The sequence below is a fragment of the Nyctibius grandis genome, chromosome 9 (assembly GCF_013368605.1).
Source record: "Nyctibius grandis isolate bNycGra1 chromosome 9, bNycGra1.pri, whole genome shotgun sequence".
Lineage (NCBI taxonomy): Eukaryota > Metazoa > Chordata > Aves > Nyctibiiformes > Nyctibiidae > Nyctibius > Nyctibius grandis.
Window position 1 is genome coordinate 2547882 of NC_090666.1, and position 144179 is coordinate 2692060.

The 144179-nt window shown below is 39.3% G+C and overlaps 4 protein-coding genes and 2 long non-coding RNA genes across 6 annotated transcripts in view; 3 read left to right on the forward strand and 3 right to left on the reverse strand.

The window, feature by feature from the left end:
* The first annotated feature begins 22236 nt into the window (after nt 1–22236).
* Nucleotides 22237–34814, forward strand: ZC3H15 (zinc finger CCCH-type containing 15). The gene is made up of 10 exons (XM_068407581.1): nt 22237–22461; nt 24874–24975; nt 27397–27508; nt 29257–29409; nt 30480–30571; nt 31643–31825; nt 32511–32657; nt 32824–32928; nt 33160–33286; nt 34019–34814. The coding sequence occupies exons 1-10, from the start codon at nt 22384–22386 to the stop codon at nt 34210–34212; spliced, it is 1293 nt and encodes a 430-aa protein (XP_068263682.1). The 5' UTR covers nt 22237–22383; the 3' UTR covers nt 34213–34814.
* A 10010-nt stretch (nt 34815–44824) lies between these two features.
* Nucleotides 44825–48373, reverse strand: LOC137666923 (uncharacterized). Its single transcript, XR_011048729.1, has 3 exons — nt 48224–48373; nt 46405–46465; nt 44825–45507 (listed from the first exon to the last, which is right to left on the reverse strand). It is a non-coding gene; the product is annotated as an uncharacterized lncRNA (long non-coding RNA).
* Nucleotides 48374–48859: 486 nt separating this feature from the next.
* Nucleotides 48860–98757, forward strand: ITGAV (integrin subunit alpha V). The gene is made up of 30 exons (XM_068407189.1): nt 48860–49141; nt 53402–53529; nt 65348–65439; nt 65943–66057; nt 67513–67574; nt 69064–69109; nt 70475–70600; nt 71307–71351; nt 71541–71584; nt 71671–71727; nt 72013–72065; nt 72461–72663; nt 75071–75262; nt 75375–75420; nt 75985–76086; nt 76825–76883; nt 77900–78054; nt 79470–79607; nt 80335–80402; nt 81323–81470; nt 82680–82772; nt 83837–83916; nt 85979–86059; nt 87085–87190; nt 88074–88232; nt 89627–89740; nt 91537–91650; nt 91745–91852; nt 92713–92835; nt 93214–98757. The coding sequence occupies exons 1-30, from the start codon at nt 48990–48992 to the stop codon at nt 93307–93309; spliced, it is 3105 nt and encodes a 1034-aa protein (XP_068263290.1). The 5' UTR covers nt 48860–48989; the 3' UTR covers nt 93310–98757.
* Nucleotides 98758–100728: 1971 nt separating this feature from the next.
* Nucleotides 100729–102018, reverse strand: LOC137666922 (uncharacterized). Its single transcript, XR_011048728.1, has 2 exons — nt 101841–102018; nt 100729–100856 (listed from the first exon to the last, which is right to left on the reverse strand). It is a non-coding gene; the product is annotated as an uncharacterized lncRNA (long non-coding RNA).
* Nucleotides 102019–102122: 104 nt separating this feature from the next.
* Nucleotides 102123–140202, forward strand: FAM171B (family with sequence similarity 171 member B; the record flags this gene model as incomplete). Its single annotated transcript, XM_068408013.1, has 8 exons — nt 102123–102378; nt 124086–124319; nt 125036–125128; nt 125420–125578; nt 127408–127575; nt 131108–131224; nt 132044–132167; nt 132443–140202. Coding segments are annotated over 8 exons (2487 nt in total), but the record flags the coding sequence as incomplete, so codon positions are not given.
* A 2031-nt stretch (nt 140203–142233) lies between these two features.
* ZSWIM2 (zinc finger SWIM-type containing 2) overlaps nt 142234–144179 on the reverse strand; it is a 4150-nt gene continuing 2204 nt past the window's right edge. Inside the window, 4 exon segments of the mRNA XM_068408014.1 lie at nt 142234–142331; nt 142334–142456; nt 142459–142642; nt 142644–143086. Of these exon segments, the coding sequence (XP_068264115.1) occupies nt 142234–142331; nt 142334–142456; nt 142459–142642; nt 142644–143086 (848 nt within the window).

Below are 144179 nucleotides of genomic sequence, written 5' to 3' on the forward strand. Positions count from 1 at the left end.
AAAACATAATGCTTGTCCCAGAATTGTTTCTCACTCAAAAGAATGAGAACAACTAAAAGAAGGTCCAAGACTTGTTTAGATGCTAGATGTATCCTCCAAAACATTGCACTGGGCACATGGATGGAGTCTATGAAATTATAGTAGCTGCCAACATTAGAGTTAGGTTTGAAAAAACACTTTTCATTCTAACTCTCCACACAAAACTTTGAGGCCCAGAATTTTCCAAGATGGACCTCTCTCTCTGCAAGCAGAAGTTGAAAATAATTTCCTTCTCTTTTAAATGAGAAATCCAGACATAAATATGCACCATAAAAAATATTTGGTTATTTTAGGAGAAAAACTGAACACTATTTTCAGTCACATCGTAAGGACACAGATTTAAAAGCATTTCTTGTCGTGTTACAGTGATCTTTCTCCATTCCTACCATGGCAGTGACTGCAGCAGACATTCCTTGGCAACCTTCTATAGAAGATAATCCCCTGTGGCTATTAAAATTATTTGCAATCTAATATTTAACAGCCATATTAGAATACGTAACTTCACAACAGCGCATTAGACAGGTTCCCACATGTGCCAGACTGAATTGTAGAGGTCCAGCTGACCTAGCATGGTGAAGCCTCTTAAGATCTTGCTCGCTCAGATCCAGAACCAAGTTTATAAGGTTGCCCTTATCTACTTGCCATCCTTATAGCACTGTAACAAGTGAATGCTGTCCTGTTCCTTCCATTCCTGAGCTGGCTTGCATTAAATCAGCCCTACCACTTTTACTGCTCTCTGCAGAGCTTTTGGCTTTGGTATTAGTTTGCTTGGCACCAGCTTGAATGTCACTGAACCTACCTTAAAAGTTACCTTCAGAATATTTAATTAGATAAACTTAGTACCATATTAGCATGCTTGTTTTTTTCAGTTTAACTTTTTGGCTTATTTAAAAACATACAGCAGATAAAGAATAGGGTCTATACTTGTTTACTTCGTATTAGGTAAAGTTTCTGCATTCTCTGAATGTGCCCTCATTAGTTTTTCTCTGCTTGCTAGACTTAATATATTCACTTTAAAAACATAACAAGACCACATACAAGCCTATAGCTGTCCTGAATGTAATTAAACTGACAGTCAATTAATTAAAAGCAGAATTTACAGCCAATATTCTAAAAGATTAAAAGCACACTTTTTTGATACCAAAACTCAGTAGAAAGAAAAAACATAGCTGTCCCCTGACAGTACAAGAAATTTCTCATTATAGTATATATGCATTGCGTTTTTTTAATGCATGTTTGACTTCAGAAACCTCATGTTAAAAACATGAGCAGCTACTTCGACCTTAGCAGAAAGAAGTGAAAAAGTAAAACACTATTACACTCAAGTACAGAATCACAATACAATGATAGCTGGCAAGAAAGAGAAGTAACTAATCAGCTCCTAAAACCATAACAATATCTGTATTTTACTGCACTGAGTTTAAGAAAATGCACTTTATTGGGAAGGAGAGGAAGAGAAGAGTGAAATATTGGTACGACCTGGCACTCTTATTTCCAACATATATCAAACCTAAAACCTTTTATACACTCTTGCAAAAAGGAAACATGAATCAGGTTGGCACTTGACAACTATCTGATCCTGTTCCTTCACTGAAAAAATCTTCATTCTATTTTTTTATGAAACAAATGACAGGTAAGATACAAAATCCCATGTGTTCTTTCTACTATCATTTCAACAAACTCACTACAGCTCTCAGCCCAAATATTTTACTTACAAGAGAAATTAGTGAATGTTTAATTTCTGTATAATCATGCATACACAGATTCCATCTCCTTGCTGGATCAACAGCCCTTAGCATCCCAGCACAATTCCAGTTGATGTAGTTACTACATATGGATCCCAGGACAAGATCAGCAGAGGAAGTTTTGAAAATTATATTCCAGTGGGCAGTGGAAAGGTTTGAGAGAATCTGAGTGGATTAAGAGCAAGGACTCAATTAAAATACAACTTCACACAGTGCTACACCACCTTTTGTGTACAGTTCAAATAGCAAAACCAGTTATTTAATAAACTGCACTCTGACTATCTTCTAGAGCCAGTCGATTAGCATATTTCACAGGACACAGGGATAAATCAATGTGGGTTTCAATGAGATCTTCCCAGGAAAAGACTTGAGATTTTGGTACAATTATGCTGCGTACTTATTCATTGAGTTTGGCAACTAGCGTGGCTAAACAGCCAAGTAGTAGAGGACTTGCACATTGCATATTTGAGTCCACACACCTAATTCTGTCTACACCACTTATATCTGAACCATAATTTCTCTCAGCTCATTAAAAGGATAGCTATAGTCTCTTGTTTTGCACACAAGTTGTAAAATCAATATTTACAAATCAAATGCCCCATGTACACAAGTATCTGGAAAACATTTTTGTCTGTGAGGTATTTTAGCATTTCCAGTATACTTGAAGAAGCTGCTAAGGACATGTATTCTTCTGTCCCATTCTGGAGAACGGAAAAACATCAACAGATAGGAAGAAATTATGCACAGAAGGCATCCTGGACCCTACACCTGCTCCCTAAACCTGGATAGTGACTTTAAGTCATCCATCAAGACTACAAACTGAGTCTTCAGTATTATTGAGAATTTTGCCTACTCTAATCCCTCCCAATGAACACACAACTGTGTGCCAAATGGCACCCATATAATCAGCAAGGAATCAGACCAAGTTACATTCCTATTCCCTTTAACCCTTAGCAGTAGCATACTTGAAATTAGCCACAAATTATGTAGACGTTTCTCCCTCAATTTCAAGAGATACTAGAAAGTAGTCATCACAGCTTCTAAACAAAACAGCAAACAACTTTTCATCCACATACAAAGTCTATAATACAGAATTATTTATCTTTAAAAAGCAAATAAAAGTCCAGTTCTACAAGGCTCCTCATGATGTCAGTTTTCTGGAAAAATACTTTGTACCGTACGTCATCAGTTAAACAAGAAAATGAGAAAGGAAATTACCTAAAAGCCAAAGTTTTTCTACACTTGCATATATATAAATATATATATATATCTTTTCATTGCATATAACCATGATGCATTTATCTATTCAATGAATGCTGATCAGTGCCCACACAAAACTAATTTGCAGACCTTCTATTGTTATTTTAAGCAGTCTACAATGGTGGTTATTCTGGGTAACCATCAAATGTAAACTTGAGGAATCTTGCTATGAGATCTAAAAGTTACTACAATATCAGCAATCTAAATTTTGAATGAGCTTTACTCTGCTTTGCATTCAAAAATGCAGCAGTTAACTATTTATGGCAATAGTAGCCACATGACATGGTTGATAAAACCTTATGTGAAACAACTGTTACAGAATTTATCACACTTACCCAGGAAACTTTCAAGACACCTTCCTATATATAGCAAAAACAATACTTTTAATTAAGCACCCAAAGTAATCAACCATTGCACTTCACACATTGCATTTCTGGATCATTTGCTTGCATGTATGGAAAAGCTCCTTAAACTTACCCTAAGAAAACAGAACCGATTTCTTATTAGTGCAAATGTGGAAGAAATGTATGACCTATGTGCAAATTTATTCCTCACGGCTACAGTCATTCATGTGCCCCACTGCCAGTTTTAGATTAACTACTGGTTTGATGCACCAACTGACCAATTTGTTGTAAATGCATTTTCTTCCTTGTAGTGTTTAGTAGGCTTCTTGTCAGTTAGATAACTCACTCATCTGTGTGAAATTCCCTCCAGGATTTTGATCATCTAGAAGGACTATTGCCCAAGAATGAAGCCTGCTCTTCTGTGACAATCCTATTCTATGATACATCCAATAAAATTACATTTCAGAAGCCTTAATTACTTTTATAATTTATCAATGTAAACATCTCCTGTATATTGTTGAGTCGCTGGGGAAGTCAAAAGTACTTAAACATTATTTAAGTATGAAGAAGAACAATGTATTTTCATCCTTAAGTTTTTTGAAAGTAAAAGGTTACATATTGATAAGTGGCATCTTCCAAAATTTACTTGCTGTACCTTGGAGACAATTGGAGAAAAATACCTCATTTGCCTGAACATTTCCATGATCTTATCACTAGAGCTACAAGCCGTGAAACAGTAAAGTAGAAATCATTGATATGCAGCAACTTTGTAAACAGCTCCTGTTAAATGCTTCTTCTCTGCCCCAGCTGCTTTAAAATTACAGTGGAGTTTCTACCACAGTAGTAGTATTCCACTCAAGAACCAATTCTCAAACATAAAATGCATAATTGGTCTATTCATGTAATAGGCAAGTAAAGTCATCCAAAGCATTATTACTGGTACAATTTCTTAAGTTATTATGCAGCATTTAAAGAATTAGCCCACAATCATTATCTACACAAATTTATACATTATTTAAGTAATACAACACAGGCCAGATGCAACATTCAAAGTCAATGACAAAATTACTAAGATAATTCTTGAGCTGTGATTATAAACCAGAGCTGCATCATTCATGATGTCTGGGTGTTATAATTTCCCAGAAGAGCTTGAGGAAAGGTTGATTACATAGAATTTTGTTATGCAGCCACCACAGTTTACGCTTGGCCTTCGTATATTATAAGACAGGTTTTTTCATTTTAAGTAGGGAATGCAGATAATGTCTTTGATAGCTCAGCTTTATTAGAGGTGCTATTCAAGAATATTCTTGCTATTCTTAATCTCTTTGGAGTCTAAGACTCAAGACACAGGTCTACATCTCACAGTTGTGTTGAGAACCTGTTCACAGGTGACTTTTGCACATAAGTAATCTAGACACACATAACTTATTCCAAATATAATTAGAAAGAAAAATATACTGATCTGAAGTATATTGTATACTTTCTGCTACTTTCAGAAATTACTTCTAGAGGATTGGAAAGAAATGCAATTAAGGAAGAAACATAACCTCAATTTTTATAATGTTGAAGCTTATTTACACATATGCACCCTCACACCTTTTAACAGAAATAGAACTATTCAATCTGCCCTTTGCAGGCATATGCAAATATAACTACTGGCCCTTTTCACAGTCAATGAGATGAAGAGGTTTTTTCCTCAGCAGGATAGTAAAGTCTCACAATCACTCATGTACAATAGACAGTCATTTTTCAAAACTAAATAAAAACACTTGCCCCTTAAAAATGCAGATTTTTAATATCTTACTGTCATATATTCCAGCAGTAAACAAAATACATTAATGTTTTAAATAGTAATTAATTTAAAAAGTCAAATGACTTTGAAGCAAGAACCCACTTAAGCTTAAACGCAATCTACACTAAAATGCAAAAAGATTAATGGATTTAACAGATTATTAATTCCATTAGATCATACTATAATCAAATGCTTATGATGTTATGACAACCTACACATTTCCCATCTAAGACATTCTCATTCTCTGATTATACCTCAACACATTTTTATTTCATCCTTCCTCAAAAGTAGTGTGGGGTTTTTACTAGTATGTGATTAGCATTCTGTTTTTTTTTTAAAAAAAAAACGTGCTGCATTTTACCATTAACTGATTTTAGAGGCACATTCTCTTCCAGCTTCCCCTCTAAATCTATTTTGCACCTTCAGTTTGATTTTGACAAACAAGGTAAGACCAAAGGGGGAAAAAAAAATCAGCCCAAAACTTCCAAAACTGAATGTGACCTTTATAGATCACATCTTGTTTTACCAGCTGCTACATCAACATCTGTGCACCTAAGAGTATGGAAGTCTAAGACACTCTGAAGGACACATCTACTGCTACTTTTTGTTCCACTATAGTAAAAATCCATTAAGAGGTTAGCAAAAAAAAAAAGACCATGGGAGTAGCAGTCTATAAAAGTTTGACTGGTAGTATGAGACAGAACATTAATGTCTTTAATGGGAAAAAAAATTAAGTTTGTGCTTTTATTCCCTCTGTAACACCTCCCCATGACGTGACCATCTGTACTTTGGTAGACAAGTAAAAATACATCAACGTGTTGTGCCAAGGGACTTACAGATTTGTAGCAGCTGACTACATCAGCACCACATTGAGTACACCCCTTGGGCATCCTTTAGCTGTGCACAGGCAGCCAAAGCTTCATATTTCCCCCCTTCAGCTGCTGCAAAGTCATGCTGACTTAATCAAAGAGTAAGTGTATTTTCATAAAAAATTTGCTTGACCTAAAACAAAACATGAAACGAAATCAGGATAGCTTGAGAGGAAGAGAATTTTGAATGATCTTTCCTTAGTAGGGAGGAGCTCAGCTCAAAATACGCACACTTGTTAAGCATTTTTCTTTCACCTCACCAGTTTTTTCATTGAATAAGCTATACATACTCTTAAGAAACTAATTTGAAGATTACTCTTGTGTAAGATAGGCTAGAAAACAACGTGCTTTGTACATAAAATTTAAAACTCCAGATTTTATGTAAATTCAAATTCCATTTTTAATATAACATTTCATATCCAGGCTCTCCAGCCTTGGAAGTGTGGAATAAGATATCAGATACACTTTGCATCAGCATCTGTAAAGAGAAATTTGGGGAACAGCATTCCACCCAAGACTTGCATTTATCTACATTTTTGTCACAAGTGATCCTCAAAAAAATAGATTGCTATGGTCATCAACAGCAGAGCTGGAAAATGAAGCTTATTCCTAAAAGCTGAACTCTGTGCTGCACTCAAAATTTCACCTCTTGATGGATTGGAATTTTTTTTGTGTGTAGGAAAGCTGTATGACATTCTCTTCTCAGAAGTCAAAGAAACCAATGGAAAATAAACAGATCAAACATGAAAAAATTTACGAATATTTTAAATAGCTCTAAACCAGAAACTACAATAATCCCTTTTGTTCTAGATTCACAAGAAAATATTTTTACTAGGAAAACAATTTCTATACAGACTTGAACTGAGGCTTTCACCATTGCAAATGGTGGGAGAGAGTTACTGTAAGCGGATGTTAAACTTTGAGCTGTTACACGCTCCAACAAACCACAGGGCATCAGGAGCATCTCTAATCTCAGTATTTTTCCCCATATAGTCCTCCCTAGAATGTCAGATTCATTCATAATATAGGAAGGACTAGAGCCAAGCAGGGAAGATTCTTGATATTCATCTGTTTTTGAAGGAGGAAGAAAGTGGCCCTTTTACACCTTCACACACTAGTCCTGTTTTTACTGGGTCTGAGTTACCCTATGTTGCATAAAATTTCTGACTTTGGGGCTGAAATTAGAACTGCAAAATCCTGAACACCAGGGACACAGTGTGTCCTTAAGAGTAGAGAGAAACATCAAAAGCTAGTACACTTAAATTAAATTAAAGGTTTAAAGTACAAAGATCTAACAATAGAAGAGTTAATCTACGCTAAATCACAAAAAATAAAGTGTATCCACAACCCAGGGGTTGGAAATTATTCATTAAAATAAGTCCCCAGCCCTTGATACTGCTTTGGCTTTCTTCCCTTTTGATCTTAATGTGAAACAATTTATGACATCAAAATGGTGTTATATTTCAGAACTTTTTTTAATTGTAATGCCAGCATAATAATTATAATTTGCTTTTCAAACAATCTTTGAGAAGGAAAGCATATTAAAGTTATCATAATAAATCCACTGGAGGATTATTGTTGCATTGGAATATCAAAGAATTTAGGATGCATTGAGGATTTATTGTCCTATGAAACATTGAAGTGCTAATGATATTAATCTGAAATTGGGTGTTTTTCATTTGATTAGACACTATACATCAGCCTGACAGTCTTAATACTTTCTGGTTAGACTGATAAATGAAATTAATTAACTTATATTACTCAGTATGCCTGCTAGTTAATTTAGAAATAAAATTATTTCCTCATACGTTTTTAAATGATAAACTATAGTCATGCAAGCACAGTACAACTGTTTATTTTTGCAGTGTGCATTGTATTATGAAGTGGATTGAGGAATGTGTGCAACTTCCTCCCCCACAATGGGAAAATCATGGGAGTTCTTCTCAGCTGATGTTCCTCTTTCTAAGAAATATTTCAGTCCAAAGTGATCAAGACATTTAGTATTTGAATAAGCTTGCTGACTTAAGTATTCATACACTTACAGCCAGGCATATGTAGACCATACACGCCTCACTTATTGAGCACGTAGGACTTGAAAGTCCAGGATTATTGTGCAAAGCTTTAAAATACATACCTAGGTGTGCTTTTCAGCACAGGCATAAAAAGGCTTGTACGTTGTTGCTCCATGTTGTCTCCAGTGCCACACGACGCAATACAAAATAGAAAACTCCTGCTCACATGGCTAACTTAAGAGCTGCATTCTCCATCAGTTAGGCCTTGATGACCCTCAAACTCAAATGTTTACCTGCAGCTTCATCTCACGCTTTTTTGCACTCAAGCCTCAAACGCAGCAAGATCACATCTGTTTTCAAAGATGAAGAGTCCTTGCTAATTCTTCTTCATTTATCCTTACTAAAAAACCCTAGCAAACTAAGCTTTATATTGTAAATGGTTAAACAAAAGGAGAGCATAAATTTTCCTATGAGCTATATGCAAGTAAAACCATTTAATCCATTCCAAATTACTTCATGCATACCAAACCTTGCGAAGCAGGCATGAAAACATTCACGCCTAGGCACAAAGTATTTGTGCTGAGAAGTGCAATCTTTCACTTGCACATCAATGTAAGTTAATAAAAATCTTTCAACAGCTTCCTCAGTATTTTTCAGTTTTCAAATATACATTTCAATAACTATCCGTCAAGAACGCACACATACATAGATGAGACACAGCAATAACAAATGAAAAACTGACTCTCTGAAAGAGACAATTTAGTTCATAGTACACAAGATAACACAAAACTAAAAGCAGTAACTAAAAATAGGCATTATTTTCTCTTTTCATCAAATGCTGATTATAATCACTCTAGGAAACCAGCATGATCTACACAGGCTCCATTGTCCCATCTAAGATACAGTGGAATTCCTGACTTGGATTCATATACCTGCTTGGACATGGTATGGGGGCAGAACTGAGCTAGCACAGGAGACATCTGTATCATCTGTTAAGTCATACACAGAACACATGCTCAAAGTGTAAGGTTTTTGATGGCAAATACACTTTGTCACTGCAAGACCACACATGTTATTTACATTTCCAACATGTTTCTACATGTGATGCCATGCCATGCAATTTGTAACACAACAAAGAAAAACTAGAATCAGGTGACTTCAGAGAATGCTTGCTGATTTACAAGGTTAGTTCAATTACCCTGTCAGCTTCTAAGCAGGTTAGTGAACTCGTACTTTTTCTTAATAATGGAACAGAATAACACACTGATTAAATTGATAGAGAATACTTATTTTTTTCCTCTTTCATTAGGATATTTAATGTGACTTTTACATGACCCAACTGAGAAATACAGTATGAAGTGAAGCATTCTTTCTCTAAAACTATATATGACAGGGAGAAGGAAAAAAAATATTGTTCAGAAAGCAACACTCCCATAAACTATTACCCATATCAAATATCCATGTATTTGATAACATGGTTCAAAAGTATATCAAAGTAAAATATATTCTTTTATTTCCTTTTTAAATCAGCTACAAAACCATCTAGATTCATTCCAACTAGATATAACACTAAAGAGACCACAGAGTGCTCAAAAAGGTATGTCTCTATTGTGTTACTGGAAATGCTGCTCATTTTCTTAAATGGGACTGCAGCATTATTGGAATATTTCTAGAGTCAAGGAAACAGTTCCCCTTATTTTTCTATGTATAAGAATTCAGGCTAATCTTGAGCTTTGTTCATGTATCTACTTCAGTTTAATGATATTTTTCTTCATTTAAAGTTAAGAATCATCTTCACTTCTATGAAGATCAGATCTATTTGAGATGCCATTTATGACACTGGAATTCTCATTACCAAGTCACTCCTGAGTTACAGCAGTGTTTCTTCAGCAAATAAGGAGCTCTCCCCTTTAAAAAAGACACTCAGGAGGACCTGATAAAGCTGTAATTGAGCACATGCCCAAATGTACACAAAACTGGGTTCTTTTAAGGGCAGAGGAGGATAACATATCACATTAGACTATGAGACAAAATATCTTCTGCTAGTGTTGTGTTTGTTGGGGTTTTATTGCATGCTCATCCATGAGCCTGCTGGATGACAAAGCACAAGTTGCTTCATCTTTCTGTACCATGAGTACCTATTTGTAGAACAGGGATAGGTGTGCTGCCTTCTGCTGGAAAGCACTGGCAGTTCAGTTGATGCTACCTCAAAAATGGATCTCACCTAAAAAATAGTGTTTCGATGCTACGGTTGTCTCAATGTAGATATTTTATTATTACAATTCCTTCCTACTCCTGCAGCTGCTTCATTGGAACTGAACCAAGATAAACACAGAACACGTGAAGTGTATATATACACTCAGTGTCATATATGTCACTATATATAGTGACAGAGAAAGATTCCACAGAGCTTTTCTAGAAATATTTAAAATGCAGCCACGCATGTATCTGCAAATTCAGTTTTCATTCTCCTATTACTGCACCCCCTACACTGACAGAATGAAGCAGACAGTAGCTGCAGTATCATCTCACACTAGCTCTGAACTTCTCTCCCCGTACAGATAAGGTGTTGACTGCCATCTTCAGGAGTGCCTGGCTGGCTTAACCCACAGCACATTGCTCTTGACAGTGTATGGATGGAGTCATTACCGAAGATGGAGGGAATCAGGTGTCCTCCACCAAAGGTACAAGAAAACCAAAGCTAACTATGCCTTTTTTTTCCTCCTTGATAACTGGGCCTAGATAAAGCATTTCTGGTATAAAAAAAACCCTCAAACTTCATGGAAAAACACCAAAGATTTGAACAACTCACAACATTTGTTTCATTTTCCATTTTAAAGTCAATTATACAGACACTATTATTTCTAATAGGGTCCAAATACAGGAATGTCAGAAACCTCGTAAGAAAAGTACTGGAGAACATGCTCTATTTCTTAAGCCAGCCTGAACTCCAATACATTTGAGATTCAGTTTTTTTAAGACAAAAAACTTTAAAATTATACACACAGAAGCATCCTGCTCTGCCGAATTTTCTGACAGAAAATTAGTCCATAACCTTGCTGAAAAAGAAATTTACAATACTTTCATTTTACATACACAGCATGAAATATTTCTGCTCCGCTAAGAAAAAAAATCATTAAAGATCAACTTATGCCATACAAGGTGGAAGTAAAATATTATACAAGATTGTACCACATATTTTCCCAGTTAGCATTTATACCATACAACGGTTACGGAGCACAGAAGGTGCAGAAAAGTGGAGAATGAAGAGTCCTTAATTGCAAGCAGTGTATCTTGCAAGAAAAATCAATGAAATGTTTTAGTATTTGTTTTGTCATATCCATTTCAAAGAAATGCAACAAGAGCTGCAAGTGACTAAGAAAATAAATCAAAGTAGAGGAAGGACGCCCTATTATATTTTTAATAACTGCTAATAAGCTCAAACATAGGAGCTTCCCCAGGTCTCAATGTGAGAACAGCAGAATTCTAATTGCTATGGGCAATTATTAATTTATACTGGCAGCTAAGTGTGTATACACTAATTATACTTATTATACATTACATTTTATGCATTCCAATTAACAAATTCATCTCCAGAATTATGAGACATTTTTATGATTTCTACTTTTTCAGAATGCTTTTAGAAGTTTGGTGTCTAATACGGATGTCACCAATACAGGCATCAATAGCACAAGAGTGGGTTAAGGCGGCATAAAAAAAATTCAAGTAAACTTAGTTGAGCAATAACAACTCAAGACAATCGCCTGAGCAATTCCAGACTGTCTAAATGGACAACAATTTACTGCATCTCTACTATAAATGTTACTTTTTTTCCAAGATGCACCTTAGTTACAAATACAGAATCTAATTTAGCTCCAATTTCCAGCCTTTCCAAAGTAGACTTCTGTTTGTACCCTGGATTTTCATCTTATGTTTATACATAGGATATAACACTAAGTATATAATGCATTCAGTTCCTTTTATTTTTATACACTAAAATAAAAAATAGACTCCAACTTTGTCACCATTGGAGATGTGCTCTCCAGAGGGGCACATTTCCTTCATTTCTTGAATAACTGTGATTGTTTGCTCTCTCCCCTTGAAACTCTTCCCTTTTTTTCAAAACCCTTTTACAGTGATTTGAGTATTTAATAGGGATGTCACCAATACTGACATCAAATGTCCTCCCTGCTACAACTAGGTTCTCCCCTGCTTATCCATTTAGCATCACTTGAGTCCTCTTTGTCCAAGTGTTACACCAAATATTCCTGTTAAATTTTTAAGTATTGTTCAGAAAGTAGCTTGTAACCAAAGAAAGCCCCTTTTCATAACCAGTTTTCTTGTTTCCAGGAAAAAAAAAAATTACACTGGGCAGTAAGAAAACATTTTGTATTAGCACAGCTCACTAAACAGTCCAATTATTCTGCACAACTGCTTTATCTTTCTCATTTACCAAGTGATTTATTTTTGTCATCCATAACATTTATCATAAAAATGTTATTATTTCCAGTTCAACAATGAAAATACTCGGAGAGGTCCTCTGCTGGTCTTGGCAGACGATGATGTTTCCCCACAGACATCTACCTCTGTGATCTCTTCTTAGTCAGTTCTTAAAGCATTTAATATGGGATAAAGTACCAGTGTAGTTTCAGCTTTGTAAATCAGGAAATCATGTGGTATTTAGACTTTATGAAAATTTATGAAACAGTTCAACCTTTAAATGATACCAGAATTGCTTTCCCTAAGTCCATGGCATTCATTAAAATGCCGCCTTTGCAACATCAAATGCTGTCACTATCTCTAACATTCATTAGCTTATAAAGGGGAGTCCTACAAAGATCTTGTAAACCCAATACCACTGAATCACCATAATTTTGAAAGCATTTAATTTTGCTGTCTCAAATGACACTTAAACCAGATGTCTCAAAATAACTATGGTATCAGGAGCTGACAGAGAGTCTGTGATACATGAACCTTAGACAAAGCATCCATTTGATTGTTAAAATTGATTCATATTTGAAACTCCTATTAAAAATACCTCCTAATTATTTATTCTTTTGTGTTCTAGGGAGTGCTATCCTCTTGCAGAATTTTGAATTTGTTATATACAATTCTGTAGAGAGTATAATTTTCTAGGATTCTTCTACAGGGACAGTGCAAGCTCTGAGAATCCTAACCCAAATTAATACACACAGAGAATACTTTGAATACCAGCACCTTGGTTAGGAAGATGTACACAAGTGAGACAAAGGTTACAGCATACTCCTCAGAGCACAAACTTTGGAAAGGCAATACCAACCAGCATATAATCTCTGTGATATGATCCGGGCTATAACAGGGTTATTCCAGACGTGGAGTTGATGCTACCCTAGTGCAAATCCGGCGACAACAGTGCTGCAGCCTCTGGAGACACCTCCCCTCTCCTTCACGTCTCTGTGTTGGCACTGGTCAAGCTCCAGGTACAATATATGTGGTTCCAAGAGTACAGCACATGAGAAAAAACAGGGAATGATGTGCAGGTTTACATCCCTTCGGATCTTCCTCACTAAACCTGTCTCTGAATCTTGCATTCTCTGAAATGACTTTGTTAAATTCTCACTTCTTTTGTTATATAAAAAGAAGCTATCCATTGTCATTCATTTTCTGTCCCTCATTCCTGGTGTGAAAAAGACCTTTTATTAAAGCTAAAATTTACTTAAAGGATTCATATACATATATATCTGGCAATCATATGGCTTTTCAGGAACTTGACTTGCAACCTGTGAACCCTTGTAATTACTCTGCAAATGAAAGCACAATTTGACTGTACAAGCTGAACAGTTTTCTGGGCAATTTACTTTGAACATGGGGGAATTCTGACACCTTATGGCTGTTCCTGTATATGACCCACGATAAGCCCTGCTCAAAATTATCTGTGTCCTTCTTCTGAAGATTGAAGTATTATGATCCTTTCTGTTCCGCTTCTTGATTCACCTATAACTGTCTTCATTCACTATTTCCAACACACGAGATTCACTAGCAGCAATGATGAAGTGCCTTGTGTTAAATCACTCAAAATCAAGTCAGCAGGTATGGCAAGGGCATCTACTAGTACAGGAGAACCAACCACACCTCTGCACAAGGTGTAAGAAGTATCCCTCACTAGTACGTTAAATAATTATTGAGCATACTTTGCTTATTCTAAAGTCAATTGTTAGCACATGACCAATGGATATAGGACAGCCGAGACAGCAGTTTTTCATCACAGAATTCAAACAGTGCTTCAGCCTATACGCTCAATTCCAGCACCCTTTTCCACATCAGCTTTTGCCTGATCTCACAGTGCTCACTGTGCAGGACTCTGCTCTTGAGGAAACCTCCTCCGAAAACTTCTGAGACTCCCCCCTGCCCCCCAATTAGTTGCACAATTACATGGGGAAAGGGAAAATAATGAATAACAGGTTAGTGTGACACATGCTCCATTGTCAAAACAGAGTCATGTAGCTGCACAGCTCCTCCAGGAAAGTTGGTATACGCTCAGTCTTGCTTTTAAAAAGTTTTAATTGGATTTGTAGACAAATAAATGCAAAATAATGCATTTCATCTAACACCTGAATTAACTTTTTTTCACAGTAAAGGACAATATATAACCTCACAGCTTTCCAGAATGCCACATTGTCCTCATCCCTCCCATTTCACAGGGGCAAAGGACTAAAAGCAGATTGATTGTTAAGGCAACTACCTGCTCTGTGGATCACAAAACCATTAAGCACTGACAAAGTAAAAGACATTCTAAGGAAAAGCTAAAATCTAGAAAAAAGATACTTTTTAATGTCACAAGGCACAGTTAATTTATGTAGGTGTTCTGGGTTTTATGACTTAGCTACAAGGCACAAGTTGATAGGTCAGGTAAGGGGGCATCCCAACAGACAGAAGTTAGGAAAAACAAATACTGTCACCAGATTTAAAGGTGGGGGAATATTGTGACAATACTTAATTGGAACACTTCGTGGACTTACAAGAGCCCATACTGAGAAACAGACAGTACAAAGTACACCCCAGGAGAGGCAAATCTGTTTACAAAACTCTGCAAATGAAGTAGGTAACTCTAGGTGCTAAGGAAGAAACTTAGCTGTGAGTTCATAATCAGCATAAATTAGCCTAACCATAGATTATTAACAGAGGAGCTTTTCTCCCACATGCCTTCTCTGAAATTAGCTCCAGCAACTGTGTGGTTGAAAAATGGCTGTCTGTAGACATAAAAATAAATCTATTATTTGTGTAGCAAGACCTGTTCTTTCCAACAGCATTTTGCTTAATAATGCAATTAATACTGACACCATGAGATTACAGCTTCCTACTATGAATCCTGATTAACTAGGAAATAACTTCTTCCTGCAGTGATCTACATTCAGACTTTATTACATGTATGACAATCACAACATTTTCCAATAGGGAATTTCAGTGAAGAAAACCAGAGGTCATTCGATGCGAAGAAGGTACATCAAACATAATATTCGGGGAAAAAAATAATAATACTTATTTTTAAGCACGCTTAAAGACAGTACATTTATAGACATCTCATTTCTAGTGTGGGTTAATGAACAGAACCAGATGATTGCAAACAATAACAGACATAATGCTAAATATCTATATTTATACAAATGCTGTGTTTTAACTATTTGTTGCTTGAGATTCTTTAAATAAGCCTATTGCAAGTTTCAGAAATGAAGCAAAAATAACAAATGCTATTAAAGTCCATCGTAGCCTGGAACATGCTCTTGACCAAAGTTAAGCTTTTCTATACCTGGCACCATCTTTTTACAGGATTTCATTCCAACTGAAAGAATACTTCTACTTTATTTCCACCTACAAGAAAACTAAAGAACCATTTGAGGAAAAAAAGGGTCATTGAAGTACCTGAAATGTCATTTATAAAGTGCAACATACCATGAAAGCAATTTATTTCTATAACAATATTTTTGATAGATACACTCTTTGGTTATCTGCTACTGCAGTAAAAATAATATTGGTCTAACAATGAAGAAAGGAGGGTATTCTAACACTTACAGCTCATTGTAATGGTCCAACACTTTGCCATAATGTAGAAAGAGGCAAGATGTTAAGTCCTCACTCCAATTTCTAAGAATTTTGCTGTAGGGAAAACAAAAAAAAAAGGCCATGTACTTGTCAAGTAATAGGACTTAAGAACAGGCCTGCAATGAGAGGCACCTGTTGATCTCAACTACCCCTCAGGCCTCTAATTCTGTCTTTTCCTTCACCCTCTTGTGTAAATGAATGTCTCTAATCAGCTGCATAATTCTACACAAAAGGTGTTATTCTAACATAATAAACAAATATAAGCACAGATTAAAATTATTTGTCTTAAAAAAATCAGGTGATTGGTTGTATTGGGTTGTTTTTAAACACCTGATTGTGTGATGCAGTAACAGTTTCCCTCAGAGCAACCCACAGAGGGCCCTTCTCTGAGGGGAACCATTTACACACAGCTTTCACAGCATTTCTGTGGGCTCAGCAATATCTTACCCTCACCAGATTTCAATTTCAATATCCAGCAATCCTGGGGCAGTAGCCTGGCCTCAGAGAAAACAAAATTTTTGTTTTTCCAGCCCATGTAGGAAATGCAAATGAACAAGGACAAGAGCGCAACAAAATGGCGCCCACAGGCTCCGGGGTTCGCCCTCACAGCCGCGCTGCCTCCTCAGGCCCCGCGCCCCTCACAGAGGGCCCACAGCAGCTCTTCCCAAGCACAGGCCTTTCTCGACACAACATGCTATTTTAAACTCAGCCAAGTCCAACACCCCAGAGGTGCAGCAGGGTGGGGTTTTGCTACATCTATTCCACTAACCTTGCTAGTGTGCAGCTTGCCTGTTTGTCATGCTACCCTCTCATTTTGAGATATTAAGAAATTATCAGCAGGTGTTTGCTTTCTTCCCTTTCCCTCTTTTTCCTGAGAGGAAAAAATATAATACCTAAGACTTGGGAACCCATTTCAGGAGAAATCTCTGACCTTTCTGGGAGAAGCAGCCAACATTTTAAGGGTAAAAATGGGAAGTGATTCTCCCCATCTACTCTGGCAAGACGCCCCCTGCAGTGCTGCATCCAGCTCTGGGGCCCCCAACATCAGAAGGACATGGAGCTGTTGGAGTGAGTCCAGAGGAGGCCACGAAGATGCTCAGAGGGCTGGAGCCCCTCTGCTCTGGAGACAGGCTGAGAGAGCTGGGGCTGTTCAGCCTGGAGAAGAGAAGGCTCCAGGGAGACCTTCTAGCACCTTCCAGCACCTGGAGAGGCTACAGGAAAGCTGGAGAGGGGCTTTTTACCAGGGCATGGAGTGATAGGACAAGGAAGAATGGTTTTAAACTGAAAGAGGGTAGACATAGGTTAATATTAAGAAGAAATAGTTTACTGTGAGGGTAGTGAGACCCTGGCCCAGGTTACCCAGAGAAGCTGTGGCTGCCCCCTCCCTGGCAGTGTTCAAGGCCAGGTTGGATGGGGCTGGGAGCAACCTGGTCTGGTGGAAGGTGTCCCTGCCTGTGGCAGGGGAGTTGGAACTAGATGATCTTTAAGGTCCCTTCCAAACCAAACCATTCTATTATTTTAAAAAGGTAGAAAGCAGAGAGTTAGGAGTTTTAACTCCTTGCTTGATGACAGGGTACAAGTAACTCACCCACTGCTAAAGCCCTGTTTGCAGAAGAGATTCCTCTGGGGCAGGCATTCCTGCCAAGATGCTTTTGTGCCTAAAGGGCCTCCTCAGGCCTTCTTTTGCAGCACTGGAGCTGCACTCAGACATGAGACTGTTCTGGTTAACTCCCAGCACAAATAAACCGTAACAGGCTGTCACCCCCAAACATATCCACAAGAGCTGTCTCCTGATCAATCAGTGAGATGCTACAGTTGAGCCATTATTACCACACTAACACAAGTAAGCAGTCCCATTTACCTAGCACCTCCCTACACTCCCCCACCCTGGGCTTGTTTAAGTCTATTCCAGCCTCTCCTCAGACTTTCCCATAAGCAAAAAGATATTATCCATAAACAAACACAGAAAAGGTCACAACAACACTCACTTACCACTCAGCTCCTAGCATGAGTTACAAACCATTTTCCAAGCCCCCAAGAACACTATATATACCCTGCCTTTCCCCCAGGATATGAGCTGATAGATAATGCTATCCAGGTGGCTCTCCCCGTTAGCCCGAACGTCTCCAGCTGACTTGACCAACTGAGTTAGGTTTTATCTTATAAAACCCACCACTAGAGGTTGGGATGGCTTAGAGGAGAACATAGCAGAGCAGCTTGAACAGGCCCCTAGTCCTGTTTGGGTCTATGTGAGAGGGGGCCTCTTAGAAAGAGAAGAAACAATATTCATATTGTCTTTGTTAGGCTTTTTCTGACAACTTTGAAACTATTACCCTGTTTCAAAAAAGACTGTCAGAGGAACAGAAACTTAAAATGTTGTTTGTGCACAAAAGTTGTGAAAAGAGGTAGTTAGGGAGATGAAGAGGACTAAATCAATGTCCTTGCTGGGAGGGGTGGATTATTCAAATACAAAAGACATACACAGGTGAGTAGGAGTAACAAGTCTACAGCTGGTTTCTGATGGAGAAGAAAGGGTCTAAAAACTGCTCCTTGTTTTCCAGTTCAGATGCAAACTGCAGTTCTTCAACTGTGCTTTTGTAACTTCATACTCAATTTTTTCACTTAGCAGAAATACATAGTTAGAGTTTTATTTCAGTGGAAAGAACAGTATAATATATCAAATTTGGCTTATTTTTTCAGTTGTGGAAGATGTACATGTAACATGGTGAAAGAGAATAGTTAGTAAAGTACAATGGGTTCTTGGACTACCCATAAACACCTTAAAGTTAATTATTCACTTGTTCATACAATTATTCATAAAGTGATTAATAAGAGCTAACGATCTGAATTTTTATGGTACAGCAAAGTAAGTGAAAAAAAATCAAGACGCTTGAGTTATGTTAAGCCTGATATTTCTATTCTTATTTAGGCTTTTTTAAAATGAAATATTGCAGACAGTATCGACTTGTATTTGCTCATAATTCTAGCCTCAGCTAACTCTAAATCTAATGCTGGAGGCAAACTAGAACCAAGTTGCAAAAATTCATAGGAACTAGAAATAAAATATTTTTCTTCAGGCTTAGATGCATAAATCTTTTAGTTATGTGTTTTATAAGGAAGTACCATCTCAACAAAGATTGATTAGATCACTCAACACTGAAAGTTCTGTATATGATTGGTTCCTACAATATATTTTAGATCAATTTATACATTTTCCCCCAATATTTAGTACATAGCAAATTATTTTTTTTAAATAAATTAAATGTCCATTTTTTGGACATTCAGGTCTCAATCTACCAGATGTCATTAGCAAGAAGTTCTTTCTGTTCTTCATGTTTATCTAAAGAACCAGTCAGGCATGTAGGGACCTGCTGCCTCTTCTAAAAAGAAATTCTCACCAAAATTTGTGGCAGTTCTGTATGTATTAGTACAGAATTGGGCCTTAGTGAGTGTTAAGTTTTGGGGTTTTTTTCTTTCTGAGTCTCAGAATTGGCTTAATTATTTCTTAGCTGAACAAGTGATCAAAATATGCAATTCATCATGTGAACTTGCAAGACTGAAGGATGTGAACTACTTAAATGAACAGTTGAGTGTACTCAGACCCCAAAGCAGGCTTTTATAATCTATATATCAAATAAAATATTTATGATAATCTTAATTTCCACTAATTCTTTCAGATCATGATGAGAGGAGGCAACAAAACGGGAATAATTTTTCCTTTAAGTTGGAAGACACTGATGAATCTTGCTGCAAATGCAATACATTTCACAGGAGAGGAAAACATCGTGGTCTGGCCCCTGGCACAGTGGCATCACAATGACATTAGTGGGAGCGTGACTGACTTAAGGCAGCAAGTTGTCCCAATAGCTCAAACAAAATATGCTCATTTCTAGACTGAATTCCTCCTGTGTTAGGTTCCAACTTTTGTGTGCTGCTATGTATTTTCTGATGGATCAAGAAGCCATTAGTTTTTACAAATCCTACCCAATGTAATAAATTATGCATATTAATCAATTAGCCTCTTAGGCCCTCCATTGCCTCATGCTGCTTTGTCATTCCGATCTTAAAAACACAGTCTGAAATTGTATCTCCTGTATGAGGCAGACTACGTAGAACCAAAATATTCCATCCTTTTTCAAGCATACAAATAGTGACGTGTAACAAATGGCTGGTACAGTTATTTAGCTAAGCACTCTGAAAATTAAGATATTTTATTGAACTATTTGGATCTTTTGTGTTGCAGAACTGTGGGTGCTTAAAGCCTTGTAAGAACAGCTATTTGCTTACAGAACAGCCTGTTTTCTTACCTCTGGTCCATCAGATCATTTAAAAAATATGCCTTGTTTTTAAAATATTTTTTGGATGCAGATTGTATCAGAAACTACTAAACTTGGTGAGGAACAGAAGAACCTTAACCCACTGCACAAAGTATGAAGCTGCGCCATAGCAAGACTTAAGCACCTTACTCAAAATGAGAAAGGAAATTTGTGCTACAGTGGCTGAAACAGATAGACCTTGAAATCTGTTATCATCAACTCATATTTTGATACTGAAACATTTTTCAGAAATCAAAAGTTGGCAAATCTGGGTAACACATGTTCCCCTACACATTCTGCTCTTTTTCAAAGCAATTTTTTTCTAGTCATTCTGGATGAAACAGGTACCACTCAGAAACAGCACAATACCAAAGCTTTGCATGTCTTTCTGTTGCAGAAACTGCTCCACATGTGGGAAGGAAAGAGCTTGAAAGCCCATCTCATGAAACCAGAGTAAAAATCTCTCCTGTGGCACGGTCAGAGAACCTGCAGGCAAGCCATAGCATGAGAAAGCAGCAGTGCATGTCAAAGCTAAGAAACTCCATGGGATTTCAGTACCAGACCGTGATCCTGCTCAGACATTTGGAGTCAATTTGGGATTGTTGGACCCTTTCTACAGAAAGATTTGTGCTTATCTTCCCTCAGGCAGACTGCCATTGTTTCATACTCAAACCTGACCCACTTCTCATAAAGTACATGAAGTAGAACATACCTTCTGCACACAGAACGTCCGCTTGTTTACAAGGGGTGGCTTATTTAGCAGTGTTCCCCTGAGCAGCAGGTAGCTAATGTTCAAACATCCGAGCTCTTTGCAGTAACAAATTCTCTCCCGTTAATCCCCAGCGAGCTTGTGTCAGTGCACCCAACAAAGAATCAAGAGTTCAGCACTGCAGTGTCTTTTAGAGGCAGTCTTTAGAGAAAGATGTATTTGCCAGGTGGAACTCAGAGGGAAAAAAGATGACCATGCAAGCGGCTGACTTCAGATTTATTTATTACTTGACTGGGAGAGTCTGTTTTTCTCCCTGACATTTGATTGCCTAGCTTGTAGGTTCTCCAGGGTGCTATTTCGTAGCTGATCCTAAGGGAATCATTGCTGTTTATAAGTAGCAAAGCATCCTGTGTCCTCATACCGCGCTACGGAGGGTGCTGGTGGTGTCCAACACCCAACTGCTCACAAATCTGGCTGCTCACCACCTGCCACGCTTCCCTCGGGCCTTACGAGGGCTGTGCAGCGGCCCCGATAAGGGTGTCTGACCCCACACGGCTGACCCTCGCCCTGAGCCTTCCCTCGCACCTCTGCAGCTCACACACACACGCGCGCCCAGCCGCCGTTCTGTGTCCGTTTAGGCGCTAATTAAACTTCTTGCTGCTTTACGGATCGCTTCTTTGGGGCTGGCAGAGGCAAGGGCAGGCTGCCCGGCAGGCCCGCCGGTGCTTGGCCGGGCTCCCCGCGGCAGCCGGCTGAACGGCCCGTCGCCGCCAGGTCGCTGCCTCTGACGGCGGTGGCGGTAACGCAGCTCCGCCCGGCACCGCTCCTGAGGGGAACCAGCCACTGTTCCCGCCGGGGAACCACTCCCTGGCCACCAACGGGCGGCTCTCCCACTGCCGGGCAGCCACTCGGCCGGGGCGGGCCCTCGGGGGCCGCCGTGCCCCCTCCCTGGCCGCTGAGGCACGGCCCCCGCGGGAGGAGCTTCCCGCCCTGGGGCGGGCCCCGCCCCTGCGTGACGTCATCGGAGCGCCCGGCCACCGCCCCGCCGCGCGCTGCCTGCCGGGAGGTAACCGGGCCCTCGCGCGCTGCCTTCCCAGCGTGCCCCGCGGCCGCCGGCGTTGCGAGCGGGATCCCTTCGCGCCTCCCCGGCGGCGGCGGCGGGGCCATCCCGTCCTGCGGCCCTGAGAGCCCCCGAGCGAGAGCCCAGGCCTCCCCGCCATGCCCCCCAAGAAGCAGCAGCAGCCGGCGGGGGGCAGCAAGAAGGCGGACCAGAAGAAGAAGGAGAAGATCATCGAGGTGAGGCCAGCAGGGCCGCGCCCGGCCCGGGCGGTCGCTCTCCCGCCGCGGGCCTCTACCTGCCCGTGCCGGGGCCTGCCGCTTCCTGCCGTTCCCCTTCCGCGGCGGGCAGCTCTCTCCCCGCGCCCCGCCCGGCCGTCCCGCCGCTGCAGGCGGCAGCCCGCCGTCACGGGCCGCGGGCAGCCGGGCCCGCAGGCCGCCTCCGCAGCTGAAGCGGCCGAGGAGGTGGTCGTAAAGGCCAAACCGGGGTGTGCGCCCGCGCACCTGGCCGGGGCCGCAGCGCAGCCCGGCAGCAGCGTTCCGGGGGGTGCCGGGTCCCCCGGCGGCCCCAGCGCTGGCCGCCGCCCTTACAGGTGTGCTGGTGGCCGCTGCGCTCCTTGGGCTGGGGTTCGGGTTTTCAGCCTGGACGTGTTCGGGCCAGAGCGGTCTTTGGACTGAAGGTGATCTGACAAGAGTGCGCTTCCTTTTTTTGCTTTCTCCCCTTTCCCCTGTCCATCTGATGTTATTTGTGTTCTTGTAGTAGCTGACTCCAGCTCTCTGAGGTGTCTGTTTGCATTTTTCACTCAGTTTAAAACACTTGTGTGGTTGGTTTGGGTTTGACCTGTGTGGCCAAGGAGGCATTTCCTGCAATAAGAGTTTAGTAAATCCTTCATAGAAGTTGAATGCAAAATAATTTGAAGATTAATCAGCAGTATCTCATATTCCATTCAAGCTTCTGATACTCAATTCCATTTAAAAAAACTGCTAGAGAGGGGTGTGTGTGTGTTAGTTATTAGGATAGTCATGCAAGTCTTCCGCTATACAGAATAAAGCTCTTTTGAGAGTACAAGGAGAGAGCAGTTACAGACAACTAAATGTTTGCCTGCATCTATTAGCATGAAATATAGTAGCTGCTCAGCTGTTTAGGCACAATATCCGTGTAATGCAAGTGTTCTCAATCTAGCACCGTTCTTCAGAAACGTTAGGTCGGTGGTTGTTCTCTCTCTCTGTTGGCTTCAGTGTTTCTGATGTTCTTGCTGAATCCAGCTTTGTAGGAAAATTCTGCTTTTTGTTACAAAAAAAAATGCAGCTGAAAAGGAAAAACTTGCATTATTAACAATAATTTATTACGTCATTCAAATACACAGGGATTATATATTCTTATGTAGCATTTGCCACGGAAATCAAGTGTGTGAATGATCTGTTTTCTTTTCCCTACTAGTTATTTTGATAAATTACAGACTTTTCAAATTAGTATAAAGTATCACCTGCTGTTGACAGGGGATACATTGTAAAAGAAAACAGGGTGACTTTGGTTATTTGGAACTGTTTATTCTATAATTCTTTCATAATATTTTTTCGGATTGGTAGGGTTTCCAAAAGTATGTTTGAACTGAGGTATTATCACTGGATGAACATCTGTTGCTTGTTCCTGGAAGGGAAAAAATGTTGGTGTCAAATCCAAGGCAAGGATGGGTCTTTTTATGTAGGTATTTTGGTTACAAAAAATAATTTCTGCTTCAGATACTCATGTGAAAGTGAGCTGTCTTTTTTTTTTTTAATTAAATTTTTAATCAGTTTGGTATAGAAACCTGTCTCTAGCAATAAAACCGGAGATGTAGAGGAAGAATTGGTTCAGGCAGTAAACAGAAACTTCTTGCAGTGGAGTTTAGGAAGTACAGACACCATAGGGGAAAGACTGATCTTCAAATTAGTACAGGTAGAAAATGAAAAGCTTAAAATCTTTGAAAATAAGAAGCAATATGTTACATGTGGCAATATTCATCTGCATAACAAATAAATAACATTTATATATGAATACTTGAAGATAAAAGTAACGTTATTTCAGGTAGATAAGAGAAAAAAAAAAGCAGTATTTATGGCTATTCAGTCTTATTTTCTTCAGGTGTTACTTGGGTAGTCTCCAAAACCATCTTGTCCTTTTGTCTTGAGAGGCCTGAAAACACTGTGTGTGTACGCTCACACTAGTACTGGGATGTGAGTAGGTCCGGTGATAAAAGCAATAGGTTGCACAACAGCAGCATTTAGTAGGTTCTTTGGAAAAACAAATTTAAAAGATGATGTGAGGGGTCTAAATATTGTCACAGAATCACAGATGGTTGGGGTTGGAAGGGACCTCTGGAGATCATCCAGTCCCACCCCCTGCCAAAGCAGGTTCCCCTAGAGCATGGAGGGTGCCCAGGTGTGGGTTTTGAATGTCTCCAGAGAAGGAGACTCCACAGCCTCCCTGGGCAGCCTGTGCCAGGGCTCTGGCACCCTCAAAGAAGTCCGTACTGTTTCTTGGATTGCTTGTGTTGCTAGAGGAAATAGGCTGTGTTTAACCAAAAACCTGAGAGGAGTGGGAGGTCTGGTTTTTTGGTAACAACTTAAACTTGTTTCAATTAATGTGGCTGTATTTATCTCTTGATTTAGGACAAAACATTCGGCCTAAAGAATAAAAAAGGTGCAAAACAACAGAAATTTATCAAGGCTGTGACTCACCAGGTTAAATTTGGTCAGCAAAATCCACGTCAGGTAAGCATTTATTCTGTAATGTTTTCCCACTGTATAGTCAAATCAGCTTTCACAATACATATAGATTGTCATATAATGCTAAAGTAGAAGAAAGCTGAGCTGTTACTTGCCTAATGTATTGTGACTAGCACAGATTTAATAGTCTTCTTGCAAAGCTTGTCTAGCTGAGAAGTATGTACCTATGTAAAGGTAGTATGGAGTATGGGGTTTTTTGGAAAAAAAAAAAACAAAACACCTGACAAGAACAACCCCCCCACCCTTCCCAACCCAAACTCAATTTATAAGGGTGTTTTTTTTGTTTACATAGTATTCTTATAGTAACATAATGAAGTTTAAGGTATACTTGAAATTAAATTGTAGAAACTGGCTATCAGCAAAGTACAATTGTATCTTCTTTCTCTTTTTTCTCTTTAATTCCCACCTAATCCAGGAAATAGTGAACAGTTAAAAATCAGAATAGTTGTTACTAAAACTGGAATTGGGGGAAGATTAAAAGAAGTGTAAGCCCATATGTGCTTGTTGTTCTACTTATGGAAGTATTTATTATACTTTAAAGTGGAAACAAGTCTGACAAATCTGCATCTATTTGGTGAACCGGTCAAAGAAACTGAAATTTTGAGCCACTGTCTACTACTCTGCTCTTCTTTTTTATGATGAAGTAAAATATGATGTCGATGAGATAAAATGCTTAGATTATACTTAAAAAGAAAGCAGAGATTTCATGAAAATATTACTCTAATGGAAGTGCACCGGGTCTCTCACTCCTACAGCACTAGGAAAGCTAGCTGTTAAGTGTTTACACAGCTTCCTGTTCTGTGAATAAGCCTGTAGGATAATTACATTTGTGTCAGCTAAATTCGTGATGTCATAATTTATGTTAAATTCCTACACAACTTAAGGATGGATTAACTAACGTCAGGGACAACTTTAAAAGTGAAGTTGATATTCGGGTCATTAGATCTAATAATTTCTTGTAGTGGAAAGGACTACTTGATGTCACTTCAAAAACACTGGCGTTACTCAAACAGTCCTTCTGAAGTTTCTGTATGAAATCCCTGAACCTGGAGCATGTATAGGAATACCAGGGTGTGACTTCGCCAGCCTAAAAGTATTTGTTTCTCAAATGCTGGCAGCTATTCACTGGTGGATGTCAGAAGCTCGTTTTTAGACTTTACCTTTCTTGCCTTGTAAAATATTTTTCAGGTGGGATTGGCCCTGAGAATGAAAGAACACTTTAGAGCAATTTTTCTTGTGCCCTGAGATACAAATGGAAGTGCTGTCAAGGTTTTGTTGTGGTGGTTTGTTTTGTTTGGGTTTTTTTTTAAAAAAAGGCAAGCTTCATCTTCATGCTTTTGGAACCCTAGGGTGAAACAAAAGCATTCTCAAAGTACTACTCTTTGTAGTTGACATATGTGGATCTGCATGTTATGTAAAATAGGCTTGTGGACTTTCAGTAGGAAAAGTGACCAAACTAATCGATTCCATTTTAAAACTATTTGGTGTATTTTTGCCAAATTCACCATAAGAACCAAGCTCCTTTTTTAAGATTACACTGTATGTTACCAATAAAGTACCCCACATATTTGTGTAGTGGTGTTAGTTTCACTAGCTTCCCTTGAGGATAAGAGTCAAATAATCTAATAATGTTTCTCCCATTCCTCTTTCATCTGTCTTCATCTCGCTCCACCACTCTGGTATAGATACAGGCCCTTTCTGGCTTATCCAGAAAGGGAAAGGCAGCGTCAGGTTTTTTCTGATACACAAACTTTTCCTTTCCTAGGTGAGCTTGTTTTTCAGTCCTTGGCCCCTGGTACAGATAAAATACCTGTTCTTGTCCTACAAAACACTGGTTATCCATGAAATGTTGATACGTTGAATTGATATACATTCACACAAATAGTGTTCTAAAAGCAGTTCCCAACTTTTACAGTCAGATTTCCTGGAATTGCTGCCTGTATACACGAAGAGAAAGGGCAAAGCAGGCTGTAGGGGACTAAAGACAGAGAAGCTTTTTGCACAGATCTTGAAGTAACTGCATTAAATAGTGGCACTGCTAATGTATCACAGAAGAGCAACTAACTTTTCCTCTCCTTGTCTCAATATCTTTCACTTGGTTTCCTAGCCTGTAAAGGTCGAATAGAGGTAACCCTGTCATTTACTGGTACCTACCAGCACCTCGGGTCTTGAAATCCCTTCTGTTTGCAAGGTCAGTACCACTAGATGGCCCTGGCCATTCACGCCAGGGCAGGAGTTCAGACACCTTCAGAAATTCACAGGTTATAAGGATTATATTAATTTCTCATCCCTTCTCACCTTATAAACTAATTTAGAATGATTTGCTATTTTAGCATACAGTTCATGTGAAGTGAGTAATGTCATTCTACTTTTATATTAATAACTTCAGATTTGGGGTCATTATAGGTGGCTCAAACAGAAAGTGAGAAGAAATTAAAAAAAGAAGATAAGAAAAAAGAATTACAAGAATTAAATGAACTCTTCAAGCCTGTGGTTGCTGCACAGAAAATTAGCAAAGGTATGAGTAACTGAATTCTCTTCATTGATGTTCTTTTATTCATATATCTACTTCAGGTAAAATAAGCCTTTCAAAATGCCAGTTCATTTTTTAATAACGTAGATATGTCTGTTTCCTTCTCGATCTAGTGTATCTAGTTTGTCAGTAAGGATTTGACTTCTTTTTAGGCAGTCATCTGGGGTTACTAGACTGCTAGAATATCAAAAGCTACATTGATATTGACAGGGCAGCTGTAGATTTGCTGTATTCAGCATGTTCATTAATTAAATGCTTCTGGATTAGTGGTATGATTTTTTTTTTTCTTTTTTATGTGATGGTAATTGTTTAAAGCAGCCTGTTTCCCCAGGGAAATGTGAATATCCAGGTATTAAAAGGAATATAATATAATATAATAACTATTGTCTTCACAGAAAACTTGTATTCAAATCAGAACAGTAAAAATTTTCTGATTACTTCTCTCTCACCTCCCAATTAACAGTAAGACTTGGTTTTGGAAGTGTGGTCTTTCTTGGACTCAGTTATAGAACAAACTAGTTTTGTGATGAAATGTAAGTTTAAGAGTGTTCGATACTTCCAGGAAGCTCTACAATTGGCTGCCATGTGGAAGGGGGAAAAAAAAAAATCATACTTTTAGGAATGAACTAAATGTTATCAACTCTTTGCTTCATTAATCTTCTGGAACTAATGAAATTATGCGCAAAAATTTTTGACTAAACAAGTGTGATTTCTTTGTATGTCTTTAAAGCAAACTTAGCAGCAAGAAAGGCTGGTTTTCTGTCCATGATCTGCAGTGGTCAGCTTTCTCCAAATAAAGTAGCTCTTGAGTAAAGTTATTTTAGAAGACTACTACTGTCCTAATTACAGCTTTGGCTTTCTATTGAGTTGGCCAACCAGGGGAGCTATGTTACCTGAAGTCCTTTTAGGGATACACTCACCGTTTAAGAACTAGATTTGTAGTTAAGATTTCAAACAGGCATTGCTGTACATACTCGAGTCACTGGTGACTTGCACCAAGCATAAAATCAGCAGGTGAAAAACTCAACTTAAAATCTTACATGAGCACTTAGTGAATATTACAAGTCAAGTATCTCTGATTTAATTGTCTCATAAACATGTTTCTACCTACTTTCATTTTTTCCCCCACCTCCTAATGGTCAAATAATCCCTTTAGTGGGATGATATTTCCTTAAACTGTAGTTAGGTTGGTGGACTAGTTCATACTGTAACAACAGTTGCTTATTTGCAGGGCTATGAGCAGCCATCTTATTTCTGTTGATAAAGAAAGTGGTCTGAATGAGTGTAGGTTAGATTATAATAATTTATTCTAGTATGTTGCTGATCTGTTCAGGAAAGGCTGGCATCCAGAAGATGCTTTACTGTGTATTAGAGGCAAAAAATAATAGCTTATTGTATAGAGAAGTTGCACAGAATGATATCTCGTATGTATTATATTATACGAATGAATAATTTGCTCAGGCACACTGCTATAAATATTTATTTAAATAGTCAAGTGACAGCTTCAATACTTAATGCAAATATCATGCTCTACAAGGTAAATATGACACGTTTAGGACATGGAGTATTTGCTTGTGATAAACTTCACATTAAATAACTTTAATTTTTTAAAAAGTGTTTTCATTCTCTACAGCTCCTAAAGATTGCATGATCCTAGACCTTGTTCTCAGAACTTTTAATGCACAGTTTTTGCTTAAAAATAGTATTAAAATATAAAAACTTTCTTCACTCAGGTGCTGACCCCAAATCTGTAGTTTGTGCTTTCTTCAAGCAAGGACAATGCACTAAAGGAGACAAGTGCAAGTTTTCTCATGATTTGTCTTTGGAAAGGAAGGGTGAGAAACGAAGTGTCTACATTGATGCAAGAGATGAAGACCTTGAAAAAGGTATAATACTTCTAGAAAATGACTACTGAACTATTCTGAAGCTGGATTTTTAAGATTAAGAGTCATCTTGTGTTGTGGTTATGATCTGAAGAGCCTGGTCGATGACCAAGGGAACCCATACCCCTATGTACAAAATTATGAACAGCAGCGAAACTCACTCTGAAAAGCGTGCCCACGAGTGTTCTTTAGGCCTGGTTTAGAAAAAGAAGTACAACCTAGTGATACTGGATGGTGGGTTTTAAATTCTGCTGTGTAACATATCATGTCATACAAGTAGCAAGTTGTACAGTATTTGGTCTGTCTTATAGCTGCTAGTTTCTTCTAAGGTCTATAAAAAGGAAGTGCAAAAGGAGGAAGTGTGATGAGCAACCATGGTTGCCTTCCAGAACTGTTACTACTGTTTGCCCAAATGTGCGGAGCTCTAGAATTCAGGATACTTTGGAATTTTTTCTGTGACTTTATCTCCTTTCCCCAAATCATTTGTTGGCTAAGTAATCTGGATTTTACTTAGCAGGGATTAGAGATTTTTATAGTCAAAATAATTTCTTTTTTCCTCAGTTCATCATGTCTTGGTCTTTATTGTGGCTGTCATCCTAAATTAATATGATAGGAACCCGTAGGTATGCTGCTACTGTTACCAGTGGAAATCATGCTTCTTTTGATGGCACCTTCTCTTAACTTTAACACAGAAAATTTGGTATTATCTCTTTCGATCCTCAAGTTTTATTATCTGTATTTCTGCACATTAGCCTCCAACCTTCTGTTCAGTCATCTTCCTTTTCATTTCCCTTGTCCACGCTCAGTAGTATACAGACGGAATGACACGTTTTTTAGTCTTCAACCAAAACACACTTTACGCACGTCAAAATATAAGTTTCTAAGGCTTTTGAGGAAATCGTCTTGTGAGCGACATAGTTTGAAAACTTTATTATAAAAGCCTGAATTTATTTTCCATTCTATAACTGAAATGTAAGAATTGCATATCAAAACTTTTATTGGGGAGAAAAGCAACTTGACAGCATTGTTTAGTATTCGGAGTTCCTGTGAAACCATCTGTTGTCTTTTTCTAGATACAATGGATAACTGGGATGAGAAGAAGCTGGAAGAAGTGGTGAACAAGAAGCATGGTGAGGCGGAAAAGAAAAAGCCCAAAACTCAAATAGTATGTCTTTTTTTTTTTTGTAATTGAGCTGTCGTAGAGAGAATTAACTGCAGGCTAGTATTAGATATGTTTATTGTTATCTAAAGATTTTGAATGGAGTATTATAATAATGTGCTGAGTATACAGTTGGGCTGATAGTATTTCTAATAATGTATTTAAAAAAACCCCACCAAAACCCACCCCAAAGCTCTTTCACGCATCCTAAGGTATTTTCTCATGTAAAATACAAATGGATAGCAGTGGAAGTGCTTTCAAAATAGAAATGCTGAAGGAATATATCTAATACAACGTATCCTACTTGCTTAGAAGATTCAAGTATTGTGATTAGGTAGGTCTGTCATCTCGTTCCAGTGGCTGCCATATATATTGGTTTATTTATGTACTGGGTGACATAAATATACAAGTTTTAAGTTTTCTCTTGTAAGCTGAAATCTACTAATTGAGTCATTTGTAGTTCCTGACCTCTAACTTCAAGAATATTCTTTAGTTTGTGCACTAAATGGTATAATATCTTAATCGCTTTCTCATTCTTCAGAACTATTTCACGTTGTTTTCAGTACCAAATAATTAAATACTCTGCTGATACTGCTGAAATTTGCAAAAGTTAAACTTCGATATGGCTAAGTGTGAACTACGAATTGCTTGTTAAAAGTTCCAGAATGGCATTTTTACCTCAGGGTCATGAGCTGGAAGGTTTAACATCTGAGGCAGGTTCAATTTATCTTGATTAAAACTACACTGATGTTGGTGAGCAGGAAGAAAGACCATCAGCATGCCTTTACGTGTGCAACTGGGTTTACAGTAGTACACAGTTGACAGTCTTCTGAGTCATCCTCTCTTCTCAATTGGGATTATATTAAGGGGAAAAAGCTGTTGGCTACATGAGTTTTAGATAATTAGTTGTGCTGCTTTTGTGTACTTTTTAGTAGCAATGCATTTACATGTTTCTTCAGGTTTTTGAGCACAAGTGGCTTTGAATTGCTGTACTTCTGACATGTAGCAGCTATACATGTAGTGTAAATTGCTGGGAATGAACGAGAATGCAGTGCTAACAACCCTTGTTTTATCCAGGTCTGCAAATATTTCCTTGATGCTATTGAAAACAACAAATATGGATGGTTTTGGGTCTGTCCAGGTGGAGGAGACAACTGCATGTATCGCCATGCTCTCCCTCCAGGTTTTGTATTAAAAAAGGACAAAAAGAAGGAGGAAAAGCAAGATGAAATTTCTTTAGAAGATCTAATAGAAAAAGAGGTAAAGTTGTCAGACAGGTACCTTTGGGTGGGATTTGTTTTCGTTACTCTGAAGACACAGTTGTAAATAACTTCTTAATTAAGAATTTAAAAGTATAAAATGGTTTTAGAACTGTGAGGCTAGGATGAAGGTTGCGTTTCATTCATGTTTTTGTTGAGAAGCTATTACCTAGTGAACAGATTAAACTACAGCTGCATACTTAGTGCAGGTGTTGCTAATCCGTTTTAGGAGGCTTCTATTTCTTACTGCTGTTTTGCCTTTATGTGTTAAAACTGTTTCTGTGGGCCTTTCTCAGCCCCAGCTCACTGCCTCCTTAGTTCTCTTACAACTCTAATGAGGAAGCAACACCAAGAGAACGGGGCCTTCTGAAGGCGTTACGTTGCTGCTCTGCTGGTTTCTGTCACCATTGCCTGGCAGTGTCAACTTGAGGAGAACCCGAGCTATTATCATTGGTTTCCTTCCTCCTCCACTTTTCATGTGAACTTTCATGTCCACTTATGTTACTACCTGGAAAATCATGTGTTGAGTCAAACTTTAAGTTGATGGTGCATGTTTAACAGTGGTGAGAGTGAAGAAGGAATTAGAAATGTTTTCAATTAATTTCTGGAAAGGAGTAATTAAATCTATGATTCGTGATAGCCTTTGGAAACAATTTCTAGCTTTAATCAGTCTCTTTGCTTGACAGCGTGCTGCCTTAGGACCAAACGTTACCAAAATTACTCTAGAGTGTTTTATTGCATGGAAGAGAAGAAAGAGACAAGAAAAAATTGATAAGGCTGAGCAAGATATGGAGAGGAGGAAAGCAGATTTTAAAGCTGGCAAAGCATTGGTGGTATGTTCTACACTCCAATCCTTTATGTAAGAAGAAAGAGTAAATAAGTTTTTGTAATAAGGTAGCTGGCCTGGAATTGCTTTGCATTTTTCTTTTTTCTTTTTTTTTTTTACAGCACTATAAATTCTATCAAATGATAAATTAAGATTTCTTTTTCTGTTAATAGATTAGTGGACGTGAAGTATTTGAGTTCCGACCAGAGTTGGTTGATGCAGATGATGAAGAAGCAGATGACACCCATTATGTTCAAGGAACGGGAGATGATGATGAGGTAAAGAACAGTATTAACTCGAATAATATTTCAAGTTCGAAAACTTTTAATTAGAGAGCTCTTACAGTGCAATTAATAAGCTTGGGTCTTAATTTAACACTGCTGCAGAATATATTTTGTCAAAATTTTGGTGTCAAAAGCAAGATTTAAAAAAATTTTCTAGAAATCCTGCAGAAATGAGAACTTCTGTAGAAAAGTAATTCATGCAGAGCATCTTGGTTTATTTTTCAGATGGAAGACCCTGTGTGCATAAATGATGTCGATGTGAACCTCTATGTCCCAAAGGCTGTAGATGAGACTGGCATTACCGTGGCTAGCCCTGAGCGATTCAGCACGTACAGTTCAATAGAAAAAGATGGTAAGTTCGTTATTTAGGCATCACTAATATGGGATTGAATTGTTAAGAGCTTCCCAAAAGGTAGATAGAAATGAATTCCTGACCTGCTGAAAAGAAGTATTTGTTTAAAAAGGGCAGGGGAGTGAGATTACTATCAAGGATAGGTGTGTTACTAAAGAAAAAGCTTGTAGTAAATGCTATGCACTACTTTTCTTAAATTCAAGTTTAAGTAAAAGGTAGTGTTTATGGCCACTTCAAGTAAATCCTTAAGATGTTTGGTTTTAGGAGTTTCCCTTTTTTTTTCCAGATTTAATAAATGATTCCATGAATAACATCAACAAAAATCCAAGCTTTTCTTCATATTTTCTAGCTCGCTTATGTTGGCTTGTGATTTCTTAGAGCAAATTGTTGATCTTGGTGCTCTTGTGGAATGCGTACCGTGATCTTTAAGACCCTGAGTCTTTTTAAGTGCAGGCATTGAGCAGGAGCAGCTCATTATGTTTGACCCAGTTATGAAAATAAGAGTTGGAGGAGTTGGGAGTTTCAGTTATTTTTTTCAACCTGTTTTAATAATTGATGATCCAAACCTGCATGTTAATCAGGTACGTGCAATTTAACCAATATAAGTCTGCATAAATTTAAAATAAAGTAGTTCTTTATAGTTTCAAAACTTTGAAGCCTGTTTAGTAGGATTGTGAGTTAGTGATTAAGAAACTTGTGACACTGAAATGTAAGAATTATTTTTTTTTTCAGATAATAAATTAAGTGAAGCTTCTGGTGGTGATATAAACAGCAGTGAGCAAAATGATTTAGAGGAAGATAATGATGGAGATGGGGAGTTGGAAAATGGAGTAATTGATGCAGTTCCAGTTGATGAAAATCTTTTTACTGGAGAGGACTTGGATGAACTAGAAGAAGAACTAAACACTCTTGATTTAGAAGAATGAATTAAAAAGCTCAAGTGAGGAATTAATTCTATGTGACAAAGTGAAAACTGACTACATTCTTTCTCCTTTTTGAATAGAATTCTTAAACAGGATGTTTATGGTTACCCAGCTGATTCTGATGGGCACGTCATACACCAGGAATATTTTCCTTCCGTCTCACCTCCTCCAATCTTGACTGTGCTCACAGTAAAATATTCAGAGTAGTTCAGAATTAACCTGACAGCTGAATTTGCAGAAAATGAGATTATAACTTTCAACTAAAGGTAGGAAGTGTAATGGCTTTGCCAGTATGCAAGTGGGCAATTTGGTACCAGGTACAGTATAAAAATCAAACTATACATTCTTTACCAGAACTGCATTTTTATTAGTGATTGTGTTGATTTAGAAACTGCCTGAAGTGGTTTTAGGCAGTACACTCTAATGGAGCTGATGCAGATTATGCTTCTTTAAGTGGTGATGAGCTTTATTTGATCAGCTGGATACTGAGGATTGTGAACGGATACATCACAGAATACAATACAGTGCCCTCTGTCTAAAATGTTTTAAACTTTCCAGACGCCTTTTACCAACAAAACTGTAAATAAAAACTATCAACTTTAAAATACCTGTGTTGATTTTTCTCTGTTAAGTTAGGATATCATACCAAACTGTTAATAACTTTATTTTCTAAAACAGTGATAAACATTTTTCTCTCCAGTCCTGATACAGAGGTGATGATGTTGGCTTCAGTTAAATTAGGGCTAACTACTATTATGATTTTTTTTTCTACACTTGATGCAGTATAAAATTCAGCAGCTGACTTTTTTTCCCCCCCTATTGTTCTCATCCCCTACCCGTCCATTAACTGATTTAATACATGCTATAGGTCACTCATTGCTATTTGAGTCTTGTTCTTTCCCCGCTGTGTGTTGTGTGTTAGCGAAGACTTCAGGCTCTGCAGAGCAGGGATGTTACGGTCTGAAAAATGCCTGTCATACCTCAGGTGTTCTATAAATAGCATGGAGTTATGCAGTAGTAAGTCGCCTCAAAGCGGAGCAGTGTTGTCCCTGCAGGCGGCACTTACTGTCAGGCTTAAATGAAGTCAGCGTGTCCTTTAAAATTCATGTCCCTGCCATAAAGATCTCTCAGCAGTGGTGCTTTTTCAAGGGGGCTGTAGGTTATGCCTCCTTGCCGTACTACTAATAGTATCTGCAAGAGTATTGCCGTACTAATGATACCGTTTGTATCGATTTTTCTAAAGCTTTTGAATTATTACTTAAAGACCATTAAGATTCGTGGCGTTGTTAGTGAGCTTTCTCAAACTGCTTTTGGGTGGTGATATTAGCTTTAATGGTTATCGCTGACACTGGTGAACTGACTCTTGTATCTTGAATGCTATTTCTAAAATAGCTGACTCGGACTTTTTGTGCCCTTTTTGGGATTGTTGTGGAATTTGTCTCCTATAGGAACAAGAAGCAGTGTTTGGGAGAAAGAGGCCTACTGAAATTGACTTCTAAATGTAAGTGTTTAAGGAAAAGCTGCAATATGAGATGTAAATGTTTATTTATGGAGACTTTTCTCCTGTGGCCATAAACAAACAGTGTTGACAGATTATTGTATTATACTGGCCAGCAATAGGATACCTGGATATCAGGACACTTAAGAATGCAATTCATATTTGAATGTATGGTGCAGAATTTTTCAAAGTTGTATATTTTAAATTGGAATAAAGTTAATTTAATCATTATCAAGGATGAAAATGGCTTTCTATATTTTGTGTCTTAGAGGCTGCTATATTGTATATAATAATGATTTCTATAATACTCATCTGTTTCACTGATCTAAATAGGTTAAATCTTTGCCACAGTTGTGTCCGTGTTGTTAATTATTTGTATTTTACAGTGGAGGAATGACAGGGTAACTCGTACTAATTTCAGCTAATAAAACACTTGAGACAGATGGACAGAGGGACAGCGTGTGTGCGCCCTTTTGGGTCTAAAGGGCTCAGCTGTGGTGCATAACTCCTTTGTGCATGCGTCACTTCAACATCAGGGCAGTCACCTTGCATAATTTAACTATGGTGAGTATACCTAAGGTAGCTGAAGAAAAACATTGTCACAGGCAGTAGTTATTGACAGGCTATTTCATGTGGTCAGGAAACAGTAGTTTGCTATCCCTCTTTGGTGTTCACCCTTTCTTCTCTGCTTATTCTGGCCCTGCTGACTGGACTTGTTCTAGCCTCTTGGCTTGGTTGGTCTGCCTAGATCTCTAACCATGAAAGCAGGGTGCTTGCTTTTAAAGAAGGCTGGTAGTGTAGCATTCAGGCAATATGCTACGTGTTCCTTCTGCTTGAGGGTAGGCTTGAATAGAACCTTTTAAAAGAAGTTCTTAATCTTGTAAGTTAAAGAAGCCTAAATTTGCAGCTGACAGGGAGTTTCAGTCAATAAATGCTCAATTAAAAATGAATGCAAAGGCCTTACTTAGGGTAGATGAATTATTAATATTTTGGAAATGAGCAGTGATAGAATGGAGTCCACCTGAATGTGACTTACCACTGAGTTCTTCCTATTGATGCAAGGTTCCTGACATTGATGTAAAGTGAATGAGTTGCTTATGGAAAAATTAGATATAATCTGAATCCTAAAATAGCAATATCTTCACTTCTGCAACTGGTATGTCCAGTTGGTATGGGTCAAAAATACAGTATTTCACTGTTACAGGAGCAGGAAGAGACTCTTATTGGGTCAAGATCAGGCTGCAAAGGATCATAAGCCAGGAAAAACACCTCTGCACTCAACTTTATTCCTGTCCCTTACAGCCTGCACCACTGTCAGCATCATCTTGTTTTTCTCATAACTTGAATGAGTGCTATGTCAGAAGTGTCGTGTAGCCACGGCTTTAACATTTCCTTCACAGCACCTTTGTTACTGGACACCTGTGTGGACAAAACCAATTTTAAAAATGCTGCAGAAAACCCATGTTGTTCCTTCCTGGTGTTTGCTGTTACGGAAGCGGAGTATTTGTTGGCTTTCAGTTTTGATGCATTTTAAAATCCCATTTCTGTCACACACAAAAACTGCTTGAGCAGCTTAAACTGACTAGCTTTAAATTCTCATAGTATTTTTTTGAGACGTGTGTGATTGAATTTTATGCTTGCCACTGCTGTTACTCAAAGAGCTCCCTCCTTTTTTTACAGTAAACACTACGAGCTGTTTGGGACAGAAATGTTGCCATTGCTTAATGGACAACACACCCCAACTGCTTTTCATCAAGGGGAGGTTTTACTGTTGATAAACTTTGGATGAAGCAGTGGTGCTTTTCTTGGCCATTCAGTATTATCATAATAGATTGTGTGCAGTTCACAAATAGATTGTACAGAAAGAACTTGCACATAGAAATTAGTATATTTTTATGAACGTTTTCTTTCACGTTTCTTTAGTCATGTGTGGAATAACAAGTGTCAAAAATGTATGTCTCAGGCATTCACAAAGCTAGTTTCTACTCACTTTGCAATGTTTATACCTTTTTAAAAATCACCTGAATATAATAAACCGTGCAGGCTTAAATGTTTTGTGAGCTTATGCAAATAACATACTTGGAAGCTTCATAAACAGTGTTTGTTATTCTTGTCCCAGGTGCTGGTTTTGTGTAACTTGCTGAAACTGCAGAGTGATTCCGTGACTAAACCAAAAATCTTACAAGGTTAGATCTTCCTTTCCCTTGCAGTGAAATTATTACAGCCCTAAGTTGAGAGAATGAGATCACTGTCGTATGCAAATATCTCTCATCTATATTCACCTGAAATATCTCAGGAGAAATACCCACTGAATAACATCAGTAAGATCAGGAAGAGAATTGCAAAAATGAGACCCAGGAAGGCCAGAGGAACTGCAAAAAAAACCCCTGTAACAGCAGCTGCACTGCAGCAGATGAAAAGAGCATTTATGACACTCCAAAAACCAGACACACGGGGAAGAAAGAGGTAAGAGAAGGGCGAGCCCAAGTACTCCCCAGGAGCGTGGGTCGTTTGTAGCTTCTGACTATTTTCAATCTAGAAGACTCTTGACTGGCTGTACTTTGTATCCCTTGATGGCTTTCTCCTCCAAGTATGTTCCCTGCTCTCCCCCTTCACTCTCTCTACCTTTTTAGGATCTTCTGGAAACCCAGCAGTTCCACAGCTCCGCTACATCGTGTTTTGAGCGTGACTTCTACTAGCTTGTCTTTTTAGATCTCTAGGGAAAATACTTAGAGGAAGTGATATCCTATGCCTTCCTTTGCTTTGACTCGATGCCAAGCAGAGAAAGTGGATATAAAAAAAGCAGCCAATATATTTCAGTTTTGAAGAACACAATCTCTTGATGCATTTCAGTGCTAGAAACATTTGGGTGGGTTGTGGTTTTTTAGGTGTGGGGTTTTTGTTTTTGTTTGTTTGGGGTTTTTTTGGTTGGTTTTTTTTTAGTGTTTTGTTTTTTGTTTTTTGTTTTTTTTTACAAAATCAGAAACTTTCTCTCTTAAGGGGCTTGATTCTTTGCTACAAATGGGCCTTAATTAGCAAAATCTTTAATGAAGCAAATAGTCCTTGTTCCCGGTTATGTACCGGATGTGGTTTATGTGGCAGTGATCACATTAAGTGCTTTTACAGTGATATCTGCAAATCACCCTTCCCTTTCCTTCACACTAGCATTAAAGGCTAAGAAAGGCCTTGGCTTAGTCTGTCACTCTTAGTTCTTTCGTTTCAATAGATGCTCTGTCCTTCTACAGAGAGTGGCTGTTGCTGGTATTAGCAATAAGGCCAAGATGTTTTATGCATTCATGATGTTATAGCCCTACTATGTGAACACAGTAGGCTCCTTCACAGCATATTATTGAAATGAATGGCAAAAATAATCAGTTCTTTCGATCAGAAAACAGCAGCGTTTCATTTGTGATTAGTGAAAGAGACTTCAGAGGTAATCTATCTTTATTTTACATTTGTGATGGAAAATGGTTTGTGTTGTAATACCTCTGGCCATAAACTTGAGGAAGTCTGGCTTAAAACTGAAGAGATGTTCCCAAAGTATACCCAAGCAGACTTCAAAAACGAGATGGACTCCTAAATTAAAGCAAGATACAATGGAGAAGATAGAAGATAGCATCACAGCTTTCCTTTAAAACACAAAACAAAACCCCCAACACCTAAATTGCTATATAAAATGCATGGAAAGAAGCAGAAGCATTCCTGAAGGGACGAGAGGAGCAAATTCTTACAGAAGATTCACAAGGCAAAACAATATTCGTTGTACAATCATCCATTAGGGAAAAGTGTTCTACAGATGCTGCGTCCTTAGACCTGCATTGGAATGAAACTGTCTTGTCAGCATATAATATGGGTGTAATGCATCTCTTGCCGTTGTAGGAGATCAGCTAAAACCTTACGTTTCTCAGGCCCCTAATAAATCTTCACAGGCTTGCTATTCTAGGAGACCTTTTGTGCTGTTCAAGTTTCATCTCCATTCCTGTTTTCATAGACTCATAGGATGGTTTCAGCTGGAAGGGACCTTAAGGATCATCTAGTTCCAACCCCCTGCCATTATAAGGTCTTACTCCTTGGTTTACCCTCTGACTCCGAGGCTGTCAGTTGTGGGCTCTGAACACCACCTGTAAAGACGGGATTGAAGACGTCGTGGTAGTTTGTTCTCTATACGACAACATGAATCCATTGCAAGCTCTCAGCCAATGTTTTCTACCAATCTTTGTAATGTCTGACATGTCAAGTAGTTTAGTTACTGTGGTTTGGGAACAGTAGACTAAAGAAAAAGATTAACTGACCTACACTTTAAAAATTCTATAGCTGCAACTTAATGCCTCCTTATAATCAGATAACAGCGAAGTTTTTACTCAAGAAACCTTTCATCTTCACTCTTCTTCACTTTCTTTTGTTGTCTTCTCTCTCTTCCAAGTATAAACACGACAAAAGGGTGGCCTTTCTGACTGCCCTCTCTAATCCATGTGCACTAATGCTCAGCAGTGGCTGTGTAAGCCAGCTGGCTGCCCTCTCCCTTGGGGTCCCTCCGCAGGCGTGAGCCAAGCGCAGGATCGCCTGGCAGGGAGCTCTCCTGACCGGGCTGTGAACGCTCCAGGGCTGTGTTTATAAAATGGAGAGGAGGAGGATTAGGGAAGTCGGTCAGAAAGGACATAGCAAAGATCTTACAGCTTCAAACATCTGTCAGACTAGAGTCAAAAATGGTAAGAGGGGATAAACTCTAAGGGATCATTAACTGCTGTTGTCTCACCTTTGTGACCTGTTTCCTGGAATAAGCAGCTGGTAGGCATCAGAACTGTGCTTTGTGTCAGCAGTATCAGCCTGGTACCACGGGCTTCTCTTGCCCTTGTCCATACAAAAAGGCTGTATTCTGTAAATAGCGATTCTAGATTTTGTGTTCCACACAGAACTATGAAGTTACAGTTCTACAGAGCACTTGCTGGACAGAATAATTACCCATTCTTTGTATGTGGGCGGAGGCAGGAAGAAGTGGAACGAGCACTCTTACCCCAAGACAGCGAGAAGGAATAAGCTGTTAAATGTGCTCTTTATTCAAAGCACAGAAGCATCTGCAGTTTCTGTCACTGATAACTGCTGTCAGCATTAACTGGGAGGCTGCTTTTTGATAGATGCAAACAAAAAATTGTGTTCCAGAAGTTCTTTCACCAGCAGCACCCAACTAGAAGTCTATGGGAACAACCTCCTGGTAATTGTAGGCTAATGTCTTAAAAGCAAACAACAAAACCCAAATAAAACTAACAAAACACATTAAATACTGTCCCACCAAGCCCCCTCTTAGAATGATAAGAGACCTGATTCTGTATTATCTATTTTCTTTAGCTTTATTCCTTGACTTAAATATTCATTTATTCTTTAACCCGGCAAAGATACAGTCATCAGTATAATGTCTTGCAGATGATAACATGCTTTGGTTTAATATTAATGCCAGACAGGACACTATTCCATGGATATAGAAGATCAAAAGGTAATGGTTTTCAAATTGAGGGGGAAATTGGGTCTTACTTTGTTTTGGGAGAAGGGATTTTTGGATGGGGAAGAGGGAGGAAGTTTGAACTCTGGGGCATTCAGTAAGAGGGTAACATCTTTGAAGTCAAGACATTAGAGCTGATGGCTGAGATGGTTTATCAAGGCCCAGGATGCCCAGGCTGAACCACTTGAAACATTTGTTGAGAGAGAGGAGGAGGGAAATATCTTTTTCCATGTTAGTTTGTCTTTCTGCAATCTCTTAGTGCTTTTGTATTTGAGTGTAAAAGCAGATTCAGAGTAACAGGTTTAGTTTGTTAGAGGATTTCTGAAGTATTAACACATCATGATATCCCTTTCCCTATCAGGAAGGAAGGAGCTTGGCTCTACTTTACTCCATTGCCTTTCAATCCTGCTTGCTCTGCGTGCTATTATTAATTTGCTGCATAATTCTTCAACACGTTTAAAGTCTGCACTCATTACTAAGCACAGAGCACTCTGAAGAGTTCTTTTTCATATTGCGAACCGGGGAATTCTTCATCAGTTTTAAACTTGGTTTAGTTCCAAATCCTTCAGCAAGAATGTAGAAGTGTTACTGTAATACTGGAGCACTAGAGGACAGATGCTTCAAGGCGAGATGTGGCATTATGTTTCTGGAATAGTAAATTAAGAAGCCAAGACGACTGCTCTTTGAGACTGAGCTTCATTTAGATTTCTTTGGAAATGCATCATTAAAAAAAAAATCATAGAAAAAAATCAGTTAAGAATTCTCAAAAATCAGGGAATATAAAGTATTATGTAAATTGTCACACTTTTCCTACACAAATCATCTGCACTAGCGACAGGAATGGCAATATCTCTGTAACAGGAAGCAGTGGTCTCCAGTACTTCTGTATAACCAGATGCGGGCAAGAATGTAAGAAAACCAGAAAATGCCTCTTGTCTTCTGGAACTTCTCCATAAATGGAAATCTGCTAGCGAGTGAGCCTCGTCTTCTGTGCCTACAGGGCCTTGTGGCAGGGAGGTGTCCTTTTTCTCTTTGCTCCTAGCAGAATACTGTTTCACAACTCTTTCTGCCAGGCACAGTCACTTCCACCTTCTAAATAAAAACTGGGTGCATGTTCTAGTAATGTGCTCTGTGTGCGTTTGCTGTTGCTCACGGTCTCATCAGAGAGGATGGTACTTAAAACTGTATGAAAACAATGACAGGCAAAAGAAGGGAAAGGTTGTTAGGAAAGAAACTCAGATGCAATTAAGAATAAGACAAGGGACAAATAATCATTCCTTCATCTCTGGGGAACTGTAGGAAAGCAGTGTGTTCTAGAGGACCTTTTGTGAATGTGAAAAGGTAGAGTTAAGTCAGGGCATGCAGTGAGCAATTTACCTTCCCTAGAAAGGAAGAAAAAGATGGAGGAGAAAGTGATTAAGACATAGTAGGGATGGTTATTTATTCAATGTAATACTAGTACTCTTGTATTAATTGTGCCTGCTGTATATTTTCTAGCTCTGCAGGATAAAAACAGAGGGGTGGGTCAGGAAGAAGCACAGGTCTAATCTGAAGACAGAATGAGCCTATGAAGCAGCTGCCACTGCAGTAGCGAAGGGCGCTGGAGCTTGTTCATCGAGTGGGCTGGCATTGCACAGCATCTCCGTAGCTGTTTCAGTAGGTAGGAGCAGCAGAAATACAGAAACACCTTCTGTACACAACACACATACCCCATGGGAGATGAAAGACCCAACAAAGCCTGTGATTTTGATGTTTCTTCTCAGCTGTTTTCTTTTCCTACTCTAGAAGCAGAAAGCCAACTCCATTACACTCTCCAGATGAGCAAATTCTCCTCATCCCCTTTCAGAGAGCTCTGCTGAGACCTTTCCCACCAGGAGACACGAGACCCCCATCTCTCCCTGTCCGTCTCCTGAAAGCTCCACCACCGTGGTTAGCTGAGTGCTGGTTCTGGAGGTAGGTGTGGTGACTGCCCAGGCTTTCCCCTCGGGGCTGGTGTGTTCCCACACCCCATCCCTTAACGCAATAGGGTGGTATTTAACTTTTTGTCTCTCTAGTACATCTCATATGGGCATGGATATTATGAAAACATTTTTACTGAGATTGTGTAGGGAACATTGCAGAGGTTGGGTTTTTTCCCCGATCTGTTTGTCCTTTATTACGTTATTTCCTGTTCATCCTTTTCTCTAGAGTAAAAATATTATTTAAAAATATCTTTTAAAATATTTAAGTCTTTGGGGGTATTACTGAGCACCGTGAGGATACGTTCATTTGTTCGATCTGCAGAAGTGCTCTTTGAAGCACAAACTGAGACACACACGTGATTTACAATGAATAATGTTGTTAGACTGCAGAAATATTAATCCTTTTGTAAATCAAGCAAAGCTGTACCTGCATTTAATGGTATGAAATCCTAGTATAAAACAAGGCCCGGTGCATAACAAGCGTTTTGTAGAACACAAAGGGGACTGTGAAAAGACATTGACTAATACTGAAGTAATACAGCTCTCGGTACTGAACGAATCAGGGGAAAAAAAGTCCCGTCACGACTCACTTCCTTTTGAACTGGAAGATTTAGAACTCTACGCTGAGCTAGAAGCTGATTTTAAAAGCCTAGTTGTACCCTCCTCCTGAGGAAAGCGTTGCCTTGTAGCCTTCGGCTAAGGACAGCTTTTGCGCAACAACTGAATGAGGTTTTGCTGATGTGGTGAATTGCTTGTAGGAGCAAATCGAGCTTACAACATCGCTGGAGCGGTTTCCTTGTGGTTCTCACCCAGTAATGCTGCCATAGTTTTCAGATTTACTGTGTTTTGTTTTTTTTTTTCCCCAAGAAAATGAATGTTCAACAAAACAGAAACAAAAAGGCATCAACTGACCAAAACAAAATAATATGTGAAGGACCAAAACAAAATAACACGTGAGGTCCATCTTTTTGGTCAGGTCAGGCTTGTTTTCTACTGACTTGTTAGAAACTGAGTTATTTCTTAAAAGATCTGCCCTGGGCAGCTAAGCTGCTTTACAGGTCCGAGTGTCTGGGTGGCACAAGAGCAAAATATGTAGTAAAGCTCTCATTGCGATAAAGGCTTTTCTGGGAGACTAATAGTAGTATTGATGAACAAACCGGTGGTAGCCCTTTCTTTGCTCCAGATGTTAATACTGCTGGTACTGTAAAGCACTGGATGTGCTAAGAAGTTGAAGCTTATTGCTTATATGCAGGACATCTTCCCGAGCCGTTGAAGTAGGACCATGGTGGCTTGCACATTCATGATTTCTACCAAATTATAGGGCTCTGTTTATTTCTTGCTGACGAGTGTCATGTCATGAGGAGGAGACATAATTGCAGAGGAAAAATATTCCAAAATACTCTGTCAATATTACAGATTGGAGATTCAGGAACAGCAAAAAAAAATGAGTACCTATCTGCCCAGAGTGCTTTGCACCTTGCAAAGTTTTATTCAGTGGTGTTAGCAACTAGTTGTATGAGTAAAAACTAACAAGACTAACAGCTTGTAACAGGAAAATAGTTTTATCTTTTGAACGATGGAAAGCAGTTGTTTAGACGCCACAGAATTCCAAAATTATTTTATTCAATTATAAATACAGATAAAAATTTCAGTGTCTTGTTAAGAGGAATCCCAGTTCTTCTGCCCACGTCTTAGTGGTTAATTTTCACCACCGAATAGCTTAGTAGCCTGTAAGTCAAAAGCTAGAGATAATGGGAGTGTAAATAGAGAAACATATAATTTGTTTACATTCTGTAACATGATCTCAGTAGCGCTTTATCTATTTGTTAGTCATGCTGAGGACTGAACAAGCTCGTAAAGAAAAACAGCATCTTCACTGCAAGGGCGTTTCCTGCTTTACATTAACAGCAGAGTCTGTTTTAGGCTTTCATTTCTCTGTCCGTGATTCTGTCAGACGCAGCAGCTCAAGGCAAGCAACGGGGTCAACCACTCGGTCTCTTCTGCAACAGAAAATACTTTCCCTTCGTTTACAGTAAGCTTGGCTTTGATTAGAAGTATAATCCCAAGCCTGTACATCTCGTTTTTTTCCCATGTTGAGGCTGGGGGGGGGTATAATACCATATAGGGAGATGTGGCGAGGCTCTCAGCCTGTCTAGACTGATTGACTCTGATGGTGTTCTGAATGAAGGCCAGACAGCAGCGACGCCGCTGCTTCCTCTTGCAACTGGTCACTAAGGGCGGTGGGAGCGGAGCGGGGCGCTGGGTGCTGAGTCAGGAAAAGAACAGGCAGCTCCACCTTTCTTGGCCAAAACGATGGGAGAAAGCAGACAGGCACAATGCAGCTGTTGAAAAAGCAATTATCTTCTTGAAGAGAGGAAATGGTCTGAAGAAAGATCTCCCTAGGGATGAGTAAGCCCTGACTCTGTGTAAAGCCTGAGTTATTCCTCTGGCCTGTCTCTTAGCGATTGGCTGACAACAAGCAGCAGTGCTGCACAGCGAACCCTTAGGAAGCCAAAATTTATCATTTGGTAAAACAATTCTAATAGCTTAAAAATAACTTATCCTTTACTGTTTGTGTAATGTTGTGAAGTTATACAATCAAGTAGAGAAAATAAATCCTCCTTTTCCCTAAACTACTGATTTCCTCATCAAAGTACACATAAAACACTCTTTTTGTTTATTGCCTTGTCTGTTTGCTAGAATTTGGGAACTTACTAACCCAATTCTGCTTTGATCAGCTCTGGAGTACAACAGCTGTGAGAGAGTAGTCAGTAAATAACAATAAAAGTTAATCTTAAAAAATTAACATCTAAAATATTAATATTGTGGGTTTTTTTACCTATGAAGAGGCACCAAACTTAGGAAAATTAGCAACAAGTATCAAGTCTAGGTGTAGGAACTCCCCTCCTTTTCTTGATAGAATACAAATTTTTGAGTTGGCTTCCTTAAGGAATTATTATTATCCCTTGGTAGCAAGAACAAGTGACTGGAATACAGGATTACCTGGTTCTTTCTGGCTCTGCTATGGATTTACTTGAAGAAACCACTTATCTTTTGTGTGCTGCTGTTTGTCAAGCTGTGATACGCTTTACTGCAGACAGGGAAGTTGTGAGAATGAACAAATGTATATTTTGGGGGGGTTCTTCCTTTGTAGGCCCTGAAATTGCTGAAAACCTACGTTTAAAATATACTTTTTTAAAGTATCATTTTGTATAAATATGAAAAATATAAGTATTTACTTTGTACAGTGGAGCAACAGTGCCGCGGGGTTGCGCAAGCATCGAGGCGACGCGTGGATTTCTACACGGGAGGAAACAATTCAGACATGAAGCATTTTTAAAATGGCAAACTCAACTCAAAACCCCTTTCAATGAAAACAAGTTATTGTGAAATCCTCTCTCCTCCTCTTTGTATTGGTAATTTTTCCAAATGAACTTGTAAACAATTTTTAACAGTAGGTAAGTAGCTGTAGGCTTGTCAAGAATCCCTGGTGTGCAGTACAGCTTAGGTATCTTACATCCAGCTTTTAAAGGGTTGGCATTGCTCAGCCTCTTTCTTTTTGTGTTTTCTGTTAGCTTCAAGACTGCTTAATTTAGCCTGCATGTTAACATAAAATCTGACTGGATTAAGATATATCTATATTGAAATTTTTAATTTAAAGCAACTTTATTCATGTAGTGAGAACTGAAATGATCACTGAATATCAACGTTTCATTCTACCCCTTGGGATCCTTTATACATTACACATTTTCTTCTTGTAAGCCTAAATATCACCGTGTCAGTGAGTGTAGGCTGCTTGGACGTTACTAACAAAAAAAGACAAAACCAAACCCAGTGACTGTAAACTTGCACACCAAGGGAAAACAGGAAGCTGATACTAATTCTGAGATGTGATTCATTAGCTGGTGATGAAGACAGCACTTTTTTTTTGAAAGGTCCTTGGGTTCTGTGAAGGAGTAATTCCTTGGCAGGAAAAGAAGACAATGTTAAATGCGCCTGGTTTAAAGTTGTAATATACCACTATGTCTACGTTGAATTAAGCCAATTGCATCAAAACTTCAGGAACGCTCAATGATTATTAAGTCATGTCTCTCCAGTAGGTTAATTAGCATTCTTTTACAAACATTATGCTTCTGACTGTGCAGAGTTGCCTACCAGTATTCCTGATTATTTTAATTATTTTCTGCCACGATGATTGCTCTCCATTGAAAACATTCTCAGTAAGTGGCTTCTAATTTCCCCTGTGCTGAATCTTGTTAGCTCTACCTGATGCACCTGATTTTTTAGAACTGAGCCTGCAAAAGCCCACTTACAGTTGCCTTAACATATTGCAAAGTAAATTCCCCTCATGAGGACTCTTAAGTCCAAAATGTGACCAGTGGTTCCCACACCCAGCTCAAAAGTTTAAGGGGAATTATACCTCTGTTTTAGAAAGACGCTCTGACTGATGTAGTTTCCATTCTTTAAGTTAAACAAGCCCTTTACAGTAGGATTTTCAACCCTTTGTTGCAGCTGCTGTTACACTGGAATTCATCACTTCTGCTAAAGAGGCCTCAGCATAATCTCTCCACAACCTGACACGTTTTCTGAGGCTTTTCCTTGTATAGCTTTGTGGGCTTTCATATGCTTATTTTATAAATTATTTTCTTTCAGGATTCCTATAACTCTGAATCTGCCCCTTGGTAAGAAACGTTTGGCATATTTTTAACTTATTTAGGGCTTGAAGCATCATATATTCCTTTTAATTTATGCTCACATGAGAAAAGCGAAGCTAAAAGTTGACACTTTTGGTGGCAATAGTGTGAAACAGATTACGTGGTAACTGTATTGGGTTTTATGAATTGATATTCTGAATTAATATGAATCAATTCCACTTTATAGGTGTTCCAGCATGTTTTCTTTCTCCTGAAACACTGCTATACCCAGCAGATGTTGACCTCTGCTGCAGGCTCATGCCAGCAACGCTACGAGGAATTTCATAGCAACCTGCAGCTGCCTGAGCTCCCGTGATGGTCGTGCTAAACTCTTAGTGGTGACAGATGCTGTAAGGGCCATAACCTGTGACTGAGGAGGTTCACGCTGGTCGCCGGACACTTCTTCCCCAGATGGGTAGCGCAGTGGTAAAACGGGAGGTGAGAAAAACTTCCATCACGGAGGTCTTACAGACCCAGCTGTCCACAGCCTTGTACCTGCTGCTTGGCATCCCTGCTGCTGGTGCTGCAGGGCTCTGCCGTGACCCTGGGACATCACTTCATTTAAAATCACTGTGGTTTCCATCACATGGATGGGTCCACGCTGGTGCTTACTTCACTCTTTGCTTGTGTTAACAGCTTTCCTGAAACACTGTCTCCAAGCCTTGGTAAAAGAGAAGGTCGTACCCAGGAAGACTTTTGACTCTCTCTTATTTTTAGTGCTTCCCAGTAGCGCTCGACCTCTTCAGGGCTTCGAGTCCGGCTGAAACGACGTTTGAAGCCTCGGGTGCCTCAACCGCCGCGAGGGCACGTCCTTCCCCGCCTCTCCCAGCTGAGATTTATCCGCCCCGCGGCTCTCGCAGGGCGGAGGCCGCTCCCCGGCCTGGGCCGCGCCGGGCCCGCCCGCTCCCGGCGGAAGGCAGAGGCGGGCGGGCGCGGGCCGGTGCGGGGCAGGGCCGGGCCCGCCTCCGGCACCACATGATGCCGCTTCTCCTTCCTGCCGCCGCTGTCCCGAGCAGAGAAGGGAGCTGGGCGCAGGGCGGGAGGAAGTGGTTCCGCTCCCCGCCCCGCCGCGGCAAACGCGCGGCCCCTCCGCCCCCCTCCCGCCGCGCCGGGCAGCGCGGGGCCGGGCCATGGCGCGGCTGTGGCTGCTGGTGCTGCTGGGCGCCGCGCTGGCCCCGGGCAGCGCCTTCAACCTGGACGCGGAGCGCCCGGCCGTCTACTCGGGCCCGCAGGGCAGCTACTTCGGCTTCGCCGTGGACTTCTTCGCTCCCGACCCATCCTCGTAAGTGCCGCGCCGCGTCCTGCCCCGCGGAGCAGCTCCCGTCCCGTCCCGGGTGGGGGGCCCGTCCTGGCGGCCCCTGCTCCGCTGTGCCCCGTCCGCTTGGGGAGCGTTGGCGGCGGGGCTGTGGCCGAGCCTGCCGTTGTCCCGGGCAGCCCGGAGGAGGAGGGCGATGTGGAGGCCGGGAGAGGCCCCTGTGTCAGTACCGAGCTGCTGGCGCTGGTTCCCGGGGCGGCCGGGGGGCTCCCGGCAGAGCAGCGGTGAGCTGACGGGAGGCGGTGGCTCCGGCGTGGGCAGGGGACGGGGGGGGTCCCGCTGCAGAGCCCCCAAACCTGCCTCCGTGCGCTCCGTAGGCTCTTACACGGCTCAGACTTTGCGCTGCTGGGTTTTGTCAGTCGCCTCGTCAGCCTGCGCTCTCCGTAGACGATGGTGGTAGGAAACACGGTGTAGCGACATGAAGGTGCGGTGTTGTGCTTCGTTCCGCCTCGCACCGGAGGTTTTATCCCGTGCACTTTCCGAAGTTCTGCTGCGCTCTTCTCTGAGCGCCCTTCGCACAAGTGCCGTGGTCGGGGTGTGCTGTAGCCGTGCGGGTCACCCAGCTGCTGAGGAGGCTGGAGGAGAGAAAGGTCCGTGTAAACGCCCTCCCCATCTGCTTCCTGAACGCGGTCTCGTTTCACGTTAAACGAAAATCAGGCTACGTGCAGTAGCTGGTGTGTCTCGGGCTTTTGAATTGTCGTGGTGTTGCCATGATGAATCAGGCTGCATTTCTCAAGTGCGGGCTACATTAAGATCCAGCTTTTGCCCCTTTTTTCCCTTCTTTTCCATCTTAAGAAAGGGATGTAAAGCTGGAAAAGCTGCTGGCTTGCGTCATGCTGAGGGGATTTTCTCCCTCGCTCTTGATCTTTAGCTCGTAAAACTTTATAAACAACTTCTATAGCGATTGAGCAGGTCTTTTTGCAGCACATCAGCTAAGCCTTGTTCGCGTTTCTTTATAGCCTGCAAATATTAGAAGTCATCCTGTCTTAACTTGCATGTGTTGAGACATCTTTCTGTGCTATCTTAATCCTGTAAGTCTTAGTACTAAAAGAAAAAGGGTTCTATTTGTGTCCCTCCTTTTATTTCGAAGTCAGCATGTGTGGCTGCAAAGTTATCGGGAGACTCTTAAATGCATGTAGTAAACTTTCTTCCTTGCTTTATCATAAGGAATTATGTGACCCAGCTCTCGTTTAAATCATTATTTGAAACTTTTCCATTATTTTTATAATAACTAGTGACCTCACAGTGCATGGAAAAGTGTTGGCTTTTTTTTTAACTTTGAACACTAGTGGTTTTCAGACAGCATAGAAGACTCCTTCCTATTTTTAAGGGAATTTTCTCCTTAGTTTTTTGGTGTGACTAGAAGTTAGTCTGTATCTGCTAAGCTAAACCCTATTACTGCACTTTATCTCAAATTTAAGCTCATAGTTGAAACAAAGTAACTATTCAACTTTTACAGGAATGGCTCTAATGGCGTTACATCTTGAGTTTACGCCTATGGAGGCTGATACAGCCAGAAATACTGGTATGCAGTGTCCTCCAAACACAGGCCCGTATCTTCCCCATCCTTCCAAAGGATCCACGCACACACATGCAGCGCAGACTGGAATGCCTGCAGATACCCTCCAGCTGTTGGAGGGGAAAGAAAGGTAGTGATGAACAGTGAGCTCAGCGATGTCCACTGTTTTGCAGCACAATTAGCAAAAGGTGTTTAGTAAAATGAGCCTTGTTATATGGTTTCTCGAGTGTCACATGTGTCACTTAGTTCCTACACCTCTGTTGTTGCTTTGGTGAATTTTTATTTATCACCTGTTCTTTACATGAGTGCTAGAGATGAAGTAAATTTAGTCGCACTAAAGCTATTCGGGTTGATTAGCCCGACAACAAAGGAGCGTCATTAGCTCTTGAACGCTCAAGCTGCTGTTTCATAGTCTGTTGTGACCAGCTGGATACTAAAATAAAGCGTATTTAGAAGTGTGGTATGAAAGACCATTCCAGGAGTCAAAGCGGTAGTCCTGTATCAGCTGTGAGGTGTCTGTCAGAGGGTGTAACTATAATACTAAATGACTGAACATAACTTCATAAACACTAAAAAAGGTTTCTCATACACGCTATATTTCAAAAGAATTGTGTTTGATTCCAGTATCCAAGTACATGGAAATACCAGTTTGTCTTTATTGGCCCATGGCAAAGCGCTGGCAAATGATTGTTCCCGTTATATTACGACCTACTGACGCTGCACTGCTGAGGGTGTCGATACACTCCCAGCCTTGTCCAACGCGTTGTGTTGGGGCAGGGGGTCGCACCATGTAGGAGACGGGCAGTATCAAAGCCAAGCTGGTGTATTGCCATGGAAATAACCATCTTCCCTCTATTCCCCCTTTCCCAAAGTACGTGGACTAGACACTTCTTTGTATTTACGTAGTCTGTATATTATTTTATGGCAAAATCTGCTCGTTTGGTCGATGGTGATAAAAATGCTTTTTTTTTTTGATTGGGAAAAGAGGTGACTAAACCTTTGTAGAGTCCCATAATCATGCCTTTATTGGTGATCATGTTAATAAACTTCATCACAAAGATTATCTTAAGAAAGATTTAAAATATATTATTAGAATGGGAGTGCTTTTTTTTTTTTTTAAACAAGCATTTAATTTGGGGGGCTTCTCAAAAAGCTAGTGATACAAGAGTAAAGTGGGAGGCAAGCTACCACTTGCTTAATAGATTGTAATTATAGTAATTAATGCGTTTCTTTACTTGGCGTTACGATGTTTATTTTTAAGCGTTTCTGTTACGCCCAGAGAGAACATGTTAAGTTGATTAAAGCATTTCAAATTCTTGTCTATGAACGGCAAGTAAGGAAAACAAATGGATTGCCATCTAGCCAACGAGGGTTTTCTATCAGGGTCCACACCAGGAAATTTTTAAGGTTCTGAAAATTCACACAGGTTGAAAACTAGTAGCTGATGTTGGTCCTCATACGAATTGAGCTTTGGTGAGGTGCTGTGTGTTTATCCCTGGTATTTACATGTCAATAAACATAAACGTAGCCTTGTGCTAAAGCGAAGTCTGGAAGATGACTGTGAAAAGGAGAGCGAGTTTGATAAGTCTGGCTCTGCCTACCTGTACGCGCTCCCTCCAACCAGTCTTGCAGCTTGTTCAGCTAACCCAATTTCAAAACTAACTAACCATAACGCCTGACACGGGATGATAAGACTTGCTCTTGCAAGCTATATTCTCTCTTAAACAGTCTAAGTGGAAACAACAGAGCAGGTTCTGATGAAAGGAAGCATTTAGTTTTATGTCTTCTATATATTTTATGTCTATACTTCAAACTGACTTCCTCAGGAAAGTGCTGATGAGTCAAGTGTGTCTCAGAGGTGCTGGAGTGCCTGGAAGATGTTAATAACCTTGTTGGAAGATGCCAAGAACCTTGTTTGGTCTGGCTTTTTGTTCGGTCTATTTCTTACTTTGAAACTTCTGGATTTTACCACCTGCACGGACATAATCTTGTGGCAGTTCCTGCTCAGAGTGCACTTAACATGTTCCTATAAGCAGAGGTTTACAAAAGCACAACAGATCTTAATAAGAAAGTGATTACTGCATAATGAATTTCAGTAAAGATTCATTAATGTACAGACTTGTGGTTGACAGTCACTTGGGTACTTGGAGATTCTTTTTAAAAGAGCATTTGCTAATACCAGGCTGACTCACCACTTAGTACCTTCTGAGCTCAGAAGAAAACTACTGTTTTGTTTATATATTGTTTCCATTTTTGACTGGACTTCCTCGAATTACTCGTACGTACAAAATTAACCAGAAATTATGCCAGCCGATGACTTTCTTAAATTACAGAAGTACATGATTTCCTGTTCCAGTGCATACATACATATTTTTGAAATAAAAAGAATATAAAAGGTGTTTATCTCATTTTAAATATAATTTTAAGTAGGACAGAATAATTTATTATTATCTTTTGTCTATTCTTTTTGGTATTTTTTTTTGCCTGCTTTTCTTGCAGAAAAGAGGGACCCAAGACCTGAAACCTAATGAGAATTTATCTGAAACTCAAAGCAGTTATGAATTTATCTGAAACTCCAGGTAGTTCTAGCCAGATTTAGATTTGAATGGCGAAGGCTTTTGCTTTATTAATTCCTCAGATGCCATGAAGTAATAACGTCCGTGCCTTAGGTGTCAAAACCTTTGTTTCGTTTCTTCTTTTTTCTGCAGGATATTCCTTCTGGTGGGAGCGCCGAAAGCAAACACTACGCAGCACGATGTTGTAGAAGGAGGCCAGGTGCTCAAATGTAGCTGGAACTCCAACAGAAACTGCCAGCCCATCGTGTTTGACTCCACAGGTAAGACAGCTCGCGGTGAGGGGAGATGGGGCGTCTCCGCTCTAATCCTGGTGCGGGAGAGCAGAGGGGATTCACGTTCACGTGGGGTTTCGTGATGGTCAGTGTGAACTGGACTGGCAACTAGTCATGGCTTGTTTGGCTGCTTCTTGTTCTTTCTTTTTTTCTCTCCTCTCTTAGACTTCTGTTGTCCTTGTTACGTGCTGAAATTCCGAGTGAGCGTACGTTATTCTTCTTCTGTTTTCATCTATTTATATTTCTCCTCTGTACTTTCCACCAATCCTAAAACATTTAGCAGCCTAATTCCCAAGGGGTTTATTGCCTATTAAGAATGTGGCATGTGAGGAAAGGTACTTGTTAATATCAGCAAAGGTGTTATGGGCAGAAATACTCAGGAATTTAATCTGAGACTGGGAATATAAACTTCAAACTGTGGAAGAAATTTCTTTTATTTTTTATTTTTCCCTTCGGATGAACCTTCATCGTATTTGTGACGCTGATGATGGCAGCACTCGGGGTGCCTCAGGTCAGAGGCATTACTTACCCGTTTCTAAGTATGCTAAAGCTGAGCAGCCACAATGCTGACATGAAACATCTCACCCGCTCTTCGTGCTCTGGTACACACGGTGATTTCCACAAGCTGTGGCAGGTCACGTGAGACCGCGCTGCATGTGCTTTTCTGCCTGAGCCGTTCGGGGTTGAATCCTGTTTTCCACAGTGTATTTCAGGCCAGTGGAAAAACTGTTCCATGTCATGGGAGTGGATTAGCAAGACCCATGTGGCAGGGCAGAGGAAACACGTCTTTTTAAGGTCTAGTTGGTTGTAATTCATTCTTGCCTCTGCTGGTACGTTGACTTGGCAGCGTAAAGGCTGTTAGATGTATGCAGCCTTTGTGAATTGTGTACGATACAGTGGAGAAGCTCTTCCTCCAGTTCCGTCGTCAGGGTATACCACAAAATGTTGTTGGTGTTCAGATTTCTGAAATCTCCATATATTTTTCTGAAAACTATTATGTTACCAGTTCCCTTGCAAAAAAAAACCAAGCCAAACCAGTAATAGTGCTCCACAGGTAATGGAGCACACAAACCCCAAGTCATTACCAGTCTCTTCCCTTCACCCTACAGGAACCTTTCTGCCAGATTACTTAAGATCTCTGGTAAGCTGCAAAGTGTGGCATTTTGGCTGCATCAGTGTAAGACAGCAAAAATTGTTTTTAAATATATTTTTTTTTTTACTTCAGGCTTATTGTTTGCTAGGATACAAATATCTTGTTTGGTTGTTTTTTTAAAAGACAGAATCTACGTGTCCCTAATTAATAATCACCACTAATATAATAGTCAATAAACTTCTGGTAGGGAAAGATGAGCCACCTGGCTAGGTTCTAGATGCATCTTCTAATGGGAATTGGAGTGCATTTAATCTGTTTATACTGTGAACATTTGCAATAGGCTTCTCCATATGCCAGGCAGAATAAATAGGTAAAGAGGCCATGCTGGTTTGCTCTGTGTCTGTGCCTAAGGTGTGTGCTACTGGGAAAGCAAACAGTGTTTTGCTTATAATCTGCCTTTAAGTAAGGGACATGTTAATTGCTTGAAATTTACCAGTGAAAATATCAGGTCACAATGGCTTAAGAGGATTTCTTTCAGGCACATGTTAACTCATTCCAGCTTCGTGGCAATGAATTGGGCAATAATGCATTGGTCAATTATTCTCTGAGTGAGAAGGAGCATTGTATTTCAGCATAATAAAATAATAAATGTGCTGAGACAAAATAAAGTGTCTTTCTCTTTGTGCCTAATACAACGGTTGATCCCCTAAGTTATGATGACGATGTCTTAGTGCCAACACAGCGTCAACCCCCAGTCCTGCCTGCCCCTGCCTCTACCTCACCAGGTAACAGGGGGAAGACCCGGGATTCCCTTTGCAGGAAATAGGAGATTTGACCACCTACTTGTGGTGCTAACGTGAAGGTGCTTTTTGTAGATGACCGAAATGGAACCTCAGCAAGAATTAGGTTCATCCATTGCTACTTCAACATTTGTGTAGTGTGATTTGTAATTTCAGAGGTATTGCTTAGCCCTGCAATACAAGGTGGATTTTTCGTCTCTTGCTTATTATTATTTTTTCTTATTAGAAATTACTTGTTTTTAGTGAAGTTTTCCTCCAGCTTTATGGGTCCTTTTCACTTCCTCATCCGTACAGAGGCCACGCTGAGCTCAGCTGCACAGCAGTGACTGCGCAGAGTGGGGTTTTATTTTCTAACACTTGTTTTTGGCTTAAATACTGTATTGGCACAGAAGTGTGGTCATTTACACGAGACAAATGCAACAGCTATTACGCAGCCCGAGAGAGGAGGGACTAGCTGCTTTATGGTAATCTTTGGAGGAGGAGTTGTTGAAGCCCTTACCTTACACCAGCATTGCTTATTACTTGCATTTACCCTCACCCCAGCTCCTCTGGAGGAAAGCGATAAGTCATTAAGCTGATAGTTCGTGCTAGTACCAAATTTACTACTTTAGTTCTTCCTGTGCATGACAACTCAGTTCTTTCAGGAGGGGAGCTGGGCAACAGGAACCTATTCATGGAACTCGCATAGCTCTCATGCTGAAAATATATGTATTTCCCTCCCTCTCACGCCCTCCCCAGCAGCCTGTAACATGAAAAAAACTCTCATTAAAGCTTATATTGCAATTTTTAAACTGCTGGCCAGAAAAAAAAAAATTTCTTTTGCTGTTCCTACACAGTGTATTTTCACAGAATCACAGAATCAATGAGGTTGGAAGAGCCCTCTGGGCTCATCGAGTCCAACCATTGCCCTGACACCACCCTGTCAACTAGACCAGGGCACTAAGTGCCATGTCCAGGCTTTTCTTAAACCCCTCCAGGGATGGTGACTCCACCACCTCCCTGGGCAGCCCCTTCCAATGGCTAATGACCCTCTCGGAGAAGAAATTCTTCCTAATGTCCAACCTGAACCTCCCCTGGTGAAGAATATATATATTGCTGTTTCCTCACTTAAAACAGCAATATATTTGTGAAGGGGAACTCCTCTTGTCCTAGATCTCCCAGCACAATGGTTACGCTCATGTAAAAATACGCTTGAGAATACTCCGTGTGCGTGCCTGCGTGTGTGTGTTCTGAGCATGTTACACTAATTGCTTTTGACATCCTGGTATACATGGTGGCTTCGGAAGGGAAAACGTTTATATCGCACATTAACACTTCCCAAATGTAACGATGCTTCGCTGCGGGGCTGCTGAGCATTTCAGCATTGACATCAGTTGGCTTTGATTTAACATAGTTATGACTATGTGAAAATTGCATCGCAAACATGTGTGGTAGAAAATGCCCTCAGATTCAGGGGTGTGTAGAGCTGTGCTGCCTGTGCTTGGGTGTACATGGCCAGAAAGTTAGAGTAAATTTTTATTTTGAGTATCATTGGGCATGCATTTCAGGCTGGTTTTTGCTCTTAGAAGCACGTGAAGGTTGAAGTTAAAAAGGAACCAACCGCCAGGGCAAGCTTCCTCACACGCAGGCTCTTGCTGACACTGTTGCAAAACTGAAATATGAAGCAGTGCTTGTGTCTGTTACTCTAAGGGGTTATCCTGCCAATCTGGATAGAAACAGATCTGATTAGAAAGTGCTATGGAAGCGCTGGGCTTTTTTTTTGCCTTATTCCTGTTTACCTTGTTAATTCAGAAGCTAAATGTGCCACTGTCACAAAACTAACGTTTCTGGTATTTGTGTTCTTGTGTATCTTGACTTCTTACTACAATGGCCACAGCATTACCATAATTTCAATTGATTTGTTATGTAAAATACTTGTGTTTTTTTCCCCCTCTGTCTCAGTTAACTTTCAGAGTTTCAGAATACGTAGGAGACTCTTATTTCTTCAGGACAAGCACTGGGGGTAAATTTATATTCTCAAGGCAGTATATTCTTCACAGTTGTCATAAGCATAAACCAGATCAGTAAATCCTTTCCTTTGCAAGGTGTTTGACATCTCACATTCAAATTACCAAAAAGCATGAGCTATAGGTCAAGGCGAGTAAACATTTGTCTTTGTTCTTAACCCTTCTCCACACCAGGTAATTCTGTGACTGAAAATTTAGTTTATTTTTAATTTTAATCCATAGCAATAGGGGAACGTTCTGAATCTTGTAAAGAAGAAAGAATCTGGGAAAGCAAATGGTGGGAAAACTGCTCGTAGAGCTTGCCCAGCCCTAGTACTGCTCTGTCTACAAGACGGACTGGAGAGGTGGTTCCTCTCTTAGAAAGCTTAACGGTGTCTAGTGAGCAGTTGGCTTCATCTGCCAGCTGCTTAGCAGCTTTTTCCAGGAAAAACATATTTCTTGTGGGTAAACTGTAAAAGGCGTGCACTTAACATAGCAGTCCATTTTCTGTTTCTGATCAGTTTCGAGACAGAGGTCCAAAAACATTTGTTTTAAAGACACATCTGTTCTTCCTTCCATTTTCTCCTTCCACAACCTTCACGGACTAGCACAGCAAAGCTTGCATAGATGGTACCAAATATTACTGAAAGCATTCCCATAATCTTGCTCAGGGAAAATATTATTGAAAAGTTAAAAGGTTTTTCTGCAAGTTATGTTTATCTTGTATAGCTGTCCATTTTTTGTGTCTAAAATTGAACATGTTTTTTCTGGGCAAGAGGAGGATCAAAAGCTTATTGAGCCAGACAACAAAACCAGTGAGCAGAGGGGTGGTCAAATGTGCTTTTTAGGAAGATCAACAAGTCATCTTTGTGTTTTTATTTATGTGTTTTACAGTTTGGCATACTTGGAATAGCAGGGTGGATACACTTAGCTAATTGCCTGACATCTAGATAAATACCTCCATTATTTGGCCATGGAATTTTAGAGAGCAGGATTTTCATTCTGACAAACAAAAAAGTCTTGAGAGACCCATGTCACCAGTTGGAGTTAATCAGCCTGTACACATGGGAGCAATATGTAGCAAATTAATATAAACCAAATGAGTTTCCTATGTGCTTGTTTTCCAAAAGGAAACAATCTTCTTAATTATTCATATTATTTTACTTTTCATCTTTGGGGGTTCTAGCTCTTCATCAGTCAAGAATACTGGGAAGTGGGTTGGTAGAAATAGCATTTCTTCATGCTCCTGTGGCTTTTCATAAAAACGTAACAAAATGGTTTTGTGATGATAAAGTTTCTCTTGCAAAAACCTACCAGGTTTTCAATGAAAACTTTAATTGAGAAATGTACCTGCTCCAGTACGAGATGCTTGGAAGTGCAGCTCTTTGTCAGAGTTCAATAGTGCAGCGCTGAGAGTGTTTCAAGAGCTTCTGCATTTAGAATAATCTGATGAAATGCAGGAGAATATGCTCATAAACCAACTTTGAACTTCTGTGCTAATGAATTGCAGATTTCTCGGGCAGATTTCGTTTTTAGCACAGGAGGATCTGCTCGCTCAGACCATGTATTGTTTTGCTCTTCTGAGACGCGTGGTATAACAGACTGACGCGCTGCTAAACTGTCATTCCTTCTTTTGGTAAAAGCTTTCCCTACTGCTTTCATTCTCTGTATCAGATCTCCAAAGACAAGACTGGGGAAACTTACAGAAGCTGCTGAATGCTAAAAACTAAGAACATCTCAAATGTTTTGGGCTCTTCATGGTGTGTTTTTATTGCTTCAGAAAAAGAATTCACTGTAGCCTCTGGCTGCATAAAGTTTTATCACTTTGACAGTTGTGCTGTCCCTCCTTTCCTCCCCTTCCCATGTGTTTGGACGCACTAGAGTAATTTTAGAGAAATGGTTTGTTCTTAAATATTTTTGTATGAAATTCTTTTACGACTGGGTATTTTGATCTGTGCTAGAAGAGGAGAAAGAAGCTTTTGAAAAGGAAAATACTTACAAAAACTCTCCTGATTCCTCCTTACGTTTCCACGTTTGTTTTTTTTTCTATCCCCAAGTGGGTGATTCTAGACAATAGGAGTCTTTGTTTGGAAGCCTAAACCACCAGTTTGGCACGGCTGTATCTATCTGTGACCTATTTAGTTTGAAGTGGGTATTCTAACTGCCTTGCGCAGCAGCTTCGCGGTGTAGCGTTGCACAGCGTAAGATCTGCTGATGTTGAAGTTATGTCTGGAGTGGGTGTCATGAGCTTGTGTTTGCCTCTTGGAGATTCTGGTCATTTGTGCAAATGAATCAGTTGTTCATAATTCCATCTTTTCCACTTCTGGAATAAGGAGACGGATAAGGAAGCGTGGGATAAGTTGGTATTTTGTGAAAATGACAAGCTTTAACAAAGTACTGGTTTATTTTCAGCTGATTGTTTTATTGGTATTAGGGTGCAATCTGTATGGGGATTTCAGTCTCAAAGGCTATCAGCGTAGTCACCAGCAAAGCAGTAAATCCTGTGAAGACCATTCATTCATTTGTAGTAAAATGGATTGGTCTTTATCTCGCTAAACTTATCATCACCTCAGTCCCATTGAAGTTGGGTTGTGTTCCTTGGTTGTGTGCTGGTATAACTGGAGTCTGTGCTGGGCTCTGGGCACTGCTCTGAAAACAAGAGAGGGCAGCAGAATGTATAAACCCTCCTCCGCCTGTGGTTGTAGCTGACAGTGGAAAAATGCTCATGCTTTTGTGATTAGGTAGGACTCCTGCATGAATGCTGCTGGCTCTGTGTGCCTGTAGCTGGATCTCAACCGTATGACAAGCTGGAAAAAAGAAAAGCGTCTGTCTTGTATTAGGCCAAGGGAAAAGATGCTTTTATTCCAGCACGGCCTGGGGAAGGAAGCAGGATTCACGCCTCAGAAGAGGGAAGGGAGTAGTGGGAAGCTCTGTATTCCCACCTCCCTGAGTCATTAACAAAACACTGTGGCTAAACCAAGGTTGCTAAACCATCAGCTGCCTCAGAGCGGGAGGAGTTTCAAGTAGAGATAAGCTTGTACTCACTTGCTCTTGCCTCATTACCTAAGGCTGGAATCGCTGAGATTTTGGATGGAAGATAGCTAGCTTTGTACCACCAAAAGTTCTCATATTGTGTATTTTTAAAGTTTGTCTTTCTTTTGGCTAGCTGCATGAAGTTTCCTTTTACCTAGAACGGGCAACATGATTTACTCTGAGTTGGCATAGTTACAGAGAGGTTTATTTTAATGAAAATTCTGTGAATTGGGTGGCTATTTAGATTTTACAACTTCTCAAGTATTCATAGAATGATGACGCTGAACCGGGCTTTACAAGTTCACTGCCTTTTGACTCATGATTATCTCAGTTAAGTCTGGCACTCAAGATCAGGGAGAAATGTTGTAGTTCAGTTTTCTCATTACCATGCAGACAGGCGGGCTACAAGTTACAACTCATCCACTTACTCAACTGCAATCGTTCTGTAGTAACACCATTGTTTCTGTAACTGATAACATTCACATTGGAAAAAGAAGGTGCCAGCTATCCAAAGCTGATGGCCAAAAGAAATTCATCACTGAAAGAACGTTTGATCTGTTTATTATTATTTGGAAGATGGCTTAGACTATTATTTTTTTTTCCTTTTTTCTCCAATTTCTACTCAGCATCTCTCCGTGTTAGTTTCCACTTAGAAATTTAAATCCTACGTAACGCAGCGAAGTGGCAATGTTCCATTGGTGCAGCAGCAACAACGCACCTATGGAATGGGTTTTTAAAGCAACTCCACTCCTGTCTTGACAACCTCATCACCCCACCTGGGAAGTGAGACAAAGCACGGCTGACTGGGCATGTCAGCCCTTTTTCCCTAATGAGAGAGTTATGTAAAATCATCACGTGATGTCTCCTACAATGAGAAAGAGCAAAGGAAAAACCACGGCATGAGCTGCCTTCACAGATGCCTATGGTCAAATGACATAATCCTGGAATTAATGACCCATCAAGGAGAATTCCTTGCGGCGGGTGCATTTTACCCTGACAAATAGCACTGCGGAAAAACTCTGAACGTGTTCTTGAATGAATCTAGGCAGAACATAGTTGGTATTGCCTAGATATATTTGTTTGAATGCCTGTTTAAAACGTACATCATTGGTTTAAAGGCATTTCTAAGTCATTCTTGAGACAGCCTAAATTGAAAATAATTTAGGATACAAGAAGAACAGCAGTGGCTGTAAGAACTGTTGTAGCAGTAAGGCTGACTACATGACATCACATCGTTGGCCTGGATTTATAAATCCCTGGATGTTTAAATCCTACCTGCGTTACAGTTTGTTTCATTTAACATAGGTACTGTTTTTAAAGGGTATGGGGGAAAGCTTTGGGGTTTTTGTTGTTGTGTTTGTGGGTTGTTCGTTTGCTTTTTTTAGAACTACCAATCAAAAGTGATACCATGATAAAATAGTAATAAAGTCAGGGTCTTTATTTATACTGAAACACATAAAGTCAGTCCTGTATCTTCCCATGACAAATCTACTTTACAGTAGAGCTAAACCACCTTATTTAACTCTGTTTTGCTTCAGTGAGGGCTCAATTTAGTTGTTCTTTGTTTGTTTTCCCCAGTCAGGAACAGAAACACAAATGGTTCCTCGTTCAAAGCAAGGCGATTTTTGTGACAGGGTGTTTTCCAGATTTCCTCATAAAATCAGTTTCTCTTTTGGACCTGAGGGAAAGACTCATAATCTATTTACACAGTGTTTTCTTGGGAAGAATTTTGAATGGGGGTGGGTAAATAAAGGTTACTTTTCTTTAATAGAAGGTTAACATCAGATTTGACCTGTATTTAACCTGTTTGCAGTTTTTATTTGATCTAGTTTTTGTGTCTTAATGCACTTCCCTGTGTTACAGCCAGTCTGAAGCTGAACAGCAACCCCCTCTCCCCAAGACCCCCCCCTTTAGTTTTAGAGAACCTAGTGAAGCTTTGAGTACAGGATAAACTCGATGTAAGGCATCCTACCCTTGTAGCAGATGTTGGTTTATGTTATGTGCAGCTGCGCTGACGTTAGACAATTTGGCTAAGATGTTTGTAAAATATTTTTGCAATAGTAGTGTATTATAAATAAATAAAATTTATTTAGCCAAATTGCCTAATGGAGCACATCTTATGATGTGGTGGGTTTTTTTTTTATGCATAAGAATTCCTCATTTGTTATTTAGGCCTTCAGAAATGATGATGCTGGCTTCTGAAGTCGTGACATTTGGAACATAATAAACTTGGGGTTGTGTTCATTTGACTTCTGATTTGGAGATTTTAATTTTTTATGTGCCAGCTTCTGACTAAATCTCAAAGCCTAGATGTTTACCTATTAAAATAAAATTGAAGAGAGGTTTCCAATATAATCCTCAATTTAAAGCTGAATTTGGGCTTTTTCAGTACTGCAGAAAAAATAATTTTGTCCCCTGAAGACTGGGGGAGAGCAAAGTTGCAGCTGCCATCGTGGACATTGATTCTTCCTTGGGCAAGGGCGGTGCCTGCAGCTCAAGAATGCACAGGGAAAAGGCAGAGAGAGGATGTTTTGGCAGCATGTCCTAGTTAAACTACTGGTTCTCTTCGTCTCCAATGCAATCAATCAACATAGAGTATGGGTAGATGGCACCAGTAACCAGGGTTTTGGTGGTGTGTTGTTTTTTTTTTTTTTCCATTGCTTTGTGCTGTCTCAGTTGATACACTGAGCTGAAACTTGAAGGAACTAATTTCCTTAACTTCTGTGATAAAATCAGATTGCTGATAATGCTGAATGGCTGCTTACCTGCTATTGCAACAAGACCATTCCTTCTGCTTGCTGCCTATTGTTTTAAACTTCAATGGGAAGTTTACATCCTAGACACTTTTATAGTACCTAGCACAACAGGATTCTGCTCTACATTATAAAACTGCTATACTACCTTTCATTTTAATCATTTAGTGTTGTATAAGTACCCAACAGTAGAGAAAGGTGTAAAATGCCATGCTATTCCCCAGGTTTTATATTGTTTAAAGCTTTGTTTGGCAAGTAAAGCTGAGAGATTTCTTTGTAGAGTAGCTGGAAAAAGAGGGTAGAAGCCAAATCTGTCTTTCTAGGCTCTGTAACCTTGGGTGTGGTTACAAGCGGAATAAACCAATTTTAAGTCCCAGATGCTGCCAAAAAGGATATGGTTCCCAGCCATATGTTTCGGCCTTCTCCCCAGCAGGTTAGCACTCCTGCCCTCCTCATGCAGTCAGCTGGGCTGGTCCCTGATCCAGTTGAATAATTTTTTAGTAGCGTTCATTCTTAGGTGGTTAACGTTGTGACTATGTGACCAGAAGGCAGTAGTGCCAAGGCAGAGGCTGGCAGCAGGAACATAGGGACAGGATCATATGGGAGCTGCTACCCCTTTTGGTGGCAGCTTCATCTGAAACTAACTCAAGTCATGCAACTGCATCCTTGGAGCAAAACTATCCTTGAGTGGGTTTTCATGAATTAAAGGCAAGGAAGGGAAAAGGTGACGATAAAACAGGAATTTTAGAAGTGTGCTGAAGACAATTCCCTGTTTAGAAAACATCTTGATCTGTTTTTGGTTTTCTGTGCCATGAGAAGGTGACATGCAGGTCTCCAAACTCCATTTCTGTCTGTGTAAGGGTGACAGTATAAACGCTCAAGTGTAGACAAATCTGTGCAGATGTGCTTAATCATCAGGCCCTCCATGTCTTTAGCACCTGTTCAGTAAGAGAGTGGAGGAGGGGGTGACAGAAGGAAGGGGGGATTTTTAATTACCTTTGATGACATCAGAAAAACCACATTTGTTCTCTGTGATGCTATGCGCTCCGCTTTGGTTTCTACATCATTCTAATCTAAGAGCAAAAGTAGTCCAGAGACTTGCTTGTTTTGGCCAACTCTGCAGATTAGAGTCGCTTTTGTTGTGCTTTCCATGGGATTTTCCTAATGGAAGTAACACAGTCTCTTGAGACAAAGCATTCTTTGTAAGGTGTGAGACAAGCAAGGAAGTTTTGATGGCAAGCGGTCACAGGTCTCTGATTCATAGCAGGGCTGGGGCTGGGGATTGCCCCCAGCAGCCTGTGAAGGAGGTATGGCTGTTGACCTCACTGACTCCTTTAGCTTTAGGTGCTGTAAACTTCGGTGACTTGTCTAAAAGATACGTTTTCCAGAGCGTTTATCTTCTCATTAGGCTGGCAGAGTTTCCATCGTTGTTCCAATGAAAGTACATAAGCAACATTAAAGACTTTTTAACATTCACGCTTGCAGTAATACCACTCATTAAGTTGCTTCTACCAGCCTTCATCACCGAAGGGTTAACATAGAGGCACCAGTGCAAATCATCCCTCATTTCACTTACTCTTCTGTATGGCAAACTCCCTAACATTTTTGTTACTGAATACACTTTCACTTCACTTGTAGCTTGTAAGCATGCTGGTTGCCATGCTTTCTACGCTGCAGGGACATTCAGAACAGAGTAGAAGAATTTCTGCCCCGATTCTAGCCAACGGCCAAACTCCCATAATTTAATTGGGGCAATATTTCTTCTAGAGGCATTAGTCCTCACTTGGCTTTGGCACTGATTCTTGAGCAGTGCTGTAATCTGGCTTGAAAGTCAGATATCTCAAGTATGAGGTATTTACTGTGTTGCCGTCAAAGACGCTGTAAACTTTGTGCTCTTACAACAGATCGGTATGGTACTAATGCTTCATATGTAAAAATAGCTGCAGTTGGCCCTAGATGTAAAAATGAATAATAAATCCCTTTTAAAGCCTGATTCCATGAAGGGGTGATATCCTCCAATGTTACTGTTTTCTGCTTGTCTCTGTATGTGTCAAAACCAATGACTTTAGCTTTTTTTTTTTTAGTTTGTTCTTACTGTACAGTTTACTGTGAAATTATGCTGCTTTTTCATTTTCTTTGTAGGCAACAGAGATTTTGCTCCTGATGATCCGCTGGAATTTAAGTCTCATCAGTGGTTTGGAGCCTCTGTGAGATCCAAAAATGATAAAATTCTGGTAGGTTTTTGACGCCCTCCAAATGCCTCAGTACTGGGTTATTGTAGTGGAAAAAAATGTTAAAAGATCCGGGTAACTGAGAATTTAAACAAAATCCCACTAGTCAGCATGACCTGTCTTTTTCAGAATTTACTGGCTAGCCTTTTTGTAACTCTTTACAAACAGAGGTTGTAGCATTTTTGTCTGGTTTTGAGGAAAGTGATAGAATTAGTTTGCTGAAGTTAGAATGTGTTATAAATTCTTTATGAACTCTTTACAACTGTTGCTTTTAAGAAAGTATTATTTCTAAAATTCTTGCGATAAATCAGCTATTTCAAAAAATACAAACTGGTGATACTTCTGCCCCAGCGCTGAGAGTGTAAATCTCTAATAACACATGGTTCATCTGCCAAAATTTTCTTGGTTACTATTCTGTAGAAAATCGGAATTCCGTTGTATTTTTCTATACCCCCCAGCATTTTGAAGAGGAGTCTGTTTTCTCACTGCCATGTGTTCTGCCTTAGGCCTGTGCCCCATTGTACCACTGGAGAACTGAAACAAAACAAGAGAGAGAGCCCGTAGGAACTTGCTACCTGCTCGCCGGATCCAAGTCTGTGGAATATGCACCCTGCAGGTCAAGTAAGCGTAGAGCACTCGGGTCGCTTTGCTGGCTGGAATTTCTCTTGTGTTATATTTTGTGTGCGTTTGAAGCTGGATGTTTTACATCCCCTTCCATGTACAGCATTCTAGCAATTAGAAGAAAAACTGGTCTAGATCCAGGCATCTGAGTTGTCCTCCAGCTGATGTTCAGAATGCAGACCTTGCTTTCTCTGCTGTAGGCCAGAGAAAAATCTTAGGTCCAAGTATCATTGGGATTGAGGACTTCAGTTTTTGAAAGGACCACTTCTGTAGTAATCACTCGAGCAAAACTATGTAGCAAGTGCTTTTTCAAAGACCAGCTCTAGAATTTTCTGAAGCTTAATTATTGTTATTCAAGTAATTTAAAGAGAAAGCCCATTTTAGAAGACAAGGTTTTGAACAAGTAGGTTCTGATTTCCATGTATGCATACATACGTAGCGATGCATTGGTTTAATTATATTCGTTGTTGAACATTGAGTCTTATTTTCCAGATGCTTTGTATCCATGTCATGTAGTTGAGTTGGTAGATTATTCAGACACTTAACCTTTTTTTTTAAATATAGAAGTCTAAAAGTTGAATGTTCAAGCTAGGACTTTTTATTTGCTGAAAATCATTGGTGATTGGAGGAATGAAATCCAGTGTGGTCCAACATAAAAAGAAGTTAAATAAGCAGATATTAAACTAAATCCTGCTCGTTAAGTAGTCACACTTCCAGATAAGGGGGCCTCAACATTTCTGCTCTGGAGCTGTATAATCACAGAATCACAGAATCACAGAATGTTAGGGATTGGAAGGGACCTCGAAAGATCATCTAGTCCAATCCCCCTGCCAGAGCAGGATTACGTAGATCATATCACACAGGAACGCGTCCAGGTGGGTTTTGAATGTCTCCAGAGAAGGAGACTCCACAACCTCTCTGGGCAGCCTGTTCCAGTGTTCGGGATTAAGTAAGTTGTGACAGTTCTTCCTGGGATGAGTCTCTGTAAAGATTTTTTTCGGCCAGGTATGCTTTTTTTGTTTGTTTGTTTTAAGCCAATACTTGAAACAACTTACGGTTATGTACCTTTCAGATTTTTATTCCATACCAAAAGAAAAACTTATTAGCTATTTTCCAGATACCTTATTTCCTGAATAAAAATTGCACATATTTTTCCCCAAAACTTGTGAAGATTAAATACAAATGGAGTTGCTGTTTACTTTGACTGTGTTAGGCTAGAACATATGTTAATGTTAGGCCAGCCCTGAAGTTGTTACAGCATTTGGTTGTGAATTGTTGATAAAGAGAAAATACTGATTTAGGGAAAAAAAAAAATTCCAAGGTTCAAGTTCAGGAGTGCAAGGTTACTTAGGAAGATGCATTGGAAAGTATCCACAGAATCATCTGATCTAGTACTGATAATATTTATTTTATTTGTTTTTCTCTCTTTCTTTTCTGTCCATTTTTTTTTTGTAGCCACTATTGATGCAGATGGACAGGGATTTTGTCAAGGTGGATTTAGCATTGACTTTACAAAGGTATGTGATTCTTTCTCAGTTCGTGTGGGTCAGCAGACAGTTGCAAGTTAACAACAACCCTGATACAGAGGACACACAAGCACAGCTATTATGAAACTAAATGTAAACTACTAGTCCTAGGGGGGGGAAACCACAACCAAACACAGCCTTGTAAATAAACAAACACAACTTCAAACCACTCCAGTGTTATAAACCTCTTTCTCCCTACGTCTTCACAGCAGCATGCTTTCACCTCCGGTAGGAATCATGTCCTAAACAAATAATCTGCTTTTCCAGCCTCATGCCACAAACCTCTGCTGCAGCTAGTTCTCAAGTCAAATAAACTGTAGTAGTCAGGTTTTTTGAGACACTTATTTTGAAGGGATTGATGCATAGCTAGTGTTACTTCTTGAGGAAGAATAACTTACTGCTAAAGGGAACTGGTAAACGATGTTCCTGTGAATTATGTTTTGTTTTTCTCATCAGCTAGCAGAAGTAGACTTTTTTTTTGCCATCTGTCTTATGTTTCTTCTACTTTTATGTTCTCCCTGCCTTTTATAGTTCTTTTTTTTTAATTCACAGTTACTTTTTAAATCTAAGCACAACAGAACTGCACAAATCTGAGAACTGACTATGGTTTTTTATACTGTACACTTAAATTGTATAGCATAGTCTTGAAATGTTAAGACTACGCAAGTCCTGTTTGTGATGTGTCAATTTTTCGGGTTCTTCACGCCTTACGATTGGGTCATATCCCTTCACTCTTTGCCTGAGGACACTTGTTTTTCCTTCAGAGGAAACTCGCAAAGTGCAGTATAGGACTGTAAGTGTTTGAGTTATTTTGCATTCACCCCACAGGCTTACTGTGCAGCCTCTAGCCCCAGTTAAAACCAGCCTTGGGCTCAAATCCAAAACCCTAGCTGAGTGGGCAAGCCTTGGGTATAAGGTATCTCCAAATCTCTGACCTAGATTTTTCCCAGTGGTGAATATGGGAGTTTTTAAGATTAAAACCAGAAGAAGCGGTTTAATTCAGTACTTACAGAGCAAATTCCCAGCACTGGGATAGCTGATGTGGTTAAAGTTTCATAAAATGGTTTGTGGATTGCAGTTGTACCGAGGAGTATGGAGTGGGGGAAGTACAGCACAGCTTTTCTGAATTAAACTTTTCTAAAGATAAGTTACAGAAAGCGGCAGGGGCAGAAGATGAAACTAGTTTTGTGTACTGACCTAAGAACATGTTATGATTGCCTTGTAGCAGTCTTAAAACTTTTCTCCTAATTGTATTTCTGTTGTCTTAAATTTATGTGGATAGAAGGGTCTATTATGATAAAAGCAGAATTCTGCCAGGAATTTTAAATAGGTGAAAAAGAGGGTCAGTGAAGCTACAGTGATATAAATCCATGCGATTATTTCCCATAAACATAGGACATGTTCTCTTGTCCTTAGATATGCTTAATGTATTTTTTCTTTTCTTTTCTTTTTTTTTTTTTCTTTTCTCCCCCCGCCCAAGGGAGACAGAGTGCTGCTTGGAGGACCTGGAAGTTTTTACTGGCAAGGTGAGATATATCATCTAAGTCACAGAGAAGTTCACCTCTCTTTATCTTCTTAGTCATTTGTATCCACATTCCTCCAACCACTGTCAACGTCTTAGTAGGAGGACTAACACAAATAGTTTTTCTTCATCCTTCAAAATATTTCCTGAATAATGAAGGCAACCACAGATTAAAGCTGAAATAATAATTGTACACATGTGTCTTTTGTCTTTTAAATAACTCTGTGATCGTTTTAAAGTCGTTTTCCCAGGAATGTGGAATTTGTTTGCACCCGTAGGATAAGTTTCCCTTGGGGATGTTTTGATGGTTGTTTCAAAATCTACATGTTTTGTAATTTCTGACACACATATGAAGCGTGTCGGTATTTGTTTGCAGGATCATTCAGCGTTTAGCTATGGCTCTCGGTTCAAAAGATGGTGCTGTTACAAGCAGGACATAGCTACCAAACTGCCTGGTTTTTAACGTAAATACCAATGCTTATGAAAGATTTTCTGTATCACGCCAGCCTATGTGTAGGTGCAGCAGCACAGGAGGCTTGTTGCCAGTCCTGTGTTTTAAACTCTGAACAAAATGGAATGATTTAAACTAAACTGTGTATACAGTAAAATATAGATTATGTTTATGTATACATTTTATTGCTTTTTGGCAAAAGTGACAGCTCATATGCTGAAACACCCTCAATGTCTTCTACTACTACCAAAAAAAAAAAATCTCAACTCTGAATAGAAGACAATAGTATACTTGTAAAAACTCGATTTTTCACTCCAAATTTTTATTCCACGTTCTGAGATGCTGGAAGAATAGTTTTCCCTACACTTCTACATGTATCGATATGTATGTGAAGCAAGTGCTCTTTTGAAAAAAGTCTTTTTTGGTCATTCAAGATTTAATGAAAACTCAAGGGAGAGGAATGTAACGAAGGCACCACTTAGTGGCCAGTGGAGTGACAGCGGAGCACGGGGTCCTGCACTGTGCTCCTCTGCTAGCTGCTGCTCTGCCGTATGAAGCTCTCGTCTTATGGTATTTAGCCAAGGAGGGATGACTCAGTTCTGCAATGCCATAAGCATATGCCTGCTGTTACCTAACTGAGCAGTCCCCTTGAAGCCCTGGCTTACATGTAGGAGCAGCTTCTATTTTCAGTGAGAACTCTTTGTGTGCGTTTGATTTAATATGTGCATAAATCTTTGCTGAAGTAGGATCCAAATTTTCACTTATATTCTCTCTAGTGCTGCTGCTGTTGACTTTTCTGGTCAGTGTTGTGGAACAGTTGTTGCTCTAGAAGCCAGCGTTCTGTAAATCAGTCCTGTTGCTTACTGAATGAGTGCACACATGTTTCTGTGGGTTTAAACTATTTTCTTTCCCTTTTAGGCCAACTTATTTCTGATCGAGTGACAGAGATTGTGGCTAAATACGACTCCAAAGTCTACAGTACGAAGTATGATGACCAGTTAGCAACCAGACCTGCCAGTGCTGCTTTTGATGACAGCTACTTGGGTGCGTAGTTTGAAAAGGAAGAAAACCTAGCTGTACTTGAAGAACTACCTTGTGCTGTTCACGTTGAAGTCTAAATCACACTACTACTAATTTAACATTTGACAAGTATCTAAAGAGCTGCACGCCTGAAAATGCAGTAATTTATGTATGATGGAAGCTTAGTTATCTTGCAGTAGGCTTGATTCAAAAAGCACCTGATGACAAAATACATGGAAATAGTTCCATAAATTTTTGTGCTCTGTGATTCAAGCTGAATGTACATCATCAGGTATGATTTTTACGTGGGAAGTTAGTCATATACCTATTTTTTTTTAGAAAAGCAGCTGCTTCTAAATAATCTACCAAAACAAAACAAAAATGTGAAAGAATCATGTTTGGGAAGAAAACTAATGAAGAGAGTCCCTTAGAGAAGTGGGAAATGATCATTTAGCTTCATATATGTCTAACTGGGTTCAGAAAAAAGCAAAAGTAAACCAGGACAGTTCCTAGGATGATAATTTTAAAATTTTCGTCTTCTGATCTCAAATTCATGGATGCTAATGAATTACAGTCTGCTCATAGTCTAAGCAACTTAGAGGCGATATTTATTTCATTGTTTTAAGATGAAATGATGGGATTGTGGACAGAGACCTATAAAGAGCTTAAAGAGAGGTGAAAGTTTTAATAAGTTTTTTAAAGTGATTTCCTAATTTTGTCTGTTGGTCAGGTTATTCGGTGGCCGTTGGAGACTTCAACGGTGATGGCGTAGAAGGTAAGACGCTTGGTTTCAGTAAAAAATCATGTTAATATGCTGGGCAGGTCTTTCAAATAAGTGGTATAGAACAAACAATCCAGTGCAGAGGAAAATGTATAAAGCACTAGGAATGAGCTACTCTGTTCAAGAGAAGTCCTTGTGCTGTGGGACCTGAATGTTATCTGGGTGTCTTGCTTTGTGTTTCAGACTTTGTATCAGGAGTCCCGAGAGCGGCAAGAACTCTGGGCATGGTAGGAAATTTGAAACATTAAACTTTATAATAAGTAAAGAGATGAATGTTGTTGGTATGCTATAATGTGTATTTCTTCATGTGCAGGTGTCTATCTACAATGGGAAAAACATGTCTTCCATGTACAACTTCACTGGTGAGCAGGTATGTAGCTCTATTTAGTATGGTGGCTAGTCCTGTAGGAAGATGACATGCTGAGACGTTGTTTAGGGTACTAGATATATAATGTTCTGTATGTTGTTAACTTACGTGCCAAAGAAAAATTTGATAAAGTTTGTAGAAATCCTAAAGATACACGTTCTGTGACTGCCTATTTTGTGTTACTACTTAAAAAAACAATTTTATTTGAATGAAGGAAATGCTGTATAAACTTACTGGTGGGTTTATATCAGTCCAGCTCACAAGTTGGTTTTGAATTTTATTTTCCAGATGGCTGCCTATTTTGGGTATTCAGTGGCTGCAACAGATATCAATGGGGACAAGTAAGCGCCCTCTTCTCCCCCCTGCCATCCAGCTTGTTTCTGGAAGGAAAAAAGATGTTTTTATTTAAAAGTCTTTCCTGCTATATAGATTTCTGTCTTCATTACTTGTTTAACATGTATCTGTACAACACTTTTTTGCTAGCACTCAACATGCGTTTTAACAATTGTAGGTTTGTTTTTGTATTTATTCACATAAATACACGTGTGTATTCACACACTTTAAATGCATTAAATTCCGGTATATTTGTGCTTACTTTGCTTTCAGTTGAAATTTAAAGATAAGAAACTTTCATTTTTATATTGGCTTCAGTGCTGAGCTAGTCCTGCTAATGGAGACTTGAGAGAATGAAACTGTATTTTCATGCTGTTACTGAAGAACCTTATCCTTGGTCCAGTTACACAGATTTGTTTATCGGAGCCCCTCTTTTTATGGATCGAGGTTCTGATGGGAAGCTTCAAGAGGTCGGCCAAGTTTCCATTTGCCTTCAACGACCCTCTGGAGGGTTTCAGATCACAAAGCTGAATGGTTTTGAGATATTTGCAAGATTCAGCAGTTCTATTGCACCTCTGGGGGATCTAGATCAGGATGGCTTCAATGGTAGGACATAATTTTTATTCATCAGTATTTTCAGTTTGTGGATGAAATCTAGACAACACACTGAATGTGGATTCTGCACACAAGCATTAGGCATTCTAACCATGGCTGAATGTTGGACACCAAGGTCTAGACTCCTTTCGATGCTTGTATGCTACTCCCAAGAATGCTAACAGGAGTTACATGTATGCATCGAGCAGAGACTATACCATTTAAACTACAGCATGGATTACTTTAGCTCTTACACTGATGAGTTTATTACTAAGTGATAAGTACAGTAGAAACTTCAGTGAAATATCTGACTCTCCACTGTGACTTGTTAGGACATCTTCAATTGAATTTTCCTGTTCCCATTGCTTAAAGCCAATCTTCCTCTCCAGAAACACGATGATGACTGAAGAGAAGGATTTGTTTCAGAGAGCTGGTTAAAAATGTTCTGTTGGAAGAAATTTTTATGAGAAAAGTCTAGATTCTTTTTTCTCTTTTGTTGTTTTTCCCAAAACGGTCGAGTCTGGTGAAAATATCCTGTAACAACTACAGCCAGCTATACCAAGACCTGGGTGTCTTGAGCAGGTATCTGGATGAGAAGTCTAAGGCTGATACAACTAAAGCTGTGGACTCTCAAACCCTTTGCCAGTGCTTCTTGTAACTTTCACTTAGGAATGGAGAGCAATGAAACAGACAAGAATCACATAATTTTGGGACAGAGACTTCCAGGAATCCTAGGGAGAATACTTTTTGCAAGTCATATGCCAGTGTATCTTGAAGAGTGGTAGGAATTTGAGTTTCACAAAAAATGCTCATGTTCTTGGTTTTTCCATTCTGATGGCAAGCGAAGTATTTTTCTGAAATACCGAAATTCTAATAGGCTAACATTTCAAATTCACAGGTAGCTCTAATTTATTTTTTTAATGAAATCATTGCCGTTTTCGGTAATCTTCAACTTTCTTTCATTGCCTTAGAAAGATCTTACTCTATATCTAAAACAGTCGTATTTTAAAACCCTGTAAGAAATGCAGAAGAGATGTAGAAAGCAGTATGATTTGTTCCAGCAACTTATCCATTAAGTGATACTGAGTGGATAAGTGACTTATCCATTACCAGATAACATTTTATTTTAGGCCAGCTGTAAGTATGTTAACTTCAGAGTCTCTTCTTGCAGTGTACCAGTTTGAGCAGGATGTATATTTTGTAGCTCAAAATATTTTCTGCCATTGTTTTGGATGAGGTTAATGTTTAGATTTTTAGTTGCTAGTAGTATACAGAATTAGTGTGAAGATGCAATATCACTGCAAGTGTTCACAGAAGACACTGGAAAGGTTACAGCTGATAGCCAAAACTCTGGCCACTTGTTGGGATTATCCAATGTTTTGATTCCATTATATTTCAATCTGAAATACACTGTAGGTGAGAAAATCATCGCAAAATCTGCCTCCTCTTAAGATTAATTACTTTGCCATTATTTAGTCTGGTTTTTTTAGTCATTTTTATTTTCCCTGCTCTGTTTCATTTTGGGAGTGTTAATTAAACTGCTTTCCATCACAGCATGGTGCAAGATTGGAATTTCTATTGTTTCACAACGTTTGTAAAGATGAATCAAATTACAAATTGGTAAACTTTTGAGTCCTTTTTTTTTTTTTTTTGTGAAACTTTCTCAAATTAAGGCAAGGAGAGTAATGTCATTTCTCTGTATAGTGTTTAATATTTAAACATTTTCATGTTTGGTCTTTGAGCTGACTGCAGAAATGTTGATAGGTTGTATGTACACTTCTAAAGCTGTCTTTACAGCTGGTCCAATTAGCATTTTGTTTATTGGTCATTGATAATGAGTACTCTCAAATTTATTAAGCTTTAAGAGAGAACAAAATTGCACTAACTGAAAGTTCTCCATAAAGTGTGTTGCCAAGCCATGATCAGGATAGACTGGAATTTGATATTTAACATTGTTTTAGGCTGATTTAAATTTTCCAGAATTATTAAAATGTCACACCCTTTGGAGGAACAGGAGTGTGTTAATGAAATGGGCGGATAGTCTCCCTTAGCTTTGTGATTTGGTGCCAACAGTGACTAATTCTGGGTGTTCAGTACTCTCAAAAGCATCCAAAAATCCATATGATTTGGCTGTAAGTCAGTTACTGAAGTGCAGAAGTGTTTGCAGAACTATTCCCTCCCTAACCCCCATACAAGTGTATGACATATATGTTCTTGTTAAACATTTATACTTTCTAGAAAATCCAGCATCCAATTAAAAAAAAAAGGTGGTTGATGAGCATTTCAAAGGCCAGTTGCGTTTCCTCCCTACTGACACACATTGAAACTGTAATATCAGAAATTATTGATCGATGTGAGCACAAGCGTGTTCTCCTAGTCTGTGTCTGGAGATGTTCACGGTTGTTCTTCTGGTTTACAGATATTGCAGTTGCTGCACCGTATGGGGGAGAGGACAAGAGAGGACTTGTCTATATCTACAATGGAAGAGCAAATGGTTTGAATGCAGTCCCATCTCAGATTCTTGAAGGGCAGTGGGCCGCTCGCACCATGCCACCCAGTTTTGGGTACTCGCTGAAAGGAGCCACAGACGTGGACAAAAATGGATATCCAGGTCCCTTGCTCTAAATGTCACTGTAGAATAACTTAATAGTCGCCCCACCTCTGACTAACAGCATATTTTAAAAAATAAATTGTAACGTGTAGTATTTCTCCTTTCTTCCTAGACTTGATTGTTGGAGCCTTTGGTGTTGACACAGCTGTTCTGTATAGGTAAGTGCAAGCAGAATGAAAGCTCAGTGGCTTTCTTGAGATACAAAAGAAAGCAGGATCAGGGAAGTCTGAAATTCTGCCACTCCACCTTCCAAACAGCTGGGGGTAAAAAAAGGTTGTACTGCTGTTTTCACTGACTAAATTTACAGTCTGCTATCTGTTGTTTATCTTTCTCAATAATCTGTAGTTAAGACAAAATACAAATAAGCTGTCTCCAAGGCTTTCTAGATTCTGACACATACAGGGTGCTGCTAACTATGACACTGCAATCCCGATATTCTCATCCAAACTTGCTCATTTTGGGAAAATATAGCTTATTTGTCTGTGCTAGAAATAGATGGGACTTCCTCTTAACACAGTTGTCCATGTTCTGACTCTGGTAATAAAAGGGTACAGAAAAGCTTCCTGCTTTTCCCTGGTCTACTCAATGATGATTTGTTATTCTTGCAGTTTCCCTAAATATTGTCTGAGTGTGTATGTGTGTGTTTGAGGATTTGATGGGGAGGGTATTGTCTGACGTGGTGTTGAATGTTGAATCCATTCAAGAGGATGTTTTCTTTGCAGGGCTAGACCGGTTATTAGAGTAAATGCTGCCCTGGAAGTGAATCCAACCATTCTAAACCCAGAAAACAAAGCCTGTTCACTGTCAGATGTAAAAGTCTCTTGGTAAGCGGGGTATCTTTGTTTTCCTTTGAGGGGAGGGACCTTTTTGTTTATTTTCAATTTTGAAAGGGTTCAGGAAGTCTAGTCAGCTGATTAAAAAAAGCAATCAAACACACGTTTTTCTGAAAGAACAGACAATACAAAATAAGAACTCTTTGGCAACAGTGGGAGGACCAACGTTGTCTTCAAGAGGTGCTAGACTGACCCCTAAGTTACAGCCTACCTGCAGAGATTGCCAGTTGGGTAGAGTAAGATCTTCCCAAGAGGGTAACAGATCGCATGTCTTTTGCAATGTTTTTACGCATTAACTTACTTTTTAGGTGAAAAAATAGAGTGGGCTTGTGGAAGACACTTGGGAATGATCTGCTCTGCAAACTGGTTTTGGTTCTTGCTCCTGGACTATTATCCAAACCTGCTTTTCCTTTCTAGTGCTAACTTCCTTTTCAGCTGAGTATGCCAGTTCCTTCTAGCTTTAAAAATAAAGAGCCACACTTGGTTTCAGGAATAAACACACTGTTTCACAGGTGACTATTCCTACATGAGTCAAGACTCCAAAGCTTTGCATTGCTGTCTGCTTATTAAAAGGTTATAGTTTCTCTCCCACCAGTAGAAAATAGCTTTTGGCAGTGAGCTAGAGTCTCAAAAGAGAATACCTTTGAACTGAGAAAAACAATAAAGAATTTTAGAAGAAAATGAGAGAAAAAGTGTGTGAAATTAATCTTTTCTTTTCCTCTAAAACAGCTTCAAAGTAAAGTTCTGCTTAAAAGCGGATGGCAAAGGAAAGCTCCCTAATTCACTCAGTAAGTTCTCCTAGTTTAAAAGCTTCGAAGTCTTTTTGTATTACTTGCAGACATGAGCACTGGTCATCGTTCTTTTTCATTATTGAAACAGTTGCCTGCCCTTTACAGCACAATCCTGTCAGTTCAGTAACAATATTCATCTATATGACCGTCTTCAGCAGGTTTTTTTGCTGAAGTTGTGTTGAAGCCAGTGGGATTTGAGCATACTTGGGTCTTTAAGCGTATGTTTAACCACTTGGTGGCACTAGTCTTGGGAAGTCCTTTGTATTTTACAGAATTGAGATAACTCTCATTGGGGGGAGTTTTAGACAAGAATATTCAAGTATGTGCATTGTTAGGCCTGAAAAATATAGACAAGCCACAAGGGACTTCTCACATTTCTGTTGAAATCATGAACTTTTGATTGATATTGCTGATGTTTGCATCAGATTCTCTGGATCAGAATCAGGAAGAGATTGTTTCAAGCAGGTTTTGAAGTTGTCTCTAAGCTTTTGGAGTGTGGCAGACAGCCTGCTACAATCAGGTTTTGTCTGCTGCTTATAAAAGCTTTTCCTTATTTTCTGTATGGCATGTATAGAGGTGGTATGATCTGGGAGGATTCATATAAATAGCTGTTACATATTTTAAATTTAATTATATCAAATATGTAAAGTAATCAAATTAGCAATACAGTTAAATAATTATGTGCAAGACTGCTTTACAATTTTCTGGGGGAAACAATAACTTTTGTTCTTGCAGTTCGATAGCAATTATAAATGTATCAGTGCTCTTCTACGTTTCCAGTTTTTAAGGAAAAAGCAGAATCTAATTTAGGATAACAGTAGTGCTTGTTAGTTACTATATTGAGAACTAATGTAGTAAGAGATTTTATATTGAAAGAACTGGAAGTTTTAAAAGTTCCAGGTGCTGGGTTTTCATTGTAGCTGAAATCAGCTTTTAGCTCCGTTTCTGATGGGAATTGGCACTGTGATTAATTGAATGAAATATCCCTAACCTGAATGCTTTGGATTGGACAGATTTCCAAGTGGAGCTGCTGTTGGATAAACTTAAGCAGAAAGGAGCTATAAGGAGGGCTCTCTTTCTCCACAGCAAACAGCCTAGCCACTCTAAGAACATGACTATTACGAAGGGGGGCAAAATGAATTGTGAAGAACTCGATGCCTTTTTGAGGGTAAGTAGCCATTTACGTTTTAGGCAAATAATGTTTGGTGCTTTGTCTGTTACGAGTTCCTTGTGTTAGGTGTTTTAAGAAAAATAGAAAAAAGAAATGGTAGAGAAACTTCGTGCCCAATGGATAGACTTAAAATTACTGAAACCATATGTCTGTCCTGGGTACCACCGGTGTCAGAGCACGAACAACGGGTATTATTGCGTCTAAGGTCCTAGGCACTAAATGGATTGGAAATGCAATCCTGAACTTTGTTATGGACCTCTCGGACAAGTCATCTAGGCACAAAACCAGTTATGATTTCCAAGGAACCTGCAGGTCAATAAGCAGAGGTTGTGCTTCTACTTTGGAGATAAAAGAATACAGAAAAATACGGATCTGCAACTAAAAAGCAAAGATCAGCAAATAAGAGAGGAGACAGAGAAGGCTGAAATACTAAGTTTGCTTTTAATCCCCACAAACGCGAACAGATTAAAAAGTGTAACCCAGTAGAAGAAACACTGGCTGAAATAAGCAAAGACATGTGAAAGTGTAGCTATATAAGCTAGATGCAGCTCAGATTTCTCTCTTGAGTACTTACAAATCAAACATAAACAATACTTAACTCCTCTCTTCAAAAAAACCCCAATAAAAATACTTGTAATGATTAAGGATTCATGGAGGATAGGTAATACCTTTCTTTGGCCTTGTGAGTGGGATATATGTGGAAACAGATATCTCGGATCTCAGTGTTAGTAAAGCCTTAACACTTTTCCACCCAGCATTCTCATAAGGTAATGACACATGGCCTATATGAAATGACCATAAATGGGATGCAAAACCAGTTGAAAACTGAGTTATCAATAGGTTTCTGCCTGTAGAAGATGGCTTCTGAAGTAAGACCTGGCAATGAGCTCTTCTAGGTTCAATAATTTTCATTATTCTCAGGCAGAGTTTACCCTGATAAAAATCTGTGGCTAACATAAAGCTAGGAGATGGTTTATAAGTTCTCTGAAAGGCAGGATCAATGTTTGATAAACAGAATGATTTGAAATGAACGATACGAAAGTCAACGACTCCAAGTGCAAAGTAATAATTAGTAAAAATTTAGCAAAGTAAAAATTCAGTTAATGACTTAGTATTTCTGTATTTCTCCAGTTTTCCATTTGTGAAACAGGCATGTTACTACCAGAACTGTCCACCTTCAAAGTTGACACTGCAGGTTTCCTGACGAGAGATTTTCTAGTTTGAAAAGAGCTCAGAAGTTTTAATGTTGTTTTGCCTTCCTCATTCCTACTACAACGTGAACAATAAGTAAAAACACTGCTCAGTATTGCTCTTGTGTGACTGACTGTTGCCTATAGAGATTTTTGAAGGATATTTTTGTTGTTGTTTTCTTCACATGTTTTAATTGTAATTCAAATCTTGGGTTTCCTCAGGATGAATCTGAATTTAGAGACAAACTAACTCCTATTACTATTTTTATGGAATATCGTCTGGATTACAGAACAGCCGCAGATGCAACAGGATTGCACCCTATCCTCAACCAGTTCACTCCTGCTAATATGAGCAGACAGGTATACTTCTTACACGGTCTGTGATGAGAGAACCCAGAACATATAGACTTATTCAATATTTACGTTCGTCTTAGCAGCTCCGAAAAATTGAGGTACCAAAATATACATCTAGGCTTTAGTCTTTGAGTTATAGAAATACCCATTGTCATTGGATGTTTGTCTTTTTTTTTTTTTTCCTTCTCTCTGTGTCCAAGTGTTTTTTTGACACATTATTCCTTAGCGCCGGACTTCTTTTCACACATACTAATTAACAGCTTTCTGGAGAAAAGCAGTTAGAGTAGTATTGAAGGTGTTAATCTTACATTGAAGGATTAGAGTGTTTCATCCATTGCTCACACTATGCTGCTCTATGTATATTATGTTTATCCCTATAGTTCTCTTAAGGTAATAAACATAGTTTTTTTTATTTCTGCCCTTTATACGAATTTTTACGCTTGTTTGTAAAGAGGATAGTGGAGGTGCAACTGAAGATGAACAGATATTATTCAAAGTATGGAAAGAGGATTAAGATATGTAGAGATCGGTCCTAGAATTGCAGTGTGGCAGGATGAGGCATAGTGCCCCCCACATATAAAACCTCGTTTGTTCTTTTCTGAGATTAACGAGATGAAGATATCTCAAAACCAGCTATTTAGAAAATTTTGTATTTGGCGGTGAAATTATTGGAAATGTATGTTAGAACAGATGCAAGAATTATTACAATAATATGCATTTGATTTTCGCACAGGCACATATTTTGCTGGATTGTGGCGATGATAATGTCTGCAAACCAAAGCTGGAGGTTTCAGTAGAAAGGTAAATACATGAGAGAAATTGTACCACTGTTCTGTTATTTAATACTAGATAGACACATGAAGATGTGAACAGGCGTGATTTTATCCAGCAAGGGGTGGAGCAGGGCTCTGTCACATGTATGAAAAAAATTGTTGTTAATATCTGTTATTAAACCAGGAAAAAAGGAACAAGTTTTAACTCCTAATTCTTTCATGAGTCTGGGCTTTTTGTGCCTTGTATGCCTGAAAGCCATTCTTAGTGTATTATCTCTACTCATAAATGTCATCTGTTTTCTTTTTTAATGCCCTTAGTGCAGAGCTATAGCATACGCACGTGTATGTAGGTAGTCCAGTTCACAAGTACACTAATTCATGCAAATACTTCAGAAACATTTTACATCAGTGGAGGCACAGTTAGGTTTCCTTGTAGTTGGTGAAATGAAAATACATTGTTTGGAAAGATATTCTTTTTGTATCTGGAACAAATGTATTACAGAGGTCTTGGATGCAAAACCAGTTGAAAACTGAGTTATCAGTAGGTTTGATAACCTATTGTAGTCAAGCCTTCTGTCAAGTTTTGTTATAAATGTATGCTTGTACCTCTGCTAAGTAGGCATGTAATTCAAAATATACACAGTGATTTAGCTGTTCATAATTGTTCTTTGTTAAAAAAAAAGGTGTTAGTGGTTTATTGTTGATTTTATAAAAAATATTCTTACACAACAGCATGTAATATTTGCTCCATTTTTGTGGTTATAGACACATTTTGTTTTAAACATAATGTGGAGCTCTCCTGGTATTCCTGAAGCATAGGTGCTGCGTCTAGATTCCTCTAACATCTTTGTGCAATTTCAGAATGTCTCGTTTCTGTAAGCTCAGCCAGTTCAATACACTTTAAAGCCTGAATGAACAGCTCATTTTTTTTACCCTTGTTTTTTGTAGCGATCAGAAGCAGATCTATATTGGTGATGACAATCCCTTGACACTAATTGTCAGTGCTCAGAATCAAGGGGAAGGAGCTTATGAAGCAGAACTCTTTGTCATCGTTCCACCCCAAGCAGATTTCATTGGTGTTGTTCGTAACAACGAGGTAAAATTCCAACTGTTCTTCTTCTTTGAGTACTCATATTTCAGGTGCTGCTATGGAAGTCTGAGGGAAAGGGTCCATCAGTGCTGTTTTTTATGCTTCAATCTTAAAGCAAAGCACCGAAAAAATGGTAAGGTTCTTCCAAGCCCCAAGGCTATATAACACTTGGCTGGATGGTTCCAGTTTAAGAGCCTACTGCTAGCAACAAAGGAGAATCATCTGTGTGATGGAGCTTAAACTCCACGTGTCATCTGCTACAAGTCTTTATTTAAACAGAGCCCTTGTTAATTTATTTCAGTTTAGACTTAGCATATCATGTGCTAGGTAAAAGAGCTGGGCACCTGTGAGGCAAAAAGTGATGCTGGGTATTACTGTTCTCTTCCACCTAGGTACGCAGAAAGTCTTTGGTGTCAGTTATCCTTACTACACAGAATACTACAATTTATTTCCTGAATTTCGCTTGTTGTATTATAAAATGTCTGTATAACTTCTATTCCTTTGAAGACATGTGGGTATAGTCCAAATCTTGTTTTAGCCCATGATAGCTATATATAAGTAATATACTCTCAGATTTTCTTCATCCTTGTTTCTGTTTGGTATAATCTATTATCAGTCAATATATCTGTAAAGTTGCAAATGTTCAGGGGAAAACTATCTTCCCCCTATATCAAAGGATTCCAACTTTGATACCACATCCTTCACATATGTTGGACCATGCCCTGGTTTGGTTCTCCAGTTTGCCTCTGCTACTCTAGAGCTTTGTGATGTGGCTTTATCCAAAATCCGATATCTCCTCTAAGACTTCTTTTTGACTAAGTTAATAAATATTCATGTTATTTTGCCTTCCAATCTTTATTTTCCTACAGAGAGTTTTAACCCTTGCCTGGTTGCCAAAGTTTCTTCACATGGGTTTTAAAGATTCCCGTGGAGAAATGCTTTAGGTCACAAAACCCGTCAGTGCTACCCAATATAAGAGTACTGAATTTCTCTTTTTATAACCTTGGAAAGAGGATCTATCTCATATAAAAAAATATTTGTCTCCATGGAGACTTTCCTACTCAGATTTTATTTAATTTTAGTGCTTGACTGTGTTACGACTGAGAAATTACATTAAAATTAGCACAGCATATCTAGAACTTTTCTCCAGACTTTCATCCAGGTGTCCAGATGTAAAGAATGACATTCCGTAATATCTCTTCTGGTTTACTGCAGGCTTTAGCAAGACTGTCATGTGCATTTAAAACAGAGAATCAAACTCGCATGGTAGTTTGTGACCTGGGAAATCCCATGAAAGCAGGAACTAAGGTAAGGTTTGGTCCAACGGGGGTCTGGCAGCTCAAACAGGAGGGCAGCTGGCATTTTTCTGAATCACAGTAGTGTTTGGGCAGGATGTTTACTCGCAGGAATTTAAGATTAGATCTAGTTGACATTTAACTGCCCACATGTTTGGTTAGTTCAGTGGTAATTGGTTTCAACTTTTCCGCTAAATTAAAGGCTGAAAGGAGTGTTCATGAGTATGATGCAACTCAATTAAACAGTGGAATTAATGAACTCTGGTCCCTCATGAGTTTGTCTTTAGATTTATGTGATACACATTTTTTAGCCTATAACAAAGAGGTAGCTCATAACACACCTTTCTCTTAGTGGAAACCTAATAGTGCTTCCCTCTTCTACCTAGTTTTGTGAAGTCTGAGAGAGAGTTTTGTCTAGTTGAGACCTCTGCACTTCCACCAAATGTAGCTGAAATTGGAAGAATTAAAAAAGTATTAGTGGGACCTGGCAGATATTAAGACGATATGATATAAGTCGTCTTATTTTCTGAGGAAATAAAGTGAAAATCAGTCACAATTATAAACAACGTGATGGTGCTTTTCCTCTGAGAGACATTTTGTATAGAAGACTAAATGCTATTTCCAAAGTCTTTCAAAGTGTATCAAGCTGAACTGTACAGATGTTGAAGGAACTATCATGCACTGACTTAGAACAAACCTTGAGAAATGAATTTAGAACCATTAAAGTATGCCCTGTTCTGTCGTACTTTTTGCAACACGTAGGGATGCTCAGTTATGTGTAAAAATGGCTGAAGCGAGGAGGGGTGAGCATAACGTAAACCTTACATTTCTGTTTGTGACACTGATGCATCAGCTGAAATCTACAGAGAGATTTCTAGTCTTGGTGAACTGGACAAGTTTTATTTGCCAACTCTCTGTGTGTTCTCTTTATGACCATGTGCCTCAAGCAATTTTGTTGTAGTATAACAGCATTAAGTAGTATATAATAATAATAAGTAGTATAATAATAGCATTAAGAAGCTTTTGTCCTGTCTTTTATTGTGCTTCCACTGAACCACGGTGGGTTTTTTCCTAAAGCTATTAGCTGGCCTGCGTTTCAGCGTGCACCAGCAGTCTGAAATGGACACCTCTGTGAAGTTTGACTTGCAAATCCGAAGGTACGGAATTCTATGAGTATGCACCTCACCTCGCAGATAATATGCTAAGTAAATAGACTGTGAACTGAGCAGTTAGGTTCACTCTGGACTAATTCTCTTTGCCTTATAATTGTTTAAAAAATAAAACACATCTTTGCAATGAATTATGTTTTCTAGAATAGAGAAAAACAATGTAAGAAAATACGGTTTTATTGTTTGAATGCGGTTTCTTTTGCCTCCAGCTTTTAGACAGGCCATGGCACAAGTGAAATACTAATAAGGAGGATCAAAACCATTTAAAGTGTTTCAAGAAAAACTTTGTATTTTTGAACCTGTGTACTGTTGTGATCTGCTGACGCTGGTGTAGTGCCACAGGATGACTCGTGTCTTTGGGTTTCTAGCCCTGTTTTAAAACTGATGTTTGAACTCGGAATTCCTTCTGATGTAAAGCCAGGATTTCAAATTTTATGTATTTTGAGGATAAGTCTTTCAGGAAAGACAATGCATGTGATAGTCTGAGCAGAATCAACATGCAGTGAACCATTTTAAGTGTTGCACAGTAGCCAGCATCAGCGAGTCTAAAACTTAGATGGAACAAACCAGTAGTGTTCTTGTTAATTATAAGACGAGCACAGTGCTTTCATATAAATATGAATCTGCTGGAGATGATATTTAAGATTTGGAGATGTGATCAATAGGAATCTCTTCACCTAACACAGTTTTATGTTGTTTAATGGGCAGTACAAATATAGCTGCTTTTTTTTCCCCATGGTGGACCAACAGCTTTTTTTTTTTTCTATTTAAGGGCTTTTTTTTTAATGTCGTGAATAAATTATTCTCATCCACATACGCATTTTTCACGACACAGTGGTTTGCCATACTGATCAAAGGCCTTGGCAGCATTAAATATCTCTTTGATCTCACACTGCTGTCGGTTCAATTTTTTCCCTCTTCTTCATCAGCTAGTAAGCAGTGCCAGTGGCCTGTGACTCCAGTTCTTTGCAGAAAGTGATCTTCTCTGGGGTGTCTGTCTTCCTTAGGCCAACAGTGGTCACTGACTACCTTTCCCTGGGAGAAACAAAAGTCAGTGAGGTCGCTTAAGTCATGCTTCTCTTCTGATGGAAGAGAAAGGAAGCTCCTGTAACACTTTACACCTTTTATGGAAGGAATTTCCTTCCATGACTTCTGAATGCAAGAACAGTGATGCAATGAACATGGTAATCAGAGTTTATAGTGACAGGCATTATCAAGGTATTATCTTGGAGAGTTTTTAAAGATCACACTAGCTGTCTTAAACTCACAAAGCTGGATTTCCAAAGCTGGCACAATTCCTAACAGAACAACTCTAGTCCCTGAAAGGATGAGGTATTAACAGGTCGGGAAGAAAACACTTGCATGTATTTTTTTTGATTACAGCAGCAGTGAAGAATAATTAGAGGATTTAAGAAGATCTTTCTAAAGGAAGTTGTTTGGTTAGGTAGACAGAATAATCAGATGTGTCTGAGGAGATCAGGATTCTGTTCCTAGCTCCTCTTTGAGGGGAACAGGAGTGTTCTTTGTATTTTTTTCTCTGTTTACAAAGAAAGTCTGAAGAAATTTTATCTATGAGTGACTCTACATGCCTTGGTACGTGTCATCTCTTGGTATATCTGAAGTGTAGGAACTGGATGTTAACCGTATTCATTTACTGGTTTAGACCCTGTGAAGAGAGGCAGGCAAAAGTAGCCCTAGCAGACTTTTCTGCCTTGGGACTGGTTTGAAGCCAACAAGTCCCTGAGCAAAACAAACGTCCTAAAGAGGAACTTAAGGCTCTGCTGGCTATAGAGTTGATGTTATCCCGCAGAGTCCGCATTAGCTTTGCGTCCTGTATCGACTTCTCCCTGCTGAGGGACCTCCGGCCTGCGCTGCGGGTGGGCCTGTCACGCGTTTAAGTGAGAACTTGCTGGGATGTGCTCCTTGGCTTTTAGTAAATGCACTTTCCTACGGTGGCTCAGGAGTCATGTTATGATGTTACATACAATTACTTTAAGATTGGGGTTTTTTAAATACTCATTTAAGAAACTAACTTTTGTTTTCTCTGCAGTTCCAACCTGTATGACAATCTAAGTCCAGTAGCATTCTATCAGGCTGACCTTGCCATTTTAGCAGCTGTTGAAATTAGAGGGTAAGCGTTCCTGCTGTTTTAAATAAACATCTTTCTCAAATGAGCTTTGCATGTTTGCTTCTTTGTAATTCAATGAACTTTCTTTCAGGTCTGCATAAATTTTCAGGAAGCCTTAGTGAATTGTTAATCATAAAGAAAATATGGTTCTCTCTAGCCACCCTTTGGACTCAGATCTTAAATAATTCTAAATAATTACAAAATGAATTCCAAAAAGGAATGTTTTGCCTCTATTACTAGAAGTTTTTTAGAAGGAAGGGGAAAAAAAAAAATTTCTCCAGATCACTTTCCTCCTCCACGAACTGACTAGGCTTTCATCTGAAACCCCCTGAAACCTTTTCTAAAAGCAAAGTTGAAAATCCTATTGAAGATAAGCTTGCAATGCCCTCATCTTCTTCAGTCGTAAGCATAGTATTAATATTGTTATGACTCCATTACCTCCATTGCTTCTGCTTACCAGAAATCTATACTTCACACCTAAAAGCTATACAATCTTCTTGCTTAGTCTGTTAACTCAGATTCCCAAGTCAGCATTTTTTAAAATTTCCACTATATTCATTATTGTGATCTAATTTTGTTAATATTTGAGAGGTGGGAGGGATGGCACAACTGAACAGCGTTATTGCTAGCTTCACTGTTTTCAGTGCATGCTGATTTATTCTTATGACTAGTGATAAGTCTCTACATCATCAATATTTCTCATTATTGAAGTATTTCATACTTTGTGTTTTTTGGATGACATGTATGTATCTTAATTGTATTAATAGTTTATTAGATGTTGTAGGATGAATCCAAAGTTTAGGACAGGAAAAAAAGTTTCTAAACGTGAGGTTCATCTTTTAATGTAGAGAAGAAAACTGAACATTTAATATACAAGCCACTCAGCCTCTGTTCTTTCTGGTTTTATATACAGAGGGTGAAAAATTGAAGATTGTATTTTAAGCATGTAGATTTTTTTGAGATGTTCTAGAGAACTACATTTATTGTTTCGTACTTTATAGTAACAGCTTGTTTGCTCCACTGTTTAGTGTGTCGTCTCCTGATCACATATTCCTTCCTATTGCAAATTGGCAGCCGAAGGAGAATCCAGAAACAGAAGATGATATTGGGCCTCTAGTTCAGCATATCTATGAGGTATGCAATTATTACTCATTTCAATTACACAGTTCTGTGATAAACTAAAAGAAAGAAATCTTTTGATGTAGCTTTTCTCTGAAGTAAACTCTTGTATGGGAACAAAGATTTTTTTAATTTTTTTTTAATGCTGGGTCAATAATTGGTATCTGCAAGAAGCGTTGGAATACCTGCAATTAGTGTAACAGGAGCAGCCAAATAGAAGAGGCTGATTTTTTTACATCATTACACATATTTTATTTTCTAGTCCTTTGAAATCTAGGTAAAGCATTGGAAGTAACTTCAACTCAGAAAATGACTCATGGCTGTAAATTATTCAGTATCCTCATTTGTATTCCAGCTGTTCTGAATCATTATTGTAAAGTCTTTTGCCTTAAAGAATTTTAAGTGTTTAAAATTCCCTTAAAAGAATGATCACAGCTTTAATCTAGATTGTTTAATTAAACTAAACTTACTGAGAGAGCTGTGTGAATAAGAATAGTTAAAAGTTGTTCTAGAACTTGAGACCATTTATCTAAAGAAACTTATGGGTCTGTGTATCTGTGCTCAGAGTATCTTGGCTGAGACACATACAGTGGCTGTGATTCCTGCAGTACACTACAAAAAAAATACATTTTTTTCAAGGAAAAAAATACCCTAATGACATATAACTTTTCTTGGAAGTAATTTTTATCAAATTACAGAAGTAATTTTAAGTTTTGCCTGTTGGGGGACTGAAGTTTAGCTACCATTTTTAAGTAAAGTTGATGCTATTGCCAGAAGGGGTTGGGGTAGGTGCAGTGGCAGTATCATTTATGGCTCAAATTTAAAATAACTATATGCACATTAACCAAGGAGGTGGCATTGGTTTTTTTGCATCTGTTAACTTTATTTTCATAATCAGCTGAGAAACAACGGTCCAAGTGCGTTCAGCAAGGTGATGATGACTCTGCAGTGGCCTTACAAGTACAAAAACTACACGCTGTTGTATATTGTTCAGTATGAAATCGATGGTCCCATGAACTGCACTTCTGATATGGAAATCAATCCATTGAAAATCAAGGTAAGCAGGACTTTTCTTTTTGAGTGGAATGAAGTATGTTTGTTTGTTTTGGAAACACACCCAAAATACCCAAATCCCTGAGGATGTCTAACACTAAGTTTCCCTCTGTCGCTGAGGAACACGACTGCACTGTGTGATAGTACTTGTCAATGTATACAGCAGGGGAAATAAAAGGTAGACAATAGATTGTCAACCCAAAGACAAACTTGTCTTTTTTTTTTTTCCTTGAGGACTGTACTGTATGAGTTCTAAGTCCAAAGCAGCAGAGTTATATCGAATGTGGCTGTGAACAAAAACATTCCAGATGCTTCTGGGCTGTTTATATAAATTTTCTGGGTTTTATTTCTTGGAAGAAAATGGCACTATTTGCTTGTTTATCTAGGCCCTTGTCCAAACGCCACAGAGGTCAATAGGGGTATTTCAGTGAGGCTTGAAAGTATGCCACCACTGCCAGCAAAACATGCAGTGTGCAGAGCACAGAGCAGAAGAAACTCCGTTTTCCTAAGCTGGACTAGAGGAAGAAACACCAGACAAAAACCAGCAAGTTTGACTGAGAGTGAAGAGCTGAATTCCAAGACAGTTGAGAAGAAGTACTAAAAATCAGTATACGAGTTCTAGAAGAATTTAAGCAAACGTATGTATAAAAAGACTAAGGGAAGACCTCGATGTATAGAACAACAAAGAGCTTGTATCTTTGATAATCACAAAGCCACTTTAGTGAATATATAAATACAAATTTCCTGTGCTTTTGCTATACCACTGATAATAATATATTTTTTTACAATTCTCTTGTAAGTTTTCTCATCTAAATTTTATGTAGAGGACAAGTAGCATGGCTCTGCCTAGTACCATATGTAAATTTGCAATTTTATACTGGGAATTTCTAAGGGATTACTGAAATAATTTATTTAACCTACTGTATACTTTTCCAAGCCCCTCCTAAAAAAAGGTTTTGTGTATGTATGGGCATGTCTACACATGTGCAGTGGTATGTGGTACATCAGTACCATACTAGTGCTGTTTTTCCAGAGTTAAAGACTGAAATGTTGAGGAAAAATCTTTAATAAAAGATTGCGAAATTGCAAAATAAAAGATTGCAAAATTTATTGCAGTCTAAGTATTTTTTTTCTATACATGAAAAAGTTTTGAGTTGAAGAAGAATTAAGATACTCAAGGCTCTGTATTAAGATCTTAGTAGAAATTTGCATCAGTGATCTAGAAAAGGCAGGAGTAACATTTTAAGTCCAGCTGTAGGTAAAGCCACGTTCTGAAGAATAGCTAGGATAGAGAGAGAAACCTGATCAGTTACACGTTTTCTTGACCTCAACTTTGATGTCTGCAAATAGCTAAACGTAAGAATTACTTATTATTCGGGTTTCCTTGGTGCATCCTAGATTTCTACTTCTAAAGATGATGAGAAGAATGAAACACTTAGCAGAGAAGATAATCGCGACCATCGTATCAGTCGAAGGGATGTAGCTGCCATTGAAGGCGACGTGCATACTTTGGTAAGCTTTCAGCATTCATATGTTGATATTATCTTCATTTTTTTTAATGGAGAGATGAAGGCTCCATGAGATGAAGAATTATTTCAGAAAATCTGTGTTCTGTATTTAAATGGTTAACAGAGAAAAAAGTCACAGAATCAATCAGGTTGGAAGAGCCCTCTGGGATCATCGAGTCCAGCCATTGCCCTGACACCACCATGGCAACTAGACCAGGGCACTAAGTGCCATGTCCAGGCTTTTCTTAAACCCCTCCAGAGATGGGGACTCCACCACCTCCCTGGGCAGCCCCTTCCAATGGCTAATGACCCTTGCTGAGAAGAAATGCTTCCTAATGTCTAACCTGACCCTCCCCTGGCGAAGCTTGAGTCATATGCTCTGGAGCTGTTTTGTTTTGTGTTTTTTTTTTTTTTCCCCCAATGTGCATCAGTTTTCCTCAGGGTAGTCAACCAATGAGGCATATGCCTACAGTTTTGTGCTGTTTTAAGTCCTTAAAAACAAAGGTCAAGTTGGGCACTTCATCCAGTGTCAGTCGTCTTTGCTGTGCTGTCCCCTGAATTTGAAAACCAGTACTTCATCGGAGGAAGGCTGGTAAAACAGGACAACTGAGGAGCAGCAGGTGAGTGCTGCAGCCATCTTTCCCACAAAGGACAGCTGATTTCACACGTTCCCTAGCTGAGCAGTGGGCGTTCTGCAATCAGACATGTGGAGGACCTGTCCTTTCTAAACAAGATTGGAAATAATCTGTAATATGAAGTGAATGTATTACCGTATCACCGTCTTTGTAACCGCGCTTGCGGAAATGAACCTATCCGTGCTCTGGGCAAGGCAGGACGGGCAGGCAGCTGAGAGAAACGCTTGGGAATTTAGGGTGGGCCAGTGGGACTAAGGCAGTACAACCCTGCCTCCAGAAACATTTAGGCTTTGGAGAGGACAAAAAAAGGGCTGAGCAAAGAAAGTGAAAATAGGAATTAATTTCTGATTTTACGGTGAGAAAAGTTACTTTATTTTTTAGATATAAGCTACAAATATTCTTCAATATCTATAAATGCAGTTCTGAAGGCTTTTTTTTTAAGGGCTTGGTTTTTGCTAGATCTTCCCAATGACTTAGGATTTTACCCCAGAGACTAATATCCAGTATTCACAATAATTTCACCGAGTTGTACTTAGGCTGGCAGATGTACCTACACTGTACAGTGCTTTTATCTGTAGTACAGCTAAAATCACAATGATAAAATGAAGCCTTGTTTTGCTCTGCTTTCTTCTTGAAATACTCATGGTTTAGCATCAATAGTATCTGATGGATTTTAATGGAAGTGTGGTTGAGAAAGGGCAATTGAACTTCTGTAGTCCTAAGTATGGCTTATAGATTAGCTCAGTCAGTCAAGTTTGAAGACTCCCGTTGAGTGCAACAAAGCATATTTGGTTGGCACCGAGTGCAGTTAATTGCCATGAGTTCTCCTGTCAAAAAACATGTGGAGGATGGTAATGTGAATGGATGAGAAACTGCCTTCCCCACCCTCTGGCATTTTTTCCTATATATGTAGATAAAGTACATACCTTAAAGCTACTGCGAGCTGTTTCACCTTTGGGATCCAAGTGGCTCACATAATGTTTTTCTGAATGCGAACTTATGGAACACTGTAAGTAATTATTTAATATTGGGGTTTACTTAACATATATGAATAGTTTATGGTGCTTTGCCAGGAAAACAGGACAATAAAGTATGTATATGAGTAAAGTAACAGCTTTAACAACTTCTCAAATATTTGGAATATCCTTCCTATTTTTATATGCAGGGCTGTGGAACTGCTGATTGTTTGAAGATAGTCTGTCAAGTTGGCCACCTGGAAAGGGGAAAGAGTGCAATATTGTATTTAAAATCACGCCTTTGGACCCAAACTTTCATGAATGTGAGTGACTCCGAATATGCTGTCCCTGCTACTGAAACAGAAAGTGATTTTTGTATATCTACATGCAGTACTAATGTTGTTTTTTCTTACACAGAAAGAAAATCAGAATCATTCCTATTCTCTCAAATCATCTGCTTCTTTCAACGTTATAGAGTTCCCTTATAAGAACCTTTCCTTTGAAGATATCCACAACTCTACAGTAGTAAGTCATTTACATCCAGCTTGAGTTCCCATACGTAATTACTTCGAAATTAATACAAAACCAATGATTGCTGAGTAGCTTTTTTGTGGCTTGGTATAATTGTAATTTTATCTAATATTTAATTCATATATTAATTTCAGTTTGAGGGTAAGACAAAATTTTTTGTCCTAAAACTGGGGTTAACAATATTTGTAGCTTTAAAGACTTAACTGAAAATGAAAAAAATTGCAAACAGTCCTAATTTTCTTGTTAATGCCATTGTTGCCAGAGAAATATTTTACTTGAAAATTGTCCTCTACTGTAGTAGCACTTAGAGCTTGAATAATGGACTTTTATTCTGTGACATGAAGTACTATGTGAATGTGGGACAAAAAGACCATCTGTGCCCTAGAGCTTTCAAAGAGAAAGGAGACGGTGCAAACAGAAAGGAAGATACAGGCCATTTATTTGGGCTGCCAAATTAAAAGTTTTTGGTAGGCACTATAGCATAAAAGATCTTAAGAAAGGGGTTGAAGAAGATCATGATTGATTTATTTTTGCATGTGGTTTCTAATGCCTGTTATTATCTGTTGTTTCTCTCCTAAGCCTTGTGGGGTTGATCTTTTTTGTTTCAAGAAATACTGCCTTTTAAGAAAAAAAGGAAAAGCCCTGAATTATTTTTCTCTTAATTTCCAAATATTTCCAGATTCCTACAGTTCTACTGAAAATCATCAAGCATTACAGAATACATGTTGCCATGGTACCACTGATTGCAAAAAACCAAAGCCAAAGCAAAAGCCCCCAAACCCCTGTTTTTATTTAATTTGAAAATCCTGTTAAGTTTGCTGTGCAAAGTGTGATTTATTGTGTTTTTCTATTAGGTTACTACAAATATTACATGGGGCATTCAGCCACAGCCTATGCCTGTGCCAGTGTGGGTTATAATTTTGGCTGTCCTAGCAGGATTATTGCTCTTGGCTGTTCTAGTGTTTGTTATGTACAGGGTAAGTACTGTATTTGGGTTTTTTGTGTTGTTTTCTTTTCCCTACTAGTGATGTATTACTTCAAAATAGTACCAGCAGCTTGCAGAAATACCTTGGTCCCTTAATAATCTGAATCAGTTCAGTTTTTTAATAACTGTAAAAACTTTTCTTCGGTGAAGAAGTTGAATAAAAGAGGATGTCTGTGATTGTGCTGAATTACTCAGTTTAATTTTTCAGCTGATATTTATTGGCTTTGGAGGTCAAAAATAAGGAAAAGGAGAGTAGGAGGGAAAAAACTGAAATAACTAATCAGTTAAGATCTGATCAAGAAGGGAAGAGAAAGAATGTGTGTATATTTTGAAAATCACAACAATTTCTTTATTGTTCTCTGAATCACAGATGGGCTTTTTCAAACGTGTGAGACCACCTCAGGAAGAACAAGAAAGAGAACAACTGCAACCGCATGAGAATGGAGAAGGGACATCAGAAGCCTAAGCAGAGTTTTATCTGTGAGATGTTCTGACATTTTAAAATGCCTGCATCTTGGTTACGAATATTGGTTTCCCCCTTAAGGAAAAAACACTCATGACTGCAAAGCTGCTGGTCTCAGAAGGTATCAGCACGTAGAAAATAAGAGCAATATATTTAAATCCTCCTTTTTGTATTAATTATGTTCATACATGTGACTAATGCATCTGCACTGATTTGTGTGTGATAGTATGTAGTGCTATGATTTTGCTCATCGGGATCTAGGAGACCATCTTTTTTTTGATTCATGGACCAACTTTACATGAATTGCTACACAGATTCTCTGTTTGCTCTTGAAGCCAACAGCTTCCATAGATACTTGCTGGATTACATGTTTAGTTTTGATTGATTTTTGTTGGAGTACACTACGTTTCATTTCCTAGCTCTTGAAAGCTAGTTGCACAATAAAAAATGAACACAGCTTGTTTTACAAAACTGAAGAATATTCTTTGACCCATTAACTCTGCTGATGACTTTCCTCCTGCTCAAAAAATATGAAAGATTATTCAGTGGAATCATTCACATCTGATACCTATTCTGCATGCCTGTTCCCCTTCCTGCTCAGTCATCTGTCTTGTGGTTTCCCTCTAGACTTTACAAATACTGTTCTCAAGGTCCTGGGTCTCTTAGTGTAGGGACTGAGCCTACAGAAATGGAAGTGAGCACTAGAGAGCTGGGGATGATGTACTTTCTGTGGAACCTAGTGAAAAGATTCAGGGCAAGATGCGAAGACTCTGCTGTGTATTTCCATGGAGCAGGATCCAGGTGTTCCACAGAATTCTTGGCAGCATGGGATCCATTCAGGTACCGCCAGGGACAAGATGTTGGACTGTGGCTGCCATGACAAAACCCATAGCCTTTACACTCACAAGTCAAACCTCCACAGAGTTTGAAGTTAAGTCTGTGTATTCCTCGGGATGAATTTCAGTTTCTGGCAAAACAATGGAGGGGACACTTTGTAAGAGGTTACTTGATGCATTGTAAGGAAGCTGTTGTTAATTCTCACATTCTGTGGTTGACCATGTCCAAGTGCAGGATGGAGTGATACAGGGACTGTTTAAACTACACTATCTGCCAGCCAAACGTATCCAGATTCCACAGTGCTTCAGCCACACGCACGCCTGCCTTGCCACCTGCCCTGAGAGAACAGTGAGGTTACCAAGGGAAGCAGAGTACAGCTGGCCATGTGAAAGGGTTTGAAAAGAGAAGGCTGATTTGGCTTGTTTCATTTCATTCATTGTACGTTTCATTGCACAAAAGACATTTCGTTGCACGAGACATTTCATTACGTTCAATACATTTCATTACCAGAAAAGACACTAAATACTTCGTTTCATTGACATTTTTTAAACACACCAAAAGTTCACTGGTTTAAAGCCAAAGGTTTACATCGTTCTTAGCTTATTTCCCTCAGCACTGGTGTGGTAAAACGAAGCTTGTTATGCTTATTGGAGAACACGAGAACGTTGTCTATATGCATTTCAGTACACATGTAGCTGCAAATTAGGAGGTGGTTTGGCTTGCAGTGGATGTACTTAAACTATTACAAAGGTGCCTTATGAGATTTGTTTATTCTCTATTCCAAAAAGGGAATAAATTACATTATAAACTCCCTGTATGCTGCCACATACAGAAAGGAAGACTTCTACTGCAATTATACCAGTGAGATTTCTAAGTAGACAAGCTCTTAACAGGACAAAAACTCTGGTTTGGTTTGGTATCCTGGGGTTTTTGTTCAAAGCTGCATCTCCCCCATAAGTACTGCAATGCCCAGTAAACCCAGAATTATCTGAAATGAACAGTTTGATTCAGCTTTCAATCCTGCATCCTTTCTGAGATTTAAAATCCACAAATGGCTTTAACTATTTCCATTCTTACTCACTAAACCGTGATGGCGTTTGAGGCATTCATAGAGACAGCACAAAGTCTGTGGGGGCCAGTATATATATCAGATATAGGCTTGCATATTTATCCATTTACATGTGTTTGTTTTAGACAATTTGTGTAGGTATAATTAGTTTATATAAGAGGTTATAGGGCATAATTCGGCTTTCACTGAATTTTCAAGGTCTTCAGTGTTGCCAATGTTTTATTTTTCTCTTTACTTCTAGTGTTGTTACTAATAATATAGTAAAGAATCAGGAGTCAGGTTTTGATCCTGGCCTCAAAATGTGACTTTTATAAAACACAATTTCAGTTACTTACACAGGCTTCTAGTTTACGCACTTTGTCAACTGATTATCTATATGCAAGGAGATTGTTTTTACCCAGACTTAATCTTAGTAGGTTAAGAGGTTTAAGAGACTGACAGATTATAGCTCTAATTCTTACATGTGTGCTTTCATTACATGTACACACCATGTTGACTTGAAATTTATTAGACTACTTGCATGTCTAGGCGCTATAAGGAGATGAAAATTAAAAAAAAAGCATGATCAAGATCTCTTCAGCTTACATGGAAGGGATACCGTAACGTTATTAATGTCAGTGCTGTAACTACATCTTAATTTACTGTGGCAACTGGAAGCTCTCATTTTGGTGATTTTCAGGATAAAAAGGTACATTTTTTTTTTAGTACAACTACTGTAGCTATGGGAAGTTTCTTCCATTCATTGAAGTTACATAAAGTAAGTCTTATTTAAGTGATTTTTATTTTCTTGCATTCTACTGGAGAATAAGAGCACACAGTTGCTTCTCCCGTGTCCACTGATTGCCAGTCTGGTTAAAAAAACCAAACCAAACCAGTAGCATATGTAAATGGAGTATACAGGTTACTTAGTGAACATAGATACGACACCCCAAATTCAGTTTAAAGTAACATTTGTGTTTCAGGAAGATTCTGAACAGGATGTTTTCCTGAGTGGCGATGCAGGAAACTTTCATCGCGTTCTAGAATCAGCAATAAGATCAGACTATTCAGGTACTTGTGCCAGTATAAATTTTATACTGTCTTACAGGCATTGATGTATGCTTATAGCAGATATTGTAGAATGACGTTACAACTTCTAAAGAAACTTTTAAAAATGTATTTTGGAATGAAATAATTGCCCTTGAGTCAAGATTGATGTGCGTAAGATGCATACTGCGAGCATTGAAAAAATACAAGCACAGTAAGAGAGAATTAGTCCTCTTTTGAGAGTTCTGTTTTAGAATGATATTTTTTATGAATATAAAACCAACATCTATGTAATTATTTAGACAATGAAAACATTTTAAAAGAGCTATATCTTTTATAATGAAATATGAAATTCTATAAGTACTCCAGTTTGCAATTATTGCAGCATCTCATGATCAATATTAAAAAGTGATTTATATTACAGAATGCATATTATCTATGACTATATTTGACAATATTTAGAAAATGTAAAGCAAGGAACCTAATTTATAGGTTTACATTTCTTTCAAAAAACTACCAAATTGTGGAGATAGCTTTTGTTTAAGCTCGACTGCGAAGTCAAATACGGGATACGTAAGTTGAAATCTTTGAGGAGATGTTTGCAGATACCAGTATCAAGTTTATAATTTTATTTATCCCATTTTTCTGTTTTAAATTTTGATTTACACGTTGATCTTTGATTCACATAATGCTCGTGGGAACTTTCTTAAAGTTTATTATATATGCTCTTTATTCATAAAACATTTATTCCAAGCAAAGATTTTTAATATTTAGTTGTTTCTAAACTTGTGTCCACGCTTAAATAGTCTTTAAGGTGAACTCCTATGGATATTTTCAAAATATTCCAGTTATTATCAGCATGATCTTGGCGATTTGAAGGATTCATGTTGCACTTAAGACTTTGGCAACGTTTGGGTTTGCTGTTGGTTACCCTGGCATAGGCCCTGCAGTATTTTCTCCTACACACTCACAAATAGTCACAGAGCAGCATTACGCTGGTGAAAATCTAGTCAGTTGTGGTCTTCGGTCCAGACTACGGCCTCCTCCACAGTCTAATGAAGTCACAGAAAACCTGACATTCATTGCAACTGGTTTTGAATGTGACCCTTTGTGTTCAATGCTGCTGGCTGTTAATGAGAAAAAAAAAAATAGGATTTTATAAAAGGAAAATGGAAATCCAAAAAATAAAAAGGTGGTGGGAGACCACAGATGAGCCTTACAGCAAAGAGATGGGTTTTTTGTTTGTTTGTCTGTTTCTGAGATCGGAAGAACCCGTTAGTTCTCTGTTGGCAGTGGCCTCCTATCACAAACAAATCCCACCGTTTGGATCATGATCGTATGCTGAGCTCCAATAACTCTCATTGACTTGAGTGGGACTTGAACTCTTCGGTACTGAATCTCTAGCTTCTGATTCCCAAGTGCAATATAACATGACCAGATCTAGTTCACTGCCAAGTTGTCTGTTTATTTTTTGTTTGCCTAAGAGGGATGTAGCATTTGTTGACTTGCAGTGGTCAATATTTTTAAGGACGTTGACAAAACCAGTGTGTTAAACCGAGGTGATGAATGAATGGTATAGAAAGTTTTTGATCACCCACATTGGGTGAAACATGATGTATATCCTAAAGTGTATCCATTACTAACTCTTGAGTTATTGAGAATTGGTACAATATTCTTTAAGTCCACTGGGGAAAATTTGGCTGGAGACTATACAATAATGGGTTTGAGTCTGTAGTGCTACTACTGTTTCATGTGATTATGGTATTTAGTATTTCAGTCTGGTTTTTTCAGCGTGTAGTATTTTTATATAACACAGGAAATCTAACCTTTCATGCAATGATCTTCTCCAGATATGCTGCATTAAGGTTGAATTAACTTGACCCTTGGCTTTTGCAAAGTAAATGAAGATTTAATGTAGCGTTTGAATCTTCAAAAAACTTTTACAGGTTTAGGTGGCTCTTTCTAGTCCATGAAGGACTGTATTTGCTATGATACAAATGTGTTGAAAATGTAACATTTTATTTCTTCGTAATAGAATTTTTTTGCCTTTTTTGTTTTTGCTCGTGCATTAAATAAGTAGAGCATTGTTTGCACAAGCAGAAAATTAACATACTAACGAGAGTGCTGCATTTTGAGTTTCTTAGTCATGTGTAGTAAATATTTGTAACAAATGGGAATATTTTCAGTAACTATGAATTTGTTTCAAAGGTCTTCGGTACATTTAAGGAGAGCAATATACATTTGAAGTTACCTATTTTTATTAAATTATAAATCTTGCAAAAAAGAAGTGGGTATTGTGGCACAGTAATTTTGTACTGATATCAAATACATAGCTATTAAGCTGTGGTTTTCTTTGCAACTCGTTCTTTTCATCCTAATTCAAATTTGATTAATTTTATTAGGTTGTATTTTTCTACATATGTATACAATTTCCAAATACTATGATTGGATAAAATGAAAAATGTAAGCATTGACTTGATCCTGGTATTTAGAATTTTGGAATAAAATACCTCTTAATTAACAGGTATTCTGTTTTTTTTTAATCCTAGGTGTATTTTTTTAAGTGCATTTAATTCACCTGAAAATATTTCATAGTACATGTTTGTAATCCACAGTTATCACTATATACAAAAAGGTCACATTTACACAACTCTTACATTCTCAGATAAAGCGGCACATATTAACCTTGAGTCAAAAAATTTTGTAATCACAAGCAAGAAAGAGGATCGAGTCACAAATTATATTCTCTCACCAGAAAACTGATTTTCTACAAAAATTTTTGTATACCAAAAATAAATATTTCAGATCTTCTAGCTGCCACATCACTGTAGAAAATGATGAATTCTTGTCCTTTGGTTAGGAAAATTCTCAGAGAGGTGGTGTTTCTTTTCATATTATCAGACTGATTTTATCTTAGTATTACATTCTTTCTGATTATACTCATCTTTGTGAGTGGGGTGAGAGTAAATATTTTGTGTCACAATAAAGGCATACCTGTTTATTTTACATTGCTAGAACACTTATAAATAAATGTTGGTGCTTGTGAACCTACTGACTTCCCTGGGTTGCTAGTAAAGAATTTGTTAAGCTAAAGGAAGTAATAAAAAAGGGCACTGAAAAGATGAAAACCTGATATTTGTGTTTCAATTAACAGCTTCCAGTGACCTCCACCTAAAGTGCATAAGCAACATCGCAGCAGTGGTCAAAACACGACTCTCACCATTTGTTCAATACACGTTGCAGCCAACACAGGCCTAGTTTTTGTTAAATAAGAAACCTTCAGTTAGTTACCAGCACAGTGATCGCTACATCTGCTCAGCAGTTCTACATTAATGCTTTATTGAGAAATCAGTGACAGACCTTCCACATGTGAGAAGGAAAAGAATGACAGTAAAATACCACATTACTAGTCTTCACAGTTTCACATATAGACCATGTCTGTGTTACTGTTTTTCAGAGTTTTGCAGAATCTGTCTCCATTTACATTTCTGTGTCATTTGTGTACACGCTTTTCAGTCCCCGACAGAATATCAGATACCATGTTACACCCCTTCAGTGCTTGATGACAATGGTTGTAATTTGTTTGAAGAGTGTGTGAGCAACCTTTAAAGACTGGAGGAGTTACTGCTGGACATATTTCCTCAAGTAAATACTTGGGTAGTTGAAATAAATTACTTATTATCAGCTTTCATCTCTTTTCAAAGAAAATTTGGTTAAGAAAACATAATCCTGATTATGATATTTTTTTTTCCTGAAATGGGTGTTATTGTGTACTCTAATCCCTTCTCACTAATTTATCTAAATGTAGTACAAACAATTCCCACACGCGTTATTCCCCTTTTGGAGCCATTTTCAACAAAACATTTATCACACATTTAACATTTGTTTCAGAACTTTATAAATGAATAATTGTGCATATTCACATCAGCAACATGAATTTACAACGTTGCAGCTGCCAAGCTGGTTCAACTCTTCCTCCCCAAATAAACTTAATTTGTATCTTTCTAAAAGCCCAAGTCTTCAAACATTTGGAAATGAACATATATGTGATCCACCCTGTCTCAATACCACATATTCATCACATTCCTTAACAAAGGAAGCAAATTGCTCAAAGCATTAGCTAGCTTTCTGTAGACCCCTTTCTTCCACCTGGGGACATGCAGTGTTGCAGGGATTCCAAAATTAATTCAACTCTAACAGAGGCTGTGCAGAAGCAGCCTCTTTTTCTTTACAATGCTACGTGAGAGGATGTTAACTAGGCAGGTAGGCACTGAACAAATGTTTTCTAAACAAAAGAGAGAATCTCTCCTCCTTGTGAGCTGCTGGAGGAGAGTTCCACATCAAGTAAATGATTGTTTTATTTGCCTGGGTTTTGTGCTCTTGAAAGGTCCCATCAAATTAAATAAAGTTTTCATGGCACGGGTTTTTTTGGTGCACGTGAAGAAAAGGGACACTGACAAACTATTCTAAAGAAAAGTATTGAAGGGTACCTGCTGAGGAGGGTGCACGTTTCCCATTGCAGCATTACTCCGTAGGCAGAGATTGTTCATGATGCACAAGTGGGTGAAGTCAGTCCATTCTTCGGTGGTCCCAAAAGGTGCCAACAAACTCTCAGCAACTGTGATAAAAGTAAATTGTATTTAATATGCCAGTCTCAAATCTATTTGAAGTAATTGTTAATGGCAATGAATTAATTGCATTGTACTGTATAGAATGACATTAAATCATAAGGAAAAATATATTAGATTTTATTTAGATTTTATGAGAGATCTGTTGAAAATATGTACTGTAACCTGGCAGTTCTTCCTTTCAGTATGGGAAAATTTCTACTCTATAGTTTGTAACTCTACTCTCCTCCTTTTTCCACTGTGTTGAAGAAATTTTGAGATCTAAAAACTACAGAATTTGGCCTAATATGTCTAAAATAAAGATTTTTGTTTGGCTAATCTTTTTTATTAGAAGGCAAATGAAGTGGTTTTATACCTATCGAAGAAATTTATATTCACTACTCAAACATACACTGAAAATGTAGTATAATCCAGTTCTGAAAGTCCTTACAGTTAATGTTTGCCTCACTGAAATCACGGCATGGGCACGCTCATCAACACTAGCGTGAAATTCACTGTGAGGAGGCTGAGGGGAGATCTGATCGCTTTCTACAACTACCTGAAGGGAGGTTGTAGTGAAGTGGGAGTCGGCCTCTTCTCCCAGGCAACTGGCGATAGGACAAGAGGACACAGCCTCAAGCTTCGCCAGGGGAGGTTCAGGTTGGACATTAGGAAGCATTTCTTCTCAGCAAGGGTCATTAGCCATTGGAAGGGGCTGCCCAGGGAGGTGGTGGAGTCACCATCTCTGGAGGGGTTTAAGCAAAGCCTGGACATGGCACTTAGTGCCATGGTGGTGTCAGGGCAATGACATGGTGGTGTCAGGGCAATGGTTGGACTCGATGATCCCAGAGGGCTCTTCCAGCCTGATTGATTCTGTCATTCTGTAACGTGACGTGATGCGGCGCGGTTTAATTTCCCCGGCAACTCGGTTCAAGGCCGCAGCACGGGCGGGCCCCGGGCCCCGCGCCCCCCTCCCCGGCCCGGCGCTCCCTCACCTCTGCAGGCGGCCGCGGGGCCCCTCAGCCGTCCCGCCAGGCGCCGATGGCGGGGCTCCTCAGGAGGGCGCCAGCCCGCCCCTCCTCGCCCTCCGCGGGGCCTCGAGGCCGGACCGGAGGCGCCGAGGAATCCCCCGCCGGCGTCCTCGCTCCCCGCTGCGGTGAACGGCCCGCGGAACCCCACCGCCACCGGCCTCAGCGAGACGCGGGCCCGCCCCGCCGAGCGCCCGCGGGCCCGCCCGCCGCTCAGCGCCCGCCCCCGTCACGTGCGGCGGGCGGGGCGGGCGCTCGCCGCCGCCGGAGCCGCCGGTGCCGGCCTCCCGCCCGCGTCCTCGCCCGCAATATGCCTCCGCTGCCCTCGGGCTGCTCGCCATGCCGGGGACCTGCGGGCGCCTCTCCTCCCTGCTCCTGGGGCTGGCGGCCGCGGTGCTGCTGCTGCTGATGGGGCGGCCGCCCCCCGTCGCCGCTACAGCCTCCGCCACCCGCCCTCAGCAACAGCGGGCGGCGCTGCCGGCGGGCGCCCCCGCCGCGGCCTCAGGTACCGACCCCCCGCCCCGGGCAGGTGCGCCCTTTCCCGCCTTCCCGGCGGAGGTTCCTCCTCTCTCCTCCCCGGGGCCGCGCCGTCGGGGCCCCCTCACCCCGCCGCGTCCCTCCTCTCCCGGAGCGGGGGGTCGGCGTCCTCCTCCGCTGCTCCCCGCGGGGCTGCTGAGGGTTGAACGCGGTGCTGCGTTGTCTCCCGTGAAACCGGGGTGTTCGTGCCGCCCTGCGAGGGGCGGGCGGCGTTCCCGAAGCAAAAACCGGGCCGCTGCGGTTTAATGAAGCAGGTAGCGGAGCCGTGGCGGCTGCTGGGGCGGGGGGGGGGGAGCGGGATCCATCTTTAATATCACCAGATCTGTATGCGGCTGCTGTGGCGTGTCGCGGCGGGGGGAAAATACAGCCCGGTAATGGTGTATCCCGGTCCTGACCCGGCTGGGGATGCTCCCTCGGGTGCCAGGCAAAGGGGCTCGGGGGAAGCGCGGCTCTGTGAATTGCTGTTTGCTGGCAGGAGTCACCAGAGCAAGGCACACGTATACGTGTAAAATATGAATATATATATAAGATAGATATATTTATTTCTATATATCAATATAAAAGTAAAAACAGCTGATACTACTCCGTTCTCATGAGACCCCCCTGCAGTGCTGTGTCCAGCTCTGGGGCTCCCAACAGAAGAAGGACATGGAGCTGGTGGAGCAAGTCCAGAGGAGGCCACGGAGATGCTCAGAGGGCTGGAGCCCCTCTGCTCTGGAGACAGGCTGAGAGAGCTGGGGCTGTTCAGCCTGGAGAAGAGAAGGCTCCGGGGAGACCTTCTAGCACCTTCCAGCACCTGAAGGGGCTACAGGAAAGCTGGAGAGGGGCTTTTTACAAGGGCAAGTAGTGACAGGATAAGGGGGAATGGTTTTAAACTGAAAGAGGGGAGATTTAGATTAGATATTAGGAAGAAATTCTTTGCTGTGAGGGTGGTGAGACCCTGGCCCAGGTTGCCCAGAGAAGCTGTGGCTGCCCCCTCCCTGGCAGTGTTCAAGGCCAGGCTGGATGGGGCTTGGAGCAACCTGGTCTGGTGGAAGGTGTCCCTGCCTGTGGCAGGGGGTTGGAACTGGATGTTTAAGGTCCCTTCCAACCCAAACCATTCTGTGATTCTATGGTTCTATGATACATGTGCAAGTGTCTTAAGACTATTGAATGAGTGGTGGGGCTGGTGAGCCCGTTAGTTTTTCTATCCCCTCTGCAGAATGAGGAAATAACATCATTTATCCAACAGCTGAGAGTATGAAAGTAATGTGCTTATTTCAGTATTAGGCCTTGGGGTTACAGTCAAATGTGTGAGGTTATCCCTTCACAGAACTGGGGCAAGTGATAAAGGGTTTGTTCTGTCATCTAGTTTAAAAACTATGTGTATATTCTGAAGTCTGAGTGGCTTGAATTAGGATAAAACCAGTATTTTTCTTCACATACTGCCGTTCACCAAAGAATTTCAAAATGGTTTCAAACATGAATTATTTAAGACCTTTAAGCTCTGTTTGGGCATATCACTAGAGCATATGTTTCATTTTTAACATATATGCATGTTTCTATTTCCAGTTGACTTCAAGAAGGTGTAAAATGTTCTTAGTTTCAGGCATATGGTTTAATATTTTGCTGAATTGAAGCCAATTTACAAAGCTGCCAAAGTATGTGTGTTAATTAGGAAATATAAGCAATGATGGTGAATTATGGTCTTTACTTGTAACTTCTTAAAGATGTAGAACAAGAAACTAGATTTGGTAGAATATGAACACACTCCTAAATTCTCCTGACCCGCTCTTAAAACGCCTTGATTTGCTTTTTGGTTTCTTTCTTGTGGGGGGGTTGGTGTTTTTTTGGTTGGTTGTTTTTTGGTTGGGTTTTTTTTTTCTTTTTTGTTTTCCAAACGTTTAAACTACAGGACTTGAAAGAATCATATTTCATGAACAGCTTGGTTCTTGTTTTTCCTTTTGAACTGATGATTTTTCATTATTTTGTTTCTTATCATGCTTTTAGAGGACTAAAATTAATCACCAGCAAATCCCACTTAAAAGGCTTTGGCAGCATTTCTGACTTGTGTGGTGAACATTGTGCTCATTAAAAATTGAGTGGCAGGAAAAAAAAAAGGGGTGGTTTTTGTAATGCAATGATCCTCTTTGGTTTCGGGTATTGATTTCTTTTCAAGCAGCTCTGTTACCTTAGCGCCTTCAGCCTTTGCCAAAATCTTTGTTGGTACCAAATAATCTGATGCTGATGCTACTGGTTTGCTGTTCTTGCTGTTGCAGACCCACGTGCCTAGTTGCTGTTGCTTTCTTTTATTTGCTTATTATGCTTCACAGGTTTTAGGTATGAGAGTCCTGGAAGTGTCTCATGGTGTGCAGCTTTCGTGATCGATCCCAGTTTATGAATGTTAAAAATTATCATTTGAGCTGATCCTCAGCTTTTGTTTGTGTTCAAATACAGGTAAAGCTTTATTTCACGTGTTGGCTGGCTTTCTAAATGATCTTGATTAATTTTTTTCTTTCATAGAAAATTGAGAAAAGCCAATAGTGATTAATCTTTTAAAAAGACAAGCTAATCACTGCTATGAAGCTTTCATTATTCTGAAGAAGCTGCTAAGCACCTTTTTTTTGTGTGTTTTTTCCTTTCAGTAAAGCACGTGAGTAATTTTTGCTATATTGATGGTTTTGAAATTTTAAAAGGGAAGAGCCTGACTCCAGATATGTATTTATTGGATACTAATGTCTTTTTCCATGAAATTATCTTTTGATGGTTTACAGCTGAAAGGTAGGCAGGATAAATGGCTGTTGCCTTTCCAGCAGAAGACTGGCAGCAGGGAAGTCCCTGAGGGGAATGCTCTGAAGAGGCCACTCCTGCAGCAGCTGCAGGTCCTGTGCTGGGAACTGCCAGGCAGGCAGTGAGTGGCTTCTGGGGGTAAGGAGGAGTCTGGCTGAATTTGGATTTACGCTGTGTGTTTGTGACCCCAGTGTTGCTAGAGCAAAGGAGCCTTGTCCTCCTAAAATAGGGAAGGTGCAGGGCTAAGGCTGGAGTTCGCAACCTGTTCTCATTTGACGTTCCTGTATCGATGTCCCTGTTCTGTCGAAGCTAATTATACCGTTTTACAGATCAATTCCCTGCTGGATTAACAGACTTCTGCCAGCGTAATTAGTGTGCTGTCTGAGAAGAGATGCTAAAGTCAGCACAGCTGTGTACGAAGGTTTGGAGTGCAGACTCTGCTGCTGACACATAAATGTAGCAGTGAGAAGGTACTTGCACATCTTGACTGAATAGGGTTTTTTTGTTCATCCCTTCTTTCTTCTCCCTTAAAAACAACAAAAACCTTACCACTCCCAAAAGGAAAAAGTAAATTCTAAAGATGAGGCAGAAAAGACATGCACAAGAGGGACTCAGCTCATGGAGTTACTATGAATCATGTTATCTAATGGATGTAGCTATTCTTCCAAATTTCAGGAAGAAAATATTAGGGGAGAGAGAGACAGACCTCTCTGGTTAGGGTGGTGATTGCTGAAGTGGAGAACCTGTCTTGGTTCGGTGTTATTCATAGTGAGTTTTTCCATTTTCTGTGTGGCAGTTTAGAAATCTGGACTCTGGTGCACAGAAGAAGTTGAAGAGAAGTCGCTGGGAGCTTCGAATACTCAGCATTGAGCTCAGCGGGCTTGAGCACAGAATTCAATAAATTATAGTCCTGGCTTTGATGCAGGCAAACCTGTTTGTTTTCCTTGTTCCCTTTTGTTTATCTTTATTGAGATGCATTCTTTACAGGAGGTGTGGGATGTGTCTTTAATGTTCACCATGCTTGGGATATTCTGGATGTGGTGCATTGTTATTCTCGTTATAATGCAGATATTGGGCAATAAACAGAGCAGAGACCACTAATTGAGTAAGTGATACTTAACAGACCACTCCCAATCTGCCTCGCATTCCAGAATTCAGGGAAAAGGAAATTTATTTTGCCCTTTTTTTTTTTTTTTTTTTTAGGGAGGTGGCTTTGCGTATGATGGTAAGATTAGCTTGATTTTTGTAGGGTGAAATTAAAAAATGGTAGCAACTAATAGTAGTCCTGAACAAAGGAGAGGACAGAATTGGAATCGCTGTGCATATTTAGTTAGTTCTGCTTGTTGAGGCTGTTAAAAAAAATACGTGATTGTTGGCAAACCCAGAGGAAAATAAGGGATTACTTTTGTACCTGTTGGAGTCAAATACGCTGCCTGGATGCTGCCTGTGGAATTTGATGCTGTACCCGTTTCTCAATGCCATCTGCTTGCACGTGATGATGAGTTGCTATCTAATGCAAAGCAGTGTTCTAGACAAGAGATGTCTAGTTAAGATTTTTCTAAACTTTTTTGTGTGTTGTCTTATTCTTCCTAATCGTTCAAGGAGGAGATAACTTCCTCGTGCTTCCTTTTTATTTGAGATACTGGAACAGAAATACTTATCTGACACATCCTTGTGTGACTTACTGCTTTTATAATCTTTGTTTTCCGTGTTTCTAGTAGTGAAATATTTTTCCTAATGACTTGTATATTGGTGTGTAGGCGGTGCTTGGGTATTTAGAGGAGCATTTGGTTTTGATAGCTTGTTCTGTTAATCTGGGTTTGAATTTGAGTGATAATACATAATGATGTGCTTTAAAAAAAATACGCAGTGCTGTACGGCTGGCTTTTTTGTCTCTTGATGGAACAACCTTTATGGTTTATTGTCTCTATAGTCACTGGACAGGGAATTAGTGTGGCAGCAATAAATCCAGTTCTGTGTTGGAGCTTCTGTCACAGTCAGATACAGACCCCAAGAAAACGAGTGAGGAGTTAAAAACTGCATAGGAGATTCTGTGGCATTCCCGTAAAGAAGGAAATGCAGTAATTTGCATGACTGAGTGATTACATAGGATGCAGTTCCTGCTCCAGAAGTCAGGGCTGTCTGACTAAGGACTTTAAATCAGCACTGGGATTAATTTTGGTTTTGTAGAACCAGCAGCACAACTTACTTATCCAGTAGGTATTGAAATATAATCGGTGTCAGGGAAAAGGTTTATTTTTAAGTTCTCAAAGCTTATGGGTTAAATTGCAGTAATTGTTTTATTTGGACATGGAGGAGATGGTTTGCAGTCTTTAAAATAGAACTTTTGATTTGTTTTAGATATATCAGCTATAAACATTTGTTGGGAATCTGTGTGTTTCTTATATGAAGAACCTTAATGAAACTTTGGAAAGCTGACTTTTGATCTGGTGAAAAGTAATTCTTTCATCATACTCCAAAAGTATTACATGCACACCCTAGCAAAATGGTTTAATGCAAGCAATTAACTCCACCTATGGAAATAAAGTCAGAAAAGGTCCTTTGATTTGCTGTTCAGCTTTCTCAGCATTCTCAGCCTCTGGGATTTGCAATAATGGTTTCTCAGCTAGGTGAGAAAGTAGAGGAAGAATGTAAGACTTACACTTGTCCTGATTTACTGGAGCTGTTGTGCTTGAGTGACTTAGCTTTCTGTGCTGATCTAAAGCTTAGATCAGCAACAGAGTATCAGGGAGGGCATTAGGACACTGAGGGGTGATAAAGCATCTGCAGTTTGAGACAGAAATGAATACTGAAAAATAAACATTCACAGACGATTTCATTTATGTGTCCGTGTGTTCCATGATTTAGGTCACGCTGTTGCTAATACAAGAAGAAGAGTTTGGGGGTTCTGTGGTAGAGCACAAATGAAAAAATCTGTACTTTTTTATATTTCAGGACGAGAATCGATATAAACAAAAAGGTACTGAGGAGTTCTGAAGAGGTAGGCAGCTCTCCTGAGTTTGAAAGCTTGCGTTTATTGAAGCTTGTAATATATTATACAGCAACATGCTCTATACTTCAGAAAACTTGATTTCAAGAAACTTGCGTTGATAGTAGCTTTCATTATAAAGAGCTGAGAGAGAGAAGGGCAGAAATGTGTTTTAGCATTCACAGAAATGGAAGCCACAGTTACTGGGTGAGGAGAAGTGGCAGGAAGCAAGAGCAATTGATGGCAGGAAGCTGCCTGTTGCAAGGTGGTAGTTTTTGCAGTTCTTACTTGTTTTGTTAAAGTTTCATGACTTCTTTTCAGTCTGTTGGGAGACGATACATCATCAAAGGCCAATTGATATGTAAAAACATTCACAGAGTTGCTGTCAGGCTGAGAAAAAGGCAATTTTGGGATTTGCCATGCAACTGCTATCTGGGTCACTGGGGATCTATAGCATGCTTTCTCTGTGAACTAGCTCAGTAGATGAAGTCTTTGAAGGCAGAGGCACAGATCTGAGAGGAAAACTTATTAAAAATAAACTTAATTTTTGGCGTGTCAAACTTGGGGAAATAGCACAGGTTACTTTGTCATCTTGAAAGCCACGTATTTTCATATTCGCTTATATCCTTCTGTAGTGAATGAGGATTTGAGGCACAGTATGACAGAGCAGATGAGTCCTCTGTATTACTCCTGATACTGTGTTTAATTCCTAATTCATAGATCTAGCAATCCGGTGTGCCATTGCACCGTAGAGGTTGGCGTACTCTTGAATAACGCTTCTGTGTTCAGTAGGATGAAACAACCAGACATAGCTCCTGCTACCTAATCCTAGTTTGCCAGAGGTGTTCCACCACATCTCATGTGTGCTCCTAAACTGTCATCTTCCACACATGCCTATGAGAAGCTGTATTCAGCAAAGCAGCTATTGCATTTCTTGCTTTGCTTTTCTAGCACTAGTTGTTGTAGAGAATACATGAGGTTGGAAAGCAATTTTCATGCTAGCACATGCCTGAGGGGAGGGTGTGAGTGTGCACAGCTTTACAGTTAGCAATATGAGAGTGTATTTGCTGAAACAACCTGTGCTAGGGAACTTGAGGTTAGAAAGCTCAAGAGAATGAATTCATCTTTAGGAGTGCCCTCTGTCCCTAAGCCAGGTGTTTAGTGGGGGATTTCACTCAAGCAGTAACTCATCTTTTCAGTCAGAAGAGGCACTCCAGTTCCATCTAGCAGAAGAGCTGGGCCCTGGAAAAGGGCAGTCCTTCCAAACCACGTCTGAGGCTGCAGCACGGATAGAGCATGTGCTTGTGCAGCCCCACCACATCTCCCTTTCACATACACAGGAGAGACAGTCTGTGCAGTCTTTGGTGAATGTATTGCCCTGTCATGTTGGGAGGGATGTGGATTGGGAAGGGATGGTGCTTAGACCTTCCGTATGAGAGCACACATACACTGTAGTGTGAGCAGGCTCTTGTGACTAGGAGATAAACATCAACAGGCATAGTCCAGCGTGTGTGGAGGACACTCCAAAAGCACCAGCTATCTTAAACACGGCTTCTCAGGCAGAACACAGGACTTGACATGTGGCACCAGCAGTTCTGTCGAGTACCAAACTATATTGTATGCTATGAATTTCCCAAGCAGTTGTCAGCTGTCTGCAGATGATGTGCGGAAAATCTTCTCCCATCTCAGCTGGACCAGCTGTCGTAACTTCCCAAACGATTCTGCTTGCCCTCTGACTGTGTAAGCATATTATGCATTCTTGTAAACAAAATACTGGCAGGTCTGCAGTTTATGGTACATGCATGGCATGACCCTGGTGATGTGTGTTCTTGTCTGATGTCGCTCCTCGGAGCCATCCTGTGTGAGCTGCTGGGATTGACTGGGCTAGGGAGTGATACTCTTTCCTGTCTGTGTCTGCATAAGCCCCCTAAGGCTCACCAAGCGCAGGCATGAATCCTGTCAGGTGCCCGTGCTATCCTTATTCCTTCCCCCTCAATTTCTTGTCCTTCTTTCTCTTCCCTGAGGTTGTGATTGTTCTTTATCATGTGGGCTCGAAGAGTCTCCACTGACTGAAAGATATAAGTCAGACTCAAGGGCACAATTGTTACCCTTTTCAGTGTGGAAATGAGGCAGCTGAAGGAGGTGGGTTATGGGGTGAGATCCTCCTGCTGGACTTTCCACATGACCCTTCTCGCTTCAGCATTCTGCATTTGCTGTTGATAGTGCCAGGCACCTAAGGCAGTGCAGTCCTACCAGTGGAAGAGGCAAGAGGTGGCCTCTCACTGAGATTACATGGAAATAAATTGTGGCTCTCGGTGTGTTAGAGAGCAAAAAAATTCTTGGCCCTCTGCCTTCTGATTTTCCTTGTCCCATTTTGAAAAATCTGGTGGTTTTGGTGTGGGTCTTATCTGAGCTGCTGACAGCTGTAGTAGGTTAACCTGCAAATGGTGGCTGAAGAGCTGTGGTGGGGAGTGGGGTTTTTGTGTTGAATATGATGCGGTGGTTATAGGGTGTGAGCGTGAGGCACATATTGAGCCATGTGCATTAGGAGGTCACGAAGCAGCAAAATACAGAGAATCTCAGAAATACTTCAGTGTGCCCCCAGTACACCCTCGTTGAAATGCATTATTGATGTGGCCACTGCACCCAAAAGTGCTCCGAAGGTCTGTAGAGTGTCGCTCGATTAATGAGTGCTTTAGCCTGTACAACTGAGTGTTTGCTTGAGCGCTTTTACTAAACACAGTGTAGGTATAGCCAGATAAATCAGAGCGTTAACCCATTATCATGCAGTTTATTTTGGAGGAAAGGGCTGAGTTTAGTGGGTGGGGTTTTTTTTTTAGTTTCTAGATGGTCATTAATAGTTCATCTGCCTCTTCTGAAATGTTTTCACCTGGTTGACATACCTTTGTTTCTTTATTTCTCATCAATCTTTTACCTGTATTCAACAATTGAGCTTTCTCACTGCAGTGTGCATGGAGCTTTTGGGTTTCACGTTGCAGGTTATTTTAGTTGCAGGTCCAAGAAACCCTTTCATTAGTCAAACTGATTTTCCTTTCAGAATCATCAGTATTTGTTTTCATTGACTGCAAGTGTTATCAAGTAAGGCCATGCAAGATGAAGTATATCTTTTCATCCCATTTCCTTAATAAAGCATAGAATTGGCATCAGGTTGTGAGCCCCAAATTATCATAGGATGCTGTACTCCTACTAAAACACCCAGCCAGATTTGCTAAGTGTATTAAAATTAGCAGCTGAAATAAACCACAATCAAGTGAAGATGATGTTTGTTCTTTGATGGGTTTTTCTTTCAGTGTTTTCTGTGATTTGAAAGTGTTTATGAGGTCCTGGTACCATGGAGGTATTGAGGCTGGAGGGGATAGCAGCAGCACTCTAGTCCAGCCTGCTTAAAGCAGGGTTGAACACTGAATTCAGTCCTGGGAGATCTTTCCTGTCAGGCCTTGAAAGCCTCCAGGAATCGAGAACCTCTCTGGACAACCTCTTCCAAACATTGTTTATCCTCAGAGACAAAAAAAAATTTCTCATGTCCAGACAGATCCTTCCCTTGTTGCCTTTTGTTATCCTGCCATGCGTCTGGATGGAGACCTTGGCTCTGTCTTCTTGGTAAACTCAGGGGTATTGGAAGGCAGTTGTTTAGATCCCCCAAAGCCTTTCCTCTGCAGGGTTAAACAAGGCGCATTTCTTTCTGTGGGTCCAAAACTGAATGCGGTTTCCAGCTGCAGTGCAGCGAGCGCTAAATCAGAGGGATTACGTGCTTCTCTTGCTCTGTTCGCCAAGCTGCTGCGGATGCAGTGCGGTGTGCTGTTAGCCTTCATCGCTTCCAGGGTGCACTCCTGACGTGCTTGGTTTACTGCTCACCAGGATTCCCTGATGTTTTCAACAGGGCTGCTGCCCTGCCCGTCAGCCTCTTGCAGGTACTGCTGGAAGGGGTCAGATGCATCATTTTGTATTTGTCCCTGTTGAATTTCATGAGGTTCTTGTTGGCCCGTATCTCTGTCTAGGTCCCTCGGAGCATCCTCAGCTCCTTACCATCTGCAGACTTTGAGGGTGCATTTTGTCCCCTCCTCAGATCTCTGACTTGGACTTGCACGTGACTATGGAGTGTGTCAGCTGCTAATGTTTCTCTTGAAACTTCTGCATTTCGAGGAGGCTATTTTCCTCTAGTGCGTGTAAATTAGAAAAAATGTAAATTAGAAAAATCTGCGGCAGATTTGGGGCTGTTCATGATGTGTACAGTTGGCTCAGTCTGTTAAAATAGATACTAGTGCATAGCATAGACTTTCTGACTTGTGATGAGTGTGTCTTTGGTTATGAAATTTGGCAAGACACCAAATTTATTTATTATTAACGACTTTATATGGGCAAGGTTCCCAAATGAAACAATGTGATTGGAACGTTCTCGTGTAAGTTATTTTCTGTGAGGTAGCGAATCTAGTTGATACTTTGTGCTAGTGAGAGCTAAATTAGAAAAAAAAGGTCAATGATGTCAAGGTGTTTGAAAATACAGGCCACTTTGCTGGAGTGAATAAGGAGGTGCTTGCCCCCTCCAACTATTACAGACACTAATGGAATTATTAAAAGCTTTTTCAGGTCATTGTGGAAAATATTTTTCCTCTGTGCTGAAGCCTTTCATTAAGTGACTCAACAGGAGAAATGAGTAGTTTTATCTTGGGTAAATGCAGGACATCAGTAGAGCGTGTGTTTGGGACAATAAAAGCTGTTAATAACATGAATTATGCCTTGTGGTAAATACCACAGGAGCTTATTTCATTGGTTGTGAGAGCGAGGGAGGAAACTTACTCTCACTGGGCTGAAGGAGAGATTTTCTTTGGCTTATGGACCACTGATGTTGAGAAAATCCTCTAATTAAGTTGACTGGAATAGAAACCTAGCAAAACGTTTGTGAGGTACTGCATAGTTTTGGTGCAGGGTTGGGCAAAAGAATCTGTTGTTTTGCTCAACTTGTGATGTGGTTTGACAGATCCTTCTTTCTTTTAAACTCTTTTTATGGCACCTGTGGAATTTTGCTTAATTAAAATTAGTAGGAATCTGCAATCATTTTTCTAAAAACTAATGTCATATTTATTGTTGGCTTGTGATTTTTGATCATTTGCTTTACGAAACTCAACTTTAATAAAGATCTATATATGAAAGAGAGAGTAGCTTGTTGGGTGCTTCTGTTTTGTTGCTGCAATATGGATTTACTAACTGTCACATTAAAAAATTCCCCTCCTGCACATACAGGACTACAGGGAGGAAATGTTGGCCTGCAAACTTTCAATTGTATTTTCTCCATATATGTCTTTACTTACTGGCCTTCTTCCAAGGGCCGAGGGGATCTTTTCCTATAAGTGAAAGATAAACATTGCTGGAACACTGCAAATATCTTTCTTAAGCAGTAGCGTGGGATTTTGCAGCTTTTGGGGAAGAAAAGTATTTTCAGCGAAGTACAGTGACCAGTGTGTTAATTGAATAATGTCACTGAATGCATCAGTGGTCTTCCTTTGTAATTAGCGAGTAACATGCGCTGACCTCTGAATTACTAGTCTGTAGTTATATTATGCCACTGTGAGTTTATATAGGCATCTCTGTCTTAAGGTTAAAACCTTCAGGGCACTACATGTCCTGTTTGAAGAGGTTATACTGCTTTGTTTTCCTGTGACTTTTTTTTTTTCTTTTTTAACTCTGCCAAATGAGGGGGATGTTTAAACTTGCACAGATTTTTTCCCCCCACCGGCTCATTCCACTCACCAGCCACCACTAAGAATTACATGGGGCAAATCCTGTACCTGACCCTTTAGGTTGAAATAGGATGATTCATGCTACAGGGTTACTGGAATATTCTTCCTCTGTCCAAGTATATTGGCTGTTAAAGGGTAGGATTGACAAATCATTAGAAATTCTCTGTTAGAAATGGTCTCATTTTGTCAAGGAGATGATGCTGAATGATTTTTCTTTTTTTCTGTTTGCATAATGAAGGTTTGATCGTAAAGTTCACGAGTGGGAAATGCGTGTTGTTTGCTTACCACCTAGTAGGCACTTGCCCATTTTTCTTGAGGGTATATAATACAATGTGGGTGTTTAAGGTAGCATATTTAAAAGAGCTTATTATGGAGATGTTGATGTTTCCCTTCTGTACTTTTTCCCCAGTATTCTATAACAAAATGTGAATTTTTAATATTCATTTTTTGATTTCCTTAATTTTGATGAAAGGTAGAACGATGCAGGCAGTCATTTAAAAAAATGAAAGAGCAGCATCACAGGTTTAGTATTAGTCCGTGAGTAAACTGAGATGAGAAAAGAAATCTTATAATGGCCTCTGAAATGCCTGGGCAAAGGTCTTCTCTTTTGTAGGCTTCAGGAGTTGTATTACTAGTATTTCCTTGCTCATTTGAATCTCTTCCACTTGCAAATTTATCTTTATTTGATGTACAAGTTCTATTTAAGATTTGTACATCTTGTAATGTTAATAATTTATCTCACTTATCTAAGCTTACAGAAAATGATATTTAAAATAAGTGAATCCTAAATCTGTGAAGCTGTGCAGACCACAGCATTTAGTCTTTTCTGCTGCATATCTGCTTTGCCCCAGGATGGTGAATTTCTCAGCTTCCAGCTTCCATAGTAACCAGGGTTCTGAGAACCAGGCTGGCTGATGCGACAAAACAGCAGCAAATAAACATGCAAAGTTGCTATGGTAATTGTAATTGTCATAGCTTCACTAGCAGGTGTCAGTTTTGATTTTTTTTTTTTTTTTTAAAAATTATTATTATTTATGCCAGTATACCAGTACAGCAAGGCATACGAAATATAATTCTGTAATGAAAATTCTGGTTTAGTGTATCCTGTGAGTTCTCACGTTCTGTCTTGGGTGGTGAAACATTCTGATTTTAATATGTAAGTTGAATGAATGTAATGGTGAAAAAAAAATCATGCAGCTACTTACCAGATGAGTACCTTAGAGCAGTACATGATACGCACTTAAAAATATTCCAGTGTTTTTTTTTTTTAATGACGTGTAAACCGCTCAACGTTAACGGAATAAATCTAAATAACGCATCTAAATTTCATAGCTGCTTTCATGTCTAAATTTCACAGCTCTCGCTCAGGTAGCCCATGAAAATATTTATAGGGGAATGCTTATTTTCTTTCTATTTTATATCTCTTACTGGGAGCGCTTCAAAGTGTTTGGGGATGTATTCCCACTGGATAGGTGAGTGAGTTGTTAGCAGCTTTATGGATTCGCCTGATGACATTCTTGCATAGTTCTTACAAGCATGATCATTCCAGGAAGGCATTTATTGATTATGCAGTGGTAACATGAAGGATACAGCCTATAATGATCTGGTTTATTTATTGATTTTCCAGGGCCTTAATTTCATCAATACTTGATTTGTGTCAACATTCGTGGCATGAGTATCATGCTTACTCGGGTTCTTTACGCATCTCGTCTGAGATCTTGGTTAGAAGTATAACCACTTACAATGGTATTACTCAATGGTTGTAGAAGAGGGTTATTTTGTTTGTTGTTTTTAAAATTTATTTAAATAACTCATTAAATCAGTCCACTCTTATATACAACAGATCTTAAAATTGAAGGAGCTGAAATGTTGATTTACCTATGCAATAGTGCAGATCTCAAGCTCTAAGGCTGTCCAGATTATAAAATAATCCAAATCCAATAAAATAATTACAAGCACTAAAAGTTTGCATGTTTGTGAAGTGTGGTAATTTTTTTTTTTTTTAAATACGAGCTCAAGGTAGTGCTGCAGTCTGTACAAGTGTGTCGTGGAAGCAGATAGCTGGAACACTGTGTAATGTCTGTTAGAAAAATACTGGGAGTTTCGAAACTTTCACTCTGAAGAACGAGCTCATGCTAGGCAGCTACATCCTCTGTCAAAACGTGGTAACTAAAGCCTGCCGGGGTTGAATGTTGGCCATGTATAGTCCTGATTAAATTTAATCTTTCAAGCTGCTTCTGAATTTGGAGGAACCGGTTCCAAAAGTTGTGGGAAAATCAGTTTATTGATTTACACTGACCTAATGACTGTTCACTACTTTGGAAACTGAGGGCCTAAGTACTAATGAGGCATAAATTTAAACTAATACATGAGGGCAAGATTTCTGTTAAGAATGTTTTTTTTAATTTTCTTTACCTCCCTCTTTAAAAAACAAACAAAATTCCCTTTCCTCTTGTTGTTTGCTTTAAGATTTCTGTTTATATATGCACACACACGCATACAAAATGTAAAACCTTGAAATATGTTGGTATAAAAGAAAATAATTGTTATGTTTAGGTGAAACCTAATGAACCTTTTCTCAGCAAGGGTCATTAGTCATTGGAAGGGGCTGCCCAGGGAGGTGGTGGAGTCACCATCTCTGGAGGGGTTTAAGAAAAGCCTGGACATGGCACTTAGTGCCCTGGTCTAGTTGCCATGGTGGTGTCAGGGCAATGGTTGGACTCAATGAGCCCAGAGGGCTCTTCCAACCTGACTGATTCTGTGATTCTGTGAAACAAAATTGTTCTAAGTAATAAATTCAATGAACTGCTTTTTTGGTAAAAGCATCAGTAAAAATTCAGTGTTAATTCTATGTAAAGAAATGGTGCTAAGTCTATAAATATTTCTGCTGGGAAAGAAAACCTGGAATGTATGACTAGGAAAAAGTCTCTTTCTAAAGTAGTAGGATGAGATGTTTTTATTTGAGATTACAGATTAGGTTGTTGGGTTTACATCTTTCCTACACTGCTGTTTTGTTCAGCCCTTAAAAGCAAACATACCCAGTTGTTTGAAGAGACGCAGTTTGGTCTTGATTTGGAACTGAGGAATCAGGATAGAGTGTGAAATGTTTTCTGAAGTACTATTTTTATTTTTTCCTGGGAAGAAGGGCCACCTGAAGACTGTAGTATGTGCTGGAATAATGCATGTATCGACATGAATGACCTTCTGGTAAATAATTCCCATTTTTTTTTCTTAGCAGCGTACAGACGCTTAAGGACTCTGGCACTGTGGGCTGCGTGTGCTTGTCACGGCATACGCTATTTGAAGTAAGGAAGTGTTTCTCTGTATCTGAAATAATACTTTAACCAAATGTAAAAGAAAATGTTTGAAAAGCTCCCAGCAGTTAGATTATAAGTTGTTTTTTTTTTTTTCCCAGCAAAATCTCACCAGAGTAGTGTGATGGGTGGCAAATCCCCCACCTCGTTAACAGTGTGTTCAGATTTTTTCTAATTTCTGATTTGTTACAGTTTCTCTTGAATATGAAGGAAGTGCTTGCTGGAGACATCTAGGTTTGACTAGATTGGATTAAACTGTTACATGAATGTTAGCAGCCTCTCTCTGTGTGAAAGGCACTGCTCGTGCCCCTCAGGATCTAGCCTTAGCTCCTTCATAACCGGGATTCTGCTGATGGCTTCTGTGGAAATTGGTTGACCAGAAATAGGGCAATGTGAATGCTGTGGTGTCCTACTTTCCCAGACCCTGTTTTGCAGCTCTGTCCCTGGAAGTCAGTAACGTATTCTGTGCCACTGCAGAAATTTTTGCCAAAGCTGTTCTTTTAAATATACATCTTAATGTTCAATTTTGCATTAAAATATTTTAAGGGAGTGCTAAGCTGCAGAACTGTACAGTATAGATTATCTGGGGGTATTACCTCTACAGGATTGGCTGTTCATATACAAATGGAGCAACTGCTAATTAGCTCTGGGCTCCAATTTATGTAATATTTAATTTTTTACAATATCTTTGCGTTGCCTAAAAGCAGTTCTCTGTCGCTCTCTGTTTATAGTTGGACGCTATTGAACAGCATCCCTGACACACGGCAGCAAAACGTCGATATCTTCTTTTTCCAAAGTGCGTTTCAAGGAGCAGTCCGTACTTGCTTTAAAATTACAGTAATCACGCTGCCTTTATGCTTAAAGATAATCTTAAACAAGGGCAAGTTTTGGGTATTGCTGTAACCTGGGTCTGTCCTTATGCACCCATGTTCTTTACCAGTCACTTCGTGGCTGTGGTGTGTTACATGCCTGTTAACTCGATGAAGGTTTTCACTTTTTCTTGCACTTAGCAGAAGGTTAAAACCACGTCAGCCAGGTGTCAGCTTCCAAGTGTTTTCTCTTTTCAGCCAGGTAGAATGATTATGTTTGTTATGCTACATGTGTATGGTGTTCGTATCGAAATCTAAAGTTCCCTTTTCCAAAGAAATTGATTTTTACAGCTTGTTTGGTTATTTGTTTGCTGAATTTCCTCAGACCTTTTGTGAACTGTGTGAGGTTCTTTGCTTCTCAGTTCAGTTATAGTGCATTGAAAATAAAATGTGTAGATTGTACTTGTACCTAATTAATACAGGCAAAGTTAAAATTGCTCGGGGCAAAACATTTGCAATGTTTTGTATTTTAGTAGTATTCCTGTGTCATTTTAGGGAGGAAAATAATTTTCTGCGTTTATTTTATGCTATTATTTTAAATCAGAGGAGCAGCATATAAATAGCGTAGAAACATCTTTATAAAGAATCACATAATTAGTTTTTAAATGAGATGTTCTGTTAGCAATTTGGAATATACGGAATTGTTTGTGGGGAGTTAGAAATGTCTTCATAGATGTATATGCCCATCTGTGTGTAGGGTCTATGAATGACAGCACAAAAGAACACTGATGGCTAGCGATGAAGCCTGCGTTGGGATGAAGGAGTTACTAACGAGATTGGCAGGTTATTTGATAGCTGCGAGAAGCATAATTGAAAACTGGTCAGAGAGCTTATCCGCATAGCTGACAACAACTGACAGAACAGAGCCATAAAATAATTACTAGAGTCTAGGGGTCACCTCTTATGTCATTTTAATGCATTATGCAAGGCAGAAAACCCTGTGCTGTGTCAGTGCGTTGTGCCATGGTAAAGAACAAAAGGGAACCGCGGGCTGCCGGTGCGCGCTGGCGAGGAGGGCTCGCGTCAGCGTTGAATCATTCCGTCAGTTAGTGGGTGCCGCAGCTCACCTTCACCTACATGGATTTTTAATGAGCTTTACAGGTATAACAGGCTTTTACTTTTTATAGATATGCTTTTGTAGTTTTAAGGAAATTTTAAGAAGTAACGGTTGGTTTATGTGTGGGCAGCAGGATTGCTTTTACCTGACCTTTTTTTTACTAAAGCCAGATGTGTGACTGGGTAGATTATGTATTTCATTGTTTTTTGGGTTTTGTGTTTTTTTTTTTTCCCCTTCTTCCCCAGTGGTGATACACATGCAGTATTGCAATGGATAGTAAACCCAGATATTCCTAGAACGTGTGATTTCTTCTTTACACGTCAGCGCACCTTTCATATCCCTAATTTTATTAAGCCAAAAAATATTGTATTCTATGAATATGAAAGATGGAAAAAATGATTGTTCAGTCAGCTAAGAACAAGGAAATTGCACAGCACATGTTTAGCTGTCTGGTTAGCTGGGAGCATGGTAACACAGTGTAGTCAGTTTCCATAAAACACGTGTAAGCGTGTGCCTTTCCTGGCATGGATTTAAACAGTCTCTAGGCAAGGATGAGAAAAGTCTCCTCCTAAGGAAGGAACCAATGAATAATTTAATTGTAGTTACTGTTCCCTCCACTCCATGAGATAATTGCTTAATTGGGTGGTTGTCTGTGTGCTTGAGAAGAGTAACTGCCTCCTTCAAGGTGTAGAACCTCTCTTGCTATAGGACCGTGGTGTTAGGTAGACTCAGGTCTGGGTTGCAGAATGTGTAGGAATACTTCCTGGGCAGTGCCCTGCCTGTGTGTCTGCTGCTGTAGCTCACAGTTAATGATACACGAGTGAAGCCTGGAATATATTGGTGCCTGTAAGGTCTCTGGCCTTGACCACGTTAATTAAATCTCAGATAAATAGAGTAACCAGATGGCACGCTTATCTGCTGATAAATTAAGTACAAATTACATAGGGGTATTATAAAGGGAATTTTTTTTGCACTGTTTTTTGTACCTGGCTTGCAATCTGAAGCAGTTCTTTGGCTTAATTCTGTGAATCGATTTCTGAGTTAGGACAGTGATGTGAAGCCAAATTCCAGGCATTAGATGTTGTTGCTCGAAGAAATTAGGTGTCATTTTACCGGCTGTGACATTTCTGAAGTAGCTAAATGTGGTAGAATGCCTTGTTTCCCTTTGTCTAAATCAGTGCTGTGTTTGTACGAACATTTATCAGCAAACGTTTAAACGTTGTAGAAGCTGGCATTTCCAGTGGCCCTGCCAAGAGACAAATCTCCCTTCCTCTGAGGCAGCACAAATCAAATTAGCTAAGACTGAGTTCTTTCTTCTAATTGTAGGAGTTCTGTCAAATCCCTTTAATATTGAGATACAGCTGACCCACTTGCGTTTGGCAAGTGTTAGTGACCAGAAAAAGGCACAAGTTTCATCTATTGCTTAATTTATTTTGTTAAACAGTTAACCAACAGTTCATTTTTGCATCTGAAATGTTTTTCAGTACATTGTATTGTGTTTAAAAAAAATCCTACCGCAGTCTCCATCATATTTGAGACTTAAAAGTGTCCTTAAGGACTTGTGCATTAAGATCTTTTTTATAAAGAAAAAAAAAGTAGGATTTTCTTTGCAAATTACATGTCGTGAGTGTTAATATGACATTGTTAATAACTCAATGCCATTAAACATGTCTGATAAATTTGCACATTAAATGCATGCGAGGCATGTGAGGGAGTTGGTTTGAGGAGGGAGTTGGTCAAGGGCTATCAAGTTTGGAAAGATACAGATCAGTCGTGCATGTTGGACCACCACTGCACACACAGTCTGAGCTCTTAGGACCTCGTGATTGTTTTGCTTTTAACTAGGCTCTTACAGCTGGCGTGCTGTAGGATGCTCTGGTACGCTCTGTTTTATACCAAACAATAGTGAAACGTGGCTGTTGGGGAGGAAAATTGTTGTTACTGCCAGATTCTGGCTTTTTTAACAGGGATTTTTTACATATTATCATTTCACTAGCATTTGGATTCAAGGGCATAATATCGTGTGCTCTTGTCTTCTGCACTGTTACTGTCAAGGAAAGGAAAAATTAAAAAAAATAAAAAAATCTTTCCAAAATCATTGCACACAAACTTCAAGTTACTCGTTGGCAGAGTATATTCTGTTTGATATTAGAAAATGTAAATTATTTACTCATACATATTACTTGCAGGGAGGAATCAGGAAGACTCTCGTGTTAGCACAAAAGAGAAGGCCAAAAGCAATGAGAGCGAGGGATCGAGTCTCCTTTCATCTTCGTCTCAATATTAGTGGGTGTGAAGTGAGCATTTTTCACTTGAGTAGCTGCTGCTTACACGTGACAGTAATACCCGGGCAGTTACTCCTTCAGAGCTTGCGTTGTACAAGACTCTGTTTTCACATGAGACCTTTGTCTCGGTGACCCTCCCCAGGATTTCAGTCTGTGTTTACAGCTGCGCTTCTGCGTCTTCTCAACACCTTTTCAGGGAAGAGGATGAGTTTTGAAAAATGCTGTGGCACTTTCTGAACCCACAGGAGAAAGAAGTAATGAAAGCTGAGCGTGGCTAAAAGCAGCCAATGATATTTGTCACTTCGCTGTGAGAAAGAGTGAAAATGGTCTAGCTTTCTGCATTTTTGTAGTCTTTTTTTTTTTTTTCAACCAAAAGCTTCTAAAAAAGTGGCTTTTAATAAGGCTGTAACTGAAGGAGATGAGAGGAGGAAATATTTTTGCACAAAGCCTTTGAATTTACCAACAGCTGGAGGAGGAATGTAGCGATTCCCCCACCCCTGTGTTTTCATGAGGCTTTTTTGTTAGCAGGAAATGAAAAAGTAGACATTGCAAGTGTGAAAGATTGAAAGAAAGTGTCTTTCTGAGTACATTCTAGGTTTTCATTTCTTAATGGCTTATTTCAGCTGTTAATACTAGGCTCTTTTTCTCCTGACTTGATTCCAGCTGTTAAAATACTAGTTTATATTTCTGGTATTGGTTCCTACTGGCATGAGCTTGAATTTTGTACTGCTGAGTTTCTTACGTTTTAAATACCATTTCACGAGGTACTCCTGGCTTCCAAGCGATTACAGGATCAGAATCTTGTACACGTCTGTGTTCCCTGTTTAGTAGCGTTTTAAATAGTCATTGGACAGGGGCAAATGACCTGTATTCCAAGTTTTGGAAACCGCTGGAATCGTGCTAATATATGAGTAACTAGGGCAATGCCTGGAAAATATGTTTAGTAGCCATAATGTGCTTACATGACATACGTGTTTTTTTAATCATTATGTGATTTTAACACCTTCTAACATCAGGAATTTTGAAGCAATTTTATTCTTTAAATATCATACGTAAGGAAAAAAAAGACAGATGACATTGTTCTAAGATTATTGTGCCTTTTCTGTTTAATTCAGTCAAATATGTCTGAGTACCGCTGGGATCTTTTTTCTTTTTTGGAAAGTATATATTAATTTCCACAAGGAGATGTAGGTTTTTCTATAACACTGCAGAGAATCAAACTGGCATGGCTGGTAAGTTTTTGCTGTGTATGTGACAAACAGTAAGAAATTGAGGCCAGTGTAGCTTTTGTTGTGTGCAGGTCATTTTTTTGCTTGAATATATGGTACGCACCATGCGTACAATAGATCTAAATAAATATTTCAGAGAGGCTTAACTTGGATGTCTTCACCACGTACTGGTTTTTATTGATGGATTGCACTCGGCTTCTCAAGGCCTTTGCGTTTAAATCAAGGTCAACGGTAGCAGTTTCTTGGTGCAATGTCAGCCTCAGTTATAGAGGAGATAACGTAATGAAATTGAACTACAGTTTTATGTAGAGAAGTGTCAAACTTAGCGTGACATTTGACCTAAATAGAAATGCATATTCATAATTAATGTACTTGAAAATATTTGGGCATAAATTAGTGCAGTGGTGTTGAATGGTAGTATGTCTGTAACCAAAATACTGGAAAATTCATGTTTTTGAAATATTTTTGATAGTGGTCCCTAGATATTTTAATTTATGATAATAACTTAATTTCACACTGGAAATAATGTGGAATTCTGTCCATTTTCATGTACCTGCTGTCTATGAAAAGATTCCATGGTAGTTTATTGACAATCAAGGTGGGAGAGAATTGAATGTAACTCAGAGCGTCTTGAGACTGTTGTTCAAGTGGACTATTTCCAACACGGTGCTCAGCCGCTGTAATTATGATCTCTGCAAGACACTAGGTGTCGTAAAGGGATGTCAGATTCTCGAGTTAGCAGTAGAGAAATACTGTGCAGAATTTGCAATACAGAAAGGTGAAAACTAGACCAGAAGTGTGAATCTGGTGGGAGATGGTAGATTGTAACAGCCAAAGTGTCTGGATGCATTTGGGTACTTCATAATTTTACGCACGTAAAAATAAATGTGTTATCCCACAGTCTGTAGACGTTTGGTGCTCTGTTTTTAGAAACTCGAGGTGCATCTTTAAATGTGTGAGCCAAGCCAAGGGTTACACTTGGATAACAAGACCAGAGTGGTATCAGTGGGATATCACAGAGTGCCTGCGAGGCACAGCGAATCTCACGTTGTCACAGGCACGTGACACAAGCTTAAACAAAAAGGGGAAAGAATCGCTTTGTAATTTTGGTTTTGTTTGTGGTTTTTTTTTTAACTGGTTAGGTATTATGTTTGCTGAGTTTGGTAAACACTTTTTTGGCATCTTTGTGCCCCATTTCAAGGCTTTTTGCTTCCTTCTTCTCTGTGGTGTAGAATTGTATAGTTACCCCTCCCTCTCACCAGAGCTTACCCTCTGTTGAGACAGAGATCCACCGTACAGTGATGAATAGCGAAGGCATGAACTCTAGGGCTCCTTCACAAATGTAGGTTATGGTCCTTAGTTATGATGTACTGTGACCTCCTGTTTTTTTCTTTCTGTTAACAGGATCTGTTTTTACGCTAAAAGTTCAAGTAAATGACATCATCAGTCATCAGTACCTGCAACAAGCAGTTGTAGAAGTGTTTGTCAACTACACAAAGACAAATTCTACTCTTACTGGAAACAATGGAGCAGTATTAATAAAAGTTCCCTACAAATTAGGATTAAGTTTAACTATTGTATCGTACAAGGATGGCTACATGTTAACGCCTTTGCCTTGGAAGACTGGGAGAATGCCAAGTACGTAAGCCTCTTACAGTCCTATTATTAAACTATACGTGTTGGTAATTAAATTTCTCTCTTGCTCAACAGTCTGGGTAGTTACTGTCAACTGAAAATGACTGAATGAAGTCAGTCAAGGGAGGTGGTGCCTGTCAATGCAGATGTAAGGGTGAATGATCTGTTAGACTTGTCAAAATTCTTATTATTGTAAAACAGAAAATAGCCCTTTTTAAGTCTAAGTAGGTTATATTGCGATACCGTGAGTGTGTTCTGACAAATTGTTTACTCAGACTTAGCAAAGGGCTGGTAATGTGTTTTACAAAAATCACATTATCCTTAGTGATTCCTGAAGTGCCAAGACTTTGAGTCCTGTATAACAGGTATAACCTGTTGTTACAGCTCCCTTTCAGCAGGTTTTGTCTCACCAGTTTTCCTGTTTTAACTATTGCACGCTTCTAACAAAGTTATGTGCTTTTTTTTTAAAAAAGAGATTGACTCTTAAGAATTCTAGCCACTTGTTTATCCATAGAAGGCATAAGACAGTAGGAAACATACAACAGAGGTCTTCATGCCTGAGCACTAAAATTCCTGCTCTGGACAACATGAGTAATTTCTTTATCCAGTCTTCATATATTCTCTTTTTTTAGCTGCTCTATTCAGTATTCCTTCAGAATCAGAGATCTTACAGGATGTTTTCGGTTGCACAGTGTAACAGATATTATCGCTTTCCACAGTATACTCGTCTGTGACACTTTCGTTGTTCCCACAAAGTCAAGCTAATATATGGCTGTTTGAAGATACTGTCTTAATTACTGGAAAACTGTCTGGTAAGTTCGTTGTGTGCAGACCATAATCGAAACACTTTGTGATAACCATCTGTACACATACAAAAAAATATTAAGCATGTTCATATTCTGATACAATACCTGTCTACTCAAAGCCAGATTTTCAGTTAACTGTGTAGCTCTGTGTGTGGCTGTGACAAGTGCTAGACTAGAAATACACAAACTGTGGAGGAAGTGAGTGACAACAGGTTGTCATGCTGAATGGATTTCTGAGCAGTAATAAAAACACTGTGTGTTTTACCATTGCTAAGACAAAATATTACTCTTTTACAGATGCCAAATCTCAACCAAGTGTTCAGTTTCCAAAATTTTTAATAAAGCTTCCAACAAATCACCATATTACAAATGTTACAGCCTATCTGACAGTGCCAGAGCAATTTTTGAAAGTGGACAGCTTTCTCTATACAACAGGAATTCTTCTAAATAAATCAGGTATGTAAATGTGTTGTTTAAGAATTTTTTTAAAAGAAGAAATCTTCAAATTACAATGCATATGAGTACAGTGTTTCAGAAAAATGTGCTTAAATTAAAAGGGCCTGAACCTGCTTCCACTGCATTAAGTCACAAAGCTTTGTTCTGTAGGAGTAAGCTGTAAACACATCAGGTCACTATTTGTCTTGTTCCATGTAGTATGAGAACATAACATATCTTACTACACCGAAATACTCCTTCAGAGTCTGCTTTATATATATGTGTATGTTCAGGATTTCATGAGACTGTGGAACTGCTTTAGTAAACACCTTTAAAATACGGTTATGGTCAGAGTATAAGCTAGGTGAACCTAAAGAAATCAGTGAAACTGCAGCAGTTGATGTCAGCCGTGGGTTTTTCTGCATTTTTCACTAGAATGGTTGGCTCTAGGAGCTTTACACCTAGTGTAAAGGTTGTATGGAAGCTCTAGTATGGCTCACAGACAGTTAATCTGCAGAAGCCTGTTTGAAACAAAGTATTCACTATGTATACAGAGCACAAGTGTAATAACGTTTTCTGCGCATCTGTTTCACCGGAGAAGCAGTAAGTGGTTTCAGGAGTCATAACTCTGCTTATATGCAGTTGGGTCTTCTAGTATTTGTCATTCTATCCGATATTTTTTTATTTGAATAAATACAGTAATCTCTGGTAGATTGTACTGTGTGCAGTTCTATCTTTCTTTTGTTCTTTTCTTTCTATTCCCAGTGGACCTGAAGCCACAAGGCTCTTAAATTCATTGCAGCACGTGAGGAGGCCACTACATGGCTTATTTGAACTTGTCACGCTCTCTTCTTTAATTTCCACTGAATTAAAATCATCGTATATATTGATATCTTGGCTTACGTATTTTAAAACCTTTCTTATCTGTGTTTCACCTCTTTAAATGTAAAGCATAAGAGAATAAGCAGCGTTTCTCCCCTTCAGGTTTTCCTTTCAATCTGTCTGGCATGTGTTTTAAATTATTCATATGCTCCTAAAGGAGGAGGCTTCCTTTTAGGGCAGGTGGAAGCTAATTGATATCTGATGCACCAGTAGCTTTCTCACAGCCAGGTTCTAACAGCTTGCATAGATTTAATGTTATTCTGGTACTTAATAATTCTGTTTTGGCTTCTTTCACCGTCCTGTCAGACTGTGCATTCTGAAGTTTTTGCATATTAGTTAAGGAAAACAAAGGAAACAAACTTTCAGGCTGCATTCTAAAGCTTTGTATATGCAATCTTTCCTTTGAGTGCTTTGACAAGCCTCATGATTAACTATTCAGTTAGTTATAACTGCCAAATTAGAAAGTTGATCCTTACAGGGAAGTTTATTAAGAGGGCTGTTCAAGTAAGGAGGAATGCAGCAGTCATATATTTGCATATGTATTCAGTTTGTTACATATATTGCAATTATACAAAAATTATTCTGTTGTCTATATTTCGTATAGGTTAGCTATTTTGTAATCAAATTATCTGAGGGGAAAAACCCCTTCTTCCCCCCACTCCCAAGCCAAGTTTTGCCTAATCATTGGTTCTACAGTCAGCATGGAACCTATATGTCAAAAGTCTGTTTCTCTTTTACAGACTTGGTAAAGAAATGACTGGTTTTTATTTTAATCACAAGATTTTACAAGAAATGTTGATTTTTTTTTTTTTTTTTATTTGACCAAGTTGGTGACAGCTGACTCTGTAGCTGGATGTGAATGTGGGCTTGCATTTAGTTATCATGAGGATAGATTCTTAATTCTAAATATTTTTTTAAAAATTACACTGTGAATGGTGAATTACAGACAAGGTATTTCTCACATTCAGGTTTCAAAAGCATGGAATTAGCTCCTCTTGCTGCAGTATGTGTAAACATTCTTTTGACTGGGAAAGAACTGAAGGTAAATGGTCCCATTCAGATTACACTGCCTCTTCCCACAAGTACTGTAAAATCAGGAGATGCTATACCCGCATGGACATTCGATATGAAAACGGGTAAGTGGGCCAAGTTATTTGTTATTCTTCCTTTTAGCAAATGGATATAGTTTTGGGCACATGACACTATGTCATGGAACAGTGATGGCACTGATACATCATGTCATAGAATCATATCACAGAATGGTTTGGGTTGGAAGGGACCTTAAAGACCATCTAGTTCCAACCCCCCTGCCACAGGCAGGGACACCTTTCCAGTAGTCCAGGTTGTGGTAAATAGTCACAAATTTTATTAGGGATTCTGTAGTCTTTTTTGATTGACTAGCTAGAATTTTTCAAAGGAATTTCCTGGCTTTCATTAGTTCAAAAAGCTTTGGTAAAATTCACTAGTATTTCTATTGAACAAATTTTTAATGTAATGGTTTCTTTTCATGGGAGGCTAAGGATTCAGGGAACATACATTTTAGGTGATGTTAAATTTTAAGCCTGTAACTTTTTGAATGCCTTCTTGAAAGAAAACAAATTAGAATTGAAGATTTGGATGCTTTGTTTCTTAGAGTATAGCTGTAAAGATCCTTTGACACTAAGGCTGGAATAGATATTGCTTCAGTTAACAAAAGCAATTCAGAAATTGAATTGAAGGGGAAATAAGAGTTATCAAAAGGAAGAACATAATTCTTACAGTATGCACGGGAAGAGGAGGCGTGGGATTAGACATTCTAAACCTTCTGTCATCCCTTCATGTCTAATTTTAGTCAAGAGTGAGTAATGAGCTACATACACTTATCCCATTTAGATGTCCTGTATTAGGTATGTGTGCATTAGTGTAGGTTGTCTTACATTGTACCTTATACTTTACATCACATTTAGTCTTGAAATACGCAAGAGAGTGAAGAGGTAAGTGTCTTACTGCTTACTAAGGCAAAAAAGCTGTTATTCAGCAGTTGAAAGTACAGGAGAGGACACCAGCTCTTAACAAAGCATCGTTTCCATGTTCAGGAAAGAAACTGATCATCTTAGTGAAGAACAACCAAAGAACATTAATTTGAATTAAGAATATGCTAATAACAAATTGCCTAGGTTGTCTCTTGGCAAAAGAGTGAATAGAGTAAGTTTTGGCATAGAAGATTAAGTCTGTCTGTACACCTGGAAGGCTTCAGAGGGGTAACTGGTGATAAGATAGCATTCTCATCAAAGAGGGTATTAGTCTGACATGGTAAAATAGCACAAGGGGTTAAATAGCACAAGGGCTTTCGATTTATTGCTGCCACAGCCACTTTTACCAGGTCCTGTGCTCATCTGTACCTATGCAGAGCTGTTTTAACTAACGAAACAGAAAACTAGGTCAACAACGTTATTAAAACAAAAAGCTGACAGAGCTAGAGCAACCTGGCACAGGGTCAGGTGAGAGTATAAACAGTGTAAGGTGTGTATGTGGGTGTTGAGGGGCCACTTAGGCATGTTGGCCTTGGGAGCAGAACAAGAGCAGGAGCGTGGCATGCTGACCCAAGAAGAATAATTAAAACAGTTGTTTTTTTCCTCTCAGATGGGGTGTACTCTGATAGAGGTTCTGTAAAGGTAAATTGTTTGTGATGGGTGCTCACTGAGGTGGAGTGTTCAAGTGGAGCCTTCATGGCTGCTTGTTGAGGAGAGGACAAGGAGGACTACGGACAAGGAGAGGGACTTTTTGGGCATAACTCTTAACTTCTACTTTTCTACCACTGCACTGGATAATGAGGCTCTGGCATCCAAACCGTTGCATGCGGGATGTCCCCAGCAAGATGTTGACACACGCTTCTAAACTCTGAAGTCCTCGGTAATATGTCATAATGATAATCAGAGCTTCCATGTCAGTATTGATAGTGGTAAGGGAACAGGTCTGTGTTTGATGTTGTGTAGACTGATCCACGTGCACCAGGAAAAAGAAACTGCTTTCACGTGTCTGCTCATGCAGTGGTCCCTGGGGTTACTCAAAGTGTAATAGTACTGAGACTGTTCCTGGAAAATGAGCTTTTGTAATTATATTCCAGCTGCTGTAAATGGAGAATTTGTTGATGTATATTGAACGTGGCTTCCTTTTTACTAAGTATTTTGCCTCATTAGTACCAAAAGTACTTTGTGGATTTTAATAGAATGAAAAAAAAAAGGCTTGCATTGCAACATTTGAGAACGATAACCCTCTGTTTGAGTGGCAGTAAATCATAGAGAATGTGCTTACTCATAAATCACGTTTTAATGTGTTTCTTAATACGTAGCATTTTCTATGGAGTATATTGGAGGGAAGATACAATTTACTGAAGAGGACAGCAAAGATTGTGCAGCTTCTTATAGATTTGTTCAGTCAAGGTAGAACTTCTGGACTCCTAGAATTTTTTTTTGCCTTTTATATGTAGTGTTTTGTGTTGGTTTTTTATCTGCCCGTAAGTAGCCCATCCTCTATACTTGTAAAACAATAGCTTTGCAGTATAGTACCTCCGTGTGAGTTAGGGATGGAAGACTCTTCTGGCTTGTGTTGCTCCCAAGTCTGGACAAGAGGTTTTCCAGGTAACTGAGCAACCACCTCTTCCAAGGCTCTAGGAGGCTGCTGCTGCTGTTCCCCTCTACCAGCCATCACAGGTACCAGGAGAAGGCTGCAAGTTTTACTGCCAAATGATATTTTGTGTGTGTGTGTCTGTGCACACACACACACATATGTGGCATGTGTCAGTTTTCATCTTTACCTCCTGCTGGTAGATATTTCATTTTGCTTTGCTGAAAGACGGGCCCTGGAGGAAAATGGAAATGATATAGCTTATATAAGTTATACTTTTTGCATGCTTTGGTTATTGTTGCTTTAAAAAAAGCTGGTCATTCTCTCTCCTCAGTATTTGCAGTTTGAAAATGTAGGGTGGTTGTTTTCTGTCCTTAGAGTTCCACAGATGGCACGCAATAAATGTGTTCAAGTGTGTTAAGTATAATTCTGTTTCTTCTACTGCATACTTTACTAACTGCAGAAGCTGGCATACCATAATACCTGTCCTTTGCATTGTCAAGCAGATGGTGTGAAATCCGTGTCCTAACAATAGACCTTCCTTGGGCTAACTGAACTGTTACTGCCTTGGAGCAGGGAGGAGGAGAGAAACATTCAAGACAAACATTGTTTATCCTGTTGTAGCTTATGCGATTAAAATGCTTTCCACTAAGTGCTGCTGGCTAATGGTAAACTCGTATTCATGTGCTTAAATTACCTGCCCCTTGGCTTTTTTACTCTTGGCTTTCATACATGCTTAAGCTCATATAATAGGATTTTTCAAATATTTTGTGTGCCTGTCTGTGAAAGACATCTGTTAATAGAAAATGAATTATACGAAATTAATTGAGGTAAGTAGTGTTGATGCTTTGTTTCAAAGTAAATGTCCACACAGGGATATTTGCAATGAAATTGTCAAGAGAGAAAGTTTGCGTGTTTAGCTAAAGCTGTGTAATAAACAGCGTTTAGGTCAGAAGTTCATGTGTTTCTTCTATTTTTGGTAATACCTGAATTGCTAATGGCTTGAGGTGTAGAAGAATCCTGCACAGCATGTGCAATATTTTCTCCTTTTTTTTTTTTCAGGTGCTTGGGTAAGCCGTGGGCTGGGAACGGTAAAGGAGGCAGATGGTCAGTTAGTGTGGACGTATACTGCTCAACACTTAGGCTACTGGATAGCAGCTCCACTGCCTGGAACAAGAGGTATTGCAACAACTGGCAAAGAAATCACTGAGTAACCCAAGGAACTAGGTATCATAAGGCTGTCAGTTTCATGGCTTTGTTTAACAACAGAAAGGGAAAAACCACATGCTATTTCAACAGCTGGGTAACCTTTGTTTGAATCCTGATAGTGTGCCCTTCTGCATATAACCATTTCCTAGAACTTCAAATGCTATAGGGGGAAAAGCCCAGACTGTGTTTGAACTTACATGTTTATACTCTCGCCATCTTTTGGAAGAAGCTTGCAAGGGAACTGTGACTATGGATATCTAAAAAGTAGTGGGACCGTATCCTTTACTGTCGAGGATCATGTATGACAGGAGCAAATACAACAAGAAAATTAGTCTTGGGTAAAATGGTCCCAGGGGATTCTGTTCTATGTAGACTTGTTGCATGTTTTGCAAATTTACATGAAGGGATTCTTATTGGAGAAATATGATGTCAAAATTTAAAACCAGATAGCTCTTTCTGACAGAAGCACTAAATAGAAAATGCAGACCATGGTTCCAAGTCACTGTGGGTGACTAATACAAATGTAATTTGACTGGAATTGAGTAGATGTCATGGTAAGGCTTTACTACTTGAGGTGAACCTTTGAAGATCAATTGTACTGTTACCACTGTTTGTGTATTTTCTAGTTTGCTGAAGTAGCAAGGTGAAAAGGGAAGGATGAACATAGTGTCACCGGAACACAAAATCACTGTAAAAGTACAGTTTAGTTCGTTAGTTACAGCTCTGCATATCAAGCAGAATTATTTGTTTTTGAGAACTAATTCTTGTCTGGTTTTTTTGACAACCTAGAATCCATTATTAGTGCGGTTTCCAAGGACATAACGGCCTATCACACAGTGTTCCTTACAGCCATACTGGGAGGTACTGTTGTCATTATCATTGGATTTTTTGCTGTTCTTCTCTGTTACTGCAGGTAAGCAAAAAGAGAGGCTATAATAAGCTCAGCATGAATGGAATTCCAGGTTGATAAAATAGTCTTTTGAAGTTGAGACTTGTTTCCTTAGCTAAACTATAATGTGTAGCCTAATATTTCTTCAAAAATTACAGTTATTACAGAACTTCATTTTAAGTTTGTGACATCACATTACGCTCTAACTTCTTAACCAAAATCGAATCTCCAGCTCTGGTAGTCAGCAGTCTAGCATTTCCTAGTATGCTCTACAGTCACCTTGCATCTCTTTTGCATAGGGATAAATGTGGTCGAACACACAAGAAGGAAAAGAATACAACTAAGCTGGAGGTCATAAAAAAAGACCAGACAACATCAACAACTCACATAAATCACATCAGTGCCGTCAAAGGGTCTTTAAAGTTGGAGGATAAGTCACAGTTATATACACCGAAGATTTCCTCATACAGCCCTCAAAGAAGGATGTCCATAGACACGGAAGATGGAAAATCACGAGACAATTTTAAAATCTACACAGAGGATGTTTCTTATCAGTCATCCTGTCAGACTGGTCAGTCAAGAAATTCAGCCCATGCGTTGGAGCCTAATGCTGGAGTTAGGCACTTACAGCAGCCAAAGCATAGCAACAGTACTATCTCCCAGGCTCCTAGGGACATTCAAGACCAAACCAGATACCTTTCGCTGAAGGAGGAGATGTATGGGCTTTCCCATATCCCAGAACATCTAATGCATATTTACAACCAACCTATTGCTATTCTTCAAACCTCTGACCTTTTCCACTCCCCAGAACAACTACATCCTGCTAAATCGGCAACTTTGCCAAGAAAAGGGCAGTTAGTGTATAGCCCCATGATGGAACCCATGAACCGCGACAGTTACATGCAAACGTTACCAAAAATGCCAGTGCACTCTCATCCCCAGCCTTCGGTCTGCCGAGATGAAAACAGTACCTTAGACAGCGAAGAGGGCTTACCTTCTCAGACGTCCAACTGGGGCCGGTACACTAACAGCTTACTGGAATCTGTCTCTGTTCCTGGGACGTTGAATGAAGCAGTTGTAATGACTCCGTTTTCATCTGAACTTCAAGGTATTTCAGAACAAACGTTATTAGAACTCTCCAAAGGAAAACCATCTCCACACCCTCGAGCATGGTTTGTGTCCCTGGATGGAAAGCCGATTGCTCAAGTGAGGCATTCTTTCATAGATCTGAAAAAGGGCAGAAAAACAGAGAGTAATGATACCAGTCTGGACTCTGGTGTGGACATGAATGAGCATCATCCTAGTAGGAAACTGGAGAGAGAGAAAACTTTCATTAAAAATATGCCACATTCCAAGATCCTTTACTTGGAAGATCTGGATCTGAGTAGCAGTGAAAGTGGGACCACTGTGTGCACTCCAGAGGACCAGGCTGTGAGGCACATTCTGGATGGAGGGAATGGGCCAGTCTTGGAACAGCGTGATGAAGAAGGTCTAAGAAGAAAAACTGTATCAGGAAGTCATGAATCTGGTATCCCTTCTGCTAAAAAAAGGGATAGACCGTCTATCACAAAAAGAGATAGCAAAACGAATATCTGGAAGAAAAGAGAGGAGAGGCCGCTTATTCCTATAAATTAGAACACAATGTGCTTTGTGTTGTTGCTCTCCCTGCTGGTTATTGACCTCTTGGCTGCTTGTGTAATTCTGCAGTGTTGGGTTTACAAGGGAAATGTTGTTTTCTAGTATCAAGAAAAGTTAAGTTTTTTTAATATACAGATTGAGTTACTAAACTGGGCAATTGATATTCAATGCGAATTGAAAGCAGGGAAATGCTACTATTGAAATTTTCCAGTTCCTAATTTTGCTGGCAGTATAGGGAGGGCCCACATTTTAATTAGCCTGTCATTCTTGGACACACCTCCGGGAATGCATGGTGAGAAATGCAGGCACGTGTTTTAATTTTTTCGTACTTGTTGCTAATGCATTGGTAGACTGGTTAAAGCCATTCCTCAGCCTCGTTCCTAATCAATGTGACCATCTGTACAGTATTTTATACGTGAGGTTTTCTAGGGATCTGTTACTACTTCTTTGTATAATGTAAAATGTTTCATCCGTTAGTCCCACGACACCAGCAGATGAGCTCTGGTGGATTTATCAGCGGAGCTCTATAGCATTACAGCCCTCCCTGTGTGCCCATGCGTGTGCAGGACGTTACCATTCCATATAGCAGTGGCAGAAGGGGGACGTGTACAAGCTCTGTCCCTGCTGTCTTAAGGTGTTGCCTACCTGCTTTGTTTTAATTTGCTTTGTTACGAACTGTGGACATTGAAGATTGGCATCTGCTATGAAGTGTCCCCATCCAGCAGAAAAGGACTCTTTCTGGTAGCATTTGAAGCTGCTGCAACTACTGATCCCAGTGTCTTGTTTTGGCTTCGTTGTCGGTTAAAATCTTCTCTTCTGCGTGCTGTTGGGCCAGTTGTGCTCCACAACATCGTCTTGAATCTCTCCAGATTTGTAAGTTCGAGTTTGGCCCATAATGGAAACGTATGCAAGTTTAGACAAATTATGCCTTTGAAATAGTTTCCTTTAGCAGGAAAGTTCGGCACTGTTGCTTTTTATTTTATGTTTAAAAAAATGTAAGATCATCAGGGGTTTGTGTGCCTACATTTTGCCAGCCTGAGCTGCTTTTGTCTAGGTTGTGCATCGCAGAGGGGTTAAACAGGCTTTAAAAGTTGGGGATTTTATGAGCATGAGAGAGCAGATTGCAAAATTTAATCTATAATGCAATATAAATACTACTTATAACTCATCCTAAAGTCGAATTTACCAAAAGTCATGAATGCATGAAATGTAACTAAGATATGTATAGAGGAAGGAAAAGGCCATCAGAATTATATCATAGAATCATAGAATGGTTTGGGTTGGAAGGGACCTTAAAGATCATCTAGTTCCAACCCCCCTGCTATGGGCAGGGACACCTTTCCGCTAGAATATTCTTTATTTTGAATGTTCATCTTGTCAAAGTGATCGTTTCAACTTTGGCTAACAGAAAAGTAGATGCATCCCTTAATGTGCTTCATATAGTGTATCGAATGTCTTTCGGTGGCTTTGAAGCTGTTTCCCTGATGAAATAAGTTCCAGCATTTTGGCTTTGGCAGTTTGATTACAAATCATCCTAAAAAGCTTTATAAATATTTCCCTTAGAGCTTGGTTAAGTTTCTATGCCAAGACCCAAACATACCATGCCCATATCTGAATTGTGGGGTGTGGTGTACTCGGTTGTCTGCCCTGTAGTACACTCAAGAGCTGGGAGGTATCCTGTGCAGCTGGGCTTCGGGGAGTATTCACTCAGGAAACATTACTGTGAACTATGTCTGTCGTGTTGGGATTGTCAGTTGTCTGGTCCTGTTTCTAGAAGAATATGCAAGATAACCAGAATGATACTGGCAATGCAGCAGTCCAACGTTTTCTGATGTGCAGTTGCTTCGTGAACAAAATATGATGGTCCTATTGAGTTCGTAAGTATGAAAGTGCAAAATAAGTTTGGGATAGGTGTACAAGTAAGTCTGTAATTAAATTGGCCAAAAGAATCTGGTTTAATTAAACAGTTCATCTACTTCAGAGGTGAAGACGGCTTGTCATATTAGCATGCCTTTGGTACTCTTTTTAAGTAACTGTAATTCAATTTTTCTATACTGAATAAGTTTTCACAATAATTTTTTTCCACTGGATTTTGTGTATGACTAACTCTCTAGCCCCCAAACCTGGTAATTTTCATCCTTTGCTTTGTTATATACATTAGTAGGAATCAATATTTTGTGTAGATGCACATTTCTTCTGAAAGCTGCTTTGGCTTTTCAGGTTTAATATTGCATTGCTTTTAGAGTTGCATCAGTTCTGATGGCTCCCTCTTAAAAAAAATACTATGTATTCTGTTGAACATAACAGAATATCCCTGACAAACTAATGCTTTTGAGGTGTAAATATTAAATTGATATGTCTTTACTTGGAATTTTGCTCACTTACAGTAACTTAAATATATTGCAGCTTTTTTTCAATGCATTTTTTCATTATATATACCAAAAAGACCTAATTCCTCAAACTTATATCGTTAAAAAATAGACTAGTGTAAATGGCTTTATTCATGTGTGTTCAAAGGAATAAAGTTTTGCACTTCAGTGTTCTTGTTCTGCATCAGAGTAGGTATCTGTTCACCAAAGAAAAGGATTAGAAATGTTGAAAAGATCAGTTATAACTTCAGGATTTTAACGGTGCCAAAAGATGTACTGATGTAGTGCACGTTCTTGTCTGCTCTCCCAGCTGATCAAGAGCAAAGAGCAGAGTTCGGTTCTGTACCATCATTCTGAAGGAGCTTTTGGCCATCTGGATTTAGTCACAATTTTACCTTGCACACGTTGTAGTGCAAAACGGCCCCTCTAAAGGCTGTGCATCAGTGATGCCCTTCAGCTTTTAGCCAGCGAAGCAAGTCAGAGTGGAACAGATCTTCTCACAAGAGTTTCTTTCTGCTAGGCTTCTCAGCAGGAGGAGGAAAGAATAAAGTTTTCTGACAAATAGGCATCTCGTCATACATAGGATTGGTATCTCGACTAGATAGTAGCTCCTCCCTTGCCAAGCGAGAGCATGGGCATTTCTTTTAGTGGAATATTTAAATTTTTTTCTGGAGAGCCCACGCTGCAGTTCTGGTGGTACCATTTCCAAGGCCGTCTTCAGCTTCTATCCGTGCCAGTCGAGCAACAGCGCTCTCTGCTTGCTTTGTACATCCCATACGCCAGCTTTTCTCCGTGTACTTGCTAGCACTGATCATTGTCTTATGCTGCTGGTAACGTTTGAAAAGGCTTTTCTAAAGTCTAGTTTTATATTAAAAATAAATATATAACTTGTTTTCTGTGTCAGAATATGAGAAAGCTATTCTGTAGAGAGAAGTTATTGCTGCAGTTGTATCTGCAAAGATAAATGCTACATGAAAACAGCTGATGCCCATAAGCATACGATGACAGGGAATTCTTCCTTGGCCCTAGCACGAGCATTAAACCTTGGATTTTTAAAACTCTATATAACTCTAAAATTACTACAATTATACTTCACATTTATATTCAGTATTTACAGAATATATTATCTGAGTCTTCATGTTCCAGCTGCATGTTGGAATTCATGCACTTGAAACCTGTATTACCTATTAGCAACTAGAATTCTTTTTGGTTTTAGATCATTAAAAAAAGGAGTTTGACTGCACTGAGTTCTGAAAGTTTTAATTTCAGAGATAAACATACATGATGTGTAACATAGGTGGAAAAGATAAAATGTCATGAAATTTGTCTTTGTGGTCAAAGTAAAGCTTTTCTATATTTCTGTATATTATTTCAACATATGAATTTATAGGAATGACTGAATTTGTTTTTTACGATTTTTTTCTGTTGGCTCAGTATTGCAGCACTAACAGAGTGCTAAAATGCTAGTGCTAAAATTAGGTGTGTACAAGAAGTAGCAAGGACTCGTGGCACACTGCCCTTGGAAAGGCCAGGGAAACATTCAGAAGTTTTGACGACTTTGAATTTGGAGGTTGGTTCCCTTGAGAAGTAGGAGGCCATGCCTGAAGCACCTTTAAAGTAAGGCCCCTCTACGGAGAGGGGAATGAGTGGGAACATTGGAAAGGCTGTAGCTTCTTTCTGGTGCTTGTTTCTAAACTGCTATGTGTTTGTGCTTCAGTGGAATCGATTCTTTTTGGAGAACACAAATGTTTGCAAGAATGATGTCTCAGTTCTTCACAAGATGCTTCTTGAGCTGTCAGCTTGTGCAAAAAACCCCCCACACATGTAAGTACAGTTTTTAAGTGAAAGGTGTTAGGTAGATGCAGAACACTCAAGACCAAATTTTGTCATGTATTTCAGGTGAAAGGCAGATAATAAACTCCAGGACAGTTTCCCCGCCATAGTTGCAATACAGGAGGTTGAGATTCTTCTTGCAGAAGGGGATACCAGTTCCAGGTCTTGCCTGGTTTGGATAAGGTGGTTAATGGAGTTAGCCAAGGCTTGTTTCTGCAGATCAATTCATGTGGCTTAGATCAGTACTTTGATGTGTCATAAATCAAGGGAAGTGATCAGGCTAAATAGTATGCAGCTGTATGCACATTAATCTGGATATGTTACCTAGAATAAGCTAATTGACAGTAATTTTCTGATTGTTATCAAATGCAACATATTATAGAAATTTAAAAAAAGAGAATCACTTAAAAATTCCATTTGATCAAGAGGGAAAATCTTTATAGTACTGTCAGAAAATAAAAGAACTCTGATACCTTACAAACCTGAAAGCACAACTGATTTGATGATTAGGGACATTATCTACCAATGTAGAGCTAGAGATGATGCACAAAAAATAATCCAGGAGGTAGGAATGAAAATGTTTAGTTGTCTGCTTTGTTTTTATGCAGTAATTTGTACCAAAGAGGGTGAAATGAATGGGCACCAGTCTAAACCCTTCTCATTAGTTAAAAAGTGAAACGGGTTAACGATATTACTGATCTAACACTCTGCGAATTAAAAGGCAGTGCACTGTATCTGTTGTCTAGTAGTGCATATTAGGAAAATCTGAAGGTAAATTAGCCTGCTGAAGTGCCTTTCTCTTTCATCAGACTTATTTTATCAGTGGGACACCTGACTATCTGAAAAGCACATTATGGGTTTTTTTTTTCTGTTAGCCAAAAAAACCTCGATTCATACTTACAATTATGTAGCTTTTATAATATTTTAAAAGGCAGATCTAGTGTTTTTTATGTTGTAATACTGACTTCTGCATGTTGATGATGATGGTAATTGTTGTAAACCCTGTTTTTTTGTATTTTATGTTTGAAAAGAAATTAAAAAAAATATATCTTTAGCAATCTGAACAGTAGTATCTTTTGAAAATGCACATATGGGATCTGATTCAACTTCATAAGTCATGAGTAAACGTCTTGAAGTCACTGGATTTACAGGTATGAAACTGGGATTTTTAACTTCAAAAATTAAATTAATATATGTTTATATATAAAAACTATTATAATGATAAAAATCCTTTTTTCAGCTGCTAACCTTCCTTGCCGGTAGAGTTGGATAGGTACTTAAAATTGGTTCTAGAAAATAAGGATTTATCTCAATCTGGAGCCTGACCTGGATTGTTTATATAACCCAAGCTTCTGGTTTTAAAATATTTTTTTAATTCAGTGGAGTTATGCAAAACACTGTACTATGCCTACAGAGTTAAAAATGAGCATTCTTTTGTAGCAGTTGGCACTAATGTGTGCCACACTTCTAACAGTAGGCGGCTACATTTGTGTTAAAGAATTTATATGAAAGGTGGTTTAAATGACTTTAATCTGAGCTTCGTTTTCTTTTAAAAGCAGTATTCACTGTGTTCTGATTACCAAAAAAAAAATGGCTTCAGATTTTTTTTTAAAGACTGGCAGGGGAAAACTGTGTCATTATTTTTAGTATTAGCACTCTCAGCTTCAAAATTATTTTACCAAATTAATTGTTTTCAGTCCATTTAAGACTTACTGAACATTCCTATATTCCCCCTCCCCAAAAGGTATTCGTACTTTATTCCCCAGTTAACTGATTCAGTTCCTTTGAAGCACTTGTTGCACTTCAGTCCATGTTAGAACAGTAATATTTTTACGACACCTTATTGGGTAGAAAGGCACTTTTTAGTGCTCATTAGAGCATGGAGTTCATAAAAAACCTGGCTCTGAGATGCTGAGGGGTAGGGGAACCGATGGCACGGACTGTGCTCATCACCCTGCACGTTGGAGCCTGATATTCAACAAACACTTCATTACCTTGGCAGTCATCTTCAAAAACACTCTCGTATGGATATTGGTCATGTAAAACATCCTTAATATTCAGCATCCTGGTTTCAAGTATTTCTACCTTTTTATATTTTGTCAGAGGTGTCTTTTCATCTCTATATTTACCACAGTATCAGTGTATCTGTTGCTGAAAATGTAACTAAGATTTGTAAAATGTTATAGCTTACGCAGTATAATAAAAGTTCTAAAAAGTCATCAGTACCTTAACTTTTATTTGAATGTCTTTGAAGCCATACGTTGCTTAGGAACATACCTCTCACTTAACACTTTTTTGCTAAATATCACTAAAAATGCCTCTTTCTGTCATCACCATAATTCCAATGACAAAAGAATGTTATTATCCTTAAGTTTACCAATTCTAATTCAGTCACATTCTCTGCTCCATTTCTACTGAAGAAAGACTTCTATATCCACATTAAATCTGATTGCTGTTTCCTGGTAAGTGCAGCTAAGATTAATCCTTGTGTAAATTGATTTTGTTACAACTGGAAAGGGGTACCCGGAGAAGAATATTAATTCAGGTTTTGTTCTTGTGTCTAATCTCTCTCTTCTCCATTCTTTCATTTAGAGACTTTCTGTGGTTCCAAGAACAAATAAAAGATTATTTCTCTATGTCTGCGCAGTGTGTGAGACAGAGGCATCAATTCCAGCTACGAATAACCTCAAAGTACTTAAATCCAGGTAGAACAAGACAGTATTGTGATATAGAAGAGCTTAAGCTAAACTTCAGGGTGTAATGTCCTACTCTTAAGTGTATCTAACACTAGTATTTCTCAAGCCTTTTTCTTTTCTAAGCTTCATAGAAGCCACATTTCAGTTTTTTTCACCATTTGTTCAGAAATCCGTGGAGACTGCAGGCAAGCACATCGCAAAGGTTTTCTTACCATGGGGGGCGCTTGCTTGTGTTCTATGATCACTAATGCTGAGAAGCTACAGTCTTGAGTAAACTACGGGGCTTTTTTCTTACTCTCTGAGAATAACTTTATTTTCAACCTTCCTGAAAAGTAATTTTTTTTTTTAACCATTGCAAATCCATTAGATACTTCAAAACAGATGGAGTGAACTTTCTATAGGAAGCTAAAGAAATCTCAGGGATTTTATTTCCAGTTCAACAAAAGAGAACAGTATTTTCTATCCTGTTTCACCTTGTGTAAAAATTAGATATCTGGATCATCAGCTGATCTGTAAGTGCACATACTTATATCAAAATTGACTGAAGTTCAACTTGTTCTGTGTCATCATAGAAAACAAAATCCGAACTATACAGATTACTCATTTAAATAAGAGTTAAAGTATGTGTGAGTAGATGATATTCTTTGTTTGGAATGAGTTGTTAGACATGCTATCACATTTTGATTGCTATTAAAACATAAGGAAAGATAATTGGAAAAAGTCAAGCCACAAATCTGACTAAGCTTCAACAAAATGTTGCCATTTTTCTTAGATTCTCAGAATAAAACTTCAAAAATGGCAGGTTCTATTGCATATCTTTTTGTTCTGTTTAATCAACAGCTGGCAACTGGGTTGAAATAACAGTATTTCTCATTCAGTCAGGCTTTATATTTACATTTATTGCAGGTGTTGAGGTTTAAATCTTCATTACACTTACTGGAAATCTAGACCTTAAGGAAAACTAAAATTACTAAAATTTAAATTTATTGTATTACCATTTAGGAAATAATTGTTACAGTCAGGATTTCTTTGCCTGATTGAAAATGGCTAAGTGGGTGGTTCCTGTATACTGTTTGGGGGCTTAGTTAATGCTCAAAAGAGGAGCTATCAGGAAACCACAGCAGATCTTACAGAACGTACCTAATACTATAAATAGGTTTTTTCCATCTTGCTTTTACTATTGCATATTTCAAAATAGCACATTTGATATAATTTCTTTCAGCAATAATGTTAAAATGAGTCTGGCTTAATTTATTACACCTCTGAATAAGAACCATTACCTGTTTTTTCAAGAATATAAAAGCTTTCTGCATTTTACATTTGAGTAACTTACTGCGTTGAAGGTTAAAAACTTGCAAGTAAGAAATGGTGACAATTTTACAAGTATATGGCTGTTTTCTGAAATACTTCTACACCAGCCAAGTCTGTTCCTCTTTGTTTGAGAAGATTTAATATTAACGTTTTCTGGCAGCACTGAGTTAATTTTTGTGGTACTTACAGTTCATGACATCTGATTATTCACTTATTAATTTGTTTCTTGGTCTCTAAGAAATCCTATGTGTGGAGTAGAAAAGTAAGAATATAGTTATGTTGTCTAAAACAAGACAATCGTGAGCTGGTATGCAGTGGAATTCCTTCCAATTATAGATCTCTCTTCTTTTAAAGTTCAGATGATTATGTTTGGGTGGTGGTCACTCCCTGGGATAATTCAGCTCCCTGGGATATCTTAGAATTGTGGAATTATTACAGCCATCTTTTTTAAAGGGAACTACTTTGTATTGCCACGGTCAAACTGATGCTGGCTTCTCAAAGCGTTATGAATGTCATCCTTTAATGGTGTGGACTTGCCAGAAAATGCTGTTTCAGAAGAGCTTAGAGAGTAATCTTTACTATGCCTGGAAAAATCACTTAGATTTCTACTGTTATTCTGATTAGATTCTTCTAAGTGGAGGTTGCTATAAAAATCTTAAATCCTTTTGGGCCTTTGGCACATCTTTGTTAGAAAGTTTTCCGAAGCGACTTTGAGAACTTTCTGATGCATGTTCAGATGATATTTGCTTGAAAACTAATCCATTTCCAGATACACAAATTTCTGGTTCCACTTGCTTTGCAAGTTTGCTAAAATTTGTGTGAGAACATGTTGGGTGGTTTCTCTCTTTGGCTGGTGTCTCCTTCCAAGTCAGAGGATTGTACACAAAGTATTCATCAATAGGACACGTGTTTCTTTGCTGCAGTAGCCCACTGTCCCTACATTCCCTATGAAAAGACAGGAAGGACAGTTGTTGCATAGTATTTCTTAGCTAAATACAGACTAATCACTTGTTCTTGCATGTAACAGTAATTCAGAGAAGCCTCTTCTCCAATGTTACAGTGCAGACCCACAGGAACTTCACTGATCACTAGGGGGCTGTGCTGCTTATGTATAGAATGAATAGATGCTAAGTTTGGGCACTGACAAGCTAAAGAAAGTTAGTTAAAATTTTACTGACTGCTGTAAACTGGATATTCAAATCCCATTTTTAAAGGTGCTGGAAATATGAAGTTACTTAACTGTAACAGATAACATAATTACACATCTATTCACTACTATAAGGAATCAGTGATGACTGCTAGCCTTCCCTTTGTCCTGGTTTCATTGGGGTTTGGTTTCAGGTTGTGGCCAGCCATGGTGATCAGGGCCATTAGCAATTAAATGCAGGGCAGCTGCCCCAGGCTGGCCCAGGTGTGTTCTATAGCATTGACAATCAAGTTCACTATAAAAGGGAGGGCTTGGGGGGAGAGAGGAGGCTGTTCTTGTTCTCCTCTCTTCTGGCCTCCTTTTTTTTAACTCATTGCTGACGATTCCTATTCCTGGACAACCTGCTGCAACCTGTAGCTAAGTATACTTTTGTGTGTTTTTTGTTAGCATTTATATTGGTTTCTTTATTTTATTAAATGTGTTTAATTTTAACCCACGAGCCTCCCTCTTTTTCCCAATTTCCTTCCTGAGTTGGGAAAGGGACATTGGGTGAGAGAAGAACTGTTATTGTGGATCCCCGGGTGCGGGCTGAACGAAGACACCCTTTCAGCTTAATTCCCCTTTTGATTCTGTTTGGTATCAATTCTGGACTTAAAGAGCAGTAGCTACTGAGATTGTAACCAAGATCCTACAAGTGAGCAAGGAGTTTGGATTTATACTGCTACTGTCACGTCATCAGTGAAGAAATACTGCTGGTCAGGTAAGCTAGCTTGAGTTAAATAAATGTGAGAAGGGCTGTCTTCTGTGAACTTAGTTAAGGTTGCTGGTACAAACTAGCAAAGATGTGAGCCTGTAATCCTTTCTGAAGGTTTTTTAAATCCTGATCTTTTATGTGTGCAGTGCCTACATCAGGTAGTACTGTTTTTCTGATGAGAATCCTTGTGCACTGATGTGGCAGATACAGAGACGAGCAAAAGCTTTTGTTCCCCTCTATCATCTGTTTCATTTCTGTACAATAAAGCTGTCACGTTAAGTCTTGATC

Coding starts and splice junctions, on each gene's coding strand:
- ITGAV (XM_068407189.1), top strand. CDS start 48,990: ATGGCGCGGCTGTGGCTGCTGGTGCTGCTGGGCGCCGCGCTGGCCCCG. Junction 75,263..75,374: donor GGACAAAAATGGATATCCAG/GTCCCTTGCTCT, acceptor CTTTCTTCCTAG/ACTTGATTGTTGGAGCCTTT. Junction 76,087..76,824: donor TCAGATGTAAAAGTCTCTTG/GTAAGCGGGGTA, acceptor CCTCTAAAACAG/CTTCAAAGTAAAGTTCTGCT.
- ZC3H15 (XM_068407581.1), top strand. CDS start 22,384: ATGCCCCCCAAGAAGCAGCAGCAGCCGGCGGGGGGCAGCAAGAAGGCG. Junction 22,462..24,873: donor AGAAGGAGAAGATCATCGAG/GTGAGGCCAGCA, acceptor CTCTTGATTTAG/GACAAAACATTCGGCCTAAA. Junction 27,509..29,256: donor TGCACAGAAAATTAGCAAAG/GTATGAGTAACT, acceptor TTCTTCACTCAG/GTGCTGACCCCAAATCTGTA.